General features: G+C 41.6%; 1 protein-coding gene across 2 annotated transcripts; it reads right to left on the bottom strand.

Moving 5' to 3' along the window:
• Positions 1 to 26,256: 26,256 nt before the first annotated feature.
• Positions 26,257 to 126,806, bottom strand: LOC140738383 (sarcoplasmic/endoplasmic reticulum calcium ATPase 2). 2 transcript variants are annotated; one of them, XR_012101368.1, is made up of 21 exons: positions 126,170 to 126,806; positions 125,517 to 125,534; positions 125,339 to 125,421; positions 106,551 to 106,655; positions 98,329 to 98,467; positions 62,799 to 62,879; positions 62,052 to 62,137; positions 56,807 to 57,271; positions 55,261 to 55,349; positions 48,799 to 48,901; positions 47,729 to 47,860; positions 47,518 to 47,643; positions 46,039 to 46,257; positions 43,907 to 44,242; positions 42,200 to 42,420; positions 40,881 to 41,083; positions 39,647 to 39,732; positions 38,633 to 38,766; positions 35,661 to 35,778; positions 32,158 to 33,817; positions 26,257 to 27,060 (listed from the first exon to the last, which is right to left on the bottom strand). XR_012101368.1 is itself a non-coding variant. In XM_073065618.1 (21 exons), the coding sequence occupies exons 1-21, from the start codon at positions 126,285 to 126,287 to the stop codon at positions 27,032 to 27,034; spliced, it is 3,012 nt and encodes a 1,003-aa protein (XP_072921719.1). In that variant the 5' UTR covers positions 126,288 to 126,804; the 3' UTR covers positions 26,257 to 27,031. The 2 variants fall into 2 exon arrangements, 1 of the variants encoding a protein (XP_072921719.1); XM_073065618.1 differs by having other exon boundaries at positions 33,697 to 33,817; positions 126,170 to 126,804.
• Positions 126,807 to 136,161: the final 9,355 nt, after the last annotated feature.

Raw genomic sequence — 136,161 nt, 5'->3', positions numbered from 1 at the left:
CTTGCTTCATTTCAGTTAGTGTGTACATAGATCTTAAAAACCTCTATATTAAATAAACTTATTACAGTATGTGTTTGTAACTATCTGGTCAGACAATTGCAGGCAACTGTTTGTACCCTTATAGGAAAGCAGCCAACCTTCCTTTCGTGTTTTTCCTTCTCCTTGGCAAAACCACCATTTGTTTCTTTTAATATTTTACCTGAGTTTCTGAACACCTAAGTGTCACTCTTTTTTAGCCTAACATTATCTGGCTGTACTACTCTTTGGTAAGAAACCTGCCATAAAGGAGTTCACCCCAAATGCCTTATCACAAAAATCTCATAATCTCTGAAGAGCTGGAGCATTTTACAGTTATGCCTTCACTGAAGCATAAATTCTGATACCTACCCACGTACACTGCTGTAATTACGACGAAGAAGGCAATGAATGTTGGCCTTTTATCTCATTCTGTTGTGACCTTTTGCTTGCCTTCAAATTTTTTAATCTAAAATTACACTGGTTCAACATGGTGTTTGATTAGTGTGAAATTTATTTAAAGTAAGTCCCTCTGGTTCTGTTTTATTCTGGTTCTGATCTGGACTTGGTGAAGGATTTTTATTTTGGTTATGGATTTATTTACTAGGGCTGAAAAGCCTGCTGATGATGTATATTATATAGGCTGAACTTGGTTGATTGGCCAGGCCCAGATCACAGCAAATCTTTGCAGTCATTGTCAGTAATTTTGACATCTCTGTAGCACAGCAATTCTCCCCGTGAACAAGCACAGCCAAAATGTCTAGAATGAGAAGTAAAAGCAAAAATGCCACATCTTTTGAGTCATTTTCCACAATGAAATGTTTGAGATGGAAATGAGAGAAGTGGAGACCATAATACTGGAAGAGGTTGGAGTTTGGGTGTTATTAGGAATGTATCTAAATGGTGGTACTATTATAGTTTGTTTCATTACCTACGTACACAAATTAATGTAATAAACCAGTTCTCAAAGGTGCAATTGTTACCTTGTTCTTTAGAGTATTTTTGGATGAATCTAAAGATAGTGCCCTGCACGGTTTAACTAATTTAACCTAAAACCAGATTTATCTCCAAAGTTTGGTATTTTTAGCAAATATGAAGTCAGACCTCTGTGAGTAAACTGAATCAGCTTGTTAAAGTAATCAAAGTCCCAATTAAGAAAACACTCAGCCATCAGGCAGTCCCAAGCCTCTTCACCAACTAATTCTGTTGTAAAGTATCATAGTGCAATCTCTTCAGTCAAGTATGATGTTGTCTTGGTGGGTCTTCAGGTGGCTATAGGGTGTAGGGGCTGAGAGAGAAAATGGATCAGCCATGATGAAATGGTGGAGCAGACTCGATGGGCCAAATGGCCTCATTTTGCTCCTATATCTTATTATCTGGAATTCAAATATTCTGATGTAGTGAGGGGTCCCAGACCTCTCATTACTGACCCCTTTGCTGATTGCCACACATCTGGTATATTAGGGTGGATTCCTTTAATGGAGAATGCCTGTGCGTGACCCTTTAACATGAGGAGACTGATGCATGGGCAGTCACCACACATTCCCTTACAGATCAGGGTCCAGTGGCAAAACGAATGGGGACCCTTCACTGCCATTATGATGTGCTGTCACCTTCCACCAGCTCCACCTTTAAGGTCTTGGTTGGATCGCACTTAGTTTGAACCCTTCACCTTACCACCATGAGTGATCGTACCAGGAGTTAAGCACCAAAAGGCTAAACTCCAGGTAGCTTCGCTCTCAGGAACTTACAAGCCTCTCAACCAAGGCAAGCTGACAATCCTCGGAGAAGTGCACAGCATCATAAACAGTGAACAACTTACCAGTTAATTAATTACTTAAATTACACTGGAGTAAATATTTACCCTGCCCATCTTCAGGTTGTACCGGTACACCTTTTGCATTTAGAAGCAGCAGTTTAAATTTTCTTGGAAAATTGGCAATCTCACTAGTGTCTGGCTATGTATGTACTCAACAAGACTTCAAGTCCACAATTCCAGATATCCAAGAATACTGCTGATACTGAAATGGTATTGGAAATGTAATTATACTTTTAAAGATAAAAATGGGTAAAGTGTTTAATTCGTCAGTTGAATTGACATTGCATCACATTACAGCAATGGTTCAGCCGCTGCGTTCTCTAGCCTTCTGTAGGATCAGAAGTTCCATTAGAGTGAATTTAATCTTCAACTTGCAAATAATGTTTGAAAAATGAACATTTTACATGAATTACATTGCACTGGAAATGTGGCAAGTTTTGTCACAGAATTATTTCTGAATCTTAAAAAAAGTATAAACTTATTTCCAAGCTTCAGTAGGTGTTCTTCAGCTGTTGGAGTCCTCTGTACTCAGACTGCTGGCTCTCTCTCTTTCTCCCGTTGAAGGGGGAGAGTTTCTTGCCAAATTTTCGAGTTGGAGATCTCGGGGAGAAAGAGCGACGTGGCAGACTTTAACATCGTAATCAGTGTTTTTTTTTTTGTCTTGTATAGTACCCCGTCTCACTGTGTGACACCTCTCTGCACCTTTATTGGGGAGAGAGAGAACCTGTGGTATGTCGAATTAACAGGTGAATGATTATTTTTTAGTTGTACTGCAATTTATGGTCTTTCTTGGGGGCTTTGCTGTTGCTTGCTTAGTGGGGGGATGCTTTTTGCTGCAGTGGGGGAGGAGGAGGGTCAAGCTGCTGCTTGTGTGTGGGGGGGGGGGCTAACGTTTCTACTGTCACTCATTTTTTGGGGTACCTTTCCATTTTCGTGGACGTCTACAAAGAACAAGAGTTTCAGGTTGTATATTGCATATATTCTCCAACGTTAAATGAAACTATTGAACTGCTGAACAGGGCATCTTACCATTAACTGAGCGGCCCGTGGACCCCAGGTTGGGAACCACACTGATACTGAAGATTTTGCAAATCCCTGAACTTCACCAATCCTCGTTTTCATAGTGCAAAATCAATTTGATAATCCTGAAAGCAGTATCAAAAAAAAATCCATAAAGGTTTCCCATGGCTTACCTATTTCTATGGACAAGTATAACAGATGGTGTATTGGCAGGATAGAGAACAACCACACTGTTGGCTTGTACATATTATGAAGCTAGAAAATGACACTCCATAGATATGCAGAAGGTGACAAGGAATATCCTGTTAAGAGTGAGCTACTGGCAACAGTATAGCATGACCCAAACTGAATAAAGGCAGACTAGTCCTCAGAAATGAACATGTTCCAGCTTATTGGGAAATCAGAATCTTGTTTGTATCAGTTCACTCAATGAGGCCTATTCAGAGCTCCAAGCAATTTTTAAAATATGTTTTGACGTGTTGAATTGGAATTTTAACAATCTGAATGAGGGCACTGCCAAAATAGTGTCCTAATGTTAGACAAATTGAGTCCCAGAGAGCTAGGCTGTTCAAAACCTTAGTCCCATGGAGAATTTTTGAGATTAATATGTCCTCTTGCTAGATAAGTACTTGTGTTGGTCGTTGCCCTATATTCCATGAATAGTCCCATCTAGGGAGATCTGAGAAATACGGCAGCAGATTTCACAGTTCAGAAGAGCCGTGGCCTCAGCCAGACCCGTCACTGGAATCTAACGTGACTATTTGTCCGTAATGTGGACCCTGTGATTATACCCATGGACCGCTGGTAAGAGGGGAAAGAGTAGTTTGCAGGAGGACAGATTACAATAATTAACAGAGCTTTCTTTCATTTGTAGACAGTTGCACATTTGACATCCGAATCGGACTGAAGGCAATCAGAGGATTGATCAGGTGACACTCTCAGCAAGTCAAGTTTGTCGCCATGTGCACAACCATGGTGCGGTACAGTCCAATGAGAAACTTCCCTGCAGCAACGTTACAGACAACACCCAGAATATAAAATGTGCTTAAGTTACGTACATACATTTTATAGTCAAGCTTCTTGGGGGTGAGTAGGTATCTCTGCTGTGATTTTGTACCAGAAGCTGGTCAACAGAGAGCTGCCTGTGACCAAAGGAAACGATAAAGTTCAAAGTAAATTTATTATCAAAGTACAAATGTGTCACCCTCAGATCCATTTCCTTGCAGGCATTCACAGTAGAAATACAATGGGGCCAATGAAAAACTACATGCAAACAAAGATTGACAAACAACCAACGTGCAAAGCAAGGCAAACTGTGCAAATACACGTATAAATACATAAATATTTAATATTGAGAAGCCCTTGAATGTGAATGCAGAGGTTGTGGAATCAGTTCAGTGGTGAGGTGGGTGAGGTTATCCGTGCTGGTTCAGGATATCCACCCACTCAACTTGTTAGAGATCCATTCCCCACCCCCCCCCCCCCCCCACCAACTATCCGCCGCTCATCAAGCCCGTTTTACTGAGTGTCTGGCTTGCTGAGACTCCCTGAGGTGGAGATGTGAGCTACTTTTAATAAATGACTGTACAATGTCATTTGACACTGATATCATCCCAGCCACCGCTGTTTAGGCAGAGAGCTACTACCTTCACTGCAGGATGTTTTGATCATCTTTGAAGGCAGCAGTACGAAATAGCCCACAGATGCTGTGTCCCCATTTCCCATTTCTCTAATCCTCTGATTTCCTTTTGACTCCGAGTGTTTGATTACAGCATTCTGTCGAGGATATCACCACGCTGGGAAATTTGATTCCAAACCTAACGACAGCTGATTTTCTGAAGATTGTACAGAGACTAAGATCAGCGTCGGTGCTGGGGGGCTGCAGTTACTGTTTGCTGAGAAAGCTGTTAACAAATTAACCTGCTCACCCTACCCAGAACAATGCACACAAAATGTAGATTTTCTTGTGTTTGCAATCTGCCCCCCCCCACTTCCTGGTTCTACCTATCACCTCCACCCTGCACTTCTTACTCTGACCTCTCCCTTTCCTTTCCAGTCCCGAAGGAGGGTCTTGGGCCAAAATGTTGACTGGTTACTCATTTCCATCGATGCTGCCTGACCTGCTGCGTTCCTCCAGCATTTTGTGAGTGTTGATCTGGATTTCCAGCATCTGCAGATATTTTTTGCGTTTATTTTTCAGATATTTTTGATGATATTGTTCAATCCAGCATTCCTGCACGCTGATTGAGAATAAGACAAAGCACTTTGCGTTTCGATCGGCAAACAAACAGCGTCTAGGCTCCGCTCCCCCTGCCACAAGCAGGACTTCTCAGTGCCCAAATGTTTTAATTCCCATTCCCATTCCACGGCCTCCTCTTGTGCCATGATGAGGTTAACCTAGAGTGCAGGAGCAACACCTTATATTCTATCAGGTTAGACTCCAACCTGAAGGCATGAACATCGAATTCCCCTTCCAGTAGAAAAAAAATCCCTTCCCCCCCCCCCTTCTTCTATTTCCCACTCGGTCTCTTACCTCTTCTCAGCTACCTATCACCTCCTCCTCCCCTTTCTCCTATGGTCCACTCTCTTCTCCTATCAGATTCCTTCTTCTCCAGCCCTTTACCTTTCCCACCCACCTGGCTTCACCTATCACCTTCTCACTACCCTCCTTCCCCTCCCCCCTCCTCTTTATTCTGGCATCTTCCCCCTTCCTTTCCAGTCCTGAGGAAGGGTCTCAGCCCGAAATGCGGACTGTTTATTCTTTTCCATAGATGCTGCCTGACCTGCTGAGTTCCTCCAGCATTTTGTGTGTGTTGCTTGGATTTCCAGCGTCTGCAGATCTTCTCACGTTCCTCTTGTGACTTCGCATTTCTAGAATGTTTCGATCTGCTTTGACTTAACTTTCACCCCACATACTTTCCATCATAAAACTGTCCAATTCATTTCTAAAATATTGCCCAACTCCGCTCCTACCTTTGCCTATCAGTTGCAAAACTCCTCCGCGTAACTACTGCTTCCAGTTTGGATATTTTAAAATTCTCACCTGACTTTAAACTTGCAAGCTCACAGCCTCACAACTCTGCAGCTGATTGATTATCTTGCAGCAAACATTTTTCTGTTCAGCAATGGCTCCTGGTACAAATCTTCCAGTAAGAAATTCCTAGACCCAAAAATCTCTTAATGCCATCGCATCCATGAGCCCCTTTCACCTGAGACCCTCATTAAATCTTCCAGAACCTAGCCATTTCAAGCCTACACTCATTCAGCTATGCTTCTGTCTGAGGCCCTTCCCATTACTCACTTAGTTCCAAGGTTCAGGATCACTTATTGTCATTCTTCAGCACACAAGTGCAAAGGGAAATGAAAAGATTGTTACTCTGGATTAGATGCAGCATAAAAACTAAAGCACCGTGGACATAAAGAACAAAGAAGTTGCAAGTTCGGTCAAAGAACTATTTGGCCAGACTTCTAATGCCACCCTTTCAATACTTCTTAGTGAGGTAATGATAAAAATATGAAGTGTTTTCTTTCTTTAATTTTGCTTTAGAAGCTGTGTATAAATGCATAATGTTGCTATAGAATGAATTGCATATTAGAATACATAATTGTACTGCGGAGAGCATTCTGACAGGCTGCATCACTGTCTGGTATGGGGGGGGAGGTGGGGCTACTGCACAGGACCGAAAGAAGCTACAGAAAGTCATAAGATTAGTCAGCGCTATCTACTACTAGCCCCTGTAGTACCCAAGACATTTTTAAGGAGCAGTGCCTCAGAAAAGGACCCCTATTAATCTCTTCTGATCGTTACCATGAGGAAGGAGGTACAGAAGCCTGAAGGCACACACTCAGTGATTCAGGAACAGCTTCTTCACTTACGCCATATGATTCCTAAATGGATATTGAACCCGTGAACACTACCTCACTTTTTAAAAAGTATATATTATTTCTGTTTTTACACGTCTATAAATATATATACACACACTTGCTGCTATTTATTTATTTTTAATATTTTTTCTATCTATATTATCATGCATTGCATTGAACTGCTGCTGCTAAGTTAACACATTTCACGACACGTGCTGGCGATAGTAAGCCTGATTCTGATTCTGAAAGGAAAAGTAATCAATGCTGAAGGGTTTCGGCCCGAAACGTTGACTGTACTCTTTATCCATAGATGCTGCCTGGCCTGCTGAGTTCCTCCAGCATTTTATGTGTGTTGCAGTCAAATCAATGATGTACCACAAGATGGCAGTGTGGAGCACTGACAAGATGACATGAGCCAATTAATATATAGAAAGCAGATGCAAAACACAGCTTTACCTCCTCACTCCCCCAACTCTCTGCTTCTTCAGGGATCACTCCCTCTGTGACTCCCTTGCTTACTTGTCCATCTCGCCAGTCTCCCTCCTGCAAACAGAAGTACTACACCTGCCCATTCACCTCCCTCCTCACCTCTGTTCAGGGCCCCAAAGAGTCATTCAAGGTGAGGCAACACTTCACCTGCGAATCTGTTGGGGTTGTGTACTGTATGCCTGCTGCTCCCGATGTGGCCTCCTCTACATTGGTGAGGGCCGACTTAGGGGAACATTTGACAAGCACCTGCACTCCATCTGCAACAAGAAGGATTTACCGGTAGCAAACCATTTTAATTCCAATCCCCATTCCCATTCCGACATGTCAGTCCATGGCCTGCTGTACTGCCATGAGAAGGCCACTCTCAGAACGAAGGAGAAACACTTTATATTCTATCTGGGAAGACTCCAACTCGATGGCTTGAATATCGATTTCTCTAACTGCCAGTAAGTTTTCCCCCTCCACTGTCCCCCTTCCTCCATTCCCCACTCAGGCTCCCCTCTTAACTCTTTCTCTGCTCTTCGCCTGCCTATCCCCTCCCTCTGGTAGCCCTCCTCCTCCCCCCATCAAATTCGTCTACCTTTCACCTCCAAACTTTTTATTGCATCACCCCTTGCCCCTCTCCCACCTGTCTTCACCTCTCACCTTCCAGCCTGAACTCCTTCACCTCCCCCCACCTTCTTATTCTGGCTTCTTCCAGTCCTGATGAAGAATCCCGGCCCGAAACATCGACTGTTTATTCATTTCTATAGATGCTGCCTGACCTGCTGAGTTCCACCAGCATTTTGGGGTGTGTTACTCTAGACTTCCAGCATCCACATGATCTCTTGTGTTCATACAGATGCTATGAGATTCTGCAGATGCTGGAAACACTGAGCAACACACACAATGCTACAGGTGTGACAGGTGCGACAGAGTACAGGTAAAGAAGGAGGGAGTATTGCCTTTTTGATGAGGGAGAGCACAACTGCACTCCCAACTACAATCCAAATGATGGAATGATGGAAAAACAACAAAAACAAAAATACTGAAATAGTCAGTAGGTCTCTGTGGAGGAAGGCATAGAATTGATTCCTCTCAGAAATGTCCCCTCTGCAAACTCCCTGACAAGTACCTCAACATTTCACTTATTCAAATAGGTTCATTCTCACTGTTACAAAAATCTAGCCTGTCCAAACATTCAATTTTAGACAAATTATCATTCCATGTCTTTGTCTAATAAACCCCCTTGGCCCTCTTCATATGCTGTAATATTTAAAGAAGGTTACAAATGTTCTAGTATGTGCTCTAACAATGATCTTTTTTAGTGAAGCATAACCTCTTTTGTTCTCAGATGTGCAACTAATTAATGATCATTTTCCGTGAGTTTTCCTAATTACTTGCAATGCCTTCATGCAATTCATTTGTGAACCGTGCTCTAGGGCCCACAGATCCCCTCGTGTCTCTCCGAGCTCTGCAATCTTTACCATCTAGATAATATGCTTTATTTTTATGATTTCTGCCAAACTGGACCATTTCACAATTTCCCCCATTGTGCTCCACTGCCTGTTTTGTGCCCACTCATTTAATCTCTGATGTATCCTTTCAAATATATCTGATTAAGAATAGGGTTACACGGAACAAAGCACTTTGCATTTAAGTCAGTAAGCAAACAACATTTCGACCACAAGTATTCTCTGTTCTATTCTGTGATTACGGAGCAACTCTTTACTTGCTCTACTTCTGGAAGGCTTCGAGCTACTTTGATTTAGCTTTCACCTGTTTATATGTAAATACACTTAAAGTACACATCAAGTTAGGCTCCCATTTCAGACTCCCGCGACTTCCTTTGAATTAGTTTAATGTCTTGAAGTTACAAAACACAACATTGGCGACGAGGTATTTTTAAAATTAACGCAAGCTAGCTACCGACCTATTGAAGGTACAGCGAGACGTTTGAACTTAAAAAAGAATACAGCGAGGAACAGCAAGTTAAAAAAAGCAAACCCACATGTGCAGACAGTTGGGTTAAAAAGCAGTGCAGCACACGTTCTTCGGAAGGAAGACACGATCGAGATTTTTTTTTAAGTCAGAAAATGGAAGAACTCAGGGTTCATAAGCAGTGGGTACCGGGTGATAACAATCATAAAAAGAATTGGAAAAGGCCGGCTAGCTTGGAAAGATTGATTTGAGTACAACAACAGGTAACTGGATTTTATATACCGAGCAAATTCAAAAGTGTTTTTTGGCAGCCAGTGAGAAACAAGTACCAATTTTGCTGAGTGCATTGGGTTTAAAGGCATACAGTTTGCTTCGAAGTTTGACTGCTCCAACCAAACCAGCAGAAAAGAGCTTTGCTGATATTGTCAAAGTAACACATGAACATTTGGAACTGAAGCCATTGTTCATTTCAGACTGCTTGAGGTTTCATAAACAGAAGAGGTCCAAAGGAGTTCATAAGCAAAAGGAAGGGCAGTCCATTTCAGCTGAATTGAAGAGACTGTCTGTGCATTGGCAGTTCAGCGATGGTCTTAATGATGCACTGAGAGATTGTTTAGTTTGTGGAATCTTACAAGGGAGCATTCAAAATTGGTTCCTCACTGAAGAACTGCATTTGAAATTGCTGCAGCAGTGGAAGCAGCAGTCAGAGATGAAAGTGAGCACGAACAAAATTGCAGCATCTGAACAGGCCAAACAAATTATGTTACCGTTGTGGCAGGGTATGCAACAAAGTAGGTCACATATAAAGAGCATGTTGGGCAGATTATAATAAGTGAACTGCACAAGGAAGAGAAAAAGCTAAAAGGTCCAGTTGCAGTTTCAAAAGGAGCACTAATCTGCATGCAGTTGATGAAAAATCTGATGAGAATGATACAGGATTATGTAGCCTTGAGATATAAGTGTGAAAATTAACAATAGACAAGCAGCATGACTTACACCAGAATTGAATGGCAAATAATTAATTAAAATGGAATTGGACACTGGCTCAGTTGTTTCAGCCATTCCACAGAATGAGCTCGAATGATATTTCAAAGATTCTAAACTGAAGCCTGCAGATATACAACTGAGAACTTGTACTGGAGAACAGATAACTCCTGTAGGAATGACATTTGCAACTGTGAATTACAACAACCAACAAGCCATATTGAGTGTGTGTGTGATTAAAAATAGATGGACCAGCTTTGTGTGGGGGCTTGTCTGGCTAAGACAACTATTTCTTGATTAGAGATGCATCCATCATTTGCATGCCACATCCTCTGCAATGAAGCCATATGAAAGCAAATTAAGAAAGTTGTTGGAGGATGCCACAACTATCTCCATGCTGAACACCATGAGCCGTTGCCCAACGGAGGACAACCAGGTTTTGGTACCATCCTCTGTGCCTCTGGTCGGAAAGCATATTTGACCAAGGAAGGGCCATGCTGCTCAGAAGAAGCGTGTAATTCACTGATAACAATTGCGAAGGGTTAAGGGCTCAGCAGAGAGGCACACCACAGGACATCTTGTCAGCAGTGGTCCATTTTGTTGTAAATACCCGAGAAAGCTTCTGATATCGATGCAATGCTCCTCAGACAGGATGAAGAGGTCAATACTCCCCAATGCCATTAGGCTTTACAATTCAACCGCCAGGACTTAAGAACTTTTTAAAAGCTATTATTAATGCTTTTTGAGATAGTGATTTAGATGCATATCATATTTTTTACTGAGTTAAGTATTGTATGTAATTAATTTTGCTACAACAAGTGTATGGGACATTGGAAAAAAAGTTGAATTTCCCCATGGGGATGAATAAAGTATCTATCTATCTATTTATTAGGCAGTTACCTGCAAAATGAAGCTTGGTTTTTAAACTGGGTGAGATTTCAGGAAAGTTACAAGCATTTGGCTTTTGTGAATATAGAGAACCAAAATCTGCTCCACGTGCATTAACTAGGGTTATTAGATGAACTCAAATGGGGGGCAAAGAGCTGCTTATAAAAGTAGATTCAAAGACTAAAGAGCAAACACGAGGAAATCTGCAGATGCTGGAAATTCAAACAGCAACACACACACAAAATGCTGCTGGAACGCAGCAGGCCGGGCAGCATCTATAAGGAGAAGTGCTGTCGACGTTTCGGGCCGAGACCCTTCGTCAGGACTAACCGAAACGTCGACAGTGCTTCTCCCTATAGACGCTGTCTGGCCTGCTGTGTTCCACCAGCGTTTTGTGTGTGTTGTTCAAAGACTAAAGCCCAGCTGGATGAACAGAAGGCCAAAAAGGAAGGGAGACAATGGAGATGCGAAAACAGAGGACTCATCAGGAAATGTTGCGGATGAGGAGACCTAGAGGAGAGATCAGATCGTGAAGGGAGCAATAGAGGGATTAATAAGAGAATTCTCCAGCGATTGAGATGCACCTTCTGAAGATCTAGATGCACAAACTAGAAGAAGAAAAAGAAAGGTGTTTGGAGCTGTCAGAACCACCTCCTGCAGTCTCAGAGTCCACTCCCACCACCACCAGGGAGGAGGCCCCCGATGCTGAGATTGTTTCACAGCCACAAGTCTCACCTGCTAAACAGACTCACCTCCCTTGTCAGGAAGGACGTTATGCCACAGGAGTAAGAAATCCCCCGCAGCAATTAAACCGTTAGGCCTGAATGGGACAATTTAAAATTACTATGCTGTGGATGTCTGTATATGGTAGTTGTATTATATAGCATACTGTGTATATAGTTGAGATGCGTTCTCCATTGAATTGGAGTTCATAGCTAAGCAGGGAGGAGGGCTGTGTATTTAATATTTCAATAATACTTGAGTAATCCTGCATATATGATTAAGCATCTTTGTTCATTTAAATAATTCATTCCACATTATTTGTAAAAATACATGAATCACATACATCATCATGCTACCACATGACGCATGTGCACCTTGCTGAAAGTAAACACAAAGTTAGACTCACATTTTGGACGCCCGTGTCATCCTTTGAATTAGTTAAATGTTTTGAAGTTACATTCTCCCAGTGACCTCATGGGCTTCCTCTGGGAGCCCCAGTTTCCTCCCGCATTCCAAAGACCAATGGGTTAGTAAGGGTTAGTGAGTTGAGGGCACGCCTTGTTGGCACCAGAAGTGTGGCCAGGTGGCCCCAGCACGTCTGTGTTGGTTGTTGATGCAAACAACACATTTCACTGCAGGTTCATGTAACAAATCTTTAACCTCGCTTTTGTAGCTTCCTTATGCCCTTTTTATCACTACTTTCCCATCTATTTTAGCAGCCGTCACTAGTGCTTTCACTGAGTTCACTGATAACAATTGTGAAGGGTTAAGGCCCCAGCAGACAGGCATACCACATGACATCTTGTCAGCCAGAAGAACCGTCTATGCCCTCTCTCCCCTGCTTGTTTGCCAGCCAATCTTCGCTCCTTTTGGTATGACATCTGGTACACTGTGTGCTTTTATTTTCTGTAGTAGCTTTTGCTGTAGCACTTACCAAATGCCTCTGGAACTACCAGTTCCCACTTTACCCACAGCCCGAGTTTCAGTTCTGCTCAGCAAAAGAATTGCACACTTTTGGAAGGGGCGCTGAAGAGGACAATAGCAATTCTAATTTTAATATGAATAAGCTGCATAAACTTTATATTAAATAGCCTCACTGCGCTGAATGAAACACATGCTCAACAAGTGTGTTTAGGGGATGGGGTACTTTTAACATGAATTATCTTCAGTGCAGATGAAGTAGGCCAGGGTGCTTCACAGTACAGGAAATTCCCATTTCCTATTCAACACTGAGCTGTCTAAGTTTCCTGGAGTGACTCATCAGTTCAACTCGAATGGAACCTCGAATTCAAGATACAGTTTTGATAACTGCTCTTTTCTTGTCTTTCTAATTGTGTGCAAGGTTTTCAACAGGACAAAAATAGACATGATTTTATTTGAATTAAAAGACGAGTGAATAATAACCTTTTTGTTGCAATAGATAAATCACTTACATTGCGCAACACCATTTTAAGCAGGCACTTATTTAAAATAGATAGCTTGGGAATGTATATACTGAAGAGCTGTTGGTTGATATGTTAGTACTATATTTAGTTTTTATCTGCTGAATCTGTCCTCTAAATCCGCTGCATAGTGATTAAAATCACTAAACTATACTCTACTTTTCTTCTGAAATGTATTTATAAAAATAGCAACTCTGTACCTTCAATTAGCAGTATCAGGGTAGCGGTATTAGGAAATGTGACTAAGAAGCTTGTTAAAGAAGCAGGGTTTAAGGATAAATTTGAACATATTCAGTTTCTAAATTGAAGATTTGCTGCACTGGGAGTCAATGGATGGACAAAAAAAAATTGGTTGAGTTCATCTGAAGGTGCACGACAAGTCAAGAAAGGTCAAGTGTAGAATTAACTCTAAAGGTTGCAGTAATGCTAAGACACAGGCAGAGACGGGCAATGGCAGCGAAGCCCCTGAGATGGGAGAGAACGGAGTACCAAGACCAAAACCATCTCATTCAGGGGTTCCTGATCTCTTTATGCCTTACCATTAACATAGAAACATAGAAAATAGGTGCAGAAGTAGGCCCTTCGGCCCTTCGAGCCTGCACCGCCATTCAGTCTGATCATGGCTGATCATCCAACTCAGAACCCTGTACCTGCTTTCTAGCAATTCCTTTCACATCTTTTTATTTCAGATATGGTTCCTATACTGTTAGAGCCTGTTAGCTACATTCTGACTGTGTGATTTCAGGCCAATCTGGCACTTTGCTATCTCCAGGAGTGTACCACGAGGCTGCAACCGAAGTGTATGTTATGGAGGCCAGGAGACAGGGCATGAGCCCATGGTCAACTCCATCTCTTGCCAACTAAAGCCACCAAGGAAGATTGAAATCAAGGCAGGAGCAAAGGGTGAGGTTAAACCAGGTTGGGAACCCCCAATTCAACCTGTTGGAATTGGAAAATGAGAACATTTTGAACTAATAAAAAGGCGGTCTTAGGACTCAATGAAGAAATTCTCCATTCCCCATGGTAAAAACTCCGGGATTAAAAACTGGATTGTAATGCACGGAGAGATTGATTGATCCTTTGGCAAGGATGAATTCAAGCTAAGCAAATTGTCTTCCTCATCCTGGGTTCAATTCCTGCCCTTGCTTGGGAAGAGTTTGTACCCTCTCCCCCTGACCGTGTGCGTGGGTCTCCTCCGGCTGCTCTGGTTTCCTCCCACAGTCTAAAAATGCACCAGTTCGTAGGTTAGTTGCTCATTGTAAATTGCCCTGTGATCAGGCTGGGATTAAATCGGGGGATCGCTGGGCGGCATGACTCGGAAGGCCGGAAAGGCCTATTCTGCACTGTATCCCAATATTTAATAAATCCCTAAACTTAATCCCAATATTCTAGTTATTACTGGACTTGACTCATACAACTACAGTAGTATCTTTGCCAGTTAGAGCGTTGCAAAGCCCCTTGTAAACAGAGGAAAATCACTGGAAGTGTCCTAACTTGGAGACAGCAACAGCCCATTCATACTACCGCATTTGAATCAGAATCAGATTCAATATCACCGGCATACGTCGTGAAATTTGTTAACTTTACGTCAGCAGGACAATGAATTACATGATAAACAAGTATAGAGAAAAAAACTGAGTTACGGTAACCATATATATATATTGCATTAGTTATTTTAACTTAACTATTTAATAGACATATATATATATGTTAAGTTAAAATAACTAGTGCAAAAAAAACAGAAATAAAAAAGTAGTGAGGATAAATTTGGGGATAAGAACTAGCCTGAACAGTGGGAAAACAAATCTCTGCTGTCATGTAATAGTTATATCCACCTGAGAGAGTAAACTTGGCCTTGGTTCAACGTCCCGTTTAAAAGAGGGCACTTCTAACACGTCAGCGCTACAGTAGAACATCCGTCTAAATTACTGAACTTAAACCCGCAGCCTCCTCTTTCCAAAACAAATGCCTTGCTGGTCGGGATGCACTTCCACACCTTCAGCCCAGAACCGGAGCATTTCCACAGCTATTAAATGACTCCTGAGGATAATAATTTGCGACGGCCGACGTCCACACAAGCAAGTGAAAGCCTATGCAAAGCCAACTGAGGCAACAGTGCAGTGGAAATCCTTTCAGACAAGCGCCACATGGACTTGTACATCTCACACCACACACCCTCAGCACTACATTGAAGCCGCTGCCTCTTCTCCCACCCCTGAAGAGAGGCAATTCCCCCACCTGTGCTAGCATCGTGCTCCTGAACAGCGTGATGGCCTACTGGATGGTGCCAAGCTGTACAGCCCAGCCACTGGGGTTCGGTTCCCGCCGCCGTCTGTAAGCAGCTCTCCCCATGACCAACCGGTTTGTTCCGGGACTCCCGCAGTCCAGCACCGTACAGGTTAGGGGTAGCAAATGCTACGCTGATGCCAGAAGCATGGAGGCATTTGAGGGCTGCCCCCCCCCCCCCCCACCTCCAGCACCTCCTCGGACTGTTTTAATCTTTAACTGTGGTTACATGGTTACATCACATGGAATTCTTAATGCTCATTTTACGATCCTTTTTATAAGGCCTTGAGATACAGGAGCAGAATTAGGCCATTCGGCCCATTGAATCTTCTCTATCATGTGATCATGGCTGATTTACTTTCCCTCCCAACCCCATTCCCCTGCCTTCGCCCCGTAACCTTCGACGCCCTTCCTAGTCAAAAAATTTATCAGTCTCTGCTTTAAAGTTACACATTCTACATTATAGGCTTACATAATAAATACAACACTGTAGGAGATATTTCAGAATTGGAGCCAGAATCAGGTTTATGCCTATGTGTCCTGTTTGAAAGAGAACTAACTCTAACTGGTCCTTCCTCCCTCCATCGCAATAATGCACATTTCTTGACGTAAATATTCAATCCCCCACCTGGATCCTCTTCCATTACGTTTTTGAGCAGTGTGTTCCAGACGTCAACCTTTTGCTTAAAACTCTTTGTTTGTTGTCAATGGCAAGACACTCGTACTGACTGCGAACTTCCCTTTTGCTATTCCACTCTATCAACTTGAGCTCTAAGTAACTGAAGAAAAAATTCGCAACGTCTGCTGTTGTCTCGTGTCAAACTTTTTTAAAAAAACGATATTTCTGAATGTCATTGCTAATCAAAAGCTGGTAAAAGAAATAAAGCATTGAATTTTTTAAAATTAAGCAGTACAACACTTTGGGAGCACTTTTAAACGACACAAAAGTTGCGAATAAGTTACTGACCTTTCTCCCTGAATAAATGGAGACAGTGTTCGTGTGCCCAGTGTAACCAGGCACAAATTCTCCAGAGCAAGTGTTGTGTAATTGCTGCGAGTTTGCTCCCCGCGGTGGACCCATACAGTCCACGCGGGACTGGAGTCAAAGTTGTTGCTGATGAATGCGAGCCAGCAGGCTCGGGAATTCTCCATCTATATGGAGATGCTGAAGCTGGTGGGGGGGGGGGGGGGGGTAGTACGCAGAAAAACGCCGTAATTTCCATGCAGGCCCTCTGATATTTTCATGCAGGATCCATTTTTTTTCTAGAATATGTATAAATGGCAATTATTTTAATCCATGCCTTTACATCTGCAATATTTTCCTCCTTCAAGAATTCTAACTCCATGAAATGTAACCTTTTCTCCTCAAAGGAGAATAAAGCAATTCCATTTAACTGAAGTCGCTCACATTTTTTTACACCTTTGCTTGAGTGTGGCGCACTGTTGATCACTACTAAAGGGTCAATGGTGATTTGCACTGCTGCAGACTCACTTTCTTTTGGACTCTTTACAACTCATGTTTGTACTTTTTTTTTTGCACAATTTGTCTTCTGTGCATTGGTTGCCAATCTTTGTTTTTTTTCGTAAATTCTACTGTATTCCACTCCCCCCCCCCCCCCGTAAATGCCTGTAAGCAAATGTATCTTAAGGTAGTATATTGTAACATGCACACACTTTGATAATAAATTTACTCTGAGCCTCATCTGTACACTGTCTCTTTTCATAACAGCAAAGCTCTGGACCGAGTTTCTCTTCACTATACCTGCCGTCTTCAAACATTTGTTGACACCTCTTGGATTCTTCTACTCTGACAACCCTGTAGCATTTCACTGCTTCATTAGGGATATGCACACTTCAAAAAGAATCAAATACTTGCTTTCCCTAACAACTTAAAAAAAATATATAATGGGCGGCTATGGACACATGCATTCTTGCCTATGCATAGAATGCAGTCGATTTAAATCCTGCCTCATTCAAACCCACCTCATTCTTCCAACCAAGACTTCATACTTCTGTTAAATATCACAAAGTTGAAAGTAAATTTATTGTCAGAGTGCATACATGTAACCATGTGCAACATTGAGATTCATTTTCTTGTGGGCATGCTCAATAAATCCAATACCCAGAATAGAATCAATGGCAGACTGCACCAACAGAGCAGACAACCAGTGTGCAAAAGACAAGGAAAGACAGTGTGCAAGTTCAAAAGAAAGAAAAACAAGAAATAATAATAATAATAATAATAATAATCAAACGATAAATATCAAGAACATGAGATGAAGAGTCCTTGAAAGTGAGTCTATAGGTTGTGGGAACATTTCAATGATGGGGCAAGTGAAGTTGAATGAGGTTATCCCCTCTGGTTCAAGAGCCTGATGGTTGAGGGGTAATAATCGTTCCTGGTGGTGTGAGTCCTGAAGCTCCTGTACCTTCTTTCTGATGGCAGCAGCGAGAAGAGATCATGGCCTGGGTGGTGGGAATTCCTGATGATGGATGTTGCTTTCCTTCAACAACGCTCCATGTAGATATGCTCGATGGTGGGGAGGGCATTACCCATGATAGACTGGGCCGTATCCACTACTTTTTTTAAGGATTTTCCATTCAAGGGCATTGGTGTTTCCATACCAGGCTGTGGCGCAGCCAGTCAATATACTATACTCTCTGGAGTTCAGAAGAATGAGAGGGGATCTTATAGAAACACACAAAATTTTGAATGGGATAGATAAAATAGAAGTAGAAAAGTTGTTTCCATTGGTAGGTGAGACTAGAACTAGGGGACATTGCCTCAAGATTCAGGGGAGATTTAGGATGGAGATGAGGAGCAACTGTTTTTCCCAGAGAGGGGTGAATCTGTGGAATTCTCTGACCAGGGAAGCAGTTGAGGCTTCTTCACTAAATATTCTTTTCAAATATTTTTATTATTATTATTATTATTCAAAAATACACAGGTACATTGAAGTAACAACACTTACAATGCCTCAAAAAATTATCTTAAAGATTGAAAATTTTTGTGAATAAAAAAACCCTACTAAGCAAAAACAGTGAGGAAAAAAAAGAAAAAGAATATTTCTAAGAAACAGTTAGATAGGTCTTTACATAGTAAGGGAATTAAGTGTTATGGGGAAAAGGCAGGTAGATGGAGCTGAGTTTATGGACAGATCAGCCTTGATCTTATTGAATGGCAGGGCAGGCTCGATGGGCCGGATGGCCTGCTCCTGCTCCTATTTCTTATGGTCTTATAATCTCAGTCACACATAGAAGTTTGTCAAAGTTTTAGGAAGTTTGTCAAAGTTTTAGATGTCATGTTGAAACTTTGCAAACTCCAAACTAGGCTGGGGCACAGTTGTGCTTTCTTGAGGCCAAGGTCTTGAAGCTTATTGATTAGTTTTGAGGGGATGATAGTATTGAATGCTGAGCTGTAGTTGATAAAGAGCATCCTGATGTATGCACCTTTGCTGTCTAGATGTTCCAGTGAGGAGAGAGGAGACAATGAAATGGCACCTGTTGTGTCAACAGGCAAATTGGAATGGATCCAAGTTGCTTCTCAGGCACCAACCTCTCAAATCACTTCGTAACTGTGGATGTAAGTGCTACTGGATGATAATCATTGAAGCTGGTTACCATGTTCTTCTTTGGCACTGGTATAATTCAAGCCTGCTCGAAGCAGGTGGGTACCTCACACTGTTAAAGTGAGTGGTTAAAGATCTTAATGAACACTCCAGCCAGTTGATCAGTACAGACCTTAAGTACTTGGCCTTGTACCCCCATTTGGGTTCATCTTCCTGAAGGAGCTCTCACTTCTGCCTCAGAGACTGAAATCACAGGATCATCGGGGGCTCTGGGTGTTCGTGAAGGTCCCTCCATGTTTTGATGGTCAAAGCGAGCATAGAAAGCATTGAGTTCACCTGGAAGCATTGTCCTGTTGTCTCCTATGTCACTTGATCTCACTTTGACAGAAGTGTTAGCATTCGAGTCCTGTCACAGCTGACGAGTATCCTTCATTGATTCAAGTTTAGTCCAGAATTGTCACTTTGCCCGATAAATGGCTTTCCGGAGATTGTACCTGGACCTCCCGTAACTTTCTTGGTCACCAGGCTCAAATACCTCTGATCAGATCCTCGGGAAATTGTAGGTCTCATGCCTCATCCAGAGCTTCTGGTTGGGAATGGTTTTAGAAACAAAGAAAACCTACAATACAGGCCCTTCAGCCCACAAAGTTGTGCCAAACATTTCCCTGCCTTAGAAATTACTAGGCTTACCCATAGCCCTCTATTTTTCTAAGACCTATCCAAAAGTCTCTTAAAAGACCCTATCATATCTGCCTCCACCACCATTTCCGGCAGCCCATTCACACTCATCTACGAATACTTTCATGAAGTCCATGACAACCATGGTATATTCATGATAAGTTCTTGAACCTGGCACCATCACTGACTCAAAGCAATGTCAACCCCTTTCACCATATTCGACAGAAATCAGTTACTATTCTTACCATTGTTTACCAGATTTCTAACTTTGATGCCATCTTCAAGCTTTGTATTTATGATTTATGTACTCAAATCCAAAGCATTTATATTAAAATGAGCAGAGACTTGACAGCGCCATTGTACACATTCCCCCATTCATAAAGTAACCATTCACTATTACTTTCCTCTTTGTCCTTTATCCAAAAAGGTACCTATATTTGTTACTTCTTGTAAAATTCCATGGTCTTTAATTTAACCTCCAAGGCAATCATTTCATATTGTTTTCAACACCTGTTGAGTACACAGACATCAATGACACACCCTTTATTAAGCTTGTTGCTTCCAAAGAACTTTGTGTAAAGTTTATCTGCCATTATTTACCTTTAACAAATCTTACTAAGGTAAGGTAGGCAGCTTCATGGACATTCATGACTAGTTAGCTTTCAACTACATTTGCGGTCATCGTTGCTGCCAATGACATTTTTTTTTAAATTCCCAATTCAATTGAAGTAGGTATTTGAACTTAACATGTTCGTAGTTGCAATGGTGAGATTCATGTTCCTGAATCTGTGGCCAATTCTCTAGTTAATGAACCAGTAAATTAATCAACTTGCTCCTGCCTTTCACAATGCTGTATCACTTTTGTCCCAAACTATTGGCTTTGAAAAGCAAAGAAAGGACTAATAGACATCTCAGTCCACAGCTTTCTCACTGCTCATTTGGAATGAACCTGTAAAACACAAGTCACTGATCCACTTTTAATTTAATTTCAAAGAGTTATAGGATGTTGTCAACTACATGATGCGGGGGGAAAAAAGGTAAATTAATTAGATCGGCATTTCTTATCAAAACAGTCTTGGGTCTTGAAGCTGGGTCTTTTGTAGAATCTGCTAGGCAACAATTACTTCAAAAACACTGGTGAAAATGGTACAGTCAAACCCGTAACAGAGTCAATATTCAGTTGCATTAGATCCAAATAGTTGCTGTAGTGAGAAGCTACTCTTTTCAATAACTTTTAAAAATTAATTATTCATTTTGATGTCTATCAACAGCACAGGATAAATACAATCATGTTACATGTTCTTGCTTACTGTTTAAGTACTATTACATGTAAAAAGAACTCACTACTTTCAAACCAGAGCTTGAACATCTGACAGTGTACAACAGACTCAATGGGCTGAATGGTCTAATTCTGCTCCTATGTCTTAGTTTGACAATAATGGATCCCAACTGATGATTCAGCATTTACCTTATTTAAATTCCTTTCAAAATTCTCAAATGTAGGAAAAAAAAGCATTCGCGAATTACTTATTGCAAAACTGGAAGAATATTAGGTGTAAATATTAGCTGTTTCAAGACTCGAAAATAAATACCATGCATAAAACATGGCAGATTACACCAATTTCAAAACCTGATGCATACATTGTGATGTGTGGCATTGGAGTAACACCTAGTTTAATACCTGGGGTAGGAATATGCATCATTATGAAACTTTTCACATTAAATGTTAGTATTCTATAGTCAGTTCCTGATAACCAGAGTTGCACATTGCAGAAATTATTTGTGTCTGGATTATACATTGCTTCTAAAGATAACGGGATTTACCAGATTTCCGCTGCTTCAGTACAACATTACAGCTTTGATGGACCCAATTTGGCTTAGGAGTTAAGATTCTGTACTGCAAGCTTCAGAAATTACATTGGAATGCAGATGTGAGCTGATTAACATAACTTCATATAAGCTCTGTTTCTCTACACTGCTTGATGCCTTCAGTTAACAAAACTTTCACTGCTCTGAGATTTAAAACTGACATAAATTATCCTTTGCAGGCTAGGATTCCAAATTTGTGCAATTCCTTCCTCATATCTTAAAGGCTCAGCTACGTTTTAAATTATGGCTCAGGTTACCAGACTTTCCAACAGTTGCATAGTTTATCAGAAAACCCTTGAAGACTTCATTTTAAATGCCCATTTCCCTTCTGTATTACAGGGAATACAGAGCTTGTCCATGTAATCACTCTTTATAATTTTATCCATTTATTCTAGAAATTGTTCCTGTAAACCAATATACTCTCACAAAGCCAGTAAGTCCCACTCTGTTGTGGAAGAATGCAGATGTATTCACTGGAATTTAGAAGAATGAGGGGTGACCTAATTGAAACCTTTCAAAAGGTGAGAGGCCTCAACAGAGTGGACGCAGAAAGGATGTTTCCCATTGTGTGAGTGTCTAAGACCAGAGGACACAGCCTCAAAATAGAGGAGTATCCTTTTAGAGCAGAGACGAGGAGACATTACTTTAGCAGAGTGTGGTGAACCAGTGGACTCGATGGGCCAAATGGCCTAATTCTGTCCCTATATCATATGGAATTTGTTGTCAAAGGCAGCTGTGGAGGCCAAGTTTTTATGTATATTTAAGGCAGGTTGATAAGATTCTTGATTGGTCAGGGCATAAAGTAATACTGGGGAGGGGCAGATTGGGGATGAGGAAAAATGGATGAGTTATGATGAGATGGCAGAGCAGTATCAATGGGCCAAATCGCCCAATTCTTCTCCTATATCTTATGGTCTTATGTAGTTAAATTTGGACTTTATATAGCTGTACTTCTTTGGGTCATTTCACTAGATAATAGTGTCAATTATTTCATTAATTTTTGAATATTGGTTTTGTACCAATGACATCATGCAGATTTCCATCACGTTATTTTTTATTTGCTTAACTTCAGTGAGTTTTATTCACTGACTCTAGGCCCCCTCCACTACTTTAAGCATTTCATATTGAGGAGCAACAAAACCTAGCATGGAAGCCTACAATATAATCCATTTGCCACCACTGACCAGTTATTTATTTTACTTATATCTCTGTAATCCATTTGAGCTGCTGACAAAGGAGTGTACTTCTGCATCAATGACAATGATTGCTTCTTACCATTGTGAGCATACAACTTGTGAACCTGACAGACAGTTGCTGCCTCTATCCACTCGGCGGTCAAATAGGCCCATAAAGAGAATTCTGTAAGACCGAAAGTATGCCAAGGAACTACTTAAGAGGTACAGGTTATAAGCTGACACTGTTTTCTTTTTAAAGATGTTGTCATGCACCACACACTGTAATATGCATTGCACACAATTTGCCACATTTACACATACTGCAACTTGGTATGAATTGGAGGCTGATGAATTCAGCGTCCAACACATATATATTGCAGCAGTGGGGTGTTACTTTCAAGGACAAAAAGGCAAGAGTGAAAACAAAAGTTATATCATCCTCAGTGAAGTGCTTCATGCTCTTCTCTATCCTTATTTTCCAATAGCACTTCACTCATCAAACTTAAAAAGGAAACATTGGACAGGGTATAAAATAAACTTTCTGAACATACTTAAGATAAATTTAAACCAGTATTAACCACTTAGACCCTTAGGTCCTGCTCCAAATCAGCTGCAATTCGATCGTCCTGCAAAGGTCTAAGAAGAAAAGACAAGAAGTATTTCCATATAGATATGTTAAAATTACTTTTATTTTCACACTTCTAGTTATAAAGTGGGAATGGATTGCTCATTTTCCAAATTTTAATTAAGCAAAGTAATTGGTTTAACAATGAAAATGCAGGTTGATCTAAAATTAGCATCTCATTAAAGTGGCAATGACCCTTCACCTGTAAATTCAAATCTGTTGGGGAGGAAAAAAGTCCCTAACACATGCTAATTTGAAGAAAACTTCTTTAAGCACAGGCCCCAAGATTACAATGAATTAGAAATGTTTGCACAGATCATTATGGTCCTAATGACCACAGGTTCACTTTTTTATATTTTTCCCCAATACCATGAATACTCTCATGTTTAAGGCAGCACACTTCGCATTTTACAGGATGGAATATAAAATTAAGATGTGCATTAAGATCAAGTTTCCATGTTTCTCCAACACATCTTTTAAATCCCAGTTTCCACATCACACTGCCCAAAACAGTTCCTTGCACCCCTCTTAGTTCCACACTTACCCACACACAAGGATTCCCCAGAACACTGCACCTCTGGAACCCAGAAATTGCTTTAATACTGCACACACTGTAGTTCTAATCTATGGCATATTGTTCCAAGACAACTTGCTGAAAAGTGCACTCTCCGAAAAAGGACCATTACTGAAATAGTCATAGTATTCGGATTTTCAGGCAGGTGATGAGCCAAATTTTTTAAGGGTCAAGATTGTAATTTAAAACTCAAATTCAGAGATGACACTGACGGATTCTCACAGCCGTTGGTTTCAGGGCTGCAGCTAAAATCAACTAATCCCTACCACAGCCCACTCCACTCGCTACACAGGTGATCTAACATAAGGTTGAGGAGCTTCCTGTGTACGTAAAAATGAAAATAGTTAATGACTGTGCAAATTAGTCAGGATGCCAGGTTTAATTTTAAATGCATGCTTCACCCTAACTCACCGGTTTCTGACTTTTGATCTGAACTATTTGCAATAAATGCCACCACTTCCAATTTGATATGTATTCAATACCACAGAAAATTCAGCCCAGTTTCTTGTTGAAAGGTGCAAGAATGTGGATAACAAATTAAAAGTGGGACAATCTCTTTCCTAATTGGGGCTGCCTTTTTGCTCAATTGGTATTGCAGGGAGGCAAGGTCACATGGCATTTAATTGCTGAATAAAAGATAAATCAAAAAGGTATGTTCAGGGTAACTCCTATCACCTTCTCCTGGGTCTCCTCCTCCTATCAGATTCCTTCTTCTCCAGCCCTTTATCTTTCCCACTCACCTGGCTTCACCCATCACCTTCCAGCTGGTCTCCTCCCCCCTCCTTTTTATTCTGACATCTCTCCCCTTCCTTCTCAGTCCCGATGTCCGCCTGAAAGGTCGACTATCTATTCATTATCATAGATACTGCCTGACCAGCTGGGGTCCTCCGGGGGTGGGTGGGTGGGTGGGTGAGTGAGTGACTGATTGAGAGAGAGAGAGATATTGTGCCTTGCACCACAGGTATCAAGGCACAATCAAATACAGATTCCGAGGAGGAAAGGTCAAGGAAATCACAGTGAGCTTTAGGGAGGGTGTCAATGCAGATAGTGCAAATGTGGATTGGAGAGAGAAATGAACAGCAGATGTAGCAGAGGGGGCAGGTGGTGTGTAAAGCCTGTGAAGGTCACAGAGAAAAGAACTTTTGGAAGACATTTTAACTTGATTTGGAGACAATTGGATCAATGGAAATCAGTGAGAGGAGATGATAGGGCAGGCATGAATTGGAAGGGTGATCTGAGAATTAAAAGTAGGTGCTCACTGCCTTTTAGCTGTAGATGGGGTTGAACAAACTGGAAGGGTTCAAACTGGAAGGCTGTGCTAAAAGCGGTTGGCACGTTGGGCAACTGTTGGTGGGCGCTGATGCTTTCTACTGAAGTGGGTGGGGGCAAAAGGGGAGGTTAATGCTTTGCTGCTCCCTTGTGTGTGGGGGAGAGGGGGCTTGGGGGGGTGTTCTAACATTTTTCTGTCATTCTCTGCTGTTTTTGTGGATGTCTGTGAAGAGTAAGAATTTCAGGTTGTATACTGTATACATTCTCTGATATTAAAATGGAATCATTGAACCATTTCTCTCTCGAAGCCATTGAACGTGTGAACGGGCATTCAGCAAGGGTGCATGTCACTCAGGATTTATGTTCAGATTGGAACCTTTGCCATGAGGTTTAAGCTACAAACAGAATAAAAACAACATCCAAGTTCTTTATGCTCACTTGCCATGTTTGGCTACACAATGCATTTAGTCATACTTGGAAGTTGTGCATCAAGTTGAATTTGAGTTTGTGCTTGCTTCTCCAAAATGCAGATTCACATTTGAATGTTGCTGTTGGGTTTCATTATTTTCTTTAACAGCACCAGATGGAGGCCTCAATAAGATAAGAGAACTAGAAACAACTGAACTAGGGAATACTTTACAGAGGAAAGTGTGGAAACAGCCAGAATTATCCAGAAATCCAGCATTACATGGGCTTCTGTCCACGCCTGGGTAATGAGTCTTCAAATAATTACTGAATGCTTTTTAATCAATAATAAAATACGGAGACACCCTTACTTAACGCACTTTGATCTGAAACAGAACATTTGAACCAAATGAAAAAGTGCTATAATCTTTCAGGAATGTTTATTCACCTGTATTCCAACTTTTATGCAATGGATCATATCTTGGAATTCTGGACAAGCAATTGTACTTTAAGAATTTCTCCTCCTCCACCCACAAATTGTAACGCCCCCTCCCAATCCATTAAAAAATTTGTGTGAAAGAGAAATGGAAGACATTACTACACTTTTGATTTGCCCTTAAATAGGAAATATCAGAGAGGATGTAATGTTGAGTAACTTTATTTACCTGAATTTACGAAATGTGTCTGTTGCATGTTACAATGTCAGCACTGAAATAAACATAGGATCTTATTTACAGTTTTCAACATTAAACATGCTGTTTTCTGGAAAATGACAGGTTCTTGTTATATCTGCATCACAATATTCCGATTGCACTAACAGTTCTGTTAATGCAATACAACTTAAAATTGTTAAATTACAGTGCAAGAGGGAATTCTCTCATTTTGCCTCACATCAAAGAGAAAAAAAAACTTTCCTTAGAAAAAAATACATTGAGTTATGAAATTGTCAACCTACAGGATGTAATTTACAGTTCAAACATTCATGATTTGTATCTTTTCTAAGTTTTTCATAAATATATCTGCATTTGTACATAGCCATCTTTATAAAGTAGTTCTTCACTGTCATGATGACCTAACACACAGACTCTGTTGCTTAACAGAAGGCGTGCATTTCCATAATGTACAATTTATAAATTCAATAAAATTCTACACACAGATGTGGGTCCTCCACGGTGGTGACTTGTCATTTTAGCAAAGAACATTTCTTCTCTGGGAGTACTGTAAAGTTCATGAGGATGTATTGCACAAATGTACAGTTTCTCTGAAGTCCTAAATTTTTTTTTAAACACACTTTTCCTCCAAATAGCATACTATCGTTGCACATTATACATGCAATGGTCTTGGTAGTTGTGCTTAAAAACACACATGCACGCGATAACAAAAGAACCTTAGATTTCTGCAAATTGTTATAAGGGAATTACTTGCTCTCCTCTTCATCTTCCGGAGCTGTTGAGAAAATGAGAAATAATAATCAGCTCAGATGCTCAAATAATGTATTGTTTAAGAGTAATTAAGCTTGCTCTAGAAAAAGGAAGCAAGCAGAGTGCTGGACACTGCTTACCGACGGTGATAGAAAGCATTTCCAACAGAAGATGATAATACACAAGCCATTCTGAGGAACGTGAATCACATTATTTACAACAGGCAACTTTTGCTTTGTAAACACTTAAAAGCGACCGTGCTACAGATAGACATCACATACCAGGTTATAAAGGGACTGTGAAAGTGAATGAACCATGCACACACAGACTTTCATTAACACTTATAAGGGAGAAAAGAATGACAGAATACAGGCACCGTGTGCAAATAGTGCTGTTAATACCAATAGCCAGTTGAAAGCAATGCAATATTTGTCCCCCAATTCGTAATAGTTTATACTAATTTCACTATTTCAGTTCTTTCATAGATTTTTTTCTTTCAGAATTATCAAGCTGTACTTATGCTTCCCCCACCCCCATATTTCTATTAAAAATTTGTTCCTCTCTGCAATGTATATAGCCAAATAGGCAATGTGCTGAATGCCATCTGCTGGGCTTATTGTTGTGATCACCTCTTCACCTTCCACCCTATGAATTTATCATTAATGGGGCTAAAACAAGAGTTGGACAATAGAAGTTCTCGTCAAGTTTGAACCTGTTTAATTCCTCCCTACCGCCACTCAAGGAGATTCTTCAGGTACTTTTCTATATACTTCCGTTGTCCTCAAGTCCCTCACTCAAAACATTTATAGGCAAACTTCAAAAACAAGTAGGGTTTCTTGTTTTTAGCTGACATCCAATATTAATGAAATGGGGTGGGGGGGGGGGCTGCTGGCAGATCATTTCTTCACCGCTAGTCATTTGGAGCACTCTAGTGAAATCAGTACATAATGTTGATTAAAAGTAAGAATATCCTGGTCAATTTAGTTGAGGCATCCCAACCAACATGCATTCTCAATGATGGGAACTGAGCAAATTTCTGCAACATCCTCTCCATTTGAGATTAGAACATTTCTTAAAGCAGGATTCAGTGAAAAGCTGCTTCTCTGTAATTCCTGCTGCATGAAATATTGCCTTTCATTGGAAGATTGAAGGGTGTTTGAAAACTGATATTTAGTACAGACCAAAGCTAAATTAAACAAAGGTGTAATGAATAGAGAGCTGCACTGAAAGCAGAGGGCCCTATTCATCTTTCCCTGTACTCCTCCCAACTCCTATACAAAGCAAAAAAGAATGAGCTAACAGAAAGGTAAAAATGCTTAAATATTAAAAGCAGTTTATTTATTTTGAGGGAAGACAATGCTGGAAATACTCAGCTGATCAGGCAGAACCTTTGGGTGGGGGAAAACAAAATTTAAAGGATGTATAAAAGCAGTTTAAAAGTTAAGTGATCAATTAATACAGTAACACCTTCCACGAGTACATGGAAAAAATGCACCTAAATAAACATCGGTTTCTTAGGAGGTTGGGGAATTAATTATGCAAAATGATAGTGTAACTTTAGTTCTGCTTAAATGGTACAGACACTAAAGGCATCCCAAAGATGGCAGATAATGAAGGGGTCACAGGGAGGGTAGAATGTAAAATAACCTCTTCCCCTAGAAATGTAGTTCTAGGCAAACTATTGGGATGAAAGGCAGACTAGTCCATTATATCTGAAGGACCTAGAGTTTTAATAAAGTGCTTCTGGAGATGGTGGATCCAATGGCAGTAGAGTTATAGAAGACTACAGCTCAGGCCCATCTAGGTCAGCAAACACATTAATCTGCCTATTCCTTCAACCTGCACCTGGACTGTAGGTCTCCATACCCTTCCCATCCACATACCCATCCAAATTTCTCTTAAAATTGACCCCAGATCCACCACTTCCACCGGCAGCTTGGACTATACTTGCACCATCTTCTGAGCAAAGAAGCTCCCCCTCCTGTTCCCCTTAACCCATGACCTCTAGTTGTGGTACCACCCATCCTCAGTAGAAAAAACCTGCATTTACCCTATCTATACCCTTCATAATTTTGTATACCTCTATCAAACCTCCCTTTAATCTTCTATGTTCTAGGGAATAAAAGTCCTAATCTATTCAACCCTTCCCTATAACTCAGCCCCAACAACATCCTTGTAAATTTTCTCTGCACTTTTTCAATCTTATTTACATCTTTCTTATAGGTAGGTGACCAAAACCGGACACAGTACCTCAAATTAGGCGTCTCCAACCTGTTAACCAATTTCAACATAACATCCCAACTCCTGTACTCAATACTTTGATTTATGATGGCCAATGTGCCAAAAGCTCTCTTTATGACCTCTGATGCCACCTTCAAGGAATGATGTATCTGTATTCCCAGATCCTTAATTTCTTAATGCCCTACCGGCCACCATGTTAGACCCTGCTTGGTCCTTCCAAAGTGCCACACTTCACAATTGTCTGCACCAAGTTCCATCTGCCATTTTTCTGGCTGGTCTAGATCCTGATGCAAGCTTTGATAGTCTTCCTCGCTGTCGACTATACCCCCAATCTTGGTGTCACCCACAACCTTGCTGATCCAGTTTACCGCATTGTCATCCAGAGTACTGATATAGAAGACAAACAACAATGGACTCAGCACCAATCTCTGCAGCACACCACTAGTCGCAGGCCTCCAGTCAGAGAGGCAACCATCTATTACCACTCTCTGGCTTCCCCCACAAAGCCAATGTCTAATCCAGTTTACTACCTCATCTTGAATGCCAAGTGACTGAACCTTCTTGACCAACCTCCTATATGGGACCTTGTCAAAGGCCTTGCTGAAGTCCATGTAGACAACATCCACTGCCTTGCCTTCAACAACTTTCCTGGTAACAACCAAATTTTGTCATCTACCAAAATTCCTGGGGCCAGAGGAGAGGCAACCCCTGACTTTTCAAGATGAGGTGACAGAAAGCAGGCACTATAACGTATATCCATAATTGCAGAAGTGCTAGAATTCACTATTGAGATATTAGCAGGATATTTAAACATCATTAGACAAGGAAACAGACAATCAACATGCTTTTATACAAAAGAAATTCTGTCTGACTAATTTGGTAGAGTTCTTTGGGGATAACTAGAGAGGAAACAGTGAATGTGGTGTATTTGGATTTCCAAACACATTTGAAAGGTTGATTCATAAGTGGGTTAACCACACAAGGTAAGAGCACGTGTTGGGGATAATATGTTGGCAAACTAACTCAACATTAAATAGACAGGTAGGATAAATGGATGATTTTCAGATTGGTACTCAGGAGCTGTGCTATGGATTCAACTATTTACACTCTAAGGGTAGTAGAAAAATTTGGTGATAATACAAAAACAGAAGGTAGGTTTAGCAAGTTGTAAGGAGGACAACATTTATAAAGAGCTGCTGATATATTGAAGTCAGTGGGTAGGAAGTTGGTTGATGGTGCAGAATGTGGACTAACATACAAACTTAAAAAATTGTGAAATTGCAAAATATTGAGAGTAAAAAGAGCATGGGGTCCAAGTATGTGAAACGCAAAAAGCTAGCATAGAGGTAACACAAGCAACGACAATGGCTGACAGAGCATAGGATACAAGCGAGGAAGTTTTGGTGGAACTTCACAAGGCCTGGTTAGACTGTAGCTGGAACACGGCAGGTAGCTTTGGTCTCCCTATTTAACAATAGCTGCACTAGATGCAATGGAGCGAAGATTCACTAGAATGCTCCCTGGGATGACTATTGCCCCAATAGTTCATCAGACTTTAGAAGGATGCAAGATGATTTTACTTCAATTCATAAATTAAAATTCTAAGCGGGTTTGGATGCTGAGAAGTGTTTTCCCCTGGTAGGGCTAATTAATACTAGAATACACAGAAGAGTGGGCCATCAATACAGACGCAGGGAAGAATTTCTTTACTCAAAGGGCTGCAATTCTTTGGCTTTCTATCCCAGACAGCCTTGGAGATGAATCATTTAACATATTCCAGAAAGAGAATATATCTTTTTGGCAGATATTTAAACTACATGGGAATGAAGAGAGAGGTGCAAGTACAGGATTTGATTAGTCATTGGAGGAGGAGGCAGCATACAGGTGTAATTGATCATTCCTGCTAATATTTTTGGTTCTTAAATAGATTTAAGATTTCAGGTCACTGACATTTTCATTAGCACTGCCCAAACTACTGGGTATTTCCAGCATATAGTGCCTTTTATCTTCGATTTCCTACAGTGACGGTTTCAGGATTCATTGAATTGTTTTCATTAAGTACAATCTACGGCCCAAGCTGTCTTCACAAATCACTAAATCACCAACAGTCCAGGTCAACTTTTAAAATTAGCTCAAGGAATTTATCTTTCATGTTCATTTGGTGTACCGTCAATGATGCAGATGGCTTTCAGAAGAAGTGAGGGAGGGGCTGATCTCAAGGTGCCACTGTCAATCCTTTAGAACCTTGCATTCACACTGGGCCATACCTCAATTATCGAGAAAATAGCCCAACATAATTTTGAGTTATTTAGTGATACATGCCATCTATGTTACCGTTTAATGCTGAAAGCAGCTGAAGTGACTGCCCCTTTTCAACTGTGGAACGTTGAAATAAACAGCTTGCAGTAAAATCAGGTTTCCTCTTTTTAAATTACTCATTTTTTTCTTGAAACAAAAAAAGTCAGGATATTTAGCTGTTAGAAAGTTCTCAACTGCTTTCATCCAATTTCTCCATCTGGATTAATGTGTTTGAAAGCAAAGTGTTACCATACAAACATGCTGTAGGCTGTCTGATCCAGGATTCAGATACAATCGCTATTTATACATTGACAATGTATAATTTTACAATTTACTAGCAATAATCATATAGCAGAAATTACTTCTAATCCTAAACAAAAAAAAACACTTCTCTCCAGAAAAGTACTGCATTAAATACATTAAATTTTGCAACAAAAAGAACTGATTTTAAAAATAATTTCTACATGCTTTAAAAGATCCATAAAGTCACATGCATTGACGTAATATACCAGAATCCTGGACTAAACGCAGGATAGAGATCTAGAATTGGAATGAGGCAATTACAAAATGTAAATATACTCACTTTAAATGATGGTTTTTTTTGGAAGGCGTTGAAGAAAACACCATTGTTAGGTTTTGTTACACATGAAAAAACCACCTCACTTAAATTTCACTTTAGAAAACATGCTTTAGAACACTATAATCCAACATTTAGATTATTACAGCTGTAATAAGTTAGTATGATGATAGTATGTTAAAATTTACTTTTTAGTTCTATACATGATGTCAAATGAGTATTTGGTTGTGTGCTACTTAAAGCTTGCATCTACATTTTCTAGTTTTAAAATATCGCTGTTTGCATGTTTGTGCCCAGCTTGAAGCATCTAAACATAATTAGCTTTCAGCTACTTAAGTGTTCTCAAATACACATGAGTAAAGTATTTCTCCAAACCTTGTTCAAATTTATGTGAAAATTAAGAGTCTAACAAATAAGACCTAAAACAATTTAAGATTCGGGGTTTCTGTATTGCAACTATGAATCGGCCTGGTTAAAAGAAACATGGTGAAATTCTTTTTTCTCAGTCCAAAACATTTTATTTTATTTTTCTCTCTCTTGACATCTGAATTAACCCTCGACTTATTAACATTCAAGGTGAAGTGGCAAAAAAGAAATTTGCTAAGACCATTACAATATACAATTAGTGCTTTAAATAAATATTCTTTAAACTTACTAGGAGAAGAACAGAAACAAAAAAAAAGCAATAGGAGGCTGGGTGGAGGAATGTCGGGGGGGTGTGGGGTTGGGGGAAACAGTGTGTTCTGCACAAAAACGGATCAGCGTACCTCAAGCAGACTGTAGACGCGACTGAGCTGAGAACACAAATGTTTATGGGAAATAAAACCAACAGCAGACTGAGGTAGCAGTACTCTGAGTGCAGAAAATAAGGAGTTTGGACTAAAACCAAACGAAAAAAGGACAGAAGGCACAAAGTCTAAAATAGAACCCGACCGAAATAATCATCAGGTGACAACCTATGGAATTGTTTTTAAAATTTTTTCCCCCAAACAATTTAACATTCTGAAATAATTGTTCCATTTCTTCAGCCAAATAAAAACACAACCATTGTCTCACTGGTTCTTAATTTATACACAAAAGATGAACAAATTAGTAAACAGAAGACATCTGTACATGCTGTTTCATCTACAAAACCAAAACACTGCAGAAAATAGTATTAATCTCTGTACACGTCAATGCACAGTTTAATTTTTAATTTTTTTTTAAAGTTGAGTAAAAATCAATCCTGTTTCATTAAGTTCGGAAAAAATATTAACTTCATCCATACATGGGTTCATATGAAATTCAGCAGAAACAGACTCTTGGAATCAGGTGTTTAAATGATAAAAATTTTGGTAGAAGTTAATCAAATGCCATGTCTTTTCCACGAAACTATTCCACGACAGCTCTATTTCAGTCAAGACCAGAACATTTCAGCAAAATTAGTGTCTGTACTGTAAAGCCAGATAACCAGAGGCACAGAAATGAGTACAAAAGGCCAGGAAATCCCCTCTGTACATGCTGAGAAATCACACTGTTTGCCACTAGGCAGAGTATACTCTTTACCCGGTTCAAGGTAGTTACGAGCAATAAATTTGAGTGTCTCGTCCAGCAGAATGACAGGTAGAGAGATTTTCAGAACCATCAGCCACTGCGTTACATCTAGTGGTGTAATTTGGAAGATGAGCTGAAATGAGAAATTAAATGACTGTTTTACTCTCTTCAGAGACTTGAAATAACCCGTAAAACGAACCAAAGAACAAAGCCTAATTTTCATTCTAATTACTGAAACACAGGCAATTACAATAAAACTCTTCTGGGCCATTTCTAAAAGCCACCTGCAAAACCGGTCTATGCATTTAACTCTTAATGCTCCTCTTCCAATTGTGAAAGTCTAAAGCCAAGAATTAAGCTAAAAGCGAAAGGTTACTATTATGAAGAACGGCTTGAAAAGCGATAGGATTTTTTATAATGGGATGGAGACTGGTTGTGGGAGGGCAGAAGGTCATTACATATATCATCTTGAGAAAAGTTTAGAAAGACTAAATATAAAAGGCTGCTTGACAAGCAAAAAACATAACTCCCAACTAGTTACCACCATAAGAATGAGAAATGTTAAATTAAATGCTTTTCTTTATAATCATGACTTACAGGAAGAAAACTGTTCTGCTATGTCAGATGCAATGGAAAGGACTAAACCTTTGCGGTTAAAGAACTGACATTATCTTGGGCAATGATGAATTTCCTCCTTTACTAGCAGTCTATCTTAAGAGTCTGAAATTCTTGATTCCATCATCTCTCCTGCCCAGAAGCTACAGTAAGGGTGTAAACTTTGGAGTAACAATGTGCATTTATCAGATAATCTCCCCTGATTAGGGAAAAGGTTAGGTTGCCCAAATTTGATGAACCACCCATTTAATCATCAACTATCACATCTCAACGCATGTATTAAAAATGAGACTGCAGAGAAGGAAATGGGATTTGCGCTTTATACATCAAAAGGACTAAATGGCTAGATATTAAAAGCAAAAAAAAAAAAGGAACTCTGAATTAGGTTTTAGATCATTACTTATTTTCCACCGCTGCCTGTAAGGAGTTTGTATGTTCTCCCCGTGACTGCATGGGTTCCCTCCCACAGTCTAAAGATGTACCAGTTGGTGGGTTAATTGATCATTGTAAGTTGTCCTGTGGTTGAGCTAGGGTTAAATCGGGGGGTGGAGCACAGCTCGAAGGGCCGAATGGGCCTATTCTGCGCTGTTATCTCAGTAAACAAACAAAATATTCACGAGAAGGTTAAATAAAGAGACCAGAATAAGATTATGAAAGGGCTTGATGCACTACAGAGTGAGGCTTTTCCAGCAAAACCCCAAGGCTGGTACTGGAACTTCTAGTAAACCACATCAGATTTTTTTTTCTTTCTCTCTTGCAAAATGATATCAGACATGGGTGGCACAGTAGCGTAGCGGTTAGCACAAGGGTTTACAGTATAGGAAGATCGGAGTTCAATTCCCGCCGCTGCCTGTATGAGTTTGTATGTTTTCCCTGTGGCCGCGTTCGTGGTTTTCCTCTGGGTTTCTCCAGTTTCCAGCCACAGTCCAAAGGTGTACCGGTTGGTAGATGAATTGGACATTATAAATTGTCCCGTGGTTAAATTGGAGGCATGAGGGGGGGGTTGGAGATTGCTGCCCAGCGAGGCTCAAAAGCGTATTACGCGCTGCAGCTCAATGAGTAAAAGTAATCAAGCAGCTATTATTAATGAGATGACCATTTGAGGGAATTAGACCACCAGAAGAAGCAGTTAAGCATCAAGGGAACAAACGCTGGCAATCACGATGATAGCTGGTAGCTACTTAGGAAGCAAATTGTTTAAAAGAAACATGGTTTACATGATCAAGTATGAGAAGTATTTGCTGGCAAAATACTTCAGAGCAAAGTAATAAAGTGCTTGAATGAACTTTTCCAGAAAACAGAACACTTATATACAATCAAGAAAGGACACAAAGTGAAATATATAATGCCATCTGACTAACCGGTAGAGGCTCCACATATATAATGAGGAAGTGAAGAGACATCGACAGGCAGATTGAACCCAATAACCAAACATTTTCCCAAGGAGGCATCTTCAAAAGTGACTGGTTCTCTGATAAACTGAAAAGAAAGCAATATTATAAATTAACTCATCGCTAAAGTTGGTTTAGATTACTTATTTAAAATGATCCTTTGTGCCCATTGCACTCGGTTGAATCATTAAATGTACTAACAGGCCAGTTTAAAAACTATGAAAAGCATGGAGTTCTAGGAGACGGAATTATTTATAGATTTTTTTTAAGTAAATTTTTTCCCAGCAAAAACAAAGCTGTAGAGCTATTTTTAGGGTTCATGCTTCATTTTCTAATGGAGAAGAATTCCCTTTAGATTTTATTTGTTTAAATGAATTTGTCAGACACAGCGTCACAGGTCACAGATCACTACAGTCATACGCTGTAAATCACAGAACCATTCCCTTCAGACCACCATCAATACCGACCGTTGTACCGTCTACTTCTGGCTGACTCAAGCGCGTTTCTGGATGGTTCATAAATGGCTCTGCTTTCCGACCTTAGTGTGGAAAAAGAATACCTCATACCCATGGCCCTCTTTCCAGACGCCTTGCCATGGGGGAAAAAAAGATTTATTACTATATATCCCTCGTAATCAGCTCGCTCCTCAGCTCCCAGGAAAACATATCCAAGTCCATCCAATCCTTCCTTGGAACTGAAAAGCTTTGATCCATTCGACATCCTGGTGAGTGCCCAGTGCAATCAACTCATTCCGACCGCACCAGAACCAAAACTCCACTGCGGCTTAACCAATGCAACACAAAGCTAAAACACAACCACTCTGCCCCTACATTCCGTGACCCAGCTGCTAAAGGTAAGCATTCTATATTCCTTCTTTGCCACTTTCTGGGATCCATGGAGCTGCAGTCTGAAGTCCCTCTGCTCATCAGTACTCCCTCGGCCAGAACCCTACAATTTACAGTCCCTGACCTTCCAAAAGCATCATTATCAGGATTAAATTTCACTGACCGCAAATCAATTAATTCCATCAATGACAATTAAATTCGATAGATAGATAGATAGATAGATACTTTATTCATCCCCATGGGGAAATTCAACTTTTTTCCAATGTCCCATACACTTGTTGTAGCAAAACTAATTACATACAATACTTAACTCAGTAAAAAAAAATATGATATGCATCTAAATCACTATCTCAAAAAGCATTAATGATAGCTTTTAAAAAGTTCTTAAGTCCTGGCGGTAGAATTGTAAAGCCTAATGGCATTGGGGAGTATTGACCTCTTCATCCTGTCTGAGGAGCATTGCATCGATAGTAACCTGTCGCTGAAACTGCTTCTCTGTCTCTGGATGGTGCTATGTAGAGGATGTTCAGAGTTTTCCATAATTGACCGTAGCCTACTCAGCGCCCTTCGCTCAGCTACCGATGTTAAATTCTCCAGTACTTTGCCCACGACAGAGCCCGCCTTCCTTACCAGCTTATTAAGACGTGAGGCGTCCCTCTTCTTAATGCTTCCTCCCCAACACGCCACCACAAAGAAGAGGGCGCGCTCCACAACTGACCTATAGAACATCTTCAGCATCTCACTACAGACATTGAATGACGCCAACCTTCTAAGGAAGTACAGTCCTGTATCAGTTTCCTATACTCCTCCTCCTGTCCATTCCTGCTCTACTCTTCAGCTGATCGCAGGACGCTACAAGCTGATGATAATCTTATTATTTACAACATTCGCAGTTATCACAAAGCGAGCATATATTGTCATCTGTATTCTGAATTAAGTAGCTTGCCAGTAAATGGGAAGGGGTAGAGTTTCACATTTAGACCAGACTAGGATTTAAAAAAAAACAATTTCCCCATTCTTAGAGAAACTTAGTTAATCACATGGGTTTAAAAAAAATCAAGTCATTATTTTAAAACTTCTAGATTTGTTCTATTACAATAAGTTAAATTCTCAAATTTTGTAATGGCAGTTAGAGTTCTCATCATTAGCTGGGTCTCAGAATTTCATCTTTTCCACCGCTCTCCCAGCTTCTCATTTCATCCCCCACCCACCTGCCATCCTCCACACCTGGTTTCACCCGTCACCTTCTAGCTTGTACTCCTCCTCCTCCCCCCGCTTCTTATATTAGCTTCTGCCCCCTTTCTTTCAGGTCCCGATGAAGGGTCTCTGCATGAAACGACGGCTCTTTGTGCCTCTCCCCAGATGCTGCCCAACCTGCCGAGTTCCTCCAGCATTTTGTCTGTGCGTTACTCTGGGTTGCTGAACTACTGGCCCAATAACCCCATTAATATAACTGCCTCCAAAAAACATAAATCAGCCAGCCAGCTCTGTTCTAAATATACAACAAATGTATGATGACTAACCTTTCAAGATTTTGCAGTGGAAAACCTGAACATTGAGTAATGTCTCCAATCCACCTCACTAACCCTCTCAACCACACAAAACTACCACTCGCAGGGTTGAGGAATCAGATTCTGACATGACACATTAAGCCTATCAACTATACAAACAGAGCTTTACAAGCACCAACATTTTAAATTATTTTTAGAACTTAAACGTTACTGCACATTAGCACAGAATAACCAACTATGTAGTTCTAAACATCTGTATATGTGAAGGTGCCAACACAGACAGCAAAGCGCTGGCCTGATTCACAACTTGCACATTTATTACTTCTAGTGACACATCCTAGCCAAAATAACCTGCAGTATTTACCCAAGGAACACATTTTTAAAGCACGCCCTCAAACATGATGCATGCCACTATTACATAAGTCCACTATTTTTTTTTTTAGAAGAGTCATCAGTGCACGTTCAGTTACCTGCTTCAACACGACAAAGTGCAGATATTTTAACATAATTATGTTTTTACTTCCCACAGCAGTCATCGTAAGCAGAAAGCCTACAATTTCGAGGTCAGAGGAGCAACGCTTCTAACCTGTTAAGGGCGTTACACATCTCGATGGTCACCAAGACAGAGAGCGCCATAGTCATGGGATAAGGAGATTCAAATATTTCACAGTCAATGCCGTCGAATTCTGGGTTCTCTGGATTGCACTGCAAGAAATGGCTCTACAATAAAGCAAAGACATAGCAACAAAATGAACAACAAAGCTTTTAATGTTTCCATAGGCAAGTGCATTTTGCTACTTACATAGGTTATAACTGAACCGGTATTAGCCCATTACAGCAATGTGGAGCAGCTTGGCCTGATGTTTTTTGCAGGATTAGTTCAGCTAAAATTAACTTTTTGTTGCTACACGTACATTGAAACCCACAGTGAAATGCGTCATTTGCGTCAAATCGAATCAGTGAAAACTGCAAATGTTGCCACGTTTTCTGGTGCCAACACACTGACTGTACATCTTCGGTATGTGGGAGGAGGCCCACACGGTCACGGGGAGAGCGTAAAAAAAACTCCTCACACGGAACAGCGGGATCTGAACCCGGATCGGCAATAGCCGGCGCAGTCAACCAATTTGCCAACCGCGACAATATCGTGCCAGGGGGTGGTAGAGCAGGAAAGTCATTATCCAGTGACATGCCAAAATCTATATACATGGCATTTAAAAAACAACTGGCACAACTGTGATGCAGAGGAAGGCCTGTCAATTTAAGCTCAGAAGCTTGAGTTGGTTGGGTGAAGTCCTGGGGAACTGCCTGCATGTGTCGAGCGGCACCCTCTCATGATCTTCCAATAAAGTCTAAAGTCATAATCTGTTTGGAGGAAACTGGCCTTTACACAGTGTGCCTCAATTACAGGGCACTAAAAGTACACGTCGTATGGGCAGTATGATTGAATTCGAGAGCTTTTAACTAATGCAAAACTTTTAGTTTACTGCCTAGCCCCACAATTACATTTGAGCGCCTGAAGATAAAATGTGCACTGTTAATCTCCAGGCTAAAAATACGATGAAGAGCTTACATATTAAAAATATAACTAATATGTTACCAGCTGGTAATAAGTAATCCTCGGTCCATCCTCAGCCGCTATAAACCACCATGCAGCAGCACCAACTGTAGCAGCTCCCACATAACCTGAAAATAAAACAATTCCAATAAAATCAGTTTAGAAGTAGTGGATTTTATGTTTAGTTAGTATATCATAACAGGTAGTACTGACATGAAAACTTGCAGCTAAGACAGGATGGCCGCACTGCTTCCATTACTGTTGCGCTTGAAGTGCTACAACCGGGATCCAAAGTGTCAAATTAACGCAGCCGTGCTCCCAGGCAACCCAACGTCCTCATGAGATTACATTAGCTCTTCGGATTTTTAATGAAAACTGCCAGGGCACCTTTCCATAACCTCCACAATTAGTCTGTTCCCACAAAAGTCTTTTAGCACATTTGTCACGCGAGCACCAGTGGAACTGCTGCGGCCGAGGACCGCAGATTCAGAAAGAAATCAAATAATTCCTGTGACTGGACCTTATTTGTAAATGAAGAGATTAATTTGAGGGGATAGCAGAAGTTGCTCTGAAGGGCCCTTGGAAAAGTAACAAGGTCCAAGTACAAAAAGCTGATTTACAGGATCGCATTTTTGAAAGGGTGTTAAAGCTTTGTAATAGTTTGAGGAACTTCCATTCAGGTTTGTACTGAGGTGAAGGACTACAGGTGTACAGCGCGGAGAGCATCCTGACTGGCTGCATTACCGCCTCGTGTGGAGGCTCCAATGCACGGGAGTGGAAAAGGCTGCCAAGGGTGGAAGCCAGCTCCATCACGGGCACAAGTGCACCAAGGACCTCGCCAAAGGGCGATGACTCGAGAAGGTGGCCTCCATGGTGATGCACCGTCATCTAGGGCACACCCTCCTCTCATCACTACCACCAGGGAGGCGGTACAGCAGCCCAAAGATGCCCACTCACCATTTTAGGAGATGTTTTGGGAACAGATCCTTCCCCCCATGCCATCAAACTTCTGCACGGTCCACGAACATTAACTTACCATTTTACTCTCTTTTTGCATTAGTTATTTTTGTTTAAAAAATTATCATTGTCGCTTATACTAATTTATGTACTTGACTGTATTGCTATTGCAAATCAACAAATTCCACAACACGTGTGAGTGTTAATAAACCCGACCTGACCACTGTTTAGCCCAAATTCAGTTAGTGGAGGTGAACAAAGAGGGAAAGCCGTTTCTGGCTGAGAGTGACCCCTTCGCCCGCTCTAGTGAAATACTCACATCCAATAGCCATGTAGCGGAAGAAAAGCCAGCCGCTGATCAGGGACTCCTTCGGACTGCGTGGTGGCTTGTCCATGATGTCCAGATCAGGCGGATTGAAGCCTAGCGCTGTGGCAGGCAGCCCATCAGTCACCAGGTTCACCCACAGAAGCTGTACAGGGATCAAAGCCTCAGGAAAGCCCACAGCTGCTGTTAGGAAAATACTGCAGGGAGAAAAACGTTATTCTAATTGCTCTCAATCCTACAAGCCTCTTGTCCAAATTGTATTACTTTTTATTACCCTTATTTCAATAAGATACATTTATAAAAAGAGGACAATCAATAAACTCAGTATTAAGAATAAAGCAAAGATTAATAGATTGCCCATACTTCTCACTCTATCAATACCTACTTGAAAGAGCACTCTACAGATTAATGGACCTTGTCCTAGTCTCTGGTCCAAAACAATTTCTGAAATCTGGATTAATTCCACAAATTCTTCCCCAAACATTGGTAGCAATGCAAAAGCCTTGTTTCTATAAATATTTCTCAGTGCTTAATAGTAGAAATGAAAGCGGTGGTTCAGATATTGTGTATCTACACACATCACCATTAATCCAGGATAATTTTATATATTCCAAGAACAAACCAGAATTAGACATATTGTGTTTGGTAGAACCTGGGTTTACCTCTCCTGGTTCAGCCGCAAACTGTTCCCAAGCTAAAAGACAGCAATGAACTTGCTGCACGAAACAAAAATGATGTGTTTTTTTTTTAAACATCCTGCTCTTCACCAGTCAACCAATGTCAGAGAGCCAGACAGGGAAAGGATTGAGAGTCAGAGAGAGCGAGGGATTGTTAACTAATTTGTAGAAACTAGTGCTGTGCATTGAGGTGATGCTGCCATGGTTTAGCTTGTAACTGAGAAAGAGGAGGGGGATGAGGATAGACCCTTATGGGACTCAGGAGGAAATGGCAAGGAGTAGAGAGCCTCTGGGGACAACTCACTGGTTCCAACTGGACATTCAAGAATAAAACCAGGCAGCCCTACTTAATTGGATAATGTGGAGATTGTGCTCTAAAAACTGCAGGCAGTTTGGTGCGGGATTGGAATACCTGCAATTGTAACTTTCAGATACAAGTGATTTATAGATAAGGAATATACCTATATTCACCCCCTGCTTCAATACAAATAACAATTCAAAATACCACCAGGTGAGTCACAAAATGCTTTCCATTTAATTAGCATGGCTGAGAAATTTAGTTTAGATTGTTAGGCTTGAAATGAAATAGCCCGCACTAGGAATGACAGACATTTATAGCAGGATCATTTTACTTACCAAACGACTTCTCCAATGTTGGAAGAGATGAGGTAGCGAATAAATTGTTTCATGTTGTTGTAGATAGCGCGGCCTTCCTCGACTGCTGCAACAATTGTTGAGAAGTTGTCATCTGCCAGTACCATTTCAGAGGCAGATTTTGCCACAGCAGTACCAGATCCCATGGCAATTCCAATCTCTGCCTTCTTTAGGGCAGGCGCATCATTCACACCATCACCAGTCTAAAGAGCCAAAGAAAACCAAATGATGAGCAAAGATAGCTGAGTTTAGGAACCGTCATGTAGGATATTCACTGATAAAGGAAGCAAGCTAAAGATGAACATGTCTGAGCATCCAAAAGCTTTCTGCAAGGATCCAAATATTTAAGAGTGAGTACCTTGATCAAACAGAGTACAACACACACACACAAATAGGATATTATTTCCCGCATTTTCATTTGGATTGGTGAACTAGGCAGATGTTTGGCAGAAGAAGCTTAAATGGATACTCATTCATTTGATAGGAAGAGTGGACAGTGGTCACACAGACCGGACGGCGGTCACAAACATTAACAAGGTTACAATCTCTAAACTGAGCTACTGTAGGCTGACCCAGCAATGTGAGGAACTCTTCCGTGATTGATATTAGGAGTTCCCATAGGCTGTTACAACTTAATCCATTCCCCTCAATACATAAAGAGAAAGGGACAATACTTCTCAAAAACAGTTATGAAGTATTTACATATAGTCTAAATTGTGAAAGTAATGACTAGGCTTTAACTTGGCAAAAGAGCAGAATGATTCACCGCTAGAACAAATCCCTTTCCAAATTTCATGTAAAGACATAGTTGGAATAAGGTCCAGAATGCTATCATTTTATTAACAAGTCCTGCGCCGCCTCAGAGCATGGAAATATTTAGTAGGATTTACATCTTGGAGATGAGGAAAAAGGAATCTTGGCTGAATTTTGGTAATTAATCCTATGATATTGAAGCCAATTCCAGAATCCCTGCCAAGATTAAATTACCTCTCCAGTCTCTGTTGCACACCGACAACTATCTGTGTTAACAGAAATTCTACAATCTACGACTGGAAGATCTGAATAACCCATGCCTTCATACATAACGTTGGTGGCAATAGCATTTAACACTAATTTAGCTTTTGCATTATTATGTCTTGAAATCTCCTTGCTAAATGTCCACCACTTTTATTTATTTATTGAGATGCAGCGCTTCCAGCCCTTCGACTCACGCCATCCAGCAATCCCCGGTTTAACCCTAGCCTAACCACAGGACAAGTTATAATGACCAATTAACCTGCCAACAGGTACGTTGTTGGACTGTGGGAGGAAACCAGAGAACTGGGGAGAAACCCACGCGGTCACGGGGAGAACGTACAAACTCCTTACAGGCAGCAGTGGGAATTGAACCTCAGTAGCCCGTACTGTAAGGCGTTGTACTAACCACTATGCCATCGTGCCACAGCGGCAAAGTTTATTTAATGGATGGAGGGGCAGCAATGATTTATGTAGTTGAACTACTATGCATATTAATGCAACAATCAAATGTAGAGTGCATGAGAAGCTCATTTCCAAGCACCACCTTCTCCCTGTGAAGTCATTCCTTTTTATCTGCAAGATAAACAATGAGCCACTGAACTAAACAAGACTAAAAAGTAAAATACCAAAGAGTTACTGCAAATTGGAGCACTTCAAAAGCAAAGTTCCTACCATAGCAGTGATTTCATCGAACGCTTGCAAGAACTCCACAATCTTAGACTTGTGGGAAGGTTCTACCCGAGCAAAGCAGCGTGCGGTTAAGCAAGCATCCCTCTGCTGTGCTGGTGGAAGTTCATCAAACTCACGACCAGTAAAGGCCTTCTTTTCAACATCTTCCCGTTCGCCGAAGATTCCGATGCGCCTGCAAATTGCTACAGCGGTGCCTTTGTTATCCCCTGTGATCATGATGACCCGGATACCAGCGTGCCTGCACATCTTGATTGAAGTAGCAACCTCTGTCCGTGGTGGATCAAGCATACCAACGCAACCAACGAATGTAAGGTCAACCTGGAACGGGAATCGGTGCTTGCATTTAACAGCCAGCTACGTTCGTGTGAAGATTATTAACAGTACACATACATTGAAGCTGCACTTTACAAGGCTACACCAAGGAAACACTTACATAGATAAATGTCAACCTTTATTCTTGGCACACAAGAGTAGATGATTCTCAAAATGCCTCAACCTAGAGTAGGGGTTTCCAACCATTTTTACGCCACGGATCCCTACAATTAACTGAGGGGTCCATGAGCCTCAGGTTGGGAATCACTAACCTAGAGTGCCAATCTGTGGATGACAAAAACTTAGAGGGATTTGGGACAGGTGCTAAAAAATTCGGATTAGCTTGAATATACATCTAGGTCAGTACAGATACGATGGGCCAAAGGGTCTTTCTTTTTATTGATTGAGATACAGCATCACAATAGGCCCTTTGAGCCACGGCACCCAGCAATCCCGCAATTTAATCCTAGCCTAATCACGGGACAATTCACAATGACCAACTAACCTACCAACCAGTAGGTCTTTGGACTGTGGGAGGAAACTGGAGCACCCGGAGAAACCCACATGGTCATGGGAAGAACTCCTATCAGGAGGCGATGGGAATTGAACCCGGGTCCTCTGTACTGTAAAGCATTGTGCTAACCAATACGCTACTGTGCCATAATCCTGTGCTGTCCGACTCCACTTAAGGCAACTCTAATTTAATGTCACGATTTTCCAAAACCTGATAGGAACTTGTTTATTGGACAATCCTCTTAACACTCTTGGATTCTTCAATATTAACTGGATTTCATTTCCTTTGCCCTATAATTCAGTCTAGAAATCTTTGAAGACGATTAGAGATTGGCAATCACCGATGGATTTGGAACTTGTATAAATGGGAGGGATAACCTCATCATCAAGCCAATTTAATAGCAAAGAGAACTATCGTCAAGGGCCATCGTAATATGATTCCAGAAAAGTGAGTGTTTGCTAAAAATGTTCTATTTGGTATGGAAAAAACCCTTCCTAGTTCTAGTGGCATTTTAAAATTGTCTTACATTGTCACAATGTAAAGTTATTCAGAACTGACTACGAACAACGGCATTTAATTGCAAAGCACATTAATCAAATTTTCTAATATTTGCTCAGCTAGAAGGGTTTATTTTAATTCTAAAGGTCTATTGCCAGGTATTATCACAACAGAATTCCATGCATTCCTGAAGTGACACTGTTATCCAGAGAAAATTTAAAACCCAACACACTCTGCTCCCTGCTGAGCGTAGTTCTGAAGGCCCACCCTCAAATGACAGTTTTCAAAAGGCCCTGTAGGTATCAATGCTATACAGTCACTTGCCCCATTACACTACATGTTGTTGTGCTTCCATGACCCACATCTGAGTTGATAAATCCGTGACAACTTGGAACACAGACCACCATAGCACACTGATTTCATAAATGTCCAACTTAAACCAAAATGCACACAGTGCATTAGTAGGGGAATTAAAGGTTATGGGCAAAAGGTAGGTAGCTGGGGATGAGTCCATGGCCAGATCAGCCATTATCTTATTGAATGGCTCGACAGGCCAGATGGCCTACTCCTGCTCCTATTTCTTATGTTCTTATGACCAAGACATGCAAACCATAATAACCATTCAGGAGACTCCACAGATACTTGAAGATTACTGGAGAGAATTTTAGTGATACAGGAAATTGCCTTTTCTTCCAATGCATGTGATTGTCAAATATTTATAAATTAATGGAAAGTAGTTCCTTTTTAAGTACAGGTTACCATCAGCTATCTTTTAAAAATGATCACCTACCTCATAATTAAGGAAATTTGAATATTCTTCCAAATTCATATCTTCCTTCCTGACAGGATTATCACGTGTCGCCAGGGCCAAGCAACGCAGCGTATCCTTGCCAGTACCCCAGTCCTTCACAACACTCAAAATCTTCTCCTTGACGGGCTTCGTGAGGGGAACCTTAGTGGTTCCAACACGAACATAGGTACATCTGTCAATCACACTCTCAGGAGCACCCTACGGAAGCAAGAGATAAACAGTTACTGTTTGTACCTGGCTGCACTGAGCTTATCATTCAGTGATTTTCTAGCAATCTGCACTTTGAACTGGGGAAGCACATACAATCAAAGTTTGGTTTGAAGGGACCAATTTCAGGCAGTGATTCCATCATCTGTAATAGTCAGCGCTTGGGCGTACGTGCTTGCAGAGGGATCTCACTGAAACCTATCGAATGTTGAAAGGCCTCGATAGAGTGGATGTGGAGAGGGTGTTTTCTCTGGTTTGGGGGGCGGGGTGGGAGTCTAAGACCATAAGACAAAGGAGCAGAAGTTGGCCATTCAGCCCATCGAGTCTGCTCCGCCACTTTATCATGAGCTGATCCATTCTCCCATTTAGTCCCACTCCCCCGCCTTCTCACCATAACCTTTGATGCCCTGGCTACTCGGACATCTATCAATCTTTGCCATAAATACACCCAATGACTCAATCTCCACTGCCGCCCGTGGCAACAAATTCCATAGATTCACCACCCTCTGGCTAAAAAAAAATTCCTTCACATCTCTGTTCTGATTGGGCGCCCTTCAATCCTTAAGTCATGTCCTCTCGTACTAGACTCCCCCCACCATGGGAAACAACTTTGCCACATCCACTCATGCCTTTCAACATTCGAAATGTTTCTGTGAGGTTCCCCCCTCATTCTTCTAAACTCCAAGGAGCGCGGTCCAAGAGCGGTCAAACATTCCTCATATGTTAACCCTCTCGTTCCCAGAATCATTCTAGTAAATCTTCTCTGAACCTTCTCCAATGTCAGCATATCCTTTCTTAACTAAGGAGCCCTAAACTGCACACAGTACTCCAAGTGAGGCCTTATAGAGCATCCCTCCAGACCAGAGGACACAGCCTCTGAACAGAGGAGGAATTTCCTTAGTCGGAGTGGTGAATCTGTGGAATCTGTTGCCACAGGTGGCTGTGGAGGCCAGGTCACTGGGTATACTTAAGGCAGAGGTTGTTAGAATCTTGGTTAGACAGGTCATGAAAACAGGAGGCTGGTTCTGAGGAGGAAACAGATTAGCCACAATGAAACTGCTAAACGGTCTAATTCTGTTCCCATATCTTGTGGTATAGGTCTGCTCCAAGACCCAACAGTAACAACACAAGACTAGAATTCATTCAGTCTGTTTACACAGCAGCGACAATACATGTACATTTTACGCACAGTAAAACCAAACAGTACAAAGTGCCAGAAAGGAAACAAAATGGAATACAATTCAACTTTACCTTCACAAACAACTTGTTGCCAACAGATGAACGAGTGGGCTTGTTGGGTGAACAGTACACCGACATAGATTTCCGATCTCTAGAAAACTCTAAAGTGAACTCTTTCTTCATCAATTGCCTGATGACCTGGGGAATGAAAATATTTGGTTACTTTTCATTTATTAAAACAAAATTCTAACAGAAATAAACTATTTCAAAGTTAAAAACTTACAGTGCAGCAAGCATTGGCTCGCTCAATCTTGGACAGGTTCTTCAACTCTGTGTCAAACACATTCATTTTTTCAACCAGGCAACAGAGGGCAGTCTCTGTGGCTTCCCCAACTTTCTCATATATTCCTTTAGTCTAAAAAGACAGTTGAAATTTATTAGACATATTATCTGAAGGAAAATCAAAACCTGTGTCAGGCAGGGAAAGATCTACTGTATTTTATTCATATGTAGAATAGCAACAGAATTACATCCTTTGAGTAATTTCTGATGTTCCTAAACACAATAACCAAAGTACTTTTCCCTAGAGTCAAAATCAAAACTGCGTTAGAAACTTGAATTATGCTGTGGCACGATTACCACCAATTCCAGTGAGGCAGAGAAATGTTTAAGTGAGATTTAATGCTGCTTTATTAATGCCAAAGAGACACATTTAGATTACAAGTGCTGACAAAGAATGAGCTGATCTTGCAAGTCTCACCAGTCTCCTAAAGGGCAAAATAAGAAACCTTCAGCAATTTTTCTATCCATTCTTTGTTTCATAATTTGCCTAGGATTGGCGAGGTTCCATAATCTTGCCTTGATAGCCTATGTAGGTACATTAGTCATGAATTTCAAAATCAGTCAAGCATAATTTTTTCCAATAAACAAACACAACCTACACTTCACAACTCCCTCCCAGAGAACATTTTGACTCTTCTTTCCCTCCAGTGCAGTTAACCCCACCCACCAACTGAGGATGAAAAACACCAGAAAGTCTGCAGATGCTGGAAATCCAAAGCAACACACACACACAAAATGCTGGAGGAACTCAGTAGGCCAGGCAACGTTTCGGGCCGAGACTCTTCTTCAGGACTCCTTAAAATTAACCTTTAATTAATTATATTAGCAGGAAACTCGCCATTTCTGGTACCTTCTTGCCTCAGAGATATCGTTCACTTTTCCGCCTCATGTTTACCCACTTCTTGTTTCATCTTCCCCCTCACTTCTTTTCTAATCTTTCAGCAGTGAGTCAAATGTTCCAAAATGTAATATTGAGGCATAGCACTGAGCGATTAAATATTTGATTCATACCTCATTAAAATCCAAAGAAGAATCATTGCAAAGCGCGCAGATGGTTGCTAACTCAATCAGGCCGTCATATTCCGAACATTTGATCACTTTGTCGTCCAATTCCCTGCAAGACAGAGATTAAACTTAATTGAGTAAAGCGTTTTGCAGAGTTAAGGATTTTCATAATTGTTTAGAACAGTCTGGGTGCCACAAGCTTTAATTCTGGGAAATATGAAGAGTAAAAATTCCTAGCTTCTTAAGAGAATGCAGTGATACACCGGAGAGATGCTTAGTAAGGAGGGGAGAGGACACCAAGAGGAGAGGCTCAGACAAAAAGGAAAGCGAGGGCCAAAGGAATGTCACAGGGAGTCTAAGAACAGTACAGCACAGCACAGAAACAGGCCCTTCAGCCCATCTAATATATGCCAAACCATTATTGAGCCCTCCCATCCTTGCTCCTATCCAAACTTCTCTTAAATATTGAAATCGAACCCCCAATGCTGCTGACAGCTCATTCCACTCCACTCTCTGAGAGAAGTTCCCCTCAAGCATTTCACCTTTCACCCAACCTCAGTGGAAATCTCTTACCTTATCTCATATGCCTCATAATTTCATATACTCCTATCAAAACTCTCCTCGTACATTAGAAAATAAAGTCATAGCCTATTCAACCCTTCCCTATAACTTAGTTGCTAAACCTTAACCATGGCAGCTAAGCACAGGAAGCAGACCTTGTGACTGCTGCTAGACTGAAGGAGGGTGCATTCAAGAAGGGTGGCCCGAATTGCTTTAGTGGTTAGGGGGGAAATGAGCACAAAAGTAGGGCATTGCCACGAACAAGAGAAAATGTGCAGATGCTGGAAATCCAAGCACCGCACACAAAATGCTGGAGGAACTCAGCAGGCCAGGCAGCCTCTATGGAAAAGAGTACAGTCGACGTTTCGGCAGGATTGCCAAAGGGTTTCGGCCCGAAATGTCGACTGTATTCTTTTCCATAGATGCTGCCTGGCCTGCTGAGTTCCTTCAGCATCGTATGTGCGTAGCATTGCCAATGGGTGAGGAAGAGCCCAGTCTGGCAAAATCATTGAATATGTGATCCCAGTGATTGTTCATGTTACTACAGCTGTGCTGTCAAGAGTCTCTGACAGCTGGAAGCAAAAGGGAAGAAATAGCTTTCTAGGAAACAAGTCTGAAAGGTAATGACATCAGTTTTCCAAAAATTTAGTCAGGAGAAGTTTCTTCCCAGCTGGTCTGAATGCCTGACATACAGACCAACAATTTTAAACAGACAGCAAGCGAGGTGGCATTTGCGACGATGGGGATGTGAAAAGATGAAGTTGCAAGATGGAGGTGATGGAGCAAGGGCTGATATTGTTTTTATTCCATGACCTCTCCACTTGTCATTCACCTTTATTCAATACCTACCCAGAGCCAGTGGGGCTCTTTCCTTGTCCCTGTACAATGGTGTCCAGCTTCAACACCCTCTTGTTGCTCAGCTACATGCTACACTTCAGTAATGATCTTGGAAAACCAATCAAGCATTTCTCTCTCTCTCTCTCTCTCACACACACACACACACACACACACACACACACACACTCACTCACACTCCATTTACACCTCCCCATCACTTTTCCCACTATACATTAACAGATTATAACAGATAAAGTGAGAGAGATTATGTTGTTAGCGTCACTTTGGTAACTGTGAGTGAAGTGATTCAAGGTACCGTGGAAAATGGGCATGGATTTGAGAGGCCACAGCTCATTCAAAGACCTAAGAATGTCAACATGTAGAGAGGCCAAAAAAAAAAGAGATATAATCCAACAATTTAAGAGTAGAGTTTTTTTTGTGTGTGACTGGAAAATGTGGGGTGGGGTGCTTAAGATAAGATGCTGAGGAGAGAAATTTTAAGAAAATTAATATAGATTATAAACAAAAATATAATTATCTTAACCTCAGACCCATGTGGTCACTTTGTATTATTGATTTGGTTATAATATTTCAGCTTACGAGATTGTATTTTAACAGCACTATAGTTGGTTATGCGCAGGATGTGTTTCAGTTATTTGGGATTGTTTGGTGTAAATCAGATGTGTCTATCCCTTGGGAAGGTAAGAGTTTCAAGAACATACGCAGAACTGTGCTCAATTGCCTTCTCCCAGTAAAAAAAATATCGGAGAAACTAACCAGGTACGTTCATAACAAATCCAAATGCATTTCTGACAGCCGTACTTTTAAGAACTCAGCTTGAGATTGATGCAATAATAGTGAATTAATTCTACCTCAGCAATTAATTCTACTTGAAAAAGTAAAATTCTTTCAAGCTTAATCTGGTGACACTGCAGAGTCCTACAAAAACATCTCTCTTACTAACTAGAAATCCACTTACATGGACAAGATCAGGCCAGCATTGATAATGGTTTTTAATTTACAATCGAATTATCTAACTCAAATTTCATACGCGGATATTGCAAAAGATCAAAGTAAACAAATGATATTTAATTTTTAGCACTGCTTTCATCTAATATTCAAAAAGCAAATTTTAAATACTCAATTAATTAAAAAGGGCATAAAGAGTAAGGCAAGAAATATTAATGTTATTTTTCTAGAAAGGAAGAATTTTTGCTAGCTGCCATGCACCAAAAATCCCAGCCAGCTGGTTAGGCTGAAGTGTTAAGCTTCAGTTAATCTGTTAAAACAGTAAAATAACTCTTATCATTTTCTTCCTGCATTATAATGTCATTCTTCTATGCGACAAAAAGGTGAGAATTCAATTTCCTCCTCCAGAGACACAAGAACCATAACCGGGCTGATACAGGAAGGGACGTTGCACATTTCAAGATGCTATTGCTCAGATACGACATTGAACTAAAACATTTTCCAGCCCCGCAAGAATGTATGAAAGATCACATAACACTGAAAAACAAAGATATCTCCCCCCCCCCACCACCATCCTAATTTCCTTTATCAAAAATAAAAACAAATCTAGTTCTCATCTCATTGTTGTGAGTGGGATGTTGCTGTAATTCACTTCATTTCATTACCGACCTCACTGCTGATTAAGGACATTTGGGTTTTCTGCAAGATTATATACAGATGCAAATACTTTATTTTTCATTGAATGAGGTAGAAATATGGCAACTTAGCTTAAATTATTTTTTCCATTTGCCTGATAATTTCTGTTACACCAAAAGTGAAGACCATATTAGGATTAGTAGGGTGATCGGCCTGATTTAGTTAGAACTCCCAAAAGTGTTAAAATTATAGCAATCATTTTCAGTTCAAATCATTATCGAGTTCAAAAGTGAAATACAAAACAGCTAGAGCTTTGGATTTAGGTCAAAGGTGACTTACATGCATTGATACAGATCCCAACCACAATAAACTGGACAAATCTAAAACAAGAGAAGTGGGAAGTGTTCAGAAAGGAATATAAACTAATTCAAGATCAGTTTATACCCATACAGGGAAGAGTTCCTTCCAAAAGTTCCACAGCTGAGGGGTGACTAAAGGGAAAAGGCAACTTGAAATTAAAAGAAAACAGGACAAGTCTAACACAGACCCTGGGGGATTGAGGGAGGTGCTACACTACACAACAAGATAACATGACACTTTCAAAAGCTGCAAGAAAACTAGTGTGGGCAGGGCAGAAACTTTGAATAACTATCAAGGGCTCTTTGCGGGATTTGCTATTGGTTGCTTGGTAGGTGGAGGGTGCTGATGCTAGCTGCTGGAACAAGTGGGGGGGGGAGTTGATGCTTTGCTGCTGCTTATGCATGGGGGGGGTGGGGGTTCTTTGGTGTTTAACATTTTCCAGTCATTCATTCTTTGAGGTTTTTTCTTTCTATTTTGTGGGTGTCTGCAAAGAGGAAGAATTTCAGGTTGAATACTGTATACATTCTCTGATAATTAAAAGGGAACCACTGAACCATTTTCATGACAGTATTTGCTGCATGTAAACTGACAAGAACTTGCTAAAGTTAACACAAGCAAAATAAATAGTAATAAATATCTAGCAGCAGATGGTTCCTGACCCAGAATTTAAAAAGCAGCAGATAAGAACATTGGAAGATTACTTTTAGGATATTAATAAAATTCCCCTGAATCCGGAAGCTGTTCTGGAAAACCACATACATGATTCAAACACTTCAGAAAGATAAAGCAGGAAAGCAAACTATAGATTAGTGAGAGCCTTGTGCCTTATTATCAGGAAATAACAGCAGTTCATAATTACGGAGAGAATAAACTAGATAGGTAACACTTTCAGGAGAGTGTTAGCCCAAGGGCAGAACACACCTGACAAACTGGAATGATTCTTGTTAAGTGAGCGATTCAAGAGAGCAGTTCTGAACATTTTAGATGTTTAGAAGAATGGCCGATAAATATCCTCACAAGAAGAAGAAAAAAAAATAGGTAAAAGATAAAACTTGTGGAAATAGGACGACTTATTGGCCTGGTTAAGAATTAGGCTGAGCAGCAGGAGAAAGATAATAACTGACTGGTATTTAAGCTGGCAGGATATGACAAGCCACATTCCACAAGGATCTATGTTGGTGTGGCAACTATTTACTTTTACTAACTTCAATGAGATACATGTCCACACACCTTTATTAACTCATCTACCAGAGAACTCCCAACAGCTTTTTGCCACCACCCTATCAGAGACATACTATCCCTTCCCCATCCTCTTTGCAATTTAAAAGATGTTTTCCACCTTTCCTCGTTCTGAGAAAGGATCTTCTGAAACAGATGCTGCCTGACGTGCCCGTTTCAGCACTTTTGTTTTCTTTAAAAAAAATTCCACCTAGCCTCATACGTCAACGACGAAGGTAGGCAGTGTGTGATCATTTTTTATATCAGCAAGAAATTACAAAGACCTATTAACATGTTTGAAAAAATACTCACAGCAATTTTAAAATCTGGAAACAGTGAGGTCAACCACATTATATTCTTTAAAAATTTAAAGTATTTGCTAAGTAAAAAGCTAGAAGCAACAGAGGTTGAAAGAGCTGATGGGACATTTACACAAATAATTAAACTGTACATATTGAACAATGAATATACTTATAATACAGCTGTACAACAGTTGGGTACCAGGGTGGAAATATGTCTCTACCAAAGGAGGTACAAGGTGCTCCTTCCCTTCATTAGCCTACAGGTCACCCTTGGGCGAGGTGTAGCACCTGCTTTGCCACCGATCAGGGTCATGTGAAGCCATGGGAGCAGGTTGTATGCCCAGCTGGTGCACATCACAAGTGCTGGCTATGCGACCACTGATGCCAGGCAGACAGTCTCTATGCGACCAGTATATGACTATGAGTCTCTATGCGACCACTGACGCCAGGCAGACAGTCTCCAGGGAGTATTGATAATGGCTGCGGTCACCCGTAAAGACACTGCCCAGAAGGTGGCAATGGCAAACCACTTCTGTAGAAAAATTTGCCAAGAACAATAATGGTCACGGATGGACTGTGATAGCCCATGCCATATGACATGGTGTATCATGACGATAAAAATGTTAGATCAAAAAGAACAGTTCTGGCCACCACTCATTGACTTTGGGGGTAGATGGGTTGGCGTGATGTGTCATTGGAGGGAGCGCAGTTTACAAGGTTGCGCAATTTAGGGGTATTCCTTTTGATTTATTTGATCAATGCATCCAATATATTAGGTGGAAATGAAGGGCAGAGATAAAAACTACTGTTGGTTGGTACACAGCCTAAAAATTAGAGCTGGTCATTATAGGAATAAGATTCAGAAATACTGCCAAATACAAAGAAATTCAGAACTCTTCTCACCTTAGCTCATTTGATAACACTTACCAAAAGCAATCAGGTATACAGATATAGATTACAATCTTTTTGAGAATGCCAGAATATCGAATTGAGGGACCAAATAAGACTACTGCAATCCTATTTTGGCAATAGTCCTTAAGGTACTACACCTTGTCAAAAATATTTAAAATTAGCAAAGGCAGAGACACCTCCAGGAGTTTGTTGAAATGTGCAGCCTGAGTAGAGGTTTAGTGGGTTTCTATGGATGATGCAAGACTCAAACATACATAATATAGAGCTACAGCCAAACTATCTGGTCCTCACTGGTTTGTTACTCCCAATGGACAGCTGGTTACAGGTATGTGTGTCAACGGGTCTCCAATTACACAAGCATTATCCTGTTATTGGACCAAGAGCGACATTAGAAAGAGGGAACAAAGATGCTTTGTGTTCCATTTGCATCACTCTACCCCAAACAAAATGGCATCATGTTGCAGGCAATCTTAGCAAAGCTTCATCATCAGCGCATCACCAAATATCATCCTTTTTTTGCCTCACTTATCCAATCTATACATTGTTGCCAGAATATATGTGCACACATGCAAACACTCTTTTAAAAAAAACAGAACAAAAAGTTATGACACAAAGTGCTGTAACTTACTTTTTTAAATTGTTTGTTGAAAAAGCTTTAAGAAGGTGTACTTACACTTGTCCTTCAGGGCTATAGGTGCTGCCACCGATTGTAAATTCCTTCTGAAAACACTGGTCACCTTCAACTTTGTCGACAATGAACATCTAGGAGAATGACAAAGTAGCAGACACACTAGGTGAAAGATAGCACACCGGTTGTTGGTCACTGCAAGCTGAGGTGGCTAGCAAGATGTAAGCTTAAGTTTTTCTTATTGTTCAACTGACGAACCAGTTTTACACAACCTGGCTCTGTTATGGAAGAGTGACATCAGGCCTGAATAATGTCGACTGCATTGTCTTGCATCCAAAGTTGTTTTCTTTTTTTGAAAACATACAATAAATGAATTTCATTCTAATCCAATATATACAGGTGGGGCTACTGCAAGGGATCGAAGTCAGCTGCAGAGAGCTAGAAACTTAACCAGCTCCATTATGAGCCTCTGTAGAATCCAGGACATCTTCGAGCAGCAGTGCCTCAGAAAAGTGACGTCCATCATTAAGAACCCCCGTAACCCAGGACATACCCTGTTCTCATGGCTACCATCAGGAAGGAGGTACAGAAGCCTCAAGGCACACACTCAATGATTCAGGAACAGCTTCTTCTCCTCTGCCATCGGATTTCTGAATGGACATTGAACCTATGAATGCTATCTCACTTTTTTAAAAAATTTCTATTTTTGCACTACTTATTTAATTTGACTATTTAATATACATATACTTACTGTAATTCAGTTTTCTCCCTCTATTACTATGTATTGCAATGTACTGCTGCTGCAAAGTCAACAAATTTCACGACATAGGCTGCTGATATTAAACCCGATTCTGATTAAAAATAATTCACAACGGCAGGCAACGAGTGCACTGTCAATCTCGTTGTGTGGGCCAAAAGACTTTTTCTCCTCCCCCTCTCACACAGCATTGGGCTACAGAAATCATATTCCCAGAGGAGTCCATTTTTAGTCCACACGGCAAACAATCAGGTTGCTTTAGCAGCCAATTCCAAATGTCTGACAGCACACATAAATCCAACACATATCCTACAAGCTGTAAAAGGCACGGCAAGGACAAATATGTGGAAATTGTTTGAACACTTTAAACTGCTTTAGCATTGCAATATTTAGCAGAAGCGTATACTACTTGTAAAAAGGGGGGGGGGGGGGGGGTGAAATCACTTCCATTTAAAATTTCCAGTCTCTTAATACCCTCAATACAGTGAGCACGTACAATAACGTTTACAAAGCAAAATGTTAATCATACAACAAAACTAATTTTGGTAAACATCTGAAATGCATTTCATCGTGATTTCACATATTTGCATGATGCCTTTGAAATTCTCCCAGGGGATATCATGCAGGATAAAGGGTTTATGCAGATACCAGAAGACAGACAGGGATAAAGATTATGCAGGATATAAATGCAGAGGGATGATCTTTTTAAATATTACAAGCCAAGCAACTGAAGAGCTTCTCTTGCCACCCTACCAAATAATTTGAGCAGAAAGAAGCGTATTTTTCTACTCTTCAACCTGAATCTTTTTTTAAAAAATGACTGAAAGCACTTACCCGGCAGACAGACATCTGGTTTGTAGTAAGAGTACCAGTTTTGTCAGAGCAGATAACAGAGGTACAGCCCAGTGTTTCCACTGATGGCAGGCTCCGGACAATTGCATTCTTCTTTGCCATACGCCTTGTTCCGAGGGCCAGGCAGGTGGTTATGACGGCTGGCAAACCCTCGGGGATCGCGGCCACTGCCAAAGCAACTGCAATCTTAAAGTAATAGATGGCGCCACGAATCCAAGAGCCTCCGTGTACGGGGTCGTTGAAGTGGCCAATGTTTATGATCCAGACAGCAATGCAGATCAGCGAAATCACCTTGGAGAGCTGTTCACCAAACTCATCCAGCTTCTGCTGAAGTGGAGTCCTCTCCTGTTCAGTTGCTGCCATTTCATCACGGATTTTGCCAATCTCTGTACTCGTGCCAGTCGCAACAGCGACTCCAATTGCCCTACCAGCTGCAATGTTTGTACCCTGAAATTGAGAGATTAACAATCACCTTGATATGAAAAATTATGATGAATAATTATGAGAAATAATTGCACAGGTGTCTGGAAATGCACATTAGTTTAATTACCATTTGTAAAAGGAAGATTAAGGTTTCAGCTGAAGCCCTTCATCAGAACAACTCTGCTTTCTGATTTGTTGATCAATATTTTAAATATTCAGGATTTTCTTTTCATCTTTAATATTTGCTAAACAGATATAGTTCAAGGAACCAAGAATGACTGGGCCGGCTAACAATTTGTGTATTCAGTTCATCTGGCGCATTTATAAAGAAAACTGTTGTAAACATCATTGGTCTTTGACAACAAAAGTTATGAATGCAGCTAATCTTTTCCCCTCAGGCCAGGAGGCCAATGGACCTGTAAGGAATAGAGGACTTATCTTTCACTTCCCCTCTCTCCTCACCCGGTCAATATATATAAATATATAAAATGACTTATAGTTATTGGCAAGAGGCAAAGTATGAATATATAGGGGAATTAAAATCAGCTTTACTAACAACAATAGCACATCTGTCATTGAAGTTTAGGTGAAGTGTACACTATTAATCACAAGAGACTGATTTTTGGGAGGCAGATTGCAATTCACCAACATCAGTGCAAATTTAACAGGGATTAATTTCAAGGCAAATATTCCTGCTAAATTTTAAAGATTTAACAATGACAAAGCCCAGATAAACTTTGCCCCCAAAGTTTGTCCACAAAATTCAACACTTGCATATATCTGGTACTTATCTTTGACTAACATGGGGTAGCCAACCACCCAAAGATGACCTAATTAAACTGTGTCATTCACGTCGCATTTAAATGTTGTTTAAAAGGTCACTCATTCACACGCTGTCTTCAACCTGAAGAAAAGAAAAATTGGCGGAAAACATTTTTAGGCGTGCCCAGATCGAGCAAGCCGGTGAAACTACATTTGTTGAAGTGGACTCTGCAGGAGGCTGATCCCTACGTTCACACCACAAAGTCCTTGTCCAGACCTGAGTGGGACTTCCTGAACAAAATCATCTCCGAAGCACTTTCACATTGCCAAAAATGTTACAAATTTGCCCTGAAACCTTCCTTAAACAGGCTCACGGTGACAGGGTTATTTAAAAAAAAATTTCAACCATTACAACAGGCTCATTTGATAATCCCTCTTTAACACTTTCCATTGCCTTGCCCTGCTAGTTTATACTCTCCTTAATGGCTCATGCAAAATTTGGCAGACATTCTTGTCTTGTTGAGCCCGAACCTGAAACCTTCCTTCTTGCACCATGTCCCCAACCATCCAATCATTAACAATATTCTCCAACTTCTGGACTCATCAGTGCACGGCATCACAAGTCTTTTGAAGATGGCTACCTTTCAAGTCCAACTTCTATCTAAACCCTTATCCTGACTCCTTAAGATCTGCTGTAACACCTCTATCCTTTTCCTGGGCAATGGTATGCCCCACAACCTTTGACGATTCACTTTTCCCCTAGCAGAACATTCTGCTGCCATCCAGTGGTATTCTCTTCTCTGCCATCCTGGAATCCTCTCCCCAACTACCATCAGCTGTAAGTATTGCTCCCCTGGTTTGTCCCCTCACTTCCTGCACAATCAAACCACCCCATGGTCTTATGGTCTTGGCCCTGGCTGCACTCCCCAGAGGAGCCTTTTACCCCAAACGTATTCAAGGTCACAGAGAAAGTGCCTTTGGTTTTCTCATGAGTAACCTCACTGCTCCTTAATCTGCCTCTGACTGCACTCTTCAGCTGCCTGATAGGTCCCATCCGTAATCGTACAGATGGTCGCACTGAACATTTATCTATTATTTATTTAGGCAGTGCCACCCCACCAATCCCCCAATTTAACCAGGCGATAATTGAATAATATAGCGGTGGGAATTGAACCCAGGTCCCCTGTACTGTAAACTGATGTGCTAACCACTACACTACCCGTGGGAAACACCTCATGGGGATGCCAAATGTTCACCTCTCAAGCCTAACTTACCCTGACACTTCTTTCTACGTAGCTCCTGGAGAAACCTAAACAATTTAATTTTTTAAAAAAAATATACACTGTAACCTTTACCTCAGAGACCCCACTCAAAGTTTACACTTCAGATACCCTGCAGTCAAAGGGCAGGTTTGCAGAACCACATTCCTAGATTCCTACAAGTCTGGAGTCAGCTAGGTCACTTAGCAAGTCCTGAATTTCTTTTTTAAAACTTACTTTCTTACCACTCCAAATGAAAATTCAGATAAAGAAAGTCAAATCTAAGGCACAATCAAACAAATATTTAGAAAAAATCCTGGAACCATTTAACTGGAGAATCCTCCCCCAACTACAGGTTCAGCTAGAAATATCTTTCTTCCTCTCTCTCTGCACAACCAGACTACCCTGCAATGTCATTACTCTATAGAATTTAATCATCAGGCATGCGCCAAAATGGGTTTATATTCCCAGGTACAAATTCGAGCAAACTGACTTCAGTTAACCAGTTGTAACTGGTTATCCGCAAAGCTAGGCACCTTGCAAGATTCATGGGTAGCACCTACAACTTACAAACAGTACCAACTGGATGGAACTCAAGAGGGTGGCATGATAGTGTAGTGGTTAGCACAACAGTTTTACGGTACAGGTGACCTGGGTTCAATTCCCACTGTTGCCTGTAACAAGTTAGTACGTTTTCCCCTTCGAGTGATCTGGTTTCCTCTCACGGTCCAAAGGCGAGTCAGTTGGTAGGTTAATTGGTCATTGTAGATTATCCCAAGATTAGGCTAGGATTAGATCAGTGGATTACTGGGTGGCGTGGTTTAAAGGGCCTATTCTGACGCTGTATCACGATAAATAAATAAAAACAGTGCAAATGGTGCACTAGATCAAAAAAATACCACTCATCAATAATGAAACAAGAGGGTTGCTCATTTCCCCATTAAAATTGAAGCAGCAGAATTTATGTTCCGCAATTAATATTCAGGATGGGCCCTTGTTGCCTTCTCTCAATTGCGAATTAGCCGCATCCGCACGGAACTTTGAGGAGAGTTGTCCCAGACTCCAATCTGGCCGGCCCCTTGCACGCTTTCCATCCAGGGTGGGCTGAGCTTCGAGCTAGCTACTCAGCCTCGTCAAAAGCAGACTGAAATACTAAAGAAGCAACAAGGTTTCCACAAGGCGCAGAGAGGAACGACAACATGAATTAACTGTCAGCCTTTTCAGTGGTTTTCAAACCCACAGTATAAAATTAGAATGCGGCTCGTTCACCTGAAAGACCTGTTTACAATCCAGCTAGAGGGAATGAAAGACCCTTCTGTTGACTGTCGAAGCCTTAAAAAAAAATACTATATATTTATTTTGGTAGCTACAATTCAAACTCCCCTGTGAATGAAATCGAAAACTGTAATTACATCAACAGAATAAAAATATCATACAATATATTGCCAGAATGATGAAGACTTTTTTATAACCAGTGGCGGAGGAAAGATTTCTTGTCTGATTTGGGTTTCATTCAAGTTGTGAAAACTTAAGAGCCACCAGATAGAAATGTGCAACTCTGTTTTGCTCTTTAATGGGGATTCAAATATTGATAAACTCCACAAAAAAAAACAGCTCATGTTCGACAGCTTTTTGGAGTTAAATATTATTTTGGCATGCCACCAACCTTTTTGTCACTGTAGAAATGCATCCAGTTGGATAAAGCCATTGAAAGAACATCACAAAACCACACTTCTTTGAAGTGTCTCCAGAGCTATTCTAACAGCAGATTTTCAAATTTAGGGCTTATCGCAAGACTAAAAATAATGAACCTGGTTAAGGCTAACAACTGAGAAGACTTATTATTTCTATGTGGTTGAAAGGCATACCTGTTTTGGAGATGCTACTGACAGTGGCAGACCGGAATGTCAGGAACAGGCAAACACCAACATAACACAGAAGCATAATAGTTTCAGTTGAAGCCACAGACCTCCAAAAGTTACACATCATCATTTTCATTCCCCTTCCTTGAATAAAGTGCAGCACCAAACATGCACATTTTAAAAAAAATGTTAACAAGCACATTACTTGAAAGTTGTCCAAAGGATTATGGCACCAGGTCAATCCTACAGTAGCAAATCCTGAGCCAAACCAATGAGGGCTAATGCCAAGAAATGAAGAGCTCTCCTCTTCACAGTACAGTGTAAACTTCTGTCCAAACGCAAAGACGGCAAATGTAAGTGCAACAACTATTCTGTGCCACTGACTCCCATCTCCTGCAACTTTTAAAATCCAACTTCGCTTCCCCATATAGTCATCGAACACTACTGCACAGAAACAGAATCTTCAGCCCATGTAGTCTGGGGCAAACTAGTTTAGCCTACTCCCATCGCCCTCCATACCCCTCCCATCCATGTACCTATCCAAGTTTCTCTTAAATGTTGAAATCAAACCCGCACCCGCCACATCCGCGGTCTTACCACCCTGAGTGAAGATCCCTCTCATGTTTCTCTTAAGCATTTCACCTTTCAGCCTTGACCCACCACCTCTAGTTTTTGTCTCACCCAGCAGCAGTGGAAAAAGCCTGCTTGTATTTACCCTATCTGTACCACTCTGAGTTACTAAAGTACAACATTTTTATCATAATTAGACAATATTCCAAAGTGATTTTAAAACGAATTGTGTAAAAACACAATTGAATGGTAAAGAGTCATCAAATTGGGCTGCTTCAGGTAGAAAATGTGGCCCTTATATATTTGCATTCAACAGGTATTGCGAGATAAAAGCTCAGACAATTTACTTACTGAGAAAAGCATGTTCTTTTTATCCTGATTCACTGCACGAGGGTCAGGAACAGGGTCAGTGTGTTTGATGATCGATACAGATTCACCTAGGAATAAGAACGGATTATCATTTAGCTCTGGCTCCTGGATACAAGGTCTTCTCTACTAGCTGCAGTCTGCACTGAAACACAAAAATCACTGCAACCAGTTTAAGCAGATTTTAGCAACACACCTCATAACCACTGTTCGACCAAATCATTTCCTGTACTGAGAGGGAACTTTCTGCAAAAGGTTAAAATAATCTTTGTACACTGCTAAACCCAGAATAGCTTTTATTTCCCAAATAAAAACAAGCTTTAAAAAAAGGATAATTTAGTTTTTTTTAACTTATTTCAAAATGACTGAAAATGCCTTCTTGTAAAATACCTTAATTATTGTTGAACTGCAATAATTTGAGTGAAACAATGCACAATTTAAGCCCACTATGATCATAAAGTGAACTAGAATAAATATTCAAGTTCCACTATAGTTAACAGCCATGTAAACTTGTTTTTGGAACAAGTACAGCACAGAAACAGGCTCTTTGGCCCATCTAAACTGTGCTGAAACTAAACTGCCTACTCCCATTGACCTGCGCCAGGACCATAGCCGTCCATATCCCTCCCATCCATATACGGTACCTTATCCAAGCAGCATTCCGGTTACTAAAAAGGATACATCAAACTGAACTTACGCAAGTTTCATGTAGCAGAATTTCAAACACATTACCTGTAAGGATAGACTGATCTACTCTTAAGGTTGTTGATTTGATTGCAGTCAATCTGATATCTGCAGGAACCTTATCCCCAACTGTGTGGAGAGAAACAAACACACCATTAAATTTCAGACCAGTATCTGCGGTCTCCTTCCAGCTATATGCAAGACATGGTTAGGCAATTACTGCATTTGACACCAGGACACAGGCACATAAACTCAGCCATTGCAGAGAAACGATGCTACATTTCAGAAACTCCTGATATTCTTTAAAGATTTGCATTGAAAAAACAATTTTCCTCATTCTGTCTGCAGGCTTCAAGCAACCCAGGGCAATGATGAAAGGATCATTCCACTGCTGAGCAACTGTCTGCTCTCAACCTAAATCGGAAAAGCAGTATGATTGAATAGTGCTCGGCCCATTTCCATTTTATATAATCTTGCTCTACGCATGATGACAGCTCAACACAGTAACATATTCAACTTGAGAGACAGTGATAAGGAAGTGTACTAACCCTCTGAAATTCACATTCATCTTGCACTTACAATCAACACAGCACACACTCACCTCACAAAAATCTCACTGCAAGAATTCTGTCTACTGCACTGTCCCTGATCAACACATACTCGGTTTAATTATCATCCTATATTAGTACACAATCATATTAAGTGAATACTAGACAATACAATTTAATATACAAAGCCTTACGAACCCATTTTAGAAGTAACAAGGAACTACGTGCATGGAATTGTAAAGGAGGAACTGCAACAACATTATGAAACGAAAGACACCTATTTGTTGAATGCTACGAAAAATTTTGAAGCAACACAGAGCTTTAGAGAACGTGCTCACATAAGAGGGCCAAACAAAAGATAGTAAATACCACCGAAAGAAAACAAAAGGACTGAAGGAATGCAGCCACCGACATTCCAAAGGAAACAATCCAAGTTTACACAACCACTCCTTAAAACTAATACTCTCTAATCCAGGCCACATCCTGGGTGAAACTTCTCTGCAGTTGCTCCAATCCTGTCCCATCGTTCCTGTAATGCACAAAATAATCCAAACATGGCCTAATCAAAGTTTTATACAGCTACAAAGTTACTTCCCAATGTTTAATACTCAAGGCAACAAACACAAAATGCTGGAGGAACTCAGCAGGTCAGCCAGCATCTATGGAAATGAATAAACATTCGATATTTTGGGACAAAGCCCTTCTTTGGGACTGTATTAGGCATTTATACTCAATACACTCACCAGTAGAAGCATACAACAGGACTTCTTTATCATCTTATACACTTGTGTCTCCACTTTCAGGGAGCTATGGACTTACGCCCTATGATTCTTCTTCAGATCAATGCTGCTAATGGTCCTTCGTTCCACTTGTATATGATGACCAAAGTGCAATGTCTAACACCGGTCTGGATTGAATCTCCGCTACCATTTCCTTGCCCATATTTCTAACTGATCAACATTCTGCTGTAGCCTTTGACAATCTTCCACACTATCTACAATAATACTAATTTTTGCGAATATCCAAAATACTTAACTACACCCCTGAAACAAGAAAATGCAGGAAACCATCAGCAAGTCAGGTTACATCAGTGCGAAGAGAAACAAAGGCTCAATAAACCTCCAGGAGGGTGAGGGGGATGAATGGGGGAAAGAGGAATGTTTCTGATAGAATAAAGCCAGGGTGACCATGAGGATAAACTGTAAACAAGCGGTGAACGGGAGCAGTTTGACAGAGAAAAAAGACACAAGTATCTAGAGAATAGAGCCAGTTCTGATGAGGGGTCTCTGCCCGAAACGTCAACTGCTTACTCTTTTCCACAGATGCTGCCTGCTGAGTTCCTCCAGCATTTCGCGTGTGTTACTCTGGAGAAAAGGATGTGGGAGTTGCCCATTGCAGAGCAAGACAGCAAAGGTGTAGCACCAACTGTGAACAAAGCTCCATACTCTACTCGCTTTATACTAATGACTGTGAGGCTAAGCACAGCTCCAACGCCATATTCAAGTTGTAAGGCGACTCCAAGGTGGTGATGGATCAGCATTTAGGAGAGAGGTTGAAAATCTGGCTGAGTGGTGCCACAACAACCTCTCACTCAATGTCAGCGGGGCCAAAGAGCTGATTATTGACCAGGAGGAGGACGTCAGAGGTCCATGAGCCAGTCCACATCAGGGGATGAGGTCGAGAGGGTCAGCAGTTCCTCAGTGTTACTCATTTCAAAGGAGCTGTCCTTGGTGCAGCAGGCAAGTGCAATTATGAAGAAAGCACGGCAACACTTCTACTTTCTTACAAGTTTGTGAAGATTCAGCATGACATCTAAAACTGACAAATATCTAAAGATGTGCAGTGGAGAATACTGGTTGCATCATGGCCTGGTATGGAAACACCAATACCCTTAAAACGGAAAAATCCTACAAAAAGTAGTGGATACGGCCCAGTCCATCACAGGTAAAACCCTCCCCACCATTGAACACACCTACGTGAGGCGCTGTCGCAGGAAAGCAGCATCTATTATCAAGGACCCCAATAACCCAGGTCACGCTCTCTTCTTGCTGCTGCCATCAGGACTCCTGCACAGGAGCTTCAGGACTCACCCCAGCAGGTTCAGGAACAGTTATTACCCCACAACCATCAGGCTCTTGAACTAGAATGGATAGCTACACTCACCCCAACACTGAACAGATTCCCACAACCTACTGACTCCACTTTCAAGGACTCCATCTCATGTTCTTGATTTGTTAATTTCTTTTATTATTATGATTTTTTTATATCATTTGTCATTTGCACATGATTTATTTAGTTATTTGCCCATCCACTAATTCTATCGTGTTTCTTGGATTTACTGCGTATGCCTGCAAAAAAATGAATCTCAGGACTGTATTTGGTGACATAAATGCACTTCGATAATAAATTTACTTTGAACTTTGAAGAACAAGCCAACTGTGGCAGGCCAGGCACGTCCTCCAATCCAAGACTAAAAAGGGAAAAAAATGCAAGACAAGGATGACTAACAGACAGAGAAATCAAGTTAAGTGGCAGAATTTCATATCCAGTCCTGATGCTTCAGTGCACCCAGCCAGAAAATTCAACACCAATTTCTCTAAATTCCTGCAATTTCTCCCCTTTCCTCTTTTTTTTCTTCCAATATCTCATTCTGGTTATCTTCTCACCCTTCATCTTCTCTTGACCTGCCCATTACCTCCTTTCCTTCTTCTTCAGCCCTCTACCTCTTTAGCCTATCTCCTCCCAGCTTCTTAATTCATCCCCACCACCCACCTACCCTGTTGGCCAGAAAGGGCTGCAGTCTCCAAATCAGTGAGCAAGAATGACACAGGGGCAGTGGAAACGGACAAACCATTTGTTTTTGCCATGTAATTGCAGGAATGGATGCCGCCATTTTGTGAGACTGCCCTTGCAGCCACCATTTTGTGAACTGATTCTTGCTCTGGGATAATTTAACCAGAGCAACAGAACAATGGACACAATGAGTTTTCTGCTAACACCATCTTCAGATAAGAAGCTCTTTATTCTGTAAAATGTGGGACCCAGCATTTGGCTGACCTGGTTAAACTGGTTTGAACCTGTCTGAGTTGGGGGGGAAAAAAATAAAGGAAATCCCCTAAGGCAGGACACGAGAGGAAAGGCCATAAAGCTCTGCTACTTGTAGCCCTGGGCAAAATCTAATGAGAGCTGACACAAGTTAGCCAGATGACCTTGAGCCAACAAAATTGAAACATCATAGACTGATGTAAGGAACAGAATAAGAATGGAAGATTTTGGGAGTACCAGCAGTTACAACTTTGTGGAGACAAACAATCATGTAAGTGGTTGACCCCACATCAGAAACATGGTGATTACATTGAGGTCAAGAAGAACACCTGGTCAGCGTGGACTCTTTTTCCCGGTTAATTAAATTTTCTCTTGACCGTTCATGGAGTGTCGGGGAAACCTAGTGGATACGCACACAAGTATTTAGCTGTGTAAATTCATGTTAGTTAGCTGAGCCAATCGAGGTACATGTCAGTAAAGACATATCCTCTCTGTGCCCAACTGATTGTTATTACTGAGGTTTTAATCCTTGTAACACCCCCCCCACCCAGTTTCACCTATCACCTGCCAGCTTATACTCTTTCCCCTTCCCCCATCTTCTATTTCCAGCTTCTGCCCCCTTCCTTTCCAGTCCTGATGAAGGGGCTTGGCCCAAAACTGTTTATTCTTCCCCTCAGACGCTGCCTGACTTGCCGAGTTCCTCCAGCATTTTGTGTGTGTTGCTCCAAGATCTCCAGCATCACTTGCTTTGAGAATGCCATGCTATTTGTGAATTTGTGTTGGGCCTCACTGAGAAAGTACAGAAAGGCTACAGGAGGAGATCAGAGTGACAGTGGGGTGGCGAATTACACTGGCAGGCCACAGGAAGCAGACTAATCACAGGGGAAGTGCAAAGCACTTTTGGTCTCTTCAGTGAGCTGGATACCACTTCCAATTGAGTTGAGTTGATTTTGTTTTGAAAAGAGAGTTTAATATGGAGGTCAACCAACTAGGACAGATGTAACAGAAGTTTCTGAATCAGAGACACAATGTTCTGAATGTGAATCTTTAGGGCAGACAGCCTTTGACGTTTAAGGTTCAATCCAGGGTTAAATATTGCTGAAGTTTCACGTGCCCTGGCTAAACTAATTAAGGTGTAAGCAATATTAAGCAACAGAATTTTCATTAGTTTATGATCATAGTACCACAGCAGCATAATAGGCAAGGGAAGAAATGAGGGCCTAGGGTAGAAATGGCTGGTGACAATTAGTCCAGTTAACTCAAGGGCAGTGCAGTCCTGGAGACTGGAGAAGGGCAAAAAGAAATTGAATATTAATAAGAAGCTGCTCCATAAATGGGGATATCTGCAAAAAAAATTGAAGCAAAGACCTCTTTATTGTGTGCTTAATATTTCAGTAGTATTGCAACTATATTGTTTGATTAGGAATTCTTGTTCGTTTAAATAATTCATTACAGGTTATATGAAAAAATACATGAATTGCATACGTTATGATACATGTATGCCTCACTCAAAGTAAAGAACAAACCAACACTCGCATCTCTTGAACTCCCGTCTTATTTTCCTTAGAATTAATTCTATGTTTTGCAGTTTCAAAACATAACAGTCTTCCTTTCGACAACTAGAGAAATGTTCAATTTCACATCGAACATTCCACCAGAGATCAGATGATTTCACTGTGTGTCAGACAGAGTGGTCAGCAGCACTGGGGCTCCACAGGGGACTGTCCTGTCTCCCTTTCTCTTCACCATCTACACCTTGGACTTCAACTACCGCACAGAGTCTTGCCATCTTCAGAAGTTTTCTGATGACTCTGCCATAGTTGGATGCATCAGCAAGGGAGATGAGGCTGAGTACAGGGCTACGGTGGGAAACTTTGTCACATGGTGCGAGCAGAATCATCTGCAGCTTAATGTGAAAAAGACTAAGGAGCTGGTGGTGGTGGACCTGAGGAGGGCTAAGGCACCGGTGACCCCTATTTCCATCCAAGGGGTCAGTGTGGACATGGTGGAGGATTACAAATACCTGGGGATACGTATTGACAATAAATTGGACTGGTCAAAGAACACTGAGGCTGTCTTCAAGAAGATTCAGAGCTGTCTCTATTTCCTGAGGAGACTGAGGTCCTTTAATATCTGCCGGACGATGCTGAGGATGTTCTACGAGTCTGTGGTGGCCTGTGCTATCATGTTTGCTGTTGTGTGCTGGGGCAGCAGGCTGAGGGTAGCAGACACCAACAGAATCAACAAACTCATTCGTAAGGCCAGTGATGTTGTGGGGGTGGAACTGGACTCTCTGACGGTGGTGTCTGAAAAGAGGATGCTGTCCAAGTTGCATGCCATTTTGGACAATGACTCCCATCCACTCCATAATGTACTGGTTAGGCACAGGGGTACATTCAGCCAGAGACTCATTCCACCGAGATGTAACACTGAGCAACATAGGAAGTAATTCCCGCCTGTGGCCATCAACCTTTACAACTCCTCCCTCGGAGTGTCAGACACCCTGAGCCAATAGGCTGGTCCTGGACTAATTTCCACTTGGCATGATTAACTTATTATTATTTAATTATTTATGGTTTTATATTGCTATATTTCTAAACTATTCTTGGTTGGCACGGCTGTAACAAAACCCAATTTCCCTCGGGATCAATAAAGTATATCTGTCTATGAAATTCGGTGCAGGCCGAGAGAAAGCTCGAATACCAGTGGCTGTATAAATCCTAGTAGTTCACACCTTTGTGAACAATTGAATCTCATAACTGCGGCAGCACTACCAGAATATATAATGAGTCATTATAACAAATGAAGCAATCTCAAGAGGTATGCATACCTCTGGAGATAGGGAGAGTCTGGGCAAAAGTAAAATGCCAGGAAGTAAATGTGTTTACTTGTTTCCAAAGGGCAAAGCGATACAGCGCACCTGAACATTAGGAAAGTAATTTGGTGCCTACAATCGCCTCTCTACCCATAGCCTATCATGGTGGAAGATACAAGCTCTCTTCAGCTTCACTCACTTTCTCCGCGGTGTCGACAGTGTTGCACCCGTAACACCCGAGCAGACGAAGTATCACTTTGCATGATGCACCAAATCTACTCTGACCGATTTCAGCTTGTTCCTGCCTTGACCCCATCTTGACTATTCTCTTGCCCCTTGTTTATTCTCCTTCCACTTACACACGCCTCTGCCACGCCGACGATTTCCAAGTCGTTATCTTCAGCCTGCACCTATCCTAGGACAGAGGCACCGAGGGCCATTTTCACCACAAATACTTACATCTAGCCCAGAACGGCTGAAAGACCCCTCACTTCTTCCCTGGATAGGGGGCCATCTCCTCCACTCATGACCACTTCTCTCATTGAACAGTTCAACTGCATTTGCCTTATCCAAATCAAATCTGTAGCTACGGCAACTTGCAATGGGATCCAAGCATCACCCTGGAACACTGCTTGATTCTGGGCTGCCCAGACAACTTCTCCCCCCAACACACTGGTCTGCAAGCACAATTTCACTTCAGAGTTTGCTTTCCCCTCCTTTTTTCTCACTTATGTCCCAACTTGCATTCTCATCCAGGTAGGTAAATAGTGATCAACAAACCTCTGTCGTTTGTATAATGGCAATCACCCTCTTCCAACCAACACCACCAGCTCAGGCTCCCAACACATTACGGACTTCCCCTAATCCTCACTTTTCTCTGAAACTTAAAACATCCAGAAATGCTGATGAAAGACCTGAAATTTCCCTACCTACAGATACTGACTAACCTGTTGAATATTTCCAGTATTCTCTTTCCTTAAAATTTTAAATGGCCAACATTTGCAAATTTCTGCTTCTCAGTTATTGGACGTGCACAAGGTTGCTGTTCCTTTCCGCGCGCCCTGTGGCTCACCGGGCTGCAACCACGCTGTTTCTTTCGCGGTTTTGTCTGTTGCTGGCTCGAGACTCAACCCAGCACGAATGGAGAGCATGCAAGCAGATGGATGGATTTGAACCTGGGACCACTCGCTTCGAAGTCCGGTGTGGATGCCACTACACCACCAGCTGGCCTATCAACAAGGTGGTATTATCATAAACCAATCACATTCCTTCCAGCTGAAACCACTAAAAACCCAAGAAAATGAAGCACATAGTATTTGGAGGTATTATGTGAACAAATCTTGATTATTAAAATACAAAAGGCAAGAGTGAGCGATCGGCATTTATATCCAGGCAGGACAAGTGCATGGCGGTACTAACAGAAGGCAAATTTGGCCAATTGGAATTCATCCATCTAAAAATACATTACTTTCTTTGCAGCTGCTGGAGAAAGCTGCCAGAATGAATCCAACAAAAAGCATACTCTGCTTCCTCACAAACACAAAATTCCATCAATGGTTCACATGTCTGCTTCTCCAAGGTCACACAACCAGCGATGGCACGCAAAACTGCAAGCTACTCAGAAGATAAATTCACCATTTTCTCTGAATGAACTGAAGGAGATTGAAAGATTATAATTTCCCAAAGGGAGCCACAGATAGCTTCAGTTATATGCCTGATACTTCTGGACCAAGTTTAAGAGAGATGAGAAACTACTTCTGATGGAAGTGCCAGAGGTCAGACAGGATCTCAAGAGACCTACACTCCCATCACTGCATGCTGTCCTGCAATGCAGATTTAAGCAGCAACTATTAATGAATGCAGTTTGTGGACTGTGGACCCCAATTCACGCTATATGACCTTGGAGAAGCGGGCATGGGAACCCTAATTCACGTTTCTGGTTGCTTCGTTTCTTTGGGAGCAATTTTTGAATCGGGGCAGCCTGTTGATAACAAACACTCAAACTAAACTGAAATATGCCCATTTGATTTTTTTTGTTATATTTTCTGTTTTTGCTGCTGTTTGCACATTTTGTTTTGTTTTTATGCACAGGGGGTGGCTTGGTGTTTCTTTTGTGGGGTTCCAGGGACTTAGTTTTCGTGACTGTTTGTAGGGAAAACGAATCCTACATACGTACTTCGATAATAAATATACTTTGAATTTGGACAACAATACATAAAAAGGTGGCGGGAATATATATGACTATACTGCAATGCAATTTTACAGCTGAACAAGAATCTTAAAACGAACCATCATTTAACGTAGAGCAATCAGCAAAAGGTATAAATGGAACAAGTCTTCACTACTGTCTGTTACATATGGACGTGCCAATTTTCTTTCTTCAGCTGGCTAATAAATACAATAATTATTACATTCTCAGCCACCCAATTATTAGTAAATGTTAATCCAAATCATACGCAGAGATCAAATGTAGGTCCCATAATGCTAGCTCCAGCTTATATCCACCTTTTAACCGAGAGCCAATTAAAGAGCAGTAATAAACAAGCACAAATGCTATTTCAGAAGAGTTATTTAAAGACGATTTGCGGGCTATTGGTATATCATTGTCACATGTATACAAAGAGACAGTGAAAAGCTTGCTGTATGTACTCCTCATACAGATCAGCATTGAGGTAGAACAAGGTAAGACACCAAACAATGCAGAATAGAGAGTCCCGGTTTCAGAGAAATTGCAGTGCAAGTCAACAATAAAGTGCAAGGCCATAATGCAGTAGATCGCGAGGTCAGAAGTCCATCTCGTCAGACAAGAGGTCCGTTCTGGAGACTGATGAGAGGGTAGAAGCTGTCCTTGCACTTGGTACTGTGTGCTTTCCGGCTTCTGGTTCTTCTGCCGGATGGCAGAGGGGTGGGGGAGAAGCGAGACTGTCTGGGGTTGGTGGGGTGTTTGATTATGCTGGCTGCTTTACTGAGGCAGTAAACAGGCAATTTACAGGCAATCTTGAAAAGGGGCGGGGTGGGGGGGGTGGTGGATTGGTTAAATGCTGAGCTATGGCCCGTAACACTCCACAGTTTCTTGCGATCATGTGCAGAGCAGTTGTCATACCAAAATGGTTAGGCACCCAGAGAGATTGCTTTCTTACATACAGTGATGGGTGCCTGGAACGTGCTGCCTGGTGTGATGGCGGCGGCAAATGCAATAGGAGTGTTCAGGAGCCATATGAATGGAAGGATATGCACATTGTCTAAGCAGGAGGATTAGTTTAATTGGCCTAAATTTGATTACTAATTCAATTAGTTGGGCACAACATTGTGGCCCAAAGGGCCTTTTTCCTGTGCTGTGTCTATGTCTATTTTCCTGGGTCTATGCTCATTCCAACTTAAGAAACCTGGGATCCATCGCGTACATGTCTAAGACATGTCACTTCACCTTAGATCAAAGTAAAATCACAATATTTATTCTACAGCTGTGTGGCTTAAACCTGCATACAACGAGCACTGACAAACTGCAAAAAAGCACTCTGTTATGCCGACACTGGCACGAAAATGAAAAATTGCTTTTGAAAATCTGTTTCCCATCTCTAGGTAAGTGGGCACTCTTCACTGTACTGCAGAATTAAAGTGTATCACTAAAGTGGCTAAATTCACCTTTCAACACCCTGCAGTGACCCTCCATTAGGGGCTAAATGTTAGATTCCAGAAGCCAGTAGCGCTACGAAAATAACCAGAACCGAAGAGCTGTGCAAATGTTTAAATCAATAAAATAATGCACAAATAATATTAATGAAGCTAATAAATTCTTAAAGGAAGTTGGGACGGAGTTCAGTGAACATTCTACTGTCACATTGGAAGATTAGCAACATCAGCTGCTACATCTGCAACACAAAATGTCACTTGCATTATGTCATAACCAGTACAAAGCACGCATGAACCTCAAAGCAACTTCCATTACCCAGCACCATTAAAATGCTCCAATCACTAGATCTTTGCAACAAATATATTTACAAACATCTGATTTCAAAAACTCAGGATTCAGAAGCAAAGCTTCTACCAATCAGCTCCTCGTTCCGCAAGAAATTTCCCCAATAAGGTCAAGTTCCCTACTAAGCTACTAAATAAACATCAGTGGCATTTTTCAGAGCGATTTCTAATCAAAACTTTAGCTATTTTGATTTTTGAGGAGATTACGGTGAATGAGCAAGTTGGAATATAGCTAACCATATATAGAAAATACGTTTTTACATAAAATGTGTTTTGATCTTCTTTGATGGCAGTTACTCGATTGAAAGCTAAGCTAAGCTTCTGTGCCCTTGAACAGAGAACAAATAGCAATACAGACAATGAGCACAGCCAAAAATGGGAAAACTATTTGCATGTGCTCCCCTGATGTCGCAAGGAGCTTTAAATGTGGAGATACAGCAGCTGGTTTCCAGCAATCACAGTTCCATGGCAGCAATGGGATGATGCTTTGCTACGTAATTCACAAGCTGTTGGGACAATTGCTCTGAATCACAAACACAAGGGATTCTGCAAATGCTGGAAAACTGTGTGTGCGTGGAGTCGTGTTGCAATTGCTCCAGAGGCATTTTTTAAAAATTTACTCTTTTTTAAAAATGTTAAAATGTCTTCATCTCACTCAATTTAACAATACTGAACATTAGACATCCTGCTGCTCTGTAATTTTTATTTGCATTCCTGTTGGATACACAGCCTAAGATTTGATTCAACCACTCAATCCTTTGTAATAGAAGTGACAGGTGATTGAATTTCTTATCTCAGGGGTGAGATGACATAAGCTTCCTGCGGATAGTTAAATTTAAAAGATAAAATTATAACCAGTTAACGAGGAAATCTGGGATAATGTCAAACAGCTTTGGTTTAATTGCTGAGATCTAGGGTACTGGGAACAGAAGAAAATGCATTCAAACTTTGTAGAACTACATCCAAATATATATAGTAGATAGTGAACTCAAAGTTTATTATTACTATAGTGGATTCCAGTTAATTGGGCCATTAGTTAAAAGACAGCCACTATTTGGAACAACTCTTAAAAGAACAAAAACTAATTGATTCATTTATTTGGGACACGATGCTGCTCAGTTGAGGCAGGAGACTGTTTGTTACAAAATGGCTTATAACTAACACCAGTCACATGCACTTGTGTGGCCATCAGACACTATGGAACGAACAGTTTTTAAAATAACACCACTTGCATGTTTGTGGTTTGTTATCCATTTGGGCCGACGGATGACGATTCAAAAAGCAGTGATTCTTGATAATTTTGTTTTTCATCTTGACTTTTAAGCAGGAAAGCAGTCCGTTGTCTGTTGTAAGCGTCTGCGCTGATTTTGGTCATTTACAATGAATCCAAAGAACATGGTTGCATACACTGGATGAATTCCTCTGTCGATAACTATTACGAACTAATACAGTTTTATAGTACTGTAGCGTTCCAGTTTGCTCTGTATTTCACTTAAACATATAATTTGAAATGGTAGTTGGTCTTTGTTATCCATTTTAGCTACTTCTATGAAACCATGGCTAATTGGGACAGTCACTTAATTGGATCAAAGTGCACTGATCTCGAAGTGTCCCATTTAACCAGAATCCACTGTATTGACTTCTGCAAGTAGAAAAAGATATGCAAATAGATTGCAAAATTTACACTGCACTTGTGTAGATGCAACAATTTTAAATGAATTAATTTTTTTGTAAAAGCTCGAAGCTAGATTCATGGATCAAGGTAGAAATTCAAAGAAATTAGACTATGCTGTGGCTAGTGCAAATGATACCACGCAGCAGTTAAAAGGACCATCTTTTCAGTAATCTTTATACACAGACAGAAGTATTTTAAGTGGCAAGCAGATGACAGTCTGGATATCCAAGAACTGTATTAATGGGACTCTGCATCTGGGGGAAAAAAACACTAGCATGTGCCCGACAGTTGAGACAGCGCTTGTTTGATGAGATGCTATTGCTTTTCATGAAAGGCTGCAAACATGCTTGAAATAAGGCTTCCTTAAGTGGAAATAGTCATTCACCATAATAAAATTAGAACAGCAGCTAGTTTTGTTTGGAGTAGCCCAATATCATCAAATGCTCCTTTCTCACCATCCCTTATTGCTTTCTAAAACCTGGTATCTCCTTCATAACAAAAGTCGTAACATTCCCTGCAAATTAGCACAAGTTATATCCTTACACTGGGATTTCATGTACACAACACAACAGATGGTATTCTTTGCTCCTAACTCACCATACTCCAACAGAATGCCACAAGTAAGCTCACTGCCACAGATGCTTATGGACTTTGGACTTGAGGTCCCGGTGAACAGGACAATTCTTTTGAGTTACTGCTTGTTACACCGCTGTCATTTAGGGCAGCAAAGTCGATCCTCAGTCTCTGTCCGCCCTTGGCCATCTTCTCCATTGTTCCCCAGGTGAAGTTCAGTCCTCATTACTGACTCTACCATAAGGTGCCAAGTTGTCTTTGTTCTCCCCCGTTTCCTCCGCCCTTCGGGGGTCCAGTGAAGCGCTGCCTTGATGATGGAGTTGGACCCCGCTTCTCATCACGCGCCCAATCCATCTCCAACGTTTCCTCGTGGTGACTGTGGCCACGTCCTCTTGGTGACACTGAAGGAGCAGGGCATGGTTAGAGATCTTTCTTGATCTCATGGAGTGGAATGACAACAGCTTGGTAAGGTCGTTCTCTGTCACTCGCCAGCAATCTGACTCGTACAAGAGTGTGGACAGAACACAGCTTCATCTTGGTGTGGACTCTGTACTTGGTTGATCTCCCTGCGTCGCTCATTGATCTGCACGAGCAGTGTTCTGACAAACATCACCTGCTTATCAAGTGGGGGGGAGAGGTACTCACTGAAGTCCTTGATTATTTACTGAAAGTTTATTCCATTTCCTTACATAATGAATTGTCAAACTACCTCACAACCTGGTGCCAAAAAGCCTTTCTTTTAAAAAAAATCAGTAATGGAGTAAATACATGCAAGTTAAAAGTTAAAATGACAGAATGAAAAGTGACTTTCCATCTTGAGATTCTGCTTTAGTTCAGACTAATACAATGAACTCTTTGCCATTAAACATCCACATCTTTAAGTGGCTATAATCCCACAGTATTTAAATAAATTAATTGGCATTCGTGTATTAAGGTTGCAGAGTAGAAAGCGCAGAACCATAAAGAAAATCTTAATCACCAATTTCTCAGATACTAATTAACATCATTAAATGTTTAATGCTAATTATTAATAATTTAGTAGTTAATTTTATAAAGTTAAGGGTTTTGTAAAGCTGCTTTTAAAGTTATATTTATATAGTGTTTTTGACAACCAAGTAGTTACAATTAACGTACCTAATGCTGTAATGTTACAGCCAAGTAGCACATCGAAAAGACTTACAAAAAGCGTGGCATGAACTGGTCTAGAGACAGAAGAGCTTTCCTGCTCTTTTACGAGCACCGCAGAATCGGCTGCATTCACCTGTGCGAGCAGGAAGGCCTCGATTCAATGGCCCATTTAAAATTCAACAACTACAGCAATGCATAATCTGGTTTAGTGTTGAAATAAAGCCGAGATTACACACTCACAAATGCCTGTGGATGATCCTGAATGCGTGATGTGGCTCAAAAATTACTACATCAAACCATAGATGATGCCATTAATGTTATTAAGCGTATTGGAAGAACACAACTGTTATCCAGTGGAAAGGACCATAGATAACATTGTTTCACAGCAATACTCATTGAAAAAAAAGATCAAAATGCATAGTACAAGACATATTTGGATCAGTCAGTTGAAACCAAGGCTTGAAACCCACATTATGAAAGTATGCCGAAAATATTGGTTGGTTTCATTGTGCTTACATTGAGTTGAATTTGACATTATGCATTCACTGTCAAAACTAACCGCACTTTCTGGGATTGTCTCGCGATATTCAGATTGAAAGCAGCTCCACTGGAAAGTGGAGCTACCACAAGTTTCTTCTGCACTTTGTGGCTGAGAAATTACGGCACAAAGTGGCAACAGGTTTTTTTCAAATAACTTGAGGTGCAAAATGCAAAGGGGGGGGCGGCGCAGTAGCGTAGTGGTTAGCATAATGCTTTACAGTACCAGCAACCCCGGTTCAATTCCCACCACTGCCTGTAAGGAGCTTGCATGTGCTACTTGTGGCTGTGTTGGTTTCCTCTGGGTGCTCCAGATTCCTCGGTAGGTTAATTAGTCATTGTAAACTGTCCCATGATCAGGCTAGGGTTAAATCACGGGGTTTGCTGGGCGGTGTGGCTCCAAGGGCTGGAAGGGCCTATTCTGTGCTGACTCTCAATAAATAAAGTCAATCCTGATGAAGGGTCTTATCCGAAATATCAACCGTTTATTGCTCTCCAAAGACGCTGCCTGACGTGCTGATTTTTTCCAGCAAATTTTGTGTTTGTAGCTCTGGATTTCCAGCACCCGCAGAATCTCTTCTGTTCAACTGCAAATAATATTAATCAGACTATGCCACCTGAAAACAAACCATATTGATGCCAAGAAGAGAAAAGGCTCAGCCACTATTCTGAGTGGTAATTTGCAAGCTTTGAATCATGCAAGTCAAAGGCTACAATGAAAAAGCTTCTATAATTTCCTAAAAGGCCACTAACACAAATTACAAGCAGCAAAGAAATATCAACAGATTGAAATCAAAGCAGCAAATACTGTAAATTCTCGGTGTAAGTGGATCCCATCCATGGAAAGCAACAGTTAAGTTTCAGGTTTACAAGTCCTAATGAAGGATTATCAACTTGAAACAAATTTTATTCTTCTCCATAGAAAGATCTACCAAGTATTTCTGTTTATATTTCATGCCTTCCAGTTTTGTGTTTCATATCCTGTGTTTTTGCTCGATTTTTTTGTTGCCATTTGCAAGATCTGGGTTTTTTTTGTGCATGGGGGGGTGTTTGTTTTTCTTCTTTGAATGGGTGCCATTGTTCTTCTTTATTTTGTGGCTATCTGTGGGGGGAGACGAATCTCAGAGTTGTATACTATTTACAAACTTTGATAATAAATGTACTTTGAATCTTGAATCTGCTGTCTTCTGCATTTATTAATTTTCTTGAATGAGGGAAAAGCTTCAGAAATTCACCAAAATGAAAACCTGTAAAAAAGAGCAACTACTTGACCTAAATGTAAAAGACCAAAAAGGTGGAAGGAATCATTTCCAAAGCTTCTGTCAAATCTTCCTTTTGGTCCACCTGCCAACCCATAAATTCTTCAATTCCCAGTGTGACTAGCGCATGGCTGTTGCCAGTTAAAAGGTCATTCTGGAGCAGTGACCGAATCTAGCAAGAAGGGAAAACTGAGAAAGAAATCGCAAATGGCTAGAGGGAGAACCTAAAAGTAGTAACTAATTGAGACAATGCATCTAATGTCAAGCAAACAAAACCTGTCAACTCAAATCAAGTTTAATTATCATTCAACCATACACAGATACAGCCGTGTATGTGTATTATTAAATTAGTGTACGTTAAATTAGTGTAACGGTGTTCCTCTGGGACCAAGGTGTAAAACATACACAGCGTATTCAAAATAGTGAGAAAAGAAAGAAAAATAGTCATGCAAAAAAACCCCACATAATCCAAGACCCTCCAAGGCCATGAAGGAGGAAGAAACAGGAAACAGGATGAGGGCAAAATGTCTGCAAACCAACTATTTTAAAAATATAAACTTTATTCATAATAAAATATCACGCATCCTTGCTAGAGGCTATATAACTAAAATGAAATACTTGCGTGCCCACCACCCGACTAGACCATAATAATGCCACAGTAATGAAAAGTGTCCATTGCATTCCCCCTGCAACTTTCACTCATCTGATGTTTGGTCCACAGTGACAAATCGGAACATAATTAATCGCAGATGTGGATGTATTTCAGTCAAGTCACTCTTTATTGTCATTTCGACCATAACTGCTGGTACAGTACACAGTAAAAACAAGACGTTTTTCAGGACTATGGTGCTACATGAAACAGTACAAAAACTACACTGAACTACGTAAAAACACAAAAAAAAAAAACTATACTAGACTACAGACCTACCCAGGACTGCATAAAGTGCACAAAACAGTGCAGGCATTACAATAAATAATAAACAAGACAATAGGCACAGTAAAGGGTAGTAAGTTGGTGTCAGTCCAGGCTCCGGGTATTGAGGAGTCTGATCACTTGGAGGAAGAAACTGTTACACAGTGGTCATGAGAGTCCAAATGCTTTGGTGTCTTTTGCCAGATGGCAGGAGGGTGAAGAGTTTGTATGAGGGGTGCGTGGGGTCCTTCATAATGCTGTTTCCTTTGCGGATGCAGCGTGTAGTGTAAATGTCCGTAATGGTGGGAAGAGACCCCGATGATCTTCTCAGCTGACCTCACTATCTGCTGCAGGGTCTTGCGATCCGAGATGGTGCAATTTCCAAACCAGGCAGTGATGCAGCTGCTCGGGATGCTCTCGATACAACCCCTGTAGAATGTGATGAGGATGGGGGGTGGGAGATGGACTTTCCTCAGCCTTCGCAGAAAGTAGAGATGCCGCTGGGCTTTCTTTGCTATGGAGCTGGTGTTGAGGGACCAGGTGAGATCCTCCACCAGGTGAACACCAAGAAATTTGGTGCTCTTAACGATCTCTACTGACAAGCGGTTGGTGTTCAGTTACGTTTCAGCATTAATGTGCCTAATTAAACCATATCTGGAGTATGGCATGCAGTTTAGGATTCTACAACCTCTGATCTCAGAAGATATCCACCACACATTAATCAGAATGATACTTGTCTCAATATCTTTAGATTAATAAAACAACAAAGATTATTAAAAATGCTTTGGCTTCAATTGTCGGTAACAGAACAGAGTTCAAAATTTCTTCGTAGGCATTTTCTAATGTCACGTCCAACAAGTCACATCAGGTTTCAGACTCCTCCCTGGTCATAAATCCCCCAATTAACAGAGAAATGTTTCTGTCGCCTACCTGAGTGAGAACCGTACACTCTGAAATTTAGAAATCATGGTGCAATTTTGTAGAACTTTAAGGAGATAGATTTGAGGGAACAGGAAAGAGCAGTATTGGGTAGTGGGGGAAATCATGGTTTTGGACAGGTGAGAAAGTTTTCAAATTCATCATCATCATGTGCCGTGTCATTATGACGTAGGCCACCATGGTCTGTAACCATGATCGTTCTTGGCAAATTTTCCTACAGAAGTGATTTGCCGTTCCCTTCTTCTGGGCAGTGTCTTTACAAGACGGGTGACCCCCCCCCCCCCCCCCACCAGCGATTATCAATACTCTACAGAGATTGTCTGCCTGGAGTCAGTGGTCATATAACCAGGACTAGCGATATGGCTTCACGTGACCCTGACTGGGGGGGGGGCTAAGCAGGTTCTACAGGCGACTTGCAGGCTAGCAGAGGGAAGGAGCGACTTACACCTCCTTTGGTAGAGGCGCATCTCCACCCCACCAACCATTACATTGTTTTGAGCATCTATAACCAGAGAGCAGTATAAGGCTTGATGTGGCTTCTTAGGAGTGATGTTAGGTGAAGTTAAAAAATATCTACTTCTTTTGGTGGTAAAAAAAATTTAAATCCTTCCATTAACAACAATTGATACCAATACATTGTTGACATTAAACCTTTGTTTTGTTTTGGTTAATCCAAGCTATTAAAGACCTTAAGGGAAGGCATGGAATAGGGGCAGTTAGTTAATATTGTTGAATGGCAGAACAGAGAGACCTCCTCGGTGTACAGATTCGAACAGATTAAACACTTCTGGCTTCCAACAGTAGTTTTCCTGCCTAGTTTTACTGTCCTATACGTAAATTAAGAATAGAAAACCACTGATGTGAGAAATGGTGACTTAACTATATCGCCGACCATGTGACCTCTGATCACCAATCCAAACTCCTTAATATCAAATCCCTGAATTTTGCTTAGGAAGTTTTAATTGAAAAGTTTTTGGATCTTTGGGCTTGTGTTAGAGGAAGAGAAATTAAGTATGAAAATGCCACATTGATCCAATTGGGCAAAGCTTTCAGCCAGATGAATAGAAACCTACATTCCTCAATCTGGAGATGCACACGAAACTTGCATTTCAACATTTTAGTGGCTATAAATTCCAGCCAACAATTTATCAAATTAGGCTCTGGAACTAGTCTATAGTTACCAATCAAATCTCTAAAAGCAAGTTCACAAATCCAAATTTGCTACTCAATGCAGTAAAATACTGACGCTGCCATATCTTCATGTTGGAACACTGATGTAGAGAGATGCAGTCCCTGCATTCACTGTTGCAGTATTTTTGTACTTTAGTAGCTTGACATTTTGCTAGCACTCTCTGTGCTATCAATAAATCCCTAGTGAGCTATCAGATCTATTTGAAAGCACTGCTCAGGTATTCTACCAATTCAAACAATGGGAATCCAAATCTGTTTCTTTCATCGAGGCAGAGTTTAATCTATCTAATTAACCTCAGAAAAGTTGAAAGCATTTATTCTGTACTATTCAGGTTTACCTTTGGAAAGTTTCATTTCCAAAATATCTAAAACCTATCCCCTTTAAAACCTTATTTGGCAATATCTGCTTGTTCCTCTCAGATTTGCTCTTTTCTGCAAGTCACAAGTGATACTGATGCAATCAGGAACTCCTTATTATTTTTGTGCTGTGTTCTGTCAATTATCAAGATAGTTCTCCATTACCTCCAGTGACACATAGATGAAACCACAACTCGGCAAATGCTTCCGGCCCTGTATCTGGTGACAAAGACGTTCACCAGGACACACAAATGTCATTGGAAAGCTGCCCAGAATCCCAGACCCAGAGACGCACCCTGCTAGGTATTAAGCTACTTCCCTACATGGGAAAGCCATCTACAGTCAGTAAGGCAAGGGATGTCACACCTGCTTAAATACTGCAAAGTGCTGAGCCTATTCACTTGCACAACTAGAATTTGAAAACATAGGTGGTAGGGGACCTGGGCAGTACTGTGAAACAGGGGGAGCTTTGTATACAAATTCTGAGAATTCCTAAAGGCAGCTACACAAAGTTATGAAAGCATTAAAGTTACTTGCTATGGCACTGAATATGGATGGAAGGTTATGCTACAACTTTATAAAATACTGGTTAGGCCACAATTGAATTTGTGCGTGTATTTCTGGTTGCCACATTTATCACCAAGATGTTACCGGAAACGGAGCATTTCTGAAATGAGAAGACACCGGATAGGCTGGATCTCCTCTCCTTCGAGGTGAGGCTGCATTTGGAATATTGAGCACAGTTATGGGTGCCCTATCTAAGAAAAAGGTGTGCTGGCACCAGAGAGGGTCCAAAGGAGATTCACAAGGAAGACCTTGGGAATGAAAGGGTTAATGTACGAGCAGCATTTTTGGGGTTTTGGGCCTGTACTTGCTGGAGCTTTAGATGGCTTAGAGCCGATCAAATGCTCCTCATACATTAACCCTTTCATTGCCAGAATACAAGGACGCCCCTTTAGAGCAGAGATTGTTGAGGAATTTCTACAGCCAGAAACCTGTGGTGAACCTGTGGAATTCATTGCCACAAGACGGCTGTCGGGGCCAAGCCGATGGATATACTAAAGCGGAGAGTGGTAACTTCGTTTGATTAGTAAGGGTGTCAAATGTCACGGGAAGTATGCAGGAGAATGGGGTTGAGAGGGATAATATATCAGCCATGATGGAAGGATGGAGAAGACTCAGAATAGCTTAATTCTGCTCCTCTGTGTCTATAGTCTTATAGGAGAAGGCTGACATGGATAAACGCAATCATGTGAGACAGATTGGGTGGATAGGAAATTTAAGCTTACTTTTCAGTTTGTAGCAGTTGCTTCAAAAACAGGCCAAATACACTGAGAGATGGAGTAAGGGAATTAACACTGTGTGACGTGCTTCCAAACAACTGAGTTCCAAGTCAATAAAAAAAAAACACACATTCAATCCTTTATTACAACACCAGCAAAGATGAAAGATTTTACAGTGATTTTAAAAAAACGAACAAAAGTAGTGTAATGATAGTGAAATAACCAAAATAAGCGATGTTGGCATAACCAAATTAGCGGTCAACAAAAAAAAATTCATGTCCCCAACTAATCACTAACTAAAGGCACACTTGCTTCTACCACACCCAAACCCACATAACAAACTACTGTAACCCATAGTAATAATGCCTGACCCGATGTACAAAATGGACAGAAAATCGATACATGGCTCCTACAAAGTTCACTCTTATTCACTGGACCTACAGCACATACAGGGTCAGATTCTGCAAGGGGTCTAAAAGAGAAATGATTCTCTAGCATAAATTCTGATGAATTTCAGAAAAGCCATCCACGCCTCTCCACACAAAAATCCAGTGGCAATAATCTGCAACTCATGCACATCAACCAAGGAAGCCTTGAACGTTGCTGGAACTTGACGGAGGGCAGAGCTCAGTGCTGATGGCGCTAATCGGTGAATTCTTTGCTTGCATCTTTGGAAACAGCTCTATTTCCATCTTTGATATCTCTTCCCCTCCCCATTTCAAGGTTCTTTTGAAGACTCTGGCCTGGAGTTATGCGCTGACTTCGGTTCTTTGCGGGAATGGGAGCCACTCTCGAGGCCTCACGACCGGCCGCTTTTCAATACGCCAAGGACGCGGCCTGGAAGACTAGCGCACCTTCAGAGTGCCGGCCTTTTTGTGACTCTGGAGGTGGGCTGATTCAAGGCTGGTGCTGCCGCTGACTGGTGCGTTGCGGGAGAACGCAAAAGATCGTAAGCTGCGGGCTGGCTGCCGGCTATGTGCCCAGAGACCCGAGTTCTTTGGGCACAGAGCTCAGAACGAGCAACGCAACAGACTTTTAACACTATAAATCAGGGGGTTGTTTGTTCTGTCTCCTCTCTCGCTGTGAAACAGGGACACCTCTTTTTCCCTTATTAGGGAGGGAGACAGAGCCTGTGCTATGTCGAATTACCGGGTGACCGAGTAGTTTTTGGGGTACTGCAAGTCTGTCTTTATTGATGCTTTGTTACACGCTTGAGTGTGCGGTGGAAGGCACCAATGCTTTTTTGCTTGGGGGTGGGGGGAAATCGTTGCTTTGCTGCTGTTTGTGCGTGGGAGGGAGAGCTGGGGGGGGGGTGTTTGGGGATCTAACATTGAACCGTCATTCATTATTTGGGGCACTCCTCTGTTTTTGTGGATGGTTGCAAAGAAAAAGAATTTCAGGATGTATAGTGTATACATTTCTCTGACATTAAATGTACCCACTGAAAACTATCTGGGTCATTGTATCAACCAAGCACAGGATGCTCTCCATTTTCACAAATGGCTTCACAAAATTATAATAGTTTTTAAGATGCCATCTGGCGCGTCACATTATGCAACTCAAGGTGAAGACTGTGGATTTCTGCATGTGTAAAAAAAAATCACAACCATCGACTCAAATAGTGAGAAGAGATAAGGATGCAGGGACGTTGAGAACTTGGTCCACAGCAGTTGCTTACACATCAATGCATGGAAGATTTTAATGATTAAAAAAAATGTAACAGACTTCAAAAGGAACTGCTACTCATTTTATTTTTGTATTGCTCACCCATGACTGATTACCTCTAAACTTCATATTCCTGCAAATTATTGCAATGCTTCCATTGTTCTACCACGGGTAAACTTGATGTTATCTAAACATTATTCTCCTTGTACTCCAATACATCTCAGGCTAGCGCTGTTTCCATGCTTATCAACAGCTATCAGTTGCTGAATAAAAGGTGACTTATGCCAACATTTTTACCTTTACATTAACACTTGCAAGAACTTAGCAAGTCGAGCAGCACTTGTGGAGGCAAGAGGTGTAAGCTGACGTTTTGGGTCAAGACCCCGCATCGGGTCAAGTTTCCATTGGTGCTGCTTGACCCGCTGAGTTCTCCCGGTGTTCTGATTTCTTCTCCTGGACTCTGGCATTTGCAGGTGATATAATACTGCAAATTCTCTACAAAGAGAAGTCTGAAGAAGGGTTCAGCAAAAGGTTTAGGAAGGTGCATGATACCGTGGGACCATTACATATAGACAGAATAATCTGTCCAGCTCCAGGGAATAATGCTCAAAAATCAGTATTTTTTCCTGAAATGCTACACAGACTTGAAGCTCATTCCCATAAGTTTTCTCCCAGGCAATGGATCTTGAGTGCAGGCTCTTTTGCGAGCTGGGGGAGGAGTAGAAACTCCGTATGTTGACTGAATCTCCCTCGGGGAGACCCAAAACATCAGTTTCTCGAACAAATATAGCAGCTTTAATTAGGATCACTGCTCATGAGGTAGATAATTCCACGTTTGAACTGCTCTGTTGCGTGGTACAAGCATCAAATCAACAGAAGAAAGTTTACTTGCCAATTCCGCAATGTGAAATTGTCCAAGTTCCCCTCCCCACCCCCCTTCTAAATTTAATGCCACCTCAGAAACAAAGCAGTGTAGAACATTATTCAGCCATTATATCATTGGCATATTTACTCATGTTGGACTTTTGTGCACAAAACAAGGCTCCATTTTGCTTGAATGATCAATAAACACCCCTGCAATTTTTTGCAAGATGGACCAAAATCCAATGTGAGGGGTTCACACCCAGGGGATAACAGATTTCCAAAGTGGGACCACCAATGCAGTTCTGAATGAAGCTTCACCCAATTTTGTGCTTTCTTGACACTTGTCTATGCATGTGCCCACACTACCACTCTCCTTTCCTCAGATATTGCCTGATCTGCAGAGTATTTCTAGCACTGTTTTGTTCCAGATTTCCAGCACCGAAGGTGTTTCGGTGCTCAAATCTCTCTTGCCTTTATTCATCTCCTACTATTAACACCCCTCTTAAACAAATCAGCAGCAATCAACAAACTTTCAGCACCCTCTCCAAACTGGCACCACCATTTTTGTCCTTTAGTGCATCTATGATCACAGACATTCACCCACAACCTCCTCTCCTTTCCTTCCCTGCCTCCTAACGCTTCTCAACTCTGTTTCTGTCCACAGATGCATCACCATCTGCTGAGTACGTGTGGCGTATTCCAAATTAAACAATTTACTTGCACGCGCAGTGCCTGGGTCACTTCTCAGATGCAGCGGTGAGCCCTAGCAAAGGCCTGAAAGACTCCAGGATGAGGAAGCGACAATCAGAAGCAGCAATCCTGGCACAAGAGCTTGGTCAAGGAACACACACCTCAGTGATGGCAGCCTTGCAAAATAGAGTGGGAGAGGGGACAGTTCAGAGAGGTCTCAGTAGAATGAAGCTTCTCCGATGCTCCCCTCTGGCTGCCCTCGCCTCCTTTCCTGAGATTCTGTCCCAAGCCGAGTGCCCAGGTCGGAATGGAAGGTTGCCAGCAGTATTGTCTCATGGAAGGAGTGTATCACCAACAGCTGAAAGAGGCATTCCTTATCATTTCCAGCACACTCTAGAGCAGGGGTTCCCAACCTGGGGTCCACAGGCCCCTTGCTTAATACCATTGTTCAATGGCATATATGAAAAAGGGAGGACTCTTGCTTCAGGGACCTGCATCAATGTCCACAGTGTCCCACTAAATACCGAAAATTAAAACAGCAGACCAGTGCAGCATCTCAAAATCTCCCAACGTCAAGCCCCTTTAGGATCTTGTGTCTGAATAAAGTCATTGCTTGCTCTTCCAAAGTCCAGGGTGTACAGATCCAACCACTCTAGCCTCTCATGAGAGGCAAACCTGTTCATCCCAGGAATTCGATGGTGATTCTTCCTTTGGACTAGCTCTGATATCTTGTACTTTATTCAAGGGGATTAAAGCCGTGCACAGTTTTCCAGGTGCGACCTCACCAATACCCTGAACAACTGCACAAATTCTCCTCATGTTTAATTGCCAGCTTCTTCACAATAGAAGCCAAATACTATCTGCTTTGTTAGCTACTTGTTGGACCTGCCACTTGCTAAAGTGCATGATCTCAAACGCTTCCCTATACTAAATTCTACTTGCTAGCCTTTGCCCAGTTTATATCCCGTTGAACAATAATCAGATCCACATTACAACTTCCCTTTCCACCCATTTCTGCACCATTGGCAAAACTGGACACCTTAAACATCGCTCTGAGATGTGCTTGCCATTCCTCCTTTAGTAACGGTACAGCACATTTCTGAAACTTTCCTGTGCTCACACTTTTTGACCTCCAGCAGGTCAATAGCAAACCAGAGAGAGCCAAGAACAGATGTCTGGACATCCCTTCAGCCTGAAAAGGACCCAACTCCTCTACCTGACACTGGGGATGCTAACATAAGAATGTTGGCATTTCCTGCTCCAATTTCATATCTGGTACAACCTCACATGGAACTGTTATTCATTAGTAATCCATTCTGAGAAATAGATAGATAGATAGATAGATAGATACTTTATTCATCCCCATGGGGAAATTCAACTTTTTTCCAATGTCCCATACACTTGTTGTAGCAAAACTAATTACATACAATACTTAACTCAGTAAAAAAAAATGATATGCATCTAAATCACTATCTCAAAAAGCATTAATAATAGCTTTTAAAAACAGGTGTACTGATTCAATTTCCAGTCTAAATCCGGCAGGCAACTCTAATCTTTGCCCAATGTTTGAGTGTACTTCATTTATACCAGTAGCTAGATGGTGAACCACTCTTGATAAAGTGATCAAACTGACCTCTCCCTAGTGAACTAAAAAATAAATTACAAATCGCTGGAAGATGCACAAAAGTAAGAGAGCGAAAGCAGTTAAAGATGACACTCAGGATCACAAACATGTTTCTGAATTATTCTGTTAGCAAACTGGCGTAAAACACTTGCCCACTGGGAATAACCTGCTGCTGTGGAAAATAGTCAACGCAGCTTGAGAAGGGAGCAGAATAAATAGTGAAGCACAAAAAAAGAGAAGGTATGCTGTACTAGTACAAGGAGGAATGAAGGGTACGTCTCAGAATGAAGCAAGAGCACCTTGGTTAAGTAGGAGATTTAAAAAGGCAGTATCTGTTTTGCCCTTCTCCAAATATATAACTTACACTGTGAAATTTGACAACATAAAAGAATGAAAATGCTTTATTTTAAAATCCTTATATGTTACAGGCAGTCTCTGAGTTACGAACGTCCAACTTACGGACAACTTGTATTTACGAACAGAGTGCCATAAAGCCTATTACATTAAAAATTTGTCAGCTCGAGGCAGGAGAACGCCGCCCGCCATTTAAAGTCGGATCATGTTGCCGTTAACACTGTGTTCTGTGTGTAACTTTGTATTTGGCTTAAATTTTTCTTAGCAAGATTGACCCTGACCCCCCCCCCCACCTTTTCCAGTCAGCACCACCCCCACTTGTCCCATTTAACCTGTTTCAATGCGGGGGGCCTTTAGGACACAGGGCAGCTCAGGACCCGCCGTCCGCAGCTGCTGCTGAGTCCACTGTGTTTCTGGTCCGTTGACAGACGCGGTAAACAGGTTAAAATTATGGATCGATAATTCCCAGCTCGTGTTTATTTCACTCTCTGCACAATCACATTTACAGGGACTTAACAATGTGTGTGTAACCATGCCTCCAAAGCGTAAATCTGATGCAAGAGCTGGTGATGCATCAAAGAGAAGGAAAACGATCATGATTGAAAATAAAGTGGAAATAATTAAGCGATCAGAAAGAGGTGAAGTACCATCGGTCATTGGAAAAGCATTAGGCTACAGCCCTACCCAATGAAAGCTGTAATTATCAGTAAGCAACACAGCGGTTGAAATGGAAAGGCTATTGATAATTTGGTTAGATGATCAAAATCAGCGTAATTTGCCTATTAGCCTTACTTTAGTGCAAGAAAAGGCTGGAAGCCTTTTCAGTGATTTAAAAGCTGCACATGCAGTAAGTGAAGGTGATTGTGATGAAGAATTTGTTGTGAATAGGGGTTGGCTCAATCGCTTCAAAGTGAGGGCAAATTTACATTATATTAAAGTGCAAGGTGAAGCAGCGAGTGCAGATGTAAGCGTTACGAGTGACTTTCCTGAAATGTTGAAAAAAAATTATTGAGGATGGTGGTTATTTGCCAGACCAAATATTTAATGTAGATGAGACTGGCTTACGCCTGAAAGGACCTACATTTTGAGAGAGGAGAAAGGTGCACCAGGGCAAAAGGCATCGAAGGATAGGCTAACCTGTTCCAACTTACAATTCCAACTTAAAGACAAACTTAGGAACGGATCTCATTCGTAACCTGGGGACTGCCTGTATAAGACCATCAGGTACAGGAGCAGAATTAGGCCACTTGGCCCATCACTTCTGATCCAATTTTCCTCTCAGCCCCAATCTCCTTCCTACACTCCCCAACCCCCATATCCCTTCATGCCCTAACACAATCAAGAATCTATCAACCTCTGCCTTAAGTATTCTTGGCCTCCACAGCCACCCACAGTAACAAATCCCACAGATTCACCATTCTCTAAAGAAATTCCTCCACATCTCGGTTCTAAAACGACGCCTCTTTATTCTGAAGCTGTGTCCCCTGGTCTTAAGACTCTCCCACAATAGGGAACATCCTCTCCACATTCACTCTATCAAGGTCTATTACATTCACTCTATCAAGGTCTATTGTGCAATTAGTATGGTCACAAAAGAGCAGCAAGCATGCAAAGTGCCCATTTCCTTATCTGGCCATCCAGTCAAGTGTTAAAACAGGCTACTAGTTTTACACTGCATCAATTACTCTTTTATTCTCCTGATTGGAGCTCCTGACAAAATGCATATTTTTAAGAAGTTCAGTGCAGGGCAAATTGGAATAATGTAAAAAGCACACAGAAAGACTAAAACTAAAAGGGAAATCTGCAGTGATTGTTTAATCTTTTCAGTCAGTTTACTGGTGACACCGCAGTTGCTACAGCAATGCTTGTTTACAAAGATTTTCTTTCCTCCAGCAAGCAGAAAGGAGAAACAGCTGTATGAGCTCAGCAGATTCTACTATTACCAAACAAGGAGAGAGGGAAAAAAAGTTCTGACTAAATTGTACAGTTTCATGGCCTGCTATCATGAGAACCAATAGGCTGGGCTGGCTGCTCTAAATGACAAAAGAAATGGTGGCAAATGGAGCTCAGCTTGATCACTTCCAAAGTAGGAAAAGGAAAGACAAGCACCTTTACACCTCCTTTGGTGGAGATGTATCTCCACCCCGCCACCCATATATTAAAAATTGTTGTTGTTCAGTTGCTTAGTCAAGTCTGACTCTTTGTGACCTCATGGACCACACGGTTTTCATGGCAGGATACAGAAGTAGATTGCCAGGCCTTCATTCTGCGCAGACACTGCTGCTGCCCAGGTTGGGACCCAGCTGGGCTTGAACTCGGGACCATCTGCCTTGAAGTCCGGTGCTGATGCCACTACACCACCAGCCAGCCTCATATTAAGACAGAAACTCTAAAATTCACCATCTGATGGACGGTGCAAGGAAATGTATAAAAAGTGGCCAATTTAAATTTAACTATTTATTCACAAAGCTTTAAACATCTACAAAGCCTACAATCAGACAGTAAGTTTAATTTATCAGTCTTTATTCAATCCAGACCTTAGAGGATTAAAAAAAAAGTGAACAAATTCAGTACCTAGATAGTTGCAAAAATATTTACTAAGTAACGGCGATAAAGGCTTGTCCGTGGTCATCAAGTCTCCTGTAAGTCAGGGGTTCACAACCTGGGGCTCATGGAACCTTAGCTTAACTGATATTGGTCCATGGTATAAATAATGTTGGGAACCTCTACTCCAAATGTACAATTAAGCTACTCAAAAAATGGACTGAAGAACCCCAGCATACAAATAACCAATTCACAATGCTACTGAAGCTGTGAGTATTCTTATCAAGAAAATGACTCAACCGGTGACATTACGGCATTTTGAGAAATCGAATAGATTGTGAATTTTGTCCTGGTGAATCTGAAAAAAAGCTTTGATGACGAACCCGTGACCGAATTTCATGGAAAATAAAACCTTCCGATAGAAAGAAAAACAAAAACGTTCTATCGTGGCAGCTTAATGCAGAAATACAGATTAGGACACATGCCAGCTGTTGCCCCCTGCACTGGCAATTTCATTTAGCTTCTTTGTTTCACAAAAAGACAAAACATTCTATATAATTCTATGACTTGCGAGGGCAACCAAGTTGAGTAAACTGGCAAACTACTTGTTTGTAGGCTGTCAGGTAATGATGTCATTAGTTAAAGTTAACAGATCAACCAAGTCCTCAATCGTGGAATTGAATTTAGGAGCTGAGAGGTGATGTTGCAGCTATATAGGACCCTGGTCAGATCCCACTTGGAGTACTGTGCTCAGTTCTGGTCACCTCAGTACAGGAAGGATGTGGAAGTCATAGAAAGGGTGCAGAGGAGACGTACAAGGATGTTGCCTGGATTGGGGAGCATGCCTTATGAGAATAGGTTGAGTGAACGCGGTCTTTTCTCCTTGGAGCGAAGGAGGATGAGAGGTAACCTGATAGAGATGTACAAGATGATGAGAGGCATTGATCGTGTGGATAGTCAGAGGCTTTTTCCCAGGGCTGAAATGGTTGCCACAAGAGGATTCAGGTTTAAGGTGCTGGGGAGTAGGTACAGAGGAAATATCAGGGGTAAGTTTTTTTTACTCAGAGAGTGGTGAGTGTGTGGAAAGGGCTGCCGGCAACAGTGGTGGAGGCAGATACGATAGGGTCTTTTAAGGGCCTTTTGGATAGGTACAAGGAGCTTAGTAAAATAGAGGGCTTAGGTAAGCCTAGTAACTTCTAAGGTAGGGACGTGTTCGGCACAACTTTGTGGGCCGAAGGGCCTGTACTGTGCTGTAGGTTTTCTAAGTTTCCAAGTACAGTGTCCATACCAAGATAAAGCCATACCAGAGCCATGTTCTGTTTCACACTCTTGTACGGGTTAGAATGCTGGCACATGGCAACGACCTTGCCAGGCTGTTGTCATTCCACGTTGTGCAGCCTCTGGAAGATCCTCTGTATTTTCCGGACCAAGACCGACCTCCAGCCACACCCTACTCCTTCCGTGTCACCAAGATGACATGGCCACAAACATCATGAGGAAACATTGGAGATGGGTTGGGCACGAGATGAGAAGAGAGGCCAACTCCATCGTCAAGCACTTCATTGGACTCCCAAAGGACAGAAGAAATGCAGGAGACCAAAGACAACTTGTCGCCGTACCGTGGGGGCAGAAATGAGGACACTGAACCACACCTGGGACACAATGGAGATGACCAAGGACAGGCAGAGATGGAGGACATTCATTGCTGCCCCAAATGCCAGCAGTGTAACGGGAAGTCACCAACTAGAAGTTAACAGGTTCTGTTCCCTAGTTAACAAAAGTGAGGATTTTTAGAAACAGTAAATCGTTGGTTGTACATGTTACCACAGCAGGGATTAGCAAGGAACTGATGCAAGGAGAGGACAAAAGGTTAGCCTTTCCCCAGAATTAATTTGATTAATTTCTTATGTAAATTGAGGCAAGGCAGGACATGTGTTGTAGCTGTAGTAGATGGGGACCACATCTGCAGTTCAAAGAACCTCAGCTCAGCATTGATGAACTACAGTGGGTTAGGGTGGTGGGGTAGCAGGAGAAGGTTCCCTGGATTCTTTGTTCTGAGCCTCAGCCCTTGGAATAAATACTGCAGAATTTGTTGGTTGAGGGGCACAGGAGAACGTGACCATGCATGAGGCAGGTTCCAGAGGCAGGAGGTAGAGGTAGCAACAGGTATGAAGCTCTTGCAGTGCATGAGGCCAAGAATAGAGATTGGAAGAAGGATGAGCAAACTTAACACAGGACAGTAGTAGAGAGACACTTTCACATTGGAAAAACAAAAAAAAACGAAGAAGACAGTTAGCAAATGGATAGTGTTCTTTGTAACCATGAGCGCAAATCTTGGAGGACGAGTTGTTTACCAGGTGCCATGGAAAGGAGAGGTGCTTGGAAGCTGGAGAGTAAGGGTGTACGTGCCTGAATATTCCAAATAGATAAACTGAACTAAGCTTGTTCTGTTGAAGAGCATGAACAGCTTAAAGCACTCCTTTCATTCTCAAGAACAAGAACTAAGTCAATGAATCAGTAATTATTAGTGCTTGAAAAGCTAGACTGAGGGGCAACATTTTCTCTGGCCAAGGTGTGTTAATCTGGCCTCTACCCTTTGACCTGTTTGGCATGGGTGACCCTACCTGGAGCCAAAGCACAAAACCCTGATTCCAGCCATCATAGTTTTCCTGATCATTGAAGCATACAAGTCTTCAAACCACAAGGTTGCGGTTCTCGTGGGTAGAACAGTGGTCCAGGGGGAGGTCAGCTCAGGGCTAACAACCCCGACTGGTCAAACAAAACTGTTACAGAAACAGCAGTGAAGAATCTTTCTACATCTGTGTGTGACAGTATTCCTGAGTCTCCACCCAGGACTTGAATGACTGACAGTAAACCGAGAGGAAGCTACCGACACGGTGAAGGAAGCTGTGAACACTGCCGGAGACAGAGGACCTTCATTGCTGCCCTAAATCCCAGCGGTGTAACGGGCAAAAGAAAAAGGTGGGTAAAGTAGCATCGTAAGGAATTGGCCACTAAAGTCTAGACTGCGAAGAAATTTCTTCATCACCAAAGTGAGCGAACCTTTACTTTATCGAAAAGAGTTGTGAAAGTTCAGTCACTTTGTACGTTTTTAGTACAGTGTACAATGTTAATGGAATCACAGAATATAGAGTTAGTGCAGGAGACTAACACTGGGGTAAATGATCTTATTAACTGACAAGAGCTGGTGCACTCATCCAGATAAACAAGTGTCTCTCTGAACGGAGGGATGCCAAAAAGTAGCAATACAATGAAAGTCATTCAAAGTAACCACTCCTTAATTTTTTTTGTGTGTTTCTGATCACACATCGAATCTTCTCAACAGATTTGACTTCTCCCTCTCTTACCTTGCTCCCAAATTCCACAAGCTGAACATTGATGTCAACACATACAAAAGATGCACTGATATCCTAATGCTCTTCAACTAAACAACGGTATTTTGCATGAATCTATTACGGCAGAAGATGAATGGAGGAAGGCAAATTAAAATTAAAACCCCACTGGGACTAAAGCCTCCATTAGGCAGAATTAAATATCACTAAAAATCATAAACACGGTTTCCCTCCCACCCTCTCCCTCACTCATTTATATTAAACGTTGCAGTTAAGGTTTTTGCAAGATTTGTTGGAGCTCCCCCGATCTCCTCTACCCTAGAGCTGAAGAAATGCTACAGAGAATGGTTTAGTTCCTCCACAATCAGCTGGATGAAAACTGAAATTACATTTCCCATTTCGCAGTCCTGGATTCTATCCGCATTTCAAGTTAGCACCCTGGGATGCTAAATGGCAACCAGTATTGATCAATTATTTTCTGAGTCTGTATCATTCAGTGTGATGTACAGTGGCATGCAAAAGTTTGGGCACACCTGGTCAAAATTTCTGTTACTGTGAATAGTTAAGTGAGTAGAAGATGAACTGATCTCCAGAAGTCATAGAGTTAAAGATGAAACATTCTTTTCAACATTTTAAGCAAGATTAGTGTATTATTTTTGTTTTGTACAATTTTAGAGTGAAAAAAGGAAAGGAGCACCATGCAAAGGTTTGGGCACACCAAGAGATCTGAGCTCTCAGATAACTTTTACCAAGGTCTCAGACCTTAATTAACTTGTTAGGGCTATGGCTTGTTCACAATCATCGTTAGGAAAGGCCAGATGATGCAAATTTCAAAGCTTTATAAATACCGACTCCTCAAACCTTGTCCCAACAATCAGCAGCCATGGGCTCCTCTAAGCAGCTGCCTAGCACTCTGAAAATTAAAATAAATGAAGCCGACAAAGCAAGAGAAGGCTATAAGAAGATAGCAGAGAGTTTTCAGGTAGCCATTTCCTCAGTTTGTAATGTAATTAAGAAATGGCAGTTAACAGGAACGGTGGAGGTCAAGTTGAGGTCTGTAAGACCAAGAAAACTTTCCGAGAGAACTGCTCGTAGGATTGCTAGAAAGGCAAATCAAAACCCCCGTTTGACTGCAAAAGACCTTCAGGAAGATTTAGCAGACTCTGAAGTGGTGGTGCACTGTTCTACTGTGCAGCGACACCTGCACAAATATAACCTTCATGGAAGAGCCATCAGAAGAAAACCTTTCCTGCGTCCTCACCACAAAATTCAGTGTCAGAAGTTTGCAAAGGAACATCTAAACAAGCCTGATGCATTTTGGAAACAAGTCCTGTGGACTGATTAAGTTAAAATAGAAATTTTTGGCCGCAATGAGCAAAGGTATGTTTGGAGAAAAAAGGGTACAGAATGTCATGAAAAGAATACCTCTCCAACTGTTAAGCAAGGGGGCGGATCGATCATGCTTTGGCCTTGTGTTGCAGCCAGTGGCACAGGGAACATTTCACTGGTAGAGGGAAGAATGAATTCAATTAAATACCAGCAAATTCTGAAAGCAAACATCACGCCATCTGTAAAAAAGCTGAAGATTAAAAGAGGATAGCTTCCAAAACAGGATATTGATCCTAAACACACCTCAAGAGGCGCAAGCTGAAGGTTTTGCAATGGTCCTCACAGTCCCCCGACCTAAACATCATTGAAAATCTGTGGATAGACCTCAAAAGAGCAGTGCATGCAAGATGGCCCAAGAATCTCACAGAACTAGAAGCCTTTTGCAAGGCAGAATGGGCAAAAATCCCCCAAATAAGAATTGAAAGACTCTTAGCTGGCTACAGAAAGCATTTACAAGCTGTGATCCTTGCCAAAGAGGGTGTTACTAAGTACAGACCATGCAGGGTGCCCAAACTTTTGCTTCAGGCCCTTTTCCTTTTTTGTTATTTTGAAACTGTAAAAGATGGAAATAAAAAAGTAATCTTGCTTAAAATATTAAAGAAATGTGTCACCTTTAACTTTATGCCTTTTGGAAATCAGGTCATCTTATACTTGCTTAGCTATTCACGGTAACAGGAATTTTGACCAGGGGCACCCAAGCTTTTGCACGCCACTGCATTTAACAGAGAACGTTACTATCAGGAGCAGAGCTGCCATATTTGTGTCCTCGGCAACTTTGCTTGCCAGCCACATTACTTTTATTGAAGCAAATAACATAGCAACAAGCAGCTAATCAATGAGTTAAACTATGTCACATAGCAACTAAGAGCTTCAGCAGCCTTCGGGGAAAATGCATCGACCAGTTTTAACGACTCTGAATGATCACTGTTATCTTCCACGCTAGGCTACAAACAATCCAAACAAAAATATGAACTGCTACTATCATTTAGATTCCCAAATGAAAATGTAGATACCCCAGCATAAAAGTCACTATTGTTAAATGTGAACACAGACCTTAAAAACAGGAATTGGTCATTTGGCCGCTATCTTTCCATTAAACCATGGTTGATCTTCAGCTCAAGTTAATTTACACACCTTCCCTTGAAAACAGATGCATAACCAAATAGTTGCTTGCAAAAGTACCTCAGTCCTGCGTATCTCAAATAACCCAAATTTTCTTCAGGTGTAGGTGCTGTGGAGAAAACTTCCTGATTTCCAACATCATTCTTGTAAAAGAATTCCCTGATTTCATTCCCAATTGGCCAATTTTAATTATGCTTCCTTCTTTACAATAACAATCTTAATAATTTAAATACAATGGATTCCAGTTAATTGGGGCAGTCTCTTATTTGGGACAACTCTTAAAGAACAAAAATTAATCAAGAGAATAGACGAGATTCCCTTCATTCATTTGGGACTCTGCTGCTTGATTGTGACAGGAGACTGCTGGCGAACAGCTTCTAATTAGCGTCAGTCACGTGCTCGTGTATGGCCTTAAGATGCTACACTGTGGTTAGAGGGAACAGTTTTTAAATAGCGTCAGTTGTGTCTTTGTTTCAAAAAGCAGTGAGTTTTGTCACTGATAGCTGGCGAGAAATAAGCAACAAGACCATTCAGAACTCTTTTGCTCACTGTGACTTCAAATAGTCAGACTTGGTGCTGCCAGAAACAGCTAGGAGTGGAAATGAAACTATTTCATTATTTCAACAAGTTAGGAAGTATGAAGAATTAAGGTATCTACAATTATCTAGAATATTACAATGAAAATGAAGATTTGGAGGATGCACATCATTAATAGCATTGTCTGAATGAAGTCCATTATCTACACAAGGTGTCTCTGCTGATTTTGTTAATTTACACTCAGTAATAAGAACACAGCCACATACACTGGATGAATTCCTCCATATATAACTATTAGGAACTAAAACAGTTTTACAGTACTGCAGTGATATTGGTAATGTTTAATTTGTTCTGTATTTCATTATTTATTATAATTTGTTACTCAGTTAAATGGCAGTTTGTCCTTTTTAAAAAAATATATAAATACTCTTTTAACTATTCCCATGAACTTCCAGCCAACTGGGACAGCCACTTAATTGGGCCAAAATGTACTGGTCCCAATGTGTTCCAATTAACTGCAATCCACAGTATTCTAATTCAATTATCTACCAATTGAAAATTTGGAGGAAATCAAAATTAAAACCTGTCCCCTTGACTCAATGTTTTAATCCCCAGTGTAACAATGAACTAAATGTTACCCGGAGCCAACATCCTTCTTGATGCTCAGTATTTACAACTGAAGGCTATGTGAGATGGCCCGTGCAGACTGAGCATCAGAAAAGCTTTCTCATTTCATACTAAATAGATCATTTTTTTTTTTAAAAAGCCTGTGCAAAATAGAGTTTGATTTATGAAAAATGATATCCAAGTACCTTTACTTATTCTTCTAGCAGTAACAATATTTGGATACTTGATGAATTATAATCACCCCACACCTAACTCCATCTGCCACAAGTTTTCCCCAATTACTTAGATTGTCATCACTTTCTAATCTATTGCTCTTACACAAACTTTGTGTATTATGTGAACTATTTCACAAAACCATGCAAGACTGAATCCCAAGACAGATTATATTATGAACATGAATCAAGTCTTGTTTGATCTAACTGCAAATGATTTGACACTACTCCGTTTGCACAAATAAATTTCAAGGTAATATGAATACACTCTGGATGACAGACCATACGTGACTCAGAGAAATTTCAAACTTTATCATCAAGAGACTCATCAATATTGCACAATATCAACAACTTACCTGCCACTTCCACGATGTCGCCAGGGACAAGATCTCTGGCCTTGATCCGCTGTACGCTTTTTCTATCTTGCCGATAAACCTTTCCCATTTCAGGTTCATATTCTTTAAGGGCTTCAATAGCATTTTCTGCGTTCCTTTCCTGAAAGGGCAGGTAGGAAGTTGTTTAGTACTTAGAAAATGTTAACAATAGATTTTCAGCTTTTGTTGTACCTATATTTTAAATGCTTCCCCTGCATATGGAAGAATTGGGAACTGATGCCCATTCACTAAGGTTGGAACTCTGAAATATGGAATAGTGCCAGCAAATAAAAATATGAACCAAAAAGCTTGCTTCTCAAAATACATCTCAGCAGCAACTGCTATAGCAAATGGAAGTGAACTGGGAATACAGAAATAGCCAAAAATTATAACCAACTTCCTTTAGAATCTAAAAATAATTTGACTGACAAAAAAAGTTATTTTCAATCCAAAAGTGCATTCCAATGTGTCATTTCTCAGACCTATTGAATCACCAGTTCTTATAAGAACAGATTATAAAAATGCTGAGTTTGTCAAATCAAGTTAGTTTCACCATTCTACAGTTTACACAACATCCATCTTCTAAACATTCTTCATTTTACCATTGACTGCACTGAAGGCTTGGACAATAATCCTCTTAACCAGGGGTTCCCAGTCTGGGGTCCACAGACCCCTCGGTTAATGGTAGGGATCCATGGTATTAAAAAGTTTGGGAAGCCCTGCACCAGAGTCATTTAACTTGTTCTGGTCATTATTAAATCCCAGTTGTAGGATCTTCCTATGTGCAAATTGGCTACTGTTTTTCTTGCATTACAACAACGACTACAATGAAAAAACAGCTCAATTGTTCTAAGCTGCTTTGAAGCATCTGAGAAAGCACAATGAATGGAGTTCTGTATTAAAATATTGATTTTAACAGTTGGTTCTGCACCTTAAAACTGCTTGAACAGCAAAGGCATTTTGAACTGCTCACAACACCCAGAACTTACTACTTTAATATAACAGCAAAAAAAGAAAATTGGCTGCCTCAGTATTAACTGGCTGGTGCGTGAATTCATGAACTGCACATTGGCAAATATCTGCATTCTTTCATTCGTAGGCTAGATGGCAGGAGTGGCAGAGATCGAGAGCATTGAAAGAATAAAAAACACATTAAGAGTCTGAATGCTCCGAGACTTTGGGGAGAGTAGGAGTGAAGGTCAAGAAATCTTTTTACATAACAAAGCCAAATATTATTACATTGAGAGGAAAAATGAAAGCAAAGAAGAGCGCCAAAGCACTTTTATGAGATAGTAATACCTGAAGGAAACATTTCCAAAGAGCCTTCAGGTTAAGTGGAGTCTACTGTGCTAAAAATTGAGAGTGGCAGTGGAACAAAAATAAAGTGAATAAGAAATGAAAGTATACACTGGTATATTTTTTTCCATATTATGCTACTAAGATTTGCTCCCTATAAATGTTCTGTGTTTTATATTACTGAACTAGTCTTCCAGAATTGAAAAGATACAAGGCAAAGAGTATTTACTACCAATGTTAAAAGATAATAGATTTTCACAAAAAAAGACCTCCAAAAGAAATGTAGTGGCTTTACAGATACGTACCCAAATTGCCCAGGGCAAGTTTACTAGTCAAACAGCATTATCAAACTATTTCCCTCCCTCCACACCACCCTACTAATAACGTCAGTTAAAGGGACATCAAAACTGCCTTCCTATGAATATTATGTAATGAAAAATACTACTGCCACATAACGACAAACTTCACGAAATATGCCAATGATGTCCAACCCGATTCTGAAACTAAACTTCTCAAACATGCATAATAAATAGGTGTGAAACAAGCTAAACAATCATTTCACCAAATTGGAAGAATATGTTTCTCTTTCCCGTCGCAATGCAATGACAATAAACTCTTTGCATGGAACAGATACCAAATAAGAATTACCAAGGAACAAGTATTTTTAACTTCCGTACTACCTGACAAACAAGTTGGTCAGAGTTGTATTTTGGCATTTGGCTTCTACACACATTATGAAATAACACTTAATCAAGCCAGGTTTACTACAAGACTCATGTTTTGTAAAGCAGTAAAATCCCTACACCAGAGCAAATGTGGAAGGGGAAGAAGGCCTACTTCTATTCCACAGGTAATAAAAATGGGGTATCATTCTTTACCTTCATTTTTTCACATTTATGCTAAAGTATCAGCAAAGAACAGCAAATATTCAAAAACAATTAAACTTGCACCCCTTTGGTATACCAACATCCATCTTCTTAAAGCATAATCTACCCAGCCACCGGGGTCAAACAGCAACTCATATTAGAAACACTCCAAAGCACCTCAATGCCAAGGAATGGCAATGCCAGTACTAGAATCAAAGCCCTTAAGCCCTTTATGCCCATGCCAACCTGTCTGCCCATCTCCACTAATCTTAATTGCTCACATTAGGAGTGCATCCATCTATGCTTGCCAGTCTAAATATCTGAAAACATTGCAATTATATCCGATTCCACCACCTCTCTAGCAGTTTATTCCAAATATCAACCACTGTGTAAACAATAAACAACTTGCTTTAAACCTCTTGTTTTCGATACCCTAACCATGAATGGCATCTTGACCATCTACCCCTGGCTGTGCTCCTCATAATCATGTACATTTCCATTTAGGTGATCCCTCTCAGCCTCCTTCACTCCAGGGAGTCAAGCTCACCCTATCCAATCCCTCCTCATAAAGTCCTCCAGTCCAATACTCTTTCCAACACTACCACATCCTTCTTCTTATATGGGGCAAAACTCCAATCGTTGCCTCATCAGTGCTTTGTAAAATTGCAACATGATGCCCCCACTCTTATTCTGTGCCCCAGCCCATGAGGGCAAGCATGACATATGCATTTGTTGTCACTATCCACAACTGCATGAATGTCACTGGTATTGCCTCTATTACTTAGTGTGTCATCTACAAACTTAATCATCTTACTACATTTACATCCAGATCAGTAATATACACACACAGTACTGTGCAAAGGTCTTAAACACCCTAGATTTTTAAAAAATATGGTTTCAGATGGTATGGCTTCCACAGGGCCCAGATCGCACCATCAAAGCTCTCTGGGATAACCTGGAGACACAGAAGTAACCAGACAGCCAAAGTCTGTAGAACTGTGGCAAGTTTTCGAAGATGCTTAGAACAACCTACCAGCCAATTTTCCATATAAAACTGCACAATAGTATTACTGTAAGAGAACAGATGCAGTTTTAAAGGCAAAGTGTGGTCATGCCAAATATTGATTTGATTTAGAGTTTTTTTTTTTAAAAACTGTTTACCGCTCTTTATAGTTTTTTTGATATTTTGAAATGTTTCACGTCATTATTTTTGAAAGTATCTTTGTTGTACAGAGTTTTTCTTTTACATGTACCCAAGACTTTTGCACCGTTCCATGTACATAGGATCCAAGGGAGATTGTCTAACTGGATCAAAAATTAGTATAACTAACACACACACACCAAAGGTCCCAGCACCTAACAGTAGTCACAAACTTCCAATCTGAAGAAAAATCCTTCATTCACTACCTTCTGCCTCACCATACCAATTCTGGATCCAACTAGCCAATCTGCCTGGGATTCTGTGTACTTTAACCATCTCCCATGTGCCAACAAAAGCAACCGACCAAACTGAACCACACGGAAGCTGCAACTGGGAAATATAAACTTTTATTCACACAGCAGACCTTCAGGAGAGAGCATCTATGAGAATCTCACTCTCCTGACATTGTTTTCTACATTTTAAACACAAATATAACAATTAACGATTAACTAGTTTCAAAGGCTAAAATCACCTACTTAACCTTAAAACTTTGAATTTAACTTTATAGAATTACATATTTACAATGGTGGCACATCCAAACCAACAGAACTCCTTTAAATATTCAATCCTAATGTCTGTTCCAAAAGTGTCTGAGCACAAACTCCAGACACCCAAAATATACCCCTTCTCTTGGTGTTGAGGGATGGTGCTCTGAATTTACAGCTAGCCAGAATATTAAGTGACAAAACAGACTTGTCCTGAACTGCACACTAAGTGTCAGAGATGTGCCTTATGTTAATACAGATGGTCACATAATGCATTCACTAAATATTCATCTATAGTCTTTCCCTGGTAGTTTAAATGGGACAGAATCAGAATGTTCCACAACCAGTGATTGGTTTCACTAGCCAAGTATCAGCTTGAAGTTAAATGGTGAAGAGTTTTATTTCCTGAATACTGCATCTCATCAGCGTGAGATGCTTTGTGACTATCGTCCTGTAGCACTCACATCTACAGTGATGAAATGCTTTGAGAAGTTGGTCATGGCTAAACTGAACTCCTGCCTCAACAAGGATCTGGACCCACCGCAATTTGCCTGTCGCCACAATAGGTCAACGGCAGATGCAATCTCAATGGCTCTTCATAGAGCCTTAAATCACCTGGACAATACAAACACTTATGTCAGTATGCTGTTCGCTGACTATAGCTCAGTGTTTAACACCATTATTTCCACAGTCTGGGGAGATAGGTGATAATATCTCCCCCTCAATGACAATCAACACTGGCGCACCTCAAGGGTGTGTGCTTAGCCCACTGCTCTACTCTCTCTATATCCACAACTGTGTGGCTAGATATAGCTGAAGTACCAGATAAATTTCTTGATGATACAACTATTGTTGGCAGAATCTCAGATGGAGATGAGGGTAAGACAAAGGAACACATACCAATCCTCATAGAAGGATTAGAAGTGGAGAGAGTGAGCAATTTTAAGTTCCTGCATGTCAAGATCTCTGAGGATCTAACCTGGTCCCAACATATCGATGCAGGCAACGACTATATTTCATTTGGTGTTTTGAAGAGATTTGGTTTGCCAACTAAAACACTCAAAAACTTCTATAGATGTACCATAGACAGCATTCTGACAGGCTGCATCACCATCTGGTATTAGGGGGTGTGAGGAGGGGCTACTGCACCGGAAGCAGCTACAGAAAGTCGTAAATTAGTCAGCTCCATCTTGGGTACTAGCCCCTGTAGTATGCAAGATATCTTAAAGGAGCGGAGCCTCAGAAAGGCGGTGTTCATTATTGAGGACCCCTGTAACCCACGGCATGCTCTCTTCTCATTGTTACCGTCAGGCAGGAGGTATAGAAGCCTGAAGGCACACACTCAGTGATTCAGAAACAGCTTCTTCCCCTCTGCCATATGATTCCTAAATGAACATTGAACCCATGAACACTACCTCACTTTTTAAAAAAAAATATTTCTTCTGATTATGCACTATTTTAATCTATTTAATATATACTTATTGTAATTGATTTAACTGAAAGAGTGGATGTAGAGAGGACGTTTCCTGTGGTGGGAGAGTCAGACCAGAGAGCACAGTCTCAGAACAGAGGGGTGTCCTTTTAGAACTGAGATTCGGAGGAATTTCTTTAGCCAGAGAGTGGTGAATCTATCAAATTCATTGCCATGGACTGCTGTGGAGGCCAAGTCATTGGGTATATTTAAGGCCAAGGTTAACAGATTCTTGATTAGTCAGGGCATGAAAGGATACGGGGGAGATTGGGGCTGAGAGAAAATGGATCAGCTGTAATGAAATGGTGGAGCAGACTCGATGGGCCAAATGGCCCAATTCTGCTCCTATATGTTATGGTCTAAACAACCCACCATGTGGGACCTTGTCAAACCAAATTTGATGGAATGCTGTCACACAGTCAAAAGCAATTATAAATACAGTCTCTGAATTTTCTCAAAGCAGCTGACAGTTCTGACTCAACTCAGGGCCATTAAATTAATTTCAGAATGCAAACAAACTGAAAAGTTGACTTTTCAAATATCAGTGTGCAGTAGATCCAATTTATTGATACATAAAGCACCTGTGAGTAGGTCTGAAGTTCAAACTGTGAACAAAGAACCATGTGAATAATTATCTATGCCATGGGTAAAGTCATCATACCAGTGATATTCAATGACTTGATAAAAAAAATCCTCCATCCTCACTCACCTCAGTAACTATGTCACTGGAAGCAAATGTTGTGGCAGAACCATGGCTTGAATTACATCAATCCACTGTTCATTTTCATTGCATTCTTCCCCAGTCATGCAGTTACAACATACCTCAACATTTGCAATTTAAAATCAGATGTTTTCCCAAAACCTAACTGTATAGTTTAGCTGCAAACTTCCACTGAGACCAGTTACAATTAACAATAATCCACTCTTAGTCAACATAAATTCCTATACACGTTCACCTATTTCCAGACTTGCAGTGAACTCCAATTGTTTACCTGCACTTACGCCAAAGCAAATAGTTTTACAACTTCCTGGCTTATCCTTTTTTTTTGTGTGAGCATATGCAATGATATCATGCAAACAGGGAGTCAGGTCAGATACGATGCAACTTTCCTCTACCATAGAACAAACTTTCTAGTTTGCTAAGGTCTGTTTGTGGGGTGTGCATTATGCGACATGGTCTTAAGGCTCAGGATATAAAGTTTGGAGAACTTTATAGTTATCTGCAATGCGACAATGTGGCAGGCCCTGTAGACCAAATGTTTACACACCATCAGTTTTGCACATCTGTGTCCTAAAGCACAGCTCAGTTTGTTTCTCCAAAACGTCACGTTAAGGGAAGTGAACAGTTAAACCCCTGCACTCTGTTGGCTCTAGTATCTGAACTTTCCAAAAGCAAAGTATGATATCCATATCACCATAAATTTCTGCCAGTTTTCCAATCGGGAACAGCTTCTTCCCCTCTGCCATCCGTTTCTGAATGGACCCATGGAAACTTCCTCACTATACCTTTTTATTTCTATTTTTGCACTACTTATTTAATTTAACATATATTATATTTATATTTACTGCAATCCTGTTTTTATTCTCTATCATTATGCATTTCATTGTACTGCTGCCACAAAATCAACAGATTTCACGCCCATGATATTAAACCTGATTCTACAATCCCCGTGTGGAATTGTTGAAAATTCAAGAGTAACTCTGTCCCCAAGAAACCTTGCATACCCTGCAATAATCTCATGCTCAAACATCTGGATAGAAAGGAATGGAGGGTAAAAGGAATGCACACAATGAAAATAAGAACCACCATATTTCTATTTGCTGCCCTAAATGCCAGAAGCATAACAGGCAGTAACTAACTTCATTTGTATTTGCACGTGAACTTTCTACAACGAGCACCCACTGGAAGTAAGCATGGAGATAGTTTGGTGATAGGTCAGCATGTATAGAAAACAGGCTGATCAATATAACACGAGTCTCTAAACAATCCATGGAGACCAGAAGGAATACAGATGCAACTCCAAATGGTATCCTGCTGTTAATCAAGTCTGAAACCAGTCCTTAATGTCACCTTCTCGTGTTTATAAGTAACCTTCTACTTCCTTAGTTCAATTCAAAACTGACCATTCCACTCACAGCCTAGTTCATCATTCAATCAGGTCTGGACTACAGTGTACAAGAGCTCAACTCTCCCTCAATATCTCCACATAGAGTAATTTAGATCTTTTTAAATTATCTTACTCAATGCTTATGGACATCAGCCGTAATATCAGCATTCAACATCCATCACAAACTTCCCCCACATTGAGGGCAAAGTTAAAGTCCAACACATTGCTGGGTCTAGATCAGCTAGACTGGACAAGTACACTTTCTCTGAAGGCCACTACTAAACTAAACGAGATTTCATGATGCCCACTACAGGATCAATGATCCACAAATTGTGGCGATGCCAAAAATTGGATCTGTACTCACAGATATTTGAAAAGTTAACATTTCAGTTTACTTACATGCTACTGCATCCAAAAGATGTCAAAACAGAATTGATCAGAATTGTACGTCATTATGGATCTCAATTTATTACTTAGAAAAATATATTTTAGAAGCATCATGAAAATGCCTCAGGAAAGGAAACAATTGATAGACTTCAGCAGGTGAATTTATTTCTACTGCTGGATTTTCATTTCCAGAGGCAATGCCGATGGATATCACCTTTAGCTTGGAAATGACAGACAGAATAAATAAACTGGAGGCACTTCAATATTTTATGAATAGAAATTCAATAAAACCTCGGGGCTTTTGCATTGATTCCCCCCCCCAAAATAAAATGCCGAACCACTTATTCCTAAACAAGTGCATAATGAAGTGATTTCTAAGCTATCACTTACCTGCCAAACACCAACAATAGCATTTGCTATTAGAATTAATAATATTACAAAAGGCTCCACAAAGGCAGTTACAGTCTCTTCACCTTCTTCAAACCAGGCCAGAACCTGAAAATGAAGAGATATAGTTTTGTGAAGTATTACATATGCACAGCATGCACGAATATAATGATGCTTTAAAATCAAGGAATATTTTAATATGTTGCAGTTTTACTGTGCTTACTCATCTTATTTTTTAAGCATAAGAAAACACTGCATTTTGATGAAAAGTTTTGCATCTCCCAGTTACTGTAAACAAATACATAGCAAGAATCGAAACTGCTGTGCTGAAGTTCAAGATTTCTCAATACATGTTTAGAACATCATTTCTTTGCAGAGCTTTTTGCAAACCTAGTTTAATTAAAGGTATTTGAATACGTAAAAAGAATTAAGAATACATTAAAGGCAGCTACTTCTTACACAAATTTCACTTTCAAGGCTGTATTCAATTTGAACAGTTATACAAAATGAAACAGTTATACACATTGAACATGGCAAGTTAAGAATGTTAGATGTTATGTCGTTTACTGTGGTCCTCTCAGCTATGTAGCTGGCCGGTGGTGTAATGGCATCCGCACTGGACTTCGAGGCGAGTGGCCCTGGGTTCGAATCCGGCCAGCTCTTTGCACACTTTCCATCTGTGCTGGCTAAACCATCTAGGTAGAAACTCGGCCTCATTAAAAAAAAGACGCAAGTGCTTAAGAAACAGTGAGGCCGACTGATGCACTATAAAGGTATGGAGAGGTACAATCAGCTATGTGGTCAAGCTTTAAAATAGAAACTAGAGATCCTAAAATCAATATGAATTTCAATATCCGCAAGTAAACTGTGTGTCATGAAAGATGACGGATCTAAATTCTTCCAATATTAGATTTTTTTAAAAATAAGGAATGGATTCCTCTCGGTAACTGGCCTGGGACATAGCCAATGCACTTGTTAGCTGATACTGACATAGAGGAACTTTTAAACCGCTTGCATTTAAACACACAGAATTTGACAAAGAATAGAGCTCCTGCTCAGTTTCCCCATCAGTTCCAAGAACAGCAGCCTTCAACAGTACAGCATGACATTGTTCCAGATTTTGACCAAGGTGGTTTTAGAAAAATTGCTGATTCAGTTCCATCAAGTTTGTAATGATCCCAGTTTCATGAAGAACCCCATGAAATTCAGACCACAGAATCCTGCTGGTCTTTGTGGAATCCAAACCACAGGAATTATCAACACTACCGTTTCAAAACATGAAACACAAATGTCCTGATAAATCCCAAAACAGGATGCCTATGAAATTAAGTGTGTTTTGCAAATTCTATTTAATAGTTGCTTAGTTTCTGATTTCGGCCTCATGACAAATATTACAAGGGCGCCAGGAAGGAGCTTAAGAATGGATTTAGGAGAGCTAGAAGGGGGCATGAGAAGGATTTGTTGAGCAGGATTAAGGAAAACCCCAAGGTGTTCGACCTGTATGCAAAGAACAGGAGGATGACTCGAGCGAGGGTAGGAATATTCAGGGACAAAAGAGGAAATGTGTCTGGAGTCAGAGGAGGTTGGGAAGGTCCTAAATGAATACTTTGCTTCAGTGTTCGCCAGTGAGAGTGATCTTGACAAATGTGAGGATGTCGTAAAACAGGCTTATACGCTGGAACGTGTCAACTTCAAGAAAGAGGATGTGCTGTAACTTTTGAACAACATTAGGATAGGTAAGGCCTTGGGGGTCAGATGGGAGATACCACAGGTTACTACGGGAAGCAAAAGAGATTGCTGCACTTTTGGCGATGATCTTTGTGTCCTTACAGGAGTAGTACCAGATGATTGGAGGGTGGTAAATGTTACTCGTTCACCAGAAGTAATAGGGATAGCCCTGGGATTGAAGACCACAAATCTTATGTTGGTGGTGGGCAAACCACAGGAGAGAATTCTTAGAGACAGGATTTATGAGCTTTTGAAGGAGCACAGGCTGATTAAGGAGTCAGCAGGGGTTTGAGGGGGCAGGTCATGCCTCGCAAGCTGGATTCAATTCTTTGAAGTAGTGACAAAACAAGTTGATGAAGGCAGAGCAGTGGATATGGATTTTATTAAGGGATATGACAAGGTTCCCCACGGAAGGCGAATTTAGGAAGTCAGGAGGCATGGGATCCAGTGAAACATCTGCGTGGATTTGGAATTGGCTTGGCTGCAGAAGGCAGAGAGAGGAGGTAGACAAAGTGCATTCTGCCCGGAAATCGGTGACCAGTGGTGTTCTGGGACCCCCGCTTTTTATTTTTAAAAATTTTTTATTGAATTTTCAAATGGTTACAGAAGGGAAAAAAATTATCAACCCTTCCCTCCTCCCCCTAACATATCCCTGTAGAAAGAGGGAAAAAAAGAGACAAAAAAGACCCCCGCTTTTTGTGATTTTTATAAGTGGCATGGATGAGGAAGTGGAAGGGAGGGTTAGCAAGTTTGCAGAGGACACAAAGGCTGGTGGTGTTGTGGATAGTGTAGAAAGTTATCGTAGGTTACAAAGGGGCATTGACAGGATGCAGAGCTGGGCTGAGAAGTGGCAGATGAAGCTCAATAAGGTATAAAGCGATTCACTTTGTAAGGTTGAACTTGAAGGCAGAATACATGATTAATAGTAGGATTCTTACAGTGTTGAGGAACAGAGGGATCTTGAGGTCCAGCTACAGATTCCTCAGTGATGCTGTGCAAGTGATAGGATGGTTAAGAAGGCATATGGGTGTGTTAGCCTTCATTAGTCAAGGGCCTGAGTTCAAGACCTACGAAGCAATGTTGCATATAATGTCTCTGATAACATGTCTCATATAATGACCACACTTGAAATATTCCAGTTGCCTCATTATATGAAGGATATACAAAGATTTTGGGAGGTGGGTGAAGTTATGTCTCTACCAAAGGAGGTGTAAGAAACTCCTTCCCTCTGTTAACCTGCAGGTCACCCTTGGGCAAGATGTAGCACCTGCTTAACCCCCAATTAGGGTCACTTGGGGCAATGGGAGCAGGCGGTGGATGGCCGTATGAGCAGCTGGTGCAGATCACAAGTCCTGGTTATGCAACCACTGACACCAGGCAGACAATCACTGATGAGTACTGATAATGGCTAGGGTCACCAATCTTGTTACGACACTGCCCAGAAGGCAGCAATGGCCAACTAGTTCTGTAGAAAAATCTGCCAAGAATCGTAGTCATGGGCAAGACCATGATCGCCAACATTATATGTCAAGGCACAAAAACATAGGAGCATTGTAGGGTGTTCAGAGGAGATTTACCAGGATAATGCCTGGACCAAGGACAGACTATGTGTCTTATGAGTATAAAATTTTTTAAAAGTACATAAATACACAATGTTCCACAATGTTGGTTGACCTATCAACCTAACCCACCCCTCCTACATGACCCTACATTTTTCAGCCATGTATCTAAGAGTGTCAAGTGCCCCTAATGTGTCTGCAAATACATTAAATTAAATAATTACATAATATTTCTACCTTTATCACAGTCTGGATCTTTTCTGAGAATTTTATCCCACTAGAAATGGGATAATTCAGTGCACAACGCAGGACTCCCAAATGTTACATTAAACAAAATTAAAGATTACTCATCATCAGTCCAATGCTTCTCCACCCTATAAACCCTGCAGGCAGGATAGGTTGAACAAGGCGGGGCTTTTCTTGATGGCGAAAAGGACAATGAGAGGCAACTTGATAGACAACTACAACAATGTAAGAGGCATTGATACAGTGGATAGCCAGAGAACCCCCCCCCCCCCACCCTCAGGGAGGAATACAAGACAGCATAATATTAAGGTTTGGAGGAAAAAATAAGGGGGGGGGGAGAGAAGAGAGAGCAGGGAACTTCAAAATCAGGTTCAATATCACCTGCATATGTCTGGAAATTTGTTTCTGCGTCAGCACTACAATGCAATACATAATAATAAAAATGGAATTACAGTGAATATATAAAAATAGTTAAGTTAATTAAGTAGTGCAAAAAATAATGAGGTAGCGCTCATGGGTTCAAAGTCCATTCAGAAATCTGATGAATGAAGTTTTTTTTTAAAAACGGAGTGGTGGATGTTTGGAACACACTTAAGCACATGGATGAAAGAAAAGTGGAGGGCTATGTGTGAGGGAAGGGTTTGATTAATCAGAGTAGGTTAGAGTCTGTACCACATTGTGGGCCAAAAGGCCTTGTTCTTTGCTGTACTTTTCTATGTTCTGTGTTTTATTACCCATGGCTCGTCCAGAAGAAGAATCACTACTCCTTTAGTAAAAACAGAGACTATCTATCCACTTGGTAAGTTAGCAATCACTAATTTAGATAAATGTGAACCAAGCACGAAATACCAACCGTGCCCAAGTTGAAAAGCAGCCACTAAATTGGAATATGATTGATAAGTTTGTGGCCTAAGATAGGAGTCAACTTTAGAAAACCTAGCACATTTATTTTTCAACATAGTCCCCTCTTACATTTACACACTTAGTCCAGTGGCCGTGGTGCATACGGATCTTGGACCTCCTGAAAGTGTCCACAGATGGGTGATTTGGGGTCTATGGTGGAAGGAGATGAGTTATACAGCTCTTGTTACATGCACATGCAGGTCAACTCTTTGGGTGATTATGCAGAAGGTTTGAAGTTAATAACTCACTCATCTTCTACCTTAGGCCACGAACTTATCACCCCAATGAGTTATTAACTTCAAACTTTCTGCATAATCACTCAAAGAGTTGAACTGCACGTTCACGTAACGAGAGCTGTACAACTCATCTCCTTCTACCTTGGGCCACGAACTTATCAATCACCCCTCGTACTGCACGAGAAGCCAGCCTTGCTTGCAGCCCAGTCATAGTCTTACTGCATCAGGCTCTCTGGAGGGAAACTGATGAATCATACCGTGAGCAATTTACTGAACTCGTAACCAATGAGATGAGAAAGAAAAACAGGAGACCTGCACAGGTATACGTGGCCACACATGCCCAGAAAGCAAATAATGAACAAAAGCTGCAGCAGTCTGGGGACACACGTTCAGAGTATTCAGGAGATCAAACACTGATGTGGAAAGTCACAAATAATAAAGGAAGGTAAAACAGAGAGAAAAAAAAACCCTACAGGTTTATGCTCCTGGAATGCCACCTACTTAAATATCTTCTGAACTTCTTATATCTTTCTTTGCAATCAGGATTGAGTCTCAGGTAAGGACAAAGTTCCACAGCAGAGACTTTACACCATTTCTATAAAAATTGCACAACTGATTTGAGTCGGTTACCTCCATTCTCCGGTTTTCAATCCGCATCATTTTATCATTTTCTGATACAATACTTATTTTATATCCTATCTGAGAGGTTTATATAACATTCATCATTAAACTCAGAACAGAGTTTTTATTTTATATAAATAGGAACCACAAGGTCTAAATACAGATGATATTCAAATCAAGACCTTCTCTTCTGAATGCATGTCCATCTTCACCCAGCCAAAACTAAAATGATTAGATTTGTGCAGCACCAGCCCAATTTCAATAATCTTTCTGATGCCATCAATCTTGATGCAAATCCTAACTCAGCCACTCTAGATTTCCATCTCTGATCCATCATTTCAGAAACTTATTTACCTCCAAAAGGAGAGAATGCAGGAAACTTCCGATTCCCCATTCCCATTCCAAAATGTCAGCCCACAACCTCCTCCAGTGCCAGGGTGGAGGTGCAATATTTTGTATTCCATCTGGAAAGCCTCCAATCTGATGGCATGAATATTGATTTCTCCTTCCAGTTTAAAAAAAATTCCCTCCTCCTCCTCCTCTCTTCTATTCCCCACTCTTGGCCTTTTACCTCTTCACACCTGCCTATCACCCCTCCTCCCCTTTCTCCTATGGGTCATTCTTCTATCAAATTCCTTCCTCTCCAGCCCTTTATCTTTCCTACCCATCTGGCTTCACCCATCACCTTCTAGCTATCCTCCTTCCCTTCTCCCCTTTCCTTTCCAGTCGTGACGAAGGGTCTTGGCCAAAAAGGTTAACTGCTTATTCATTTCCATAGATGCTGCCTGACCTGCTGAGTTCGTCCAGCATTTTGTATGTGTAACTATTGTGGAATAGCTCATCTCTGTCATATCTTTAATGGCACACTCACTATTAATCTGACACAGGCTCATTTAAAATTTCATCTGTGTCTAGCAGGCAGATCGACTCAGTAACTTTCCCCCTTAATTTCCTTCCAAAAACCAAACTCAAGCCAAAACATTACAGTATAATCAGTGGAAAAAAATCTGTTTCAATCTCCTTGGATGCTGAAATATCATTGCTGCCAGTATATATTCTCTCTACATATGTTTAATGTAAATATCATTCACACATTTACCAACAAAAGAGGTTTAGTCCCAAATGGTCTGGGAAATTACTGTTGCCTTCATATTAGGGGCTAGTGTTACACAGGCATCATGGTTCACTAAACTATTAACATATGCCAGGGTAACACCTTATTAATGTGCGCAAATTTGTAAGATATCGATGCACATTCACATAACCAGACTCAAGTCTATTGTAATATCTTTGACTGCCTATTCCAAAAGGTTAACTACTATTTAGTACCAACAATATTAATTTTACCTTCAAAACACCAGCATTTCCTCTAATTTGTTTTCTCCGAACAGTTGCACAAACCATTGCCCTGAGCAGAAAATTTTTACCCGGCCTGAAAACTGCATGGCACTTCAAAACTTTTTTGGTAATAATGCACATCAAACAAACACAATCCACAACTCACAACGTGAGTAAAGGATGTCAGACAGTCAACACAATGGCAAAAGTAAAATGTTTCAACTGGACAGCAATGTTCAGTGGGCTAGCAATTCATTAACAAGGAGGTACTAACTTCCACTGTTTAATGTTACAATCTGTAAGTGTTGCAACTTGAAACACTGACAATGTAGTAAATACCTTGAAGTCCTAAATTGTTTCAAAGTGAAGACTGTGGTATGTTTATTATGTAGAAAATGTATCGATTATATTTATTAACACATAATTGTGAAGAATCATTAATAAACAGATTTCAACATTTTATTAGCATTATTTCAAATTTATGTGAGGATAATTTCAAAATGAATTACACTGACAATATATAAAAGAAAATTCCAGCTGTGCAGCAACACAGGCTATGTGCGTGGAAGCATTTCGGTTACTGTACCGCCGTGCAGCTTGGAGAGAGGAGTGATCCCGACTGATAAGGATGACAGCCAGGCAGCACCAGCAGGGTGTTGTCTGGACAGAATCCAGGTCTAAGACCAACAGCTGCTACATAAATAAATGCTTACACTTTAGTTTGAATATTAAATAATTTATATTACAATTCCAAGGTACAACTACAGAAATAGAAGGATTGAGAAGTATTAAAACTGAACAAATGCAAGCATCCGTAAACAAGTGCACCAACAAGGTTAAGAATGTAAAAAGCATTTACACATAACCTATGGAAAATCAAGAATACTCTTCAGTAGCTTTCTTGGAAAGTGCAGACCATTCAGCAGACGATGTTGTACTGAACGTTTAACATAACCTAAGATGAATGTAACCCTTCCTTCCCATATACCTCTCCATCTTCTTGCATCCATGTGCCAAAGTGTCTCTCAAGTTCCCCTAATGTATCTGCCTCCACCAAGGCCCCTGGAAGTGCATTCTACACACATACTACTCTGGCAGGTGGTAAGAGTAGGCTCCCTCACCTCTGCCCCTCAACACAGAAGCCCCCTCAGGGCTGTGTCCTAAGCCCCCTCCTTTACTCTCTGTATAACCATGACTGCGTCGCCACCCACAGCTCCAATCTGCTAATTAAATTTGCTGATGATACTACACTGGTTTACTCCTCCTGTAACATGAAGGATGTAAGTAATAAAGTCAATTCAATTTAAAGTCCTATCTCTGACATTTCTCCCCCCTCCATAATTTTCTCCTATCACCTTAAAGGTATATCTCCTTGCTTTAGCCCCGTCTACCCTGGGAAAAGTCTGACTATTCGCTCTATGCCTTATACCCTGTACATTTATATTACGGTAAGTCACCTCTCATCCTCCTTCGCTTCAAAAGAGAAAAGCCGGAGCTCACTCAACTTATCAGCTAAGGTTTACACATCTCTCCTATAATGAGGTGACCAGAACTGAGAACAATACTCCAAGTGTGGTCTAACCAGAGTTTCACAGAGCTGCAGCGATTAACTCAACGAAAGGAGACAACACTCCCCAAGCCTTCTTAGCCAGCCTATCAAACACCACTGCAACTTTACTAACATTTTTCTCTTCCATGTGCTGAAGGCAATCAGCATATTGAATACCATGGACACACTGCTGTGCAACTTCAACATCGATTTTAGGTTTAACACTGAAATGCCCCTTTTCTTTTTTTTTTGGGGGGGGGGAAGAGAACAGCAGAAATCAAACACCTTAACTTTTTCTGCAAAGATATCTTTTTTTCCTAAATCACTATTCGCTCCACCAGTCATCCTGACACGAATTGAAATGAATTGACTTCATATAAAAAGATTACCTGACAATCATTAAAAGACAAACTGATGTGCTTTAGTAACAGTTAAAAAAATGGATTAGTTTAACCCAAGGGCAAACGTCTCTACTTGAGTCAAAAAGCCAAGTAGGACAGATGTGCTGTGGGCTGAAATGCAAACCTGTAACACATTTGAGCAGACTTTCTCATATAATTGCTATTATTTCCTGGCATAATTCCCACTAATTAACATTTACAGTATCCTATAGATGACAAAACTTGAAATGAAAAGTGTTAGAACGTTTTATTTTCCACTCTCCATTACATGTATTGCACAAAAGGTGGGGCTCTGAATCCTTTTTGAAAGTCCCAATTGTATTTGCTCTAACGCCACTCAATGTCTGGATGCAAGCCAAATCTTGATTACAGGTCAACAGATTGTTTCCTTGGGTAGGAAGTAATCAGATGAAAAATCTCCAGGTAGGAAGTTAGATCCAAAATTCAATTTAGGAAGGTATTAGTTTCAACATTTACACCCAATCTCAGTTTTTATTTGATAATAATGGGCAAGATGATGGTAATCCAAACTGCAATAATAGCATTGCTATGGAAAACGTACCAATTTTTTGTCCCATAATGGAGTTAGAACCCTATAAGAGCATACAACATTTGCCATTAACGCTAGGCCAGTATTACACATACTGATAAGCACAGTCAACATTTACCGAGTTCTACTACTGGTCAGGAAAATAAACTAAATTCTGAAAAAAGATATAGTATCCCTCAGTTTAGAAACATCAAAAGAGCCAAGTAAGCAACTTATGTACAGATAGTAGAGTGCAGAGGCTCCCAACATTTTTTTGTGTTATGGACAACTACCGTTAACCAAGGAGTCCATGGAGCTAAGGTTGAGAGTAGAGGGAGGTACAGAACAATGGCTTAGTGCAAGCAGGGAGCAAAGAGGTGGGGGTGGATAGAGAGCAAAGGACTGTTTGCGGCAGGGTAGAAAACCAAATGTTTCAAACTTCTTTTTTGAGGAGCCACAGAACTGCAAAGAAACATGATTATTGGTTGGGTTGAGTTGCTCTCCAATCTTGGTAACCCATTTGCAAATGCTTCGTCACCAAGAAATTCCAAAGGCTGGAGAACAACTCAACCCAACAATCAACCACCCGAGATACACATCAACCCCCCCCCCCCCCCAACATTATTTTCAACATGATTATTACTTTGATGATACAATTCATAGAAGTTTGACAGAAGTTCATTTCCAGGTCTGGGCATTGCTGGCAAAACTAGGATTTGTATGTACATTTGGCATGCCAAGAAGCAGGGGTCCCTCTCCACTCTGTCCCATTATAGGGATCATCTGGATTTGTTGTAAAACTTACGTAATAGCATAGAAGTTAGCGTGATGCTATTACAGCTTGGGGCATCGGAGTTCGGAGAACAATTCTGCAGTCCTCTCTAAGGAATCAAGGCGCTCTCGCCATGGAATGAGTGAGTTTTCTCCGGGTACTCCAGTTTCCTCCCACAGTCCAAATACGCACTGGCTAGTAGGTTAATTGCTGATTGTAAATTGTCTCGTGATTAGGCTCAGGTTAAAAATCCGGGGTTGATGTGCGGTGCGGTTCAAAGGGCCAGTAGGGCAAATTCAGAGTATAGATAGAGAAAGAAGTAAAATCAATGATTGCCCTTCAGAAGGTAATGGTGAGTCACCACCTTAAACCACTGCAGCTAGTTTAGTGGAGGCAATTTCAAGGGGTTAATGAGTAAGAAACTCCAGGATTCAGACCCAGAAACAATGAGATATTCATGTACACTTCCACATCAGAATGGCATTCAATTTAGTGGCAAACGTGCAGGTCTAGCATTCCCACATACCCACTGCACTTGTTCTTCTTGGTGATAAGGGTCATGGGCTTGGGAAGTCCTCTTGCAATAGTCTGGCACCGAGTACTTTGAAGGTGGGTGTTCACTGTAGCCACTGGGAGTCAATGTTAGTGAGAACGATATACAAGGTGGTTGGTGGGCAGGGCCAGTTTGAAATGGTGCTGAGCCGAGGGTGTTCCACCTAGCTTCTAACCCGTCTCTTATAGGAGATGGAAAGACGAGTAGAATACCCAGTCTCTGAACTGCTTTTGTTGCTTCCTGTCATTGGTACCTCGAGATGCTGATGCTGGGGCAGCTTTTGATAGCTATGCCATTAAAAGCCAAGTACTGCATAGTGCACTAGTGTTTTTGTGCCACCTTTTTTGGAACAATTTTTACAAATAATCCTTGCCTGGAGGCTACTGGCCTCTTTTATAAGACTGACTCATTTTTTTTGTGCTTCAGTTACTGTTCCTTTCAGTAGAATAGACTGCTTCACTCCTTTCAGCTGTTTGTTATTAAATGTCAATTGTCAAAGATAACCTGCAGTTGCCCGACCACTCAAAAAACATTTATTTAAAAAAAAGTTGTACTCTAAAATCTCATCTGTCCCTCCTCCTTAGAGGTTATTAAAATCTTGACTTGGTCCAACTTCACCCAATCATTTACAACCAAAACCACACAGTAGTTTCCCTCTCTCACCTTATCTCTTTACCTACCCATCACCTCCTTCTGTTGCTACTCCCCCTCCCTCGTTTCTTCAATAGTCTTCTGTCCTCTCCTGTCAGATTCCCCCTTCTCCATCTCTTTATCTCTTTCACCAATCAACTTCCCAGCTCTTTACTTCACCCCACTCCTGCCTCCTGGTTTCACCCATCACCCACCACCTTGTACTTCTTCCTCCCCTCCCTCCATCCTCTTACTTTGACTTCTCTTCCTTTCTCATTGCAATGAAGGGTCTCGGCCCGAAATGTTGAATTTTTACTCTTTTCCATAGACTGCCTGGCCTGTTGAGCTCCTCCAGCATTGTGTGTGCTGCTTTAGATTTCCAGCATCTGCAGATTTTCTTGAGTTGGTGGCACAAAAAGCATTGGCACTTTATAAATGAAGATAGCCAATCTTCCTCCTTAGTATAAGTACAAGTTCCTCTGTACTTCAAATATACAGTATTTGGTTTTTAAGGAACCTGTCTATACCATGCTTTCTAAGAAATTTTCTTCCCCACCATAAATAAGGTCACTATACAATACTAAGGTTGCAAGTCCTCTTCTTAATAGATGTAAGTGACAGAAAGTCACACAACTGGAATGGCAGTGACAAGTCCACAATTAGCTCTGAAGAGAGAAGTCAAAACCAAGTTACTCTCTGAAAGTGCCAATGTTTAAGTGCCGGATTTGGACAAATTACACACAGTTATAATGGGTTCTGCAATTAAATAGTCTTTCAAGTTAACTGGAGAGCACAGTGATGCAATATTAGTGACACTGCTGCAAAATCCAATGACCTGGGCATAATTCCAACTTTGGGTACAACCTGTGTGTAGTTTGCACATAGTGCCTACAAACACACGGGTTTCTGCTGTGTGCTTAAGATTTTCTTCCTGATCCCAAAGTCTTGATATTAAAGCTAATTGGGTATTGCAAATAATCCTCTACGAATAGATGGCCGTGAAGGAATTAAGACGATAAGACAGCAGAGCATTTGGCCCATTGAGTTTACGACGTCATTCCATCATGGCTGATTCACTATCCATCTCAATCTCATTCTCCTGCCTTCTGCCCGTAAGCCTTTGCCTAACTGACCAACAAAGAACCTATCAATCTCCACCTTAAGTATACTCAATGACTTGGCCTCCACAGCCGTCTGTGGCAATAAATTCCACAGATTCAACACCTTCTGCCTAAAGAAATTCCTTCTCACCTCTATTCTAAATGGACATCCCTCTACTCTGAGGCCATGCTCCCAGCCCTAATCTCCCCCATTATGGGAAACTTCCTCCCAACATCCACTATGTCCAGGCCTTTCAATATTCAATGGGTTTCAATGAGATTTCCTTCCCCCCCCCAATTGAAAGCACAGAGTCATTTCATTCCCAGAATCGTTCTCATAAACCTCCTCTGGACCCTCTCCAATGCCACCACATCTTTTCTTAGATAACCACCCCCCATCCTCATCACATTCTACAGGGGTTGTATTGAGAGCATCCTGAGCAGCTGCATCACTGCCTGGTTCAGAAATTGCACCATCTCAGATCGCAAGACCCTGCAGCGGATAGTGAGGTCAGCTGAGATGATCATCAGGGTCTCTCTTCCCGCCATTACAAACACTTACACTACACGCTGCATCCGCAAAGCAAACAGCATTATGAAGGACCCCACGCACCCCTCATACAAACTCTTCTCCCTCCTGCCATCTGGGAAAAGGCACCAAAGCATACGGGCTCTCACGATCAGACTGTGTAACAGTTTCTTCCCCCAAGCCATCAGACTCCTCAATACCCAGAGCCTGGACTGACACCAACTTACTGCACTCTACTGTGCCTATTGTCTTTGTTTACTATTTATTGTAATGCCTGCACTGTTTTGTGCACTTTATGCAGTCCTGGGTAGGTCTGTAGTCTAGTATAGTTTTCTTAATGTGTTGTTTTTACGTAGTTCAGTGTAGTTTTTGTACTGTTTCATGTAGCACCATGGTCCTGAAAAACATTGCCTTGTTTTTACTGTGCACCAGCAGTTATGGTCGAAATGACAATAAAAAGTGACTAGGCTTGACAATATTCCAATGTGTTTTAAAGCCTCAACTTGAGATCCTTGCTCTTATTCCCACCGCTGTCGATAGGCAGTTTGCACTTTCTCCTTGTGGCTACCTGGGCTTCCTCCCACAGTCCAAAGATGTACTGGCTGATAGGTTAATCTGTCGTTGTGAACTGCCCCAGGATCAGGGGTTGCTGGGCATTGGCTGCTCGGAGGGCTGAAAGGACCTATTCAACACTGCTTCTCAATAAAAGTAAATTTTCTAGTCCTCTGAAAATGAATCCTGACAGTGCATTTGCCTTCCTTACCACCAACTCAACCTGCATGCTAACCTTTAGGGAATCTTGCTTAAGGGCTCCCAAGTCCACTTGCACCTCTGGTTTTCAAAAAAATTTTCTCCCCATTTAGAAAATAGTCTATGCATTCCTTCTACCAAAGCGCATGATCCTACAATTCCCTATTCTACATTCCATCTGCCACTTCTTTACCCATTCTCCCAATCTGGTCCAAGTCCTTCTGCAGATTCCCTGCTTCCTCAACAATACCTGCCTCTCCACCGATCTTTGAACCTTCTGCAAGCTTAGCCACAGAAACAATAATTCTGTCATCTAAATTGCTGATGCATAACGTGAAAAGAAGTCCTAGTACTGACCTCAGCTAGTCTCTGGCAACCAACCAGAAAAACCAACCATTTATTCACACTCTTGTCCTCTTACCAGTCAACCTATCTTCTATCCATGCCAGTATCTTTCCTGTAATACCACAGGCTCTTAACTTGCAGCCCAAGGAATGTCACCTTGTTAAAGGCCTTCTGAAAATCAAAGTAAACAATATCCTCCGACTCCCCTTTGTCCATCCTGTCTGTTAATCCCTCAAACAATTCCAAGAGATTTGTCAGGCAAGATTTCCCCTTAAGGAACCATGCCGACTTTGGCCTACTTTATCACATGCCTCCAAGTACCCCAAAGCCTCAGACTTAATTCGACATCTTCCCAACCACTGAAGTCAGGCTAACTGACCTATAATTTCCTTTCTTTTGCCTCCCTTCCATCTTAAAGAGTGGAGTGACATGTGTAATCTTCAAATCCTCCAGAACCATTCCAGAATCTAGTGACTCTTGAAAGATCGTTATTAATGCCTCCACTATCTCTTCAGCCACTGCTTTCAGAACCCTGGGGTGTAGACCATCCAGGTCCAGGTGACTTGTCCAACGTTAGACCTTGCAGCTTCCCAAGCATCTTCTCCTTAGTGGTAACTACACCCACTTCTGCCCCCTGATACTCCTTTACCTTAAGCTCCCTAACTCATTAAGCTCCTGGCTCATTACACAACACCCAATCCAGAACTGCCTTCCCCACAGTGGGCTCAACCACAAGTTGCTTTAAAAAGCCAACTCATGGACATTCCACAAATTCCCTCTCTTGGGATCCAGCACCAACCTAATGTTCCCCAATCTACCTGCATATCGAAATCCCCAATGACTCTTGTACCCCTGCCCTTATTTCATGCCTTTTCTATTTCCCATTGAAATTTTTATCGCACATCCTGGCGACTGCTCAGGGTCTTTTTACCCTTGCAGTTTCCTAACTCTACCACAATGATTTTATATCTTTCGATCCTATATCACCTCTTTCTAAGGATTTGATTTCTTCTTTTTTTTTTAAAACAACAGAGCCACCTCACCCCCTCTGTCTACCTGCCTGTCCTTTCGATACAATGTGTATCCTTGGATGTTAAGCTCCCTACTATAATCTTCTTCCAGGCACGACTCAGTGATGCCCACAACAGCACACCTGTCAGTCTCTAACTGAGCTACAAGATCATCTACCTTATTCCATATACCACATACATTCAAAATATAATACCTTCAGTCCTGCATTCATTACTCTTTTTGATTTGCCATGTTACACTTCAATGGATCCTACTGACTACAATTTTGCCCTATTCTTCCAACAGTCTCACTACACACTGCATCGACACACTGCGTCTCAATGTCACCAAGACCAAGGAGATGGTGGTGGACTTTAGGAGATCTAGGCCTCATATGGAGCCAGTGATCATTAATGGAGAATGTGTGGAGCAGGTTAAGACCTACAAGTATCTGGGAGTACAGTTGGACGAGAAGCTAGACTGGACTGCCAACACAGATGCCTTGTGCAGGAAGGCACAGAGTCGACTGTACTTCCTTAGAAGGTTGGCGTCATTCAATGTCTGCAGTGAGATGCTGAAGATGTTCTATAGGTCAGTTGTTGAGAGCGCCCTCTTCTTTGTGGTGGCGTGTTGGGGAGGAAGCATTAAGAAGAAGGACGCCTCACGTCTTAATAAGCTGATAAGGAAGGCGGGCTCTGTCGTGGGCAAAGTACTGGAGAGTTTAATATCGGTAGCTGAGCGAAGGGCGCTGAGTAGGCTACGGTCAATTATGGAAAACCCTGAACATCCTCTACATAGCACCATCCAGAGACAGAGAAGCAGTTTCAGCGACAGGTTACTGTCGATGCAATGCTCCTCAGACAGGATGAAGAGGTCAATACTCCCCAATGCCATTAGGCTTTACAATTCAACTGCCAGGACTTAAGAACTTTTTTTTTTTAAAAGCTATTATTAATGCTTTTTGAGTTAGTGATTTAGATGCATATCATATTATTACTGAGTTAAGTATTGTATGTAATGAGTTTTTGCTACAACAAGTGTATGGGACATTGGAAAAAATGTTGAATTTCCCCATGGGGATGAATAAAGTATCTATCTATCTATCTATCTATCTACTTGTACACCAAACCGCCCCATCCTCAGTCCTATCACTCTGGTTCCCATCCCCCTGCCAACTTAGTTTAAACCCTCCAACAACAGTCCTAGTAAACCTGCCTGCAAAGGATATTGGTCCCCCCTCAAGTTCACGTGTAACTGTTATTTTCCATACAAGTCATACCTCCCCCTAGAAGTGATTCCAATGATCTAGAAATCTGAAATCCTGCTCCCTCAACCACTCATTCATCTGTACTATCATTTTATTCCTGCCCTGACTAACACGTGGTACTGGGAGTAATCAAATGATTACTACCATGGAGGTCCTTCCCCAACTCCCTATTCTCACTGTGCTGGGCCTCTTCCCCCACTTTCTACCCATGTCGTTGGTGCCAATGTGCACCATGACCTCTGGCTGTTCAGCCTCCCTCTTGATATTCTTCTGCAACCGCTCGGGAACATCCTGGACCCTAGCACCTAGCTTCTCTTTCATGTCCACAGAATCCGCTGTCCATTCCCCCAAATTACCGAGTCTCCTATCACTATTGCCCTGCCCGACTTAATTAAGGGAGAGTTAATGAATGGCAGGAAAGGGAAATAAACAAGGGGATGTCAGGATTGCAGGCATAGATTGTATGGGCCATGTCATGAAAGTAGCCTGTGTTGCCTTAAAATCTGCAACCCCTTACTCTCCCCATTACCCATCTTTAGCCTCACCCCCAACCCCCACAACCAAGTTCTGAGGAAGGTCTCTTGATCCAAAAAATTAACTTGTTTTTCTTTCCACTTTTGCAGCTTGACTGGACGAATACTTCCAGCATTTATTTTGAGAGTTTATGTTTGTTTTTGTTCTATAATTATGACAGCATAGATCGTCTTTTTCCCAGGGTGGAAACGTCAACTACTGGCGAGCACAAGTCGAAGGTAAGAGGGAAGGGAAGTTCAAAGGAGATTTGCGAGGCAAGTTTTTTTCCTTAAAGAGTAGTGGGCTCCTGAAATGCATAGCCGGGAATAAGTGGTAGAAACAGATACAAATAGTAATGTTCAGCAGGACTTTGACACATGGACCAGCAAGGAATGGAGGGATACGGACCACGTGCTAGCTGATGGGACTAACCACCTGTAGACTGCTACACTGGTCAGTGCAAACATGATGGGCCGAAAAGCCTGTTCCTAAACCTTCCTCCCTACCCCACCTACATGAAAGGTGAAAATAATGATAGTCAATTGGGAAATGCTCCTGTGAATGCCCATCAGGATATCTGGAAGGAAAGAAAATGGAAACAAAATACAGATGATTGGGAGAGCGATAGTGCGGTCTTCCTCGCCAACTTTTATTTCCTCCCTAGAAAATTCAGGAATTGCAAGCAGAGCAAATTCCACCCAGCATAAAAAGTTCAACATAAAAATTATTGCTAGTTGAAAGTCCAACCCACAACACAAATGCCACACCCTAGTGTAAACCAAAAGTACACCTTGATTTACACAACGTCTGCTTTTCAGCAGGTTTCTCAGGCCTCTGGGTCTTCAATTTTAAACGCTTGAACATCACTGACATTTACTGAATCTTGTACGTTGCATCAACTTCCATAAACCTATCTACAATACAATGACCTTTCAGTGACCTGCAGCGTCTACCCCCTTTCATGCAAAAATAAACTCATCTGATGTTTTGGGCCTATTGTACCTGGACTGTTTCCAGCACCATCACTGTCCCAAGAACCTTGGCCCTCAGTCATTTGTTCCCTTGACCCATCAAGGCATTCTGTCTCACTGTGCTGATGTAGTACATGCAGTATTCTTTACAGTCTCCTGAACAACAGAACATTATGTCATTGCTCAAAATAATTAATCCCACTAAACATACGTTTTCAAAAAAAGGCTAGAATCTGCACTTTTATCAAAACCAAAACTTGGGCGTCCGAACTTCATCAACCTAAAAGCAGATCAAAATACTTTCAACCACTTTTGTTCAGCATTTATGATCATTAACTGAAATACACACTTAAATCAAAAACCAAAATCTCACACGAGCATGGCAACCAGTTCAATTCTAGGATCCGGAAATCATTTACGCCTGAACCCTGATTTTGTGATTACAAGTGAACCACATCCCACTAGATAACACCGAGGGTATTCATAATGGAAACATTGAGCGCTGGGTGTAAAATCAATGTGAAGTGCTCTCGAATAGCGCAAAAAAAATTTACTCATTTTCCTACAAATATGACTCAGGTTTTTTTTTAAAAAAATTTAGACAAAATGGACAAAGTGCGCAGCAAGATGTTCAGTATTTAATCCTCTTTTTCAAAAAATTGAAACAGTACTACTAGCACTTGTATTCAAATACCTCATTAAGATTGTCCTTTGCATTTTAAAGTAGCAACTGATATCCCCTTCAATTAAAACTTAAATTAGCAGAACATTTGGTACTCACATGTGTCTAGAACGTTTATTTCTGTCTGCCATTCGGTAACTATTACAACAAGCACAGCTACTGCATTAAGTACTGTAACCCAATCCAGGACAGAGCATTGTTTTCTATTATTGTCATGCCGACCCAAAAACCATTTTAACTGGCGTGCTATAAACCTTAAAAGTCAAGGAGAGAAGAGATACCACACATGCCCCCATGAAGGTCACTGGCCAAATTTGGTCAGTTAAAGTGTATCATCCTTCCAGACATCAGTCTCGCCCTCGTCAAAAAGCTGTAATTGTCACCTTACTTTTATCAAGACAGACCGGTCTAAGATTCCACACACCATTCCATGCATGGTTATTGTACAAGGCTGTAGATTAATTTGCATTCAGCTCACAGAACTAAATTCCCTAATAATAAATTTACGTAAAATATGCAATATAAAGCACGTTTGATATAATCTGTTTTGAATACTTACAAATGATATACAAGCTGCCAACAGTAAAATTCTGACCAATAAGTCTTCAAATTGTTCCAGCACCAGCTCCCATAATGATTTGCCTGCAGAGAACAAGAATTGTCAGTTCAACACTGAAAATAACAAACCAATGTTGAAAAAAAATAACGATCAAAAGAATTACTGCGATCTACCGTACCTTCTTCTGCTGGTAGTTCTGTTAATGAGTGACGCCGCCATGGAATATGCGAGAAAGAGAGGGAAAAAATGTATTATTAATAGGTGCACAATGATTGCGCTTTTGCACAAGGGCACAAAGTCACGCTAAGGAACAAAAAGAAGGCATTTAAGAACACGAGTAACCTGCGATCACCTTGTACGGAGATGCACACCCCAGAAGGGTGAAATAACACTTATATTTTTTTTAAAAACGGATGCTTCCCGATCTGCGCGCCCCTTGCTTGAATACAAATTACAATCTATAGAATCAGTAAAGATCGCCCGTATGAGTGTGGCTTGCAATGTCGACAAAGCTCCGCCATCCCTGATCTTTCAATTTTTTAAAAAAAAACCTGCTTGGATTAAGATCCATCCGCAAGTCTCAGCCACACACACGCGCGCACACACAAAATGTGACTTTCATACAATTTAAAATTCTGGGAAGGCGGTGAGTCAGCCATGTTCGGCCTGCCTCACGCACAGATGCCGGCTTCACACATTACAATAAGGCCTTGGTGCAACACAAAAGGGAAAGCAAATACAACACTAACAAGGGGGGGAAAAAAACATCCGACGCATCGAAAAAGCGCAGCACCGCGATCCCTGGCGAGGGCCATCCCGGCCAGCACATACCATTAGGTCCCCATCTCTCCTTCTGCTTCTTGACTTGCTCCAAACTAAGACCCGTTGTCTCGTTGACGTTAAAATAGGCTAAAACTTCATCCACAGTCTTTGTGTGAGCGTTCTCCATTATTTCCTTCCTTTACTGTCACGGTCTCTTCTCCGGAGAGGGGAGGGAGGGAGGTGAAAAGGGGGGGCTTTCTTTCCTCACGAGAAACAAGCCGCCACGCACTGTAAGGGGGGGAGAAAGACAAGTGGACAACCTCGTGCGGGGGGAGGGGGAGGGAGAATTAAAAAAAAACACGGAAAATATTTATTTTTCCTGCTTTATCCTTTTTTTTTCTCTTCCCCCGCTCTCTCTCTCTCTCTCGGCAAAACGATACAAATGAAGAACAGTGCTCTTGTCTGTCGCTTTTCTTTTTGTGGTGTGTGAGTTGCCTTGCGGGGAAGGTTGTGTGGAGCGAGGAGCCGCAGTGAGCTGGACTGCGACACGGCGGGCAGGGGGGGAAAAGCGAGCTGTCTGGCTCAGCGGCTCGACCGGTGCGATCGCAACGCCTCGCTCATCTGAATGGAAGTGAGCGGGCAGGCGCCGGCGGCAGCGCGCTTATAACACTTTAGCGGCAGGGGCCTTTCTCACGGCGGTACTTCGAGTGGCCGCATGTGGAGAGAGCTCATTGGACCAGCCTCGCCGTCGTCAGGACTCCGACAGGGCTGACGTCTCCCTCGCGGCTCCTCCTCATGTTCCCCGAGTTCCCGGGAAAAACGCAGGGGGAGTGGAGTCGGAGCTGGTACCGGATCATGTTTGCTGTTGGCAACTGTGGCATGCAACGGTATCATTTGTCTCGGGGTTTGCTCGTGGCTACAATGAAAGGGATACTATATATAAAACGCTTATATAAGCGAAGAGGGAAGTAACTTTAACCCGTCTAGAGTTACGTAACTTGTTTCTTTGTCACAGAGCAGGTGTTTGCCTCAACCCTCTTCCACCCCCTCCATTGTAACCGGAAATATACTTCATTTATATCAGAACTAGAAGAAATTTTTCACTTCCTGGATTGCTTCAGCGAATCAGTGGCTTTCGGTTATTTTTGTGGGAGTGTTTTCTTTGTACTCCTTAAAAGACAGCGACGTAGCAGACAGGTTGCCTTAAGTGCATCCAATATCCAACGTCTTCGCGTTCATTCGCCTTTCTCTGTCTCTCTCCTGAGCGGAGGTCTATCCTGAGAGGGTTTACCAGGCTGCCTGACCAAAATTCCCGCCTCCCAACATCATTTCGTTCTCGTTCATCTGCTTGTCTCAGTGGCATTTACAGCAGCAGTGTAGTGATTGGTCTGCAAACCTATCGTGTGGGTCTCTTTCTCCCCCCCCCCCACCCCGCCCAATTTATTTCACTGGACGAGATCTGGGCCATCACAGGAATGTCCACCATCACTGTGCGTCCCATATCGGCCTTGCTGTGTGGTGATCACTGTACCGTCCAGCTTAGACTAGGTGTAGACCCAGGGACAATGGCAGAACGCTGATGTTGGAGCGGGATCTGAAGGTGATGGTCTTCACATAGCCATCAGTGGTTAGAGGTGAAGTCTTAGGAGATCCTGTTGGAGGTACCTGAGTGAATAATTTGAAGGCAGTAACTGCAGCATCTACTGTGTTCTGTTAGCAGAGAAGCGAAAAGTTTTGGGGCAGTGGAAGGATTACAAATCAAACATCTCTTCTGTCTTTATTCCCCCCCCCCCCATTCCTTTCCGGTTCTGATGAAGGGTCTCGGCCCACTCTTTGTTTCTTTCTAAAGATGATACCTGACTTGCTCAGTTCCTCCAGCATTTTGTGTGTGTTGCTCACCAAACCAAGCTGCTTTGTCTTGGATGATGCGGTGTTGAGTGTCTTAAAGAGTTTTTTTTGGGATTGGCACCCATCCAGTCAAGTGGAGAGTGTTCCATCACATTTGTGCCTTAAGTAAATAGTCAAAAGGCTTTAAATGATGGTGCTTATGTGACTGCCAGAAAGCGTAGAATCCAGGGGGTACTAGTGAATTGGCTTGGTGTAGAAAGCAGATGGTGAAGGTCGGGGCATGGGTGTTTTGTTTCTCGGTCTGGAGGCTTTTGACCAGTGGTGTAGCTCAGGGGTTGGTGCTAGGCCTGTTGTTGTTTGCCACCTATAGCAATGACTTGGATAAGAGTGTACAAGGTGCCATTAGTCAGTTTGCAGATGGCACTAAAATAAGTGGTGTAGTGGGCATCGGTGAAGTCTATCAAAAATCACGGGGGAGGGGGATCTTGATCGGCCAAGGAAGTGGGCTAATGAGTGGCAGATGGAGTTTAATTCAGGCGAGCGGGAGGTGTGTTTTGTAAGGTCTTATCCGGGTGGGACTTTGTGAATGGCAGGGCCTTGAGGAGTATTGTAGAATAGAAGGACTTTGGAATACAAGTAAATAGTTCCCTGGAAGTGGAGCTACAAGCAGACAAGATAATGAAGGTGCTTTCTGGAATGCTGGTCAGGGCACTGAGTATAAAAACAGGGAGGTCATGGCTGTTGCGGGATGCTGGTGAGGCTTGGAGAAGTGTGTTCAGTTTAGATCAGCCTGCCTTAGGAACAATGTTACTCAGCTGAAAGAGTGGAGAAAAGATTTTTCAAGGATGTTGTCAGGGCTTGAGGGACTGAGTTGTATGGAGATGCTTGAGAGGAAAGATCCTTGGGGCCTAGAAGACTAAGAGGAAATATTATTAGAGGCGTATAAAATCACAAGGCACAAAGTGGTGCAGACACTCAGTCTTTTTTCCGGAAACTAGAGAGCGCAGCTTTAAGAGGAGAGGGGGAATGGCTTCTTACGAACTTGAGGGGGAATTTTAACACGAAGGCTGGTATGTATGTGGAGTGAGCTGCCAGACAAAGTGGTTGAAGCAGGTATAACAACTTTTAAAAGATAGTTGAGCAGGTATGTAAATTTGGAAAGAATCGATGGGACCTGCTTGGATGAGGCATCTTGGGCAGCATGGACCTGTTGGGACAAAGGGTCTGCGTCCATGCTGATCTCGGTGGTCCAGATGAGCTCCTGGTCAGTGGTAACTCCTGAAATGTAATATTAAGAATGAGCAGAGTAGGTGGTCAGTCTCTCTTGTCGGAGATGATCATCACTTGGCACTTCTGAGGCATGAGTATTACTTTTCGCTAATCATCCAATGTCTACATGTTGTGCAGGTCTTGCTGCATATTTGAATGGATTATTTTAGTTGTGCAACAGTTGTGAGTGGAATGGAACATTGTGAATCATCAGTGAACATCCCCACTACAACGAACTTGTGATAGATGGAAGGAAATTCAACAGTGATGCAGAATTAGAATCACTGACATATGCCGTCAAATCTGTTGCTTTGCAGGAGCAGTGCAAATATAAACTGGGCTATAAATTGTGATAATATATGCAAACAAAACATAAATAAGTCATGCAAGAATTGTGAGGTACTCGAATCTCCAAGCACATCTTTCCCTCTCCCTGACTCTCTGCTATCCACAGGAATCACTCCCTATGCTACTTCCTTGTCTATTCATCCCTGCTCACTGAACTCCCTCCTGGTACTTATCCTTGCAAGTGGAACAAGTGCTTCACCTGCCTTACCCCTCCTCCCTCACTACCATTCAGGGCCCCAAACAGTCCTTCCAGGTGAGCCTGTTGGGGTTGTCTACTGTATCCGGTGCTCCCAGTTTGGTCTCCTGTGTATATACGTGAGACCTGACGTAGATTGGGCGATCACTTTGCCGAGCTCCTACACTCCATCTGCCAGAAGAAGGGGGATCACCTGGTGGCCCCCCATTTCAATTCTACTTCTCATTTTCATTCTAACATATTAGTCATTGCCTCAATGACGCCACACTCAGGTTGAAGGAGCAACATGTTATATACTGTCTGGGTAGCCTCCAACCCAATGGCATGAACATTGATCTCTCAAACCTCTGGTAATTAACCCCCCCCCCCCCCACTACCACCATTCTCCATTCCCATCTCCTTACCCTGCCGATCACTGTAGCATCGACTGTTTACTCTTTTCCATAGATGCTGCCTGGCCTGCTGTTCCTCCGGTATCTTGTGTTTATTAATAGTAAGGTAGAGGTAGTAGGCTGATACAGAGTCGACGTTTTGGGCCAAGACCCTTCATCAGGACTGGAAAAAAGAACTGAGAGGTCAGAGGAAGAAGGTGGGAGAAGGGGAGGAAGAAATACAAGGTGGTAGGTGCTAGGGGAAATCGGGAGGGGTAAAGAGAAGTTGATTGATGAAAGAGGTAAATGGCTGGAGAAAGGGGGGGATCTGATAGGAGATGACAGAAGCCATGGAAGAAAGGGAAAGAGAAGGAGTACCAGAAGGAGGTGTTGGGCAGGTAAGGAGATGAGATGAGAGAGGAGAATGGTGAATTGGGGGGTGGGGGACAATTACTGGAAGTTTGAGAACGCCGATGGTGGAGGGGAAGAAGCTGTTTCTAAAACATTGAGTGTGTATGTCTTCAGGCTGTTGTACCTCCTCTGTGATGGTAGCAATGAGAAGAGGGCATGTCCTCAGTGGTGAATTTGAGGATGCCCTCAGTGGCGGGAAGGCTAGTGCCTATGATGGAACGGGCTGAGTTTACAACTCTCTGCATCTTTTACCGATTCTGTGCAGTGATCCCTCCAAACAGACAATGATGCAACAAGTCAGAATGCACTCCATGTTATATTTGTGGAAATTTGCGATCGACTTTGTTGAGAATTCTAAATCTCCGCAAACTTCGAATGGAAATATAGGCACTGACGTGCCCCCCTCATGATAACATCAATATGTTGGACCCAGGATAGATCTTCAGAGATGTTGACACCCAGGAACTTGAAATTGCTCACTCTTTCCACAGCTGACCCCTCAATGAGGACTGGTGTGTGTTCCCTCGACTTCCCTTTCCTGAAGCCCACAACCGTTTCCTTGGTCTTACTGATGCTGAAGTAGCTGAAGGTGGTTGGGTTCAGACTGCGAGCAGTGCCCTTATGCTGTGAATAAATGTTGAGAAAAAAGTAAATTACTTCACCTTACCAGGGTACTGTTTCATAAGTACTAAAACCACTCAAGTACTCCTGTGAGTCTCAAAGCCTTTATCTATACGCAACTAATCCTGCCTTCATTTAAAGTCCATGCACTAACAGTGTTGAAAATGGAAACTCTGCCTATCTTATCCCACTCGCATTCTCTGGTCTTTTGAGCTCAGAGATGAACTGCATTTAGCTAATTTGATGGCTACTCCCTCAGGAACAAACTTGGGAACCTTTCTGGTATGCGCGTTTGGGGCAACTGCAGAAAATTGTACTTTCATAGTGGCTTCACTGTAAAGCATCTTGAGATGCTTGTGTGAAGCAAGCCCTTGTAACGTTTAAAAAAGAAAACAAAATTAATTCATGTGGCACCTTGCGCAAATTCAGCACATGCCAAAGGCACTTCACGTCCAATTAATTGCAACAGAAGTGTAGATACCGTTGTCATGTTGGAAGTGTGATAGATGATACCTGCATGACATACTCCCATAAATAGCAATGTGGTAATAGCCAGGTTATTTTTTTAAAAAATTCATTCAAGGACTGTGGGCAATGCAGGCTGAGATAGCTTTTAATTGCCTGTCCCTAGTTGTTTTGAGAAGGTGGTGATTGATTGAGGAATAACCATTGAACTGGGTTGTGCTGATAACTCCACCATTCTTCAAAAATTGTCTTCAGAGTCTTTCTATCCGCCAGGTGCAACATCCCGTCTGGAAGATGACATTTCAGACAGAGTCACACTTCCTTAGTACTGAACTCTGCTAGCAGTATAGATACTTAAAGACATAAGGGCAGAAATAGGCCATTCCGCCCCATGAGTCTGCTCTGCCATTCAATCATGGCTGATTTACTTTCTCTTTCAACCCCATTTTCCTGCCTTCTCTCTGTATCTTTTGACACTCTTACTAATCAAGAACCTATTAACCTCCACTTTAAATATATCCTATTGTCTTGGCTTGCACAGCCGTCTGTGGCAATGAATTCTACAGATTCACTACTGTCTATCTGAAGAAACGCCTCCTCATTACCGTTCTTAAAGGGACATCCATCTATTTTGAGGCTGTGCACTTTGACCCTCCCACTATTTGAACTATCCTCCCCATGTCTGCTCTATTTAAGGTTTTCAATATTCAGTAGGTTTCCCCCCTCATTCTTCTAAACTCCAGCAGGCCCAATGCCATCACTGTTGCTCATACATTAACTTTTCTTTCCCAGGATTATTTGTGTCAATTTCTTCTGTACCCTTTCCAATGCCAGCACACCTTCTCTTAGATACGGGGCCCAAAGTTACTCACAATACTTCAAAGTTGATGTGACCAATGCCTTCCAAAGTTTCAGCATTACATACTTGCTTTTATATATCACTCCTTTCAAAATGAATGCTAATTTGTAATGCCTTCCTTAACGCTGACTCAACCTGCAAGTTAACCATAAGAGAATCCTGCATGAGGATGCCAAAGTTCCTTTGCATCTCCAATTTCTGAATTTGCTCCCCATTTGGAAAATAGTCTATGCCTTTATTCTTTCTATCAAAGTGCCCGACCATACACTTCCCTACAATAACAAGAGAAGATCTGCGGATGCTGGAAATCTGAGCAACACATGCGAAATGCTGGAGGAGCTCAGCAGGCCAGGCAGGATCTATGGAAAAGAGTACAGTTGATGTTTCAGGCCGAGAGGGTCGAAGGGTCTCAGCCTGAAATGTCGACGGTACTTTTTTCCATAGCTGCTGCCTGGCCTGCTGAGCTCCTCCAGCATTTTGTGTGTGTCGCTTCCCTGCACTGTTTTCCATCTGCCATTTCTTTGCCAATTCTCGAAATCCGCCCAAGTCCTTCCGCAGACTTTTTGCTTCCTCAATGCTACCTGTCCCTCCACCTATCTAGTATCATCCACAAACTTATCAATTCCATCATCCTGATCATTAACACATAATGTGAACAGCAGCGGACCCAACACCATCCCCTGCATAATTTGTACAAGATAAAATTTGACTCTTGTGCCTTGGTCTGGTATCAACTGAGTTACAGCTGCATTACGAAAGTACCGAAATTCTTGTTCACTGGAAAGTTATCAAATCTAATGTGATACTAAAGCTGAAGATACGTTAGGGCAGAGCAAACAAAATGTCAAAGTAAGAGGTTTAAGGAGAGGAGGATACTGGGAAAGAAGTTAAGTGCACACACGGTGGAAACAAGCCAAGCCGTTGAAGGATTAGGCAAATCTAGATTGTACAAGGGGGTGAATGGATAACAGTAACTGAGGAAGTTTAACATGAGCTGAAATTGTTGAGTATGCATTGGAGAGGGTAGTAGGGTCACTATTGGAACTATAGAGTCTAAATGCTAGAAATGAGGGGATTAAGGCTTTTGGCAGTGGATGATCAGTAGCTGCAGGTATAGTTGGTAATAGAAGAGCGATGAAAATCAGAGATGCACAAGATGGCAGAATTAAAGGATCGGCCCGGGTTTGTAGGATGAGGAATCGGAAGGACCAGGCTGTTAAGGAGCTTGAAAACAACGATGAGAATGGCATGTGTGAGGCATTGATAGAATGCAAACAATGTCAGCGTGGACACTGCACAATGGCTGAAAGGACTAGGGTGCAGACAGCAGAGTTTTAGGACAAGCTCTAGTTTGTAAAGCAGGCAAGAAGAGACCATTAAGTCACTTCCAACAGTTGATACAAGATTTCACCACCAGCTCAATTGTCCCTCCTGGTCTGCTCATCCATCCGCCACTCCCTGACGCCTGGCACTTTTCCTGCAGTCACTAGTTCTTCCAGCCCCGTCCTCGCCACCATCCGAGGACCTAACCGGCCCTCCCAGCAGAGGTGATGATCCACGTGAACCTCCTACAACCGGCCCTCCCAGCAGAGGTGATGATCCACGTGAACCTCCTACAACCGGGTCTCCCAGCAGAGGTGATGATCCACGTGAACCTCCTACAACCGGGTCTCCCAGCAGAGGTGATGATCCACGTGAACCTCCTACAACCGAGTCTCCCCGCAGAGGTGATGATCCACGTGAACCTCCTACAACCAGCCCTCCCAGCAGAGGTGATGATCCACGTGAACCTCCTACAACCGGCCCTCCCAGCAGAGGTGATGATCCACGTGAACCTCCTACAACCGGGTCTCCCAGCAGAGGTGATGATCCATGTGAACCTCCTACAACCGGGTCTCCCAGCAGAGGTGATGATCCACGTGAACCTCCTACAACCGGCCCTCCCAGCAGAGGTGATGATCCACGTGAACCTCCTACAACCGGCCCTCCCAGCAGAGGTGATGATCCACGTGAACCTCCTACAACCGGGTCTCCCAGCAGAGGTGATGATCCACGTGAACCTCCTACAACCGGGTCTCCCAGCAGAGGTGATGATCCACGTGAACCTCCTACAACCGGGTCTCCCAGCAGAGGTGATGATCCACGTGAACCTCCTACAACCGGGTCTCCCAGCAGAGGCGATGATCCACGTGAACCTCCTACAACCGGGTCTCCCAGCAGAGGTGATGATCCACGTGAACCTCCTACAACCGGCCCTCCCAGCAGAGGCGATGATCCACGTGAACCTCCTACAACCGGGTCTCCCAGCAGAGGTGATGATCCACGTGAACCTCCTACAACTGGGTCTCCCAGCAGAGGTGATGATCCACGTGAACCTCCTACAACCGGCCCTCCCAGCAGAGGTGATGATCCACGTGAACCTCCTACAACCGGGTCTCCCCGCAGAGGTGATGATCCATGTGAACCTCCTACAACTGGCCCTCCCAGCAGAGGTGATGATCCACGTGAACCTCCTACAACCGGGTCTCCCAGCAGAGGTGATGATCCACGTGAACCTCCTACAACCGGCCCTCCCAGCAGAGGTGATGATCCACGTGAACCTCCTACAACCGGCCCTCCCAGCAGAGGTGATGATCCACGTGAACCTCCTACAACCAGCCCTCCCAGCAGAGGTGATGATCCACGTGAACCTCCTACAACCAGGTATCCCAGCAGAGGTGATGATCCACGTGAACCTCCTACAACCGGCCCTCCCAGCAGAGGTGATGATCCACGTGAACCTCCTACAACCGGGTCTCCCAGCAGAGGTGATGATCCACGTGAACCTCCTACAACCGGGTCTCCCAGCAGAGGTGATGATCCACGTGAACCTCCTACAACCGGCCCTCCCAGCAGAGGTGATGATCCACGTGAACCTCCTACAACCGGGTCTCCCAGCAGAGGTGATGATCCATGTGAACCTCCTACAACCGGCCCTCCCAGCAGAGGTGATGATCCACGTGAACCTCCTACAACCGGGTCTCCCAGCAGAGGCGATGATCCACGTGAACCTCCTACAACCGGGTCTCCCAGCAGAGGTGATGATCCACGTGAACCTCCTACAACCGGGTCTCCCCTCAGAGGTGATGATCCACGTGAACCTCCTACAACCGGCCCTCCCAGCAGAGGTGATGATCCACGTGAACCTCCTACAACCGGGACTCCCAGCAGAGGTGATGATCCACGTGAACCTCCTACAACCGGGTCTCCCAGCAGAGGTGATGATCCACGTGAACCTCCTACAACCGGGTCTCCCAGCAGAGGTGATGATCCACGTGAACCTCCTACAACCGGGTCTCCCAGCAGAGGTGATGATCCACGTGAACCTCCTACAACCGGGTCTCCCAGCAGAGGTGATGATCCACGTGAACCTCCTACAACCGGGACTCCCAGCAGAGGTGATGATCCACGTGAACCTCCTACAACCGGGTCTCCCAGCAGAGGTGATGATCCACGTGAACCTCCTACAACTGGGTCTCCCCGCAGAGGTGATGATCCACGTGAACCTCCTACAACCGGGTCTCCCAGCAGAGGTGATGATCCACGTGAACCTCCTACAACCGGCCCTCCCAGCAGAGGTGATGATCCACGTGAACCTCCTACAACCGGGTCTCCCAGCAGAGGTGATGATCCA

The sequence above is a fragment of the Hemitrygon akajei genome, chromosome 14 (assembly GCF_048418815.1).
Source record: "Hemitrygon akajei chromosome 14, sHemAka1.3, whole genome shotgun sequence".
NCBI lineage: Eukaryota > Metazoa > Chordata > Chondrichthyes > Myliobatiformes > Dasyatidae > Hemitrygon > Hemitrygon akajei.
This window is presented reverse-complemented; position numbering and strand designations above follow the sequence as displayed.

Bases quoted from the DNA above. Each gene is read 5' to 3' on its own strand.
- LOC140738383 (XM_073065618.1), bottom strand. From the start codon at position 126,287: ATGGAGAACGCTCACACAAAGACTGTGGATGAAGTTTTAGCCTATTTT. The intron at 106,656-125,338 runs GTAAGTATTCAA...CTTCATTTTCAG, and splicing joins TGGCAGCTTGTATATCATTT to GTTCTGGCCTGGTTTGAAGA. The intron at 47,861-48,798 runs GTATGAATCAAA...CTGTCTTTTTAG, and splicing joins CTTCTTTGGATTTTAATGAG to ACTAAAGGAATATATGAGAA.